Source organism: Ranitomeya variabilis, chromosome 1, assembly GCF_051348905.1.
Source record: "Ranitomeya variabilis isolate aRanVar5 chromosome 1, aRanVar5.hap1, whole genome shotgun sequence".
Taxonomy (NCBI): domain Eukaryota; kingdom Metazoa; phylum Chordata; class Amphibia; order Anura; family Dendrobatidae; genus Ranitomeya; species Ranitomeya variabilis.
In genome coordinates, this window is record NC_135232.1 from 512,658,734 (window position 1) to 512,802,912 (window position 144,179).

Sequence of the window (144,179 nt, forward strand, 5' to 3'; positions counted from 1 at the left end):
ACTACTCTAGGATTAATAATGGATAGGCGTCTTATTGACGCCTCTCCATTATTAACCCGGCTTAATGTCACCTTACAATAGCAAGGTGACATTAACCCCATATTACCCCATATCCCATCGCTACTCGGGAGTGGGAAGAGAGGGGCTAAATGCCGGAACTGGCGCATCTTACAGATGCGCCATTTCTGGGGCGGCTGCGGGCTGGTATTTGTAGCCGGGGGGGCAATATCCATGGCCCCTCTCTAGGCTATGAATATCAGCCCGCAGCTGTCTGCGTAGCCTTTCTGGCTATAAAATATATGGGGACCCCACGTCATTTCTTTTTTCTATTTTAATAGCCAGTAAAGGCCACGCAGACAGCTGTGGGCTGATATTCATAGCCTGGGAGGGGCCATGGGTATTAACCCCTTCCCAGGCTACAAATATTGGCCTCCGGCCATCGGCTTTCCCCCTCTGGCACAGAAAATTGCACGGGAGCCCAAGCCATTTTTTTCCTTTTTTTTTTTTTATTAAACGCTCATTAAGAAACATCGGCCTTTCTATTATATATATGGATATATCGATCTATAGATATATTTATAGATAGATATATCTATAGATACATAGATGTATCTATCCATATATCTGGCTGCTTTCACACATCAGGTTTTTGCCGTCAGGCACAATCCAGCGAGTTTTGAAAAAAACGGATCCGCTTTTTTCTCATAGAGTTGTATTGGCGCCCGATTACACCTAATTACACGTTTCATTCGTTTTTTGCCAGATCCTTCAGAAAAGCTGTTTCCAGCGGATGGAGAAAGCATACAGAAGAACAGTTTTTCTGTCCGGCGAAAAAACGAACAGCAACGGATCCGGAGAAAAATGTATGAAACTGAGATCTGAAATGATGAATCCGGCCTCCGAATCCGGTTTTTCATGCATTTTTTTCCATTGAAATCATGCACAACTTTCATTCTCTCTAAAAAAAAACAAAAAAAAACGGATCAGTTGCATCAGTTTTTCACTATTTGCAACGGGTCAGTTTTTTCAAAAATTCGCTGGATCCTGCCTGATGGATAGATGTATATGGATATATGGATAGTTAGGCTACTTTCACACATCAGTTTGTTTCCATCAGGCAGGATCCAGTGAATTTGTGGAAAAACGGATCCTTTGCAAATAGTGAAAAACTGATGCAACTGATCCGTTTTTTAGAGAGAGAGAACAGAAAATGTGGATGATTTCAATGGAAAAAATTCTAAAAAATTCGGAGTGGACAAGTCACATAAAAAATCTTGCCCAACCTGCAGCTCCATGTGCCACCTCTTCCGCTAATGTTGTAGCTTGTTCCTCCCAGGAGCGAGCGGGAACGTCCTCCTGCAGTAGTGTACAGACAGCCATCATCAGTGTCACACCGCCAACAACCTCACAATCCCGATTATCCTCACAGTCCCAGTCTAGCCTGCAGCCATCCGTCCCGCAGTTATGGGCTTGAAAAAGGAAATTCCCGGCAAGCCACCCCCGAGCACAGCCCTCAATGCTAGCATTTCAAAACTGCTGGCCCTTGAAATGCTATCATTCAGGCTGGTGGACACGGACACCTTTCGCAACCTCATGGCATTGGCAGTCCCATAATACTGTGTTCTTAGCCACCACTATTTTAGTCGAAAAGCCGTCCCTGCCCTGCAACAGCACGTGGAGAAAAAAATTAAGGGTGCGCTACTTAACGCCATCAGCAGCAAGGTCCACCTGACCACCAATGTTTGGACCAGTAAGCACGGTCAGGGATGCTACATTTCCCTCACTGCCCATTGGGTAAATAAGGTGGAGCCGGGTACAGCAGTGGATAGTGGCACTGCGCAGGTCCTGGCAACGCCAAGGATTGCAGGACTTTCGTCCGTTCGCATTGCCTCTTCCTCCTACTCCACTTTCTCAGATTCCTCCGCTCAGCAGTTGGCACCATCTGCATCCACAAGGATTGGTGAACCGTCCACTGACATGACCAAGTTGAGCACTGCCGTGGCCAAACGTCAACAGGCCATGTTGAAATTAATTAGTTTGGGGTATACAAGCCACACTGCAGAGCAGCTGTGGAATGCCATCTAGCAGCAGAGCGACCAGTGGTTTGGGCCACTCAACCTCCAGCCAGGTATGGTGGTGTGTGATAATGGGCGAAACCTGGTGGCAGCTCTGGGTGTAGCAAATCTGACTCACATTCCATGCCTGGCACATGTGTTAAATTTGGTCATGCAGAGTTTTCTTAAAAGCTATCCGGATCTTGAAGATCTTCTGCACAAGGTCAGTGGCGAGTGTGCTCACTTGCGCCGTTCGAGCGTACACAATGCACGCATTGCAGCTCTGCAGTGAAGATTTAACCTGCCTGAACACCGCCTCATATGTGACGTCTGCACTAGGTGGAATTCCACGTTGCATATGCTGGAGAGGTTGTGTGAGCAGCAACAGGCAGTAATGGAATTCCAGCTGCATCAGGCGCAAACGAGTCGCACAGCTCGTAGGCCACACTTCACATATGCCGAGTGGGCTTACATGAAGGACATCTGCTGTGTTTTGCAGCCCTTTCATGATTCTACTCTCATGTTGAGCGCGGATGATGCCATAGTCAGCATCACTGTACCCCTCATATGCCTCCTTGAAAAAACTATGCTAGGGATCAGGGATGCAGTTTTGAAAGAGGAGGAGGAGGAACAAATGCTGACAATGCCTTCTGTATCGGGACAGTCTACCCACAGCTCTATGGATGGGTTGTTAGCCAGGCAACACGGCAACTCACAAAGGTCCAGACAGGGGACACTTTTTGATGAAGAGGAGGAGGAAGAATTGGAGCAGGAAGTAGTATGGCCAGAGGAGCATGGTACACCACACACTGGTAGTCATCATTTACAGCGAGGATGGGGGGATGCAGAGGAGACAAGAGCACGCTTCAAGAAGGGGACAGTGGGGCGTGGCCAGTCGGCAGTCTGCAACACACGAGTGATTTCATGATGCAGTGCCTTCAAAACGACCGCCGTATCGCTCGCATTCTCAACACTGATGATTACTGGGTGGCCAGCCTCCTGGATCCTTGCTAGCGGGACAACCTACAAACCCTGATAACACCGTTGAACCGGGATCGTTAAATGCAAGAGTTCCAAGACACACTGGTACATTCGATGATGTCCTCATTTCCACCTGAGAGGACTACTTCGAGTGTTTCACATGGCAGCTTAGTGCCTCCAGGACGGGGAAGAAGCCGTCCACAGAGCAGGAGCAGCACCTCTGCAGAAGGCCAGTTCAGTCTTGCCAAAATGTGGCAGTTTTTTGTGCCCGCAACCACGTCATGCACCATCCCATACTGTTCCCTTCAGCAGGACGCAGCATTACCGTCAGATGGTGGCAGACTACATGTCCAGCCATGTCAGTGTGTCCCAGGATGGTTCTGCCTCCTTTAAGTTTTGGGTCTCCAAGCTTGATATATGGCCAGAGCTTAGCCAGTATGCCTTGGAGGTGCTGGCCTGCCCCACTGCCAGTGTGTTATCGGAGCATGTCTTTATCACCGCTGGTGGAGTCCTAACAGACCAATGCACGCGCCTATCCACCGATAACATTGACCGCCTAACTTTTATAACGATGAACCAGGCCTGGATCTCGCCAGACTTTGCAAGCCCTGCACCAGATGAGACTGAATAAACACATGTCTGGCAACAGTCTCCAGGTCCACACTTGGCCCTCTGGCACCACTAGATTGATCAGCCCACCTGGGCTTCAGCACCGTCAGCTGTTGCTTGGAAGTGTCAGTCGGACAGTGAACAACTGCTGCTTTGTTTACGGGGTTCAGCACCGCAAGCTTTACTCTGGCTGTTCCATTGGCAAATCAGATACTCCAGTCCACCTACAAATACTCCAGTCCACCTGCGCTTCAGCACCATCAGCTGTTGCTCGGAAGTGTCAGTAGCACAGTGAACACCCGCTGCCATGTTGTTGGGGTTCAGCAATGCAAGCTGGACTCTGGCTGTGCTACTGGCAATTCAAATTCTCCTGTCCACCTACAATGAATCCTGTCTGCCAGGGCCTCAGCACCGCTAGCTGTTGCTCGAAAGTGCATGTAGTACAGTGCACACCCGCTGCTGTGTTGTCGGGGTTCAGCAATGCAAGCTTGACTCTGGCTGTGCTACTGGCAATTCAAATTCTGCTGTCCACCTACAATGAATCCTGTACCACTGGGCCTCAGCACCACCTGCTGTTGCCCTGCACTATTTCCTCTGTTAGCTGGTTCTCAAGAGTGCCAGCAGGACAGTTGCCTCCTAGCTTGGCTCCGGGTTCTGATAACGTAGACTGGTAATCGGGGAGATGCACAACTTGATCTGCTTCAGTGGAGTTAGCTGGGTCTCCAGAGTGCAGGTAGTCCAGGTGGCTCCTGCTGTGGCTCCGGGTTCCAGTAACAGAAGCTGTCCTTTATTTTGGGGGTTAGTAACACATGTTAACCCTGCAGTCCAGTGCGAGTTCCAGAACCGCCAGATGGTTCTCGATAGTGCCAATGGCACTTATACCTTCTGCTTAATAACAGAGTCCCAGCACCACCAGCTGGTTCTCGATAATGTCTTTGCCACAGGTTCCTTCTACTGTGTATCTGGGTTCCATTAACATCAGTTGCTCCACGAATGTGCTTTCGGACACTGGTACTTCTTGCTGTTCCTCCGTGCACCTGAACTACATGCTTCACAAATTACAATTATAAATACAAGTACCAAAAGAAGAAGAACAAGAAGAACTAGAAGAAGAAGAACCAGACGAAGAACAACCGGAAGAAGAAGAACCGGAACCAGAGGCAGAAGAACCAGAGGAAGAAGAAGAACCAGAACCAGAGGGAGAAGAACCAGAAGAAGAAGAACTGGAACAGGAGGAAGAAGAACCAGAGGAAGAAGAAGAACTGAAACCAGAGGAAGAAGAACAACCGGAAGAGGAAGAACCGGAACAAGAGGAAGAAGAACCAGAGGAAGAAGAAGAACCAGAGGAAGGAGAAGTGGATGAAGAACCGGTACAAGAGGAAGAAGACCCAGAAGAAGAACCAAAGGAAGAAGATGAAGCAAAGGTTTAGGAAATGGAAGAACCAGAAGCACCAGTACCCAAAGCACCAGAACCAGAAGAACCAGATACCATAAGACCAGGAAAATACAGAATAAGCTGAATAAGAATAAGCAGAATGATAAAATGCAGAAGAAGAAAAAAATAAGTCTAAGCAGAAGAAGACGAAACAGTGTATGGGGGTGAGTCCATTCCTCCTCGTGGTACCCCTGGAGACTCCCTGCTGCTGCGGGGCAAGCTGAATTAGGACCCCTCCCGGTGAGAGTCCCCTGAGACAGGCCTCCCGGAAGGTGTATTTTTCAAATGTCGCTGAACTATGCAAAGTTCTTATATTTAAACCGACTCCGACACAACAGAGGAATCAGGCAAGCAAAATTATTTTTTATTTTTTTTTTTTTAACAATAAACACATTTTCTTAAAAAATCAGAATGAGCTATTTAAAAAAGAAGAATAAAAGGTAACAAAAAAAAATTTAAATTAATAGTGGGTAGAACTCGGTACCATTTATTGTACCCAGGGCAAGGAACAGCAAACATGGCATCAATGCTGCTGCCGCGGAATGATGTGCAGACAAAATTGTAGGCAGGACTCTTGCTACAGCGCACTCTATTTTGGATTGTGGTGCGCAGCTTTAGATCTCTTCAACATTATTATTGACTGTGGCGACTGGGCGTTAGCTGTAGACTAGAGCCTTCCAGCATCTTGTCGTGTGCGACGTGGGTCAGAAAGATGTTGATGTGATTTCAGGTCATCAGTATCTATAGTGAATTTTGTGGTTTTCCCTGCTGGTTCCTGGCCTCCCTGCATCTCAGACGTAGATTACAGCGGAAGCGACAGACAATCATTTAAGAATCGTTTTTGCCCTTGAGCTTAGCGGAAAAAAGAGCGAAGCAGGCACCTCGGCCTGGGAGATCCACAGGCGTGATAATGATATCTACAACGCCGTGCCCACCGTTGAAGAATAAAATGAAATCAATGAAGAAAAAGAAAATTCCAAAGAGTTTGCCAAGCATTACGTTATTATTTTGACCCGTAGACCAAATGTGCCCCATTATAACCACTGTTCATACTAAAAACAGTACTTGTGCCCATTATTATTTGATTTATCTGGCTCCGCTGCCTCCGATTACCAATTCTACATTTTATTTTGCCATTTTTAGTCATTTAGAAAACACTACAATGTAAAATAGGTGTTTTAGGAATTCCGATTTTTTAACCCCATTGACTTCAATGAGGATCGGAAATCGGAATTCCCGATCGCCGATTTTCAAGTGTGATCAGACCGATCCTTTCCGATCCGATTTTTAGGGTGATTGATCAACCCTACTCAGGAGACCATCCACCGCCTCATCAAGAGCATGCCCAGGCATTGTAGGGAGGTCATACAGACACGTAGAGGCCACACACTACTGAGCATCATTTTCTTGTCTTGAGGCATTTCCTCCGAAGTTGGATCAGCCTGTAACTTCATTTTCTACTTTGATTTTGAGCATCATTCCAACTCCAGACCTCCATGGGATATTAGTTGTGATTTATGTTGATCATTTTTAGTTTTTATTATTCTCAACACATTCCACTATTTATTGAATAAAGATTTACAACTGAAATATGTCATTCACTGATATCTATGATGTGGGATTTTAGTGTTCCCTTTATTTTTGTGAGCAGTGTATCTTGTGAGGGGTAGACTCACTCAACTGCTTTCAGAATTAGACACAGGAACGCTTCTTAGGTAAGTCACTGGTTTATTACGGGACAGCATATACCAAAGTAGTGAGAGAGAGAAAGAGAGAGAGATATTTTTTTAATAAATAAATCCCTTGTCAGAAAAAAAATGACGTGGGGTCCCCCGATATTTTATTAACCAGCAGAGGAAAAGCAGACAGCTGCCACCAAAACCAGGGAGCGTTTCATCAATAGTGACATTCACCCCAGGGCAATAGCTTTTCTTACAGTTATCAACAAATTTTTTAAATGAATTGCGAATCGGAGCAAGCTCGTCATATGTTTTACATTGGGTACGGGTAGTTCTGTTGTCAAACTGAAGGCAACTAATTAGAATCTTGAATCTTTTTAAACACATCACAAGGCCAAATTTTTCTATTCTATCACCATCTATACCCCAAAGATAGTCCAAACTTTGGCGATTTGCCCTATATGCTCCTGCAAGGTATAATAATCCAAAAAAGCCCTCAGTTCTATTTCATCTGTGGGCTTGATGATTCTGTTGTAGATGATCTTGTCCTTTATAATGTCTGTATATTGATTTGTGTATGTAACAATAGAGTCCAGAATGTCATTCAGCTGCAGTTTTAGCATTCCTAGCATTTTCACTATCCATTCATAAAAAAAGCTAAATTAACAATTGTGATGACTGAAAACATAAAATACCAACCTTATTTAGTGTGATGTGCTTGGAAGCAATGTGTTTGATAATCCAGCACAGTTATATCTCCTCTCCTGAGTCTCTGCACTGCAGTACAACTGTGATATCAGGTTTCACAAAGCATCACTATTTAGTAAGGGTACTGTCACACTCTGCAACTTTCCAACGATCACGACCAGCGATACGACCTGGCCGTGATCGTTGGAAAGTTGTTGTGTGGTCGCTGGAGAGCTTGGTCACACAGACAGCTCTCCAGCGACCAACGATGCCGAAGGCCCCGGGTAACCAGGGTAAACATCAGGTTACTAAGCGCAGGGCCGCGCTTAGTAACCCGATGTTTACCTTGGTTACCAGCGTAAAAGTAAAAAAAAACAAACACTACATACTCACATTCTGGTGCTCGTCAGGTCCCTCGCAGTCTGCTTCCCGCTCTGACTGAGTGCCGCCGTAAAGTGAAAGCAGATCACAGCGGTGACGTCAGACTGCGAGGGACCTGACGGGCACCGGAATGTGAGTATGTACTTTTTTTTTTTTTTTTTTACTTTTACGCTGGTAACCAGGGTAAACATCGGGTTACTAAGCGCGGCCCTGCACTTAGTAACCCAATGTTTACCCTGGTTACAAGCGAACGCATCGTTGGATCGGTGTCACACACACCGATCGAACGATGACAGCGGGAGATCTAGCGACGAAAGAAAGTTCCAAATGATCTGCTACGACGTACGATTCTCAGCAGGGTCCCTGATCGCTGCTGCGTGTCAGACACAGCGATATCGTATGGATATCGCTGGAACGTCACGGATCGTACCGTCGTAGCGACAAAAGTGCCACTGTGAGACAGTACCCTAACTCTAGTTTTACCCACACCTTCAAGTGGACACTTTTCAAGGTTGGATGACACTGCGATATCATGGAGTCATCAGACAAGGTGCCATAAACCCCTAGGAAATAAAAGCCATTAGATCAGGATTTAGATCAAACCACCACCGGCATAGTTTCAGCAAACCATAATGTTTTACAATGACAAACAGCAAACATTTAGAGGCTTAGAACTGTTTGAGAAGTGAATAAACAAACATTTATCAAGATTGTGTCACTATGAGCATTGTCTGTCACATCTCTGTTGTGAACTGTGTCTCTGGGCTCCCTCTGGTGGTCACTAACGGTATTGTGTGAGGCATGTCTTGTTGCAGGCCTAGGCTCCAGCTGTGTCATTAAGCAGCGGGTGTTCCCTATTTAGGTCTCCTCTGGACTCAGTCTCTTGCCTGGCATCGTTGTATCCAGTCCTATAAGGTCTCCTCCTGATTCCTTTTCGTCTGTCTCATGCAAGAAAAGCTAAGTCCGTTTTGAATACTTTGGATCATTTGCATTTTTCAGTGTTTTTGTCCAGCTTGCTTAATATGTGATTTTCTAGCTCGCTGGAAGCTCTAGGGTGCTGATATTCTCCCTCCGCACCGTCAGTCGGTGTGGGGGTTCTTGAAATATTCAGCGTGGATGTTTTTGCAGGGTTTTCTGCTGACCGCATAGTTCACTATCTATTTTCTGCCTATCTAGACTAGTGGGCCTCACTTTGCTGAATCTAGTTCATCTCTACGTTTGTGTTTTCCTCTTGCCTCACCGTTATTATTTGTTGGGGGCTTTCTATATCTTTGGGGTTCAATTTCTCTGGAGGCAAGTGAGGTCTTATTTTCCCTCTAGGGGTAGTCAGTTCTCCGGCTGGCTCGAGACGTCTAGAATCAACGTAGGCATGTTCACCGGCTTCTTCTAGTTGTTGTGTTAGGATCAGTTATGCGGTTAGCCCAGTTTCCACCTCCCTAGAGCAGTTCTTTTGTTTTTGTTGACCTTGCCGGAATTCCAGAGATCCTCTACCACTGGGATCATAACACATCTCTAAATGTTTTACAAGAAATGTAGCTATGCGATTGAAATACTGTATACCGAATGCATTCAGACAATCTTGTTTACAAATCGCCATTTGTATATTCTCCATTTGTACATTTGAGGCACACAAAGTTAAAGCTCACAAGGAGAAAAACAAATATAGTGGACAAAGCTATATTTTTAATGAACTACTGAGGCAAAGTAACAGCATTGCTTTATCAAATTTATATGAAGTGTATTGTGTCCAATTTTAGCAACCAGGCAACACAAAAAGAAGCTTTTCAAGTGAGCTCTTTAAGGTACACAAATGTTATGAAGTGTTTTCCAACAAGGATGTGGTTTCACCAATGGGTGGTACCTTTTGTAAAAATAGACTAGTGCCATCACAGCCCCCGTTGACCAAACTTCACCGGCCTATAACAGTATAAAGCATATTCACCCTTGTGATCTAGTGCCAGTTAATCAAGAGACATTGCAGGAGACAGAGTTAAGAAGTAGGCCCAATGGAATGCCATGCCCAAGTCCCCAATGTGTTGTCCGTTTTAAAAAAAATAAGAGTGCCATCACAGCCCCCTTGGCCAAAATGCACCATACAGAGCACGTTCACCCTGGTGATCTAGTGGCAGTTAAAGGACACATTGCAGGAGACCGAGTTAAGAAGTCGGCCCAATGGAATGCCATGCCCACTTCCCCAATGAGGTGTCCTTTTTGGAGTTATTAAAATAGTACCATCACAGACCCGTAGCCCAAAATGCACCTTACAGAGCACCTTAATCCTGGTGATTTAGTGACAGTTAAAGGACACATTGCAGGAGACTGAGTTAAGAAGTAGGCCCAATGTAATGTCATGCCCAATTCCACAATGTGGGGTCCTTTTTAAAAAAAATTAAAGAGTGCCATCACAGCCCCCTTGCCCAAAATGCACCGTACAGAGCACGTTAACCCTGGTCATCTAGTGGCAGGTAAAGGACACATTGCAGGAGACAGAGTTAAGAAGTAGGCCCAATGTTGGGGTGTGGGTCTCTTAGACTTGTAATGGAGTGCCTGGCCTGACAAGCATTCTCTCATTGGTGGTTAATTTGTAAAAAATTGTTCATGTGGATCCTAGACACCCTTTCCCAAAAATTTACTTTCTGTAGCAGCAGGAAACAGGTGAACCATGGTGTTCTAGTGGTGGAATATGAGGAGACATTGCTGAAGGCCTCATTAAAACCTAAGCCCAATGTAAAGGATTGTGTCTCTTACACTTGTAATGCCCATACACTAAGTGCATGGGCTGACAAACAATTCCCCATGGGGGTGGCAATTTTTTTTTTTAAATTGTTTACGGGCATCATAAACACCTTGCAAAACTGTAAAGTGGTTTCGTACACAGTTGCTGCTGTGAAGGTGCAGGTTTGAAGTAAAAATATGGCGGACGAATCGGTGAATGAAGTGATCAGGAAAAGGGCCATGGTGATGACAGAAATGGGAACGTACATGATTAATAACAGTGGTGGCTATGGGAGGCATGATATCCAGGATACAGCCTTGAATGATTAGTCGTTTAGCCACCACCAATTACCAGAATGTGTCTCATGCCCGTCATGTAGGACTATTTGTACCGGTGTGCCGTCCCGGCATTATACAGGCACGTGTCCCACAACAATTACCCGTGGCCTCCACAATGCTGTTATTGGGAAAGTCCACCTAACCACAGACACGTGGACAAGTGCTTGTGGTCAGGGACGGTACATCTCACTAAAGGCACAATGGGTTAACATAGTGGAAGCCAGGACAGAGTCCAGCCTTGGGATGGTGCACGTCCTCCCAACCCCGAGTATTGCTGGCCCTACTTCAATCTGGGTTGCCACCACAGTCGACAGCTCCTGCACCTCCTCCTCCTTTGCATCCTCTTCAGCCTCCATCTCAGAAAGTAAACATCATTCATAAGCTGGAAGCACTGCAGCACTGCCTCAGGCAATCGGCAACAGGCTGTGCTGAAGCTAATATGATTAGGTGGCAAACTGCACAACACAATGATGAAGAGTTGTGGACAGCTCTGAAAGAGCAGGCAGATCTGTGGCTGAAACCACTGAACCTACAGCCAGGCATGGTCGTGTGTGACAATTGCTGGAACCTGGTGGCAAGCTCACACACATGCCATGCCTGGCCCATGTGATTAACCTTATTGTTCAACATTTACTGAAAAGCGACATGGAGGTGCCAGATCTGCTAGGAAAAGTACGAGGCTCTAAATACCCATTTTAGAAAATCAGCTACAGCTTCATCCGCCCTTGCCGTGATTCTGCAGCGCTTGCAGCTTTTGGCTCACCGACTGGTGTGTGATGTCCTCCCCATGCATTGGAACTAGAGTTGAGCGACTTTTACTTTTTTAGGATCGAGTCGGGTTTCGCAAAACCCGACTTTCTCAAAAGTCGGGTCGGGTGAAATCGGCCGATTATTGCGTAAAGTCGGGGGCCGACTGAAACACGAAACCCAATGGAAGTCAATGGGGAATCAAAGTCGGCAGTGAGTGGAGGACAGGAAAACACCTACAGTGCCCATTTTAATGCCAAAAACATCAATTCTTGTTACTTAAGCTTGTCAATCTTAATTTACCTTATAATAATAGTTAGTCATTGAAAATTGGGGGTCATTTGGCTAAAGTTGTGGGGGGGTAGGGCTGGTTCAAGTTTTTTGTGGGCCCAGGAAACGCGGACTACGTCACGGCAGTGGAGCAGGGAGAGGTAAGTATTTAAACTCTGCAAGTGCTGTGATCCTGAGCAAGCAGGGGGGGCGCACTCGTTCGCATTGGCACTAGCACAGGGCCCCTCAAAGTACGGCGGTGTGTTTGACGGCGGGGGCGCCTCCCACTGGCAGAGACACTTTTGCATACTATGAGGGGCCCTGTGCCAGTGACATCACCACCAAGTATGCCCCCCACCTGATGAAGGAACCTGCACTTTGATCTGCACCTTCCTCTTTGTCCCCGTGTAAGGTGGTATAGTATGTGGGAACGGGAACCTGACTTTCAGCAGGGTCAGATTCTGGCTGTGTAGAGTGCAAGGAGAATGTAGTGGTCTGGGTCAATGTACCAGCAGACTCATCTAGCAGTGGCTGGGCAATGGGCAGGATGAGAAGGAAACACAGTTAGTAGGCCCAAATAATAAAGTAGGCTAAATGCAGTTCAAATGTGGTAACAGGACTAAACAGGTGGCATTGCTTTGTTCAGTGGAGGACAACTGTAATGAGCGGCAGACACAGTTAGTAGGCCCAAGTAATAAAGTGGGCCAAACGCAGTTCAAAATTGGTAACAGGAGTAAACAGGCGGCACTGCTTTGTTCAGTGGAGAACAAGCAGCGGCAGACACCCTTTAGTAGGCCCAACCAAACAAGTAGGCCAAATGCAGTTTAATATCCGAAACAGGATAAAAATTGAGGCTCAGCTTTGTTCAGTGGAGGAGAACAACAAGCAGCGGCAGACACCGTTAGTAGGCCCAACCAAACAAGGAGGACAAATGCAGTTTAAAATTCGAAACAGGATGAAAATTGAGGCTCAGCTTTGTTGTTAGTGGAGGACAACTGTAATGGGAGGCAGACACAGTTAGTAGGCCTAAATAAGTAAGTAGGCTAAATGCAGTTCAAAATTGGTAACTGGAGTCCACAGGCGGCATAGCTTTGTTCAATGGAGGACAGCTGTAATGAGTGGCGCAGACAGACTTAGTAGGCCTAAAATAAAAAAGTAGGCTAAATGCAGTTCAAAATTGGTAACTGGAGTACACAGGCGGCATAGCTTTGTTCAATGGAGGACAGCTTTAATGAGTGGCACAGACAGACACAGGTAGTAAGCCTAAAATAAAAAAGTAGGCTAAATGCAGTTCAAAATTGGTAACTGGAGTACACAGGCGGCATAGCTTTGTTCAATGGAGGACAGCTGTAATGAGTGGCGCAGACAGACTTAGTAGGCCTAAAATAAAAAAGTAGGCTAAATGCAGTTTAAAATTGGTAACAGGACTCAACAGGCGGCATTGCTTTGTTCAGCGGAGGACAATTGTAAGGAGAGGCTGACACAGTTAGTAGGCCCAAAAAAGTAAGTAGGCTAAATCTAGTTCAAAACTGGTAACAGCAGTAAACTGGCGGCATCGTTTTTTTCAATGGAGGACAACTGTAATGAGTGGTGCAGACACAGTTTGTAGGCCCACATTAAAAAAGTAGGCTAAATGCAGTTCTAAATTTGTAACAGGAGTACACAGGCGGCATAGCTTTGTGCAGTGGAGGACAACTGTAAGGAGTGGCACAGACAGACACAGGTAGTAGGCCAAAATGATAAAGTAGGCTAAATGCAGTTCAAAATTGGTAACTGGAGTCCACAGTCGGCATAGCTTTGTTCAATGGAGGACAGCTGTAATGAGTGGCGCAGACAGACTTAGTAGGCCTAAAATAAAAAAGTAGGCTAAATGCAGTTCAAAATTGGTAACTGGAGTAGACAGGTGGCATAGCTTTGTTCAATGGAGGACAGCTGTAATGAGTGGCGCAGAAAGACACAGGTAGTAGGCCTAAAATAAAAAAGTAGGCTAAATGCAGTTCAAAATTGGTAACTGGAGTACACAGGCGGCATAGCTTTGTTCAATGGAGGACAGCTGTAATGAGTGGCGCAGACAGACTTAGTAGGCCTAAAATAAAAAAGTAGGCTAAATGCAGTTTAAAATTGGTAACAGGACTCAACAGGCGGCATTGCTTTGTTCAGCGGAGGACAATTGTAAGGAGGGGCTGACACAGTTAGTAGACTCAAAAAAGTAAGTAGGCTAAATCCAGTTCAAAACTGGTAACAGGAGTAAACTGGCGGCATCGCTTTGTTCAATGGAGGACAACTGTAATGAGTGGTGCAGACACAGTTTGTAGGCCCACATTAAAAAAGTAGGCTAAATGCAGTTCTAAATTTGTAACAGGAGTACACAGGCGGCATAGCTTTGTGCAGTGGAGGACAACTGTAAGGAGTGGCACAGACAGACACAGGTAGTAGGCAAAAATGATAAAGTAGGCTAAATGCAGTTCAAAATTGGTAACTGGAGTACACAGGCGGCATTGCTTTGTTCGGTGGAGGACAACTGGAAGGAGTGGCTGACACAGTTAGTAGGCCAAAATAGTACAGTGGGCTAAATGTCTGCCAAAACAATGTTCCTAAATAAGCTGGTGGCATAGCTAGGTACAGGGGTGGGCTCCTCTGCTGAGTAGCAGATAGTGGTAGTTCGCGCACAGTATTAACTGGTCTAAATGGAGGGCAGGGCCCCTGTATATTTTTACTATCATCTATCATTTCAACAAATTTGTATTGGCAGTGCCATTGAAGGATTTAACAGCAAGACTCTCTTGTGGGCGGCAGTACTGGCACAGGGCCCCTCATATTACGACGGTGTGTCTGACGTTGGGTGTGCACCACCACCGTCAGAGACACTTCATTGTACTATGAGGGACCCTGTGCCAGTGCCGTCGCCCAAAAGTGGGCACACCCACCTGTCCAGGCAAACGGCACTCGCACGGGTGCTTGCGCCAAGTGGTGACCATGGCCCTGTGGGGGGAGTCAGACCATTTAGGGAGGTATAAAAATGGCCTATGGTGGACATTCAGCAGCTGTAAATGGAGGAATTGGAGCAGTCAGTAAGAGGAGGCCAAAAGCAAGACATTTTTCAGGCAAACTACGTGTCAGCAGGGGAAGGTGGGGCAAAATAATTTGAAATCCATGATTGGTTCATTTTAATGAAGGTTAGATCATCAACATTTCGGGTAGCCAGACGAGTCCTTTTTTCGGTCAGTATTGAACCAGCAGCACTGAAGACTCTTTCTGATAGCACACTAGCAGCTGGGCAAGCGAACTCCTGTAATGCATATTCTGCCAATTCAGGCCAGGTGTCTTTTTTAGATGCCCAGTAATCAAAGGGGAATGACGTGTGAAGGAGAACATCGATAAGAGAGGAAAAATAGTTCGTAACCATACTGGACAAATGCTGTCTCCTGTCACTTTGAATCGATGCAGCAGTACCTGTCATGTCTGCGGTCATTGCGAAATCACTCCACAACCTGGTTGTAAAACCCCTCTGTCCAGCACCACTTCTGATTTGTGCACCTCTAAACACCTCTGCCATGTTGCCCCCTACAGCTCGTGTGAGAACCATAACCGCCGCTGTGTGCTGGGAATGCCTGAACCAAATGGTCTACAAGAGTTGCTTGTTTGGTAGCCAATATTTGCTCAAGGTTCTCATGTGGCATGATATTTTCTAATTTCCCTTTATATCGTGGCTTCAGGAGGCAGGCCAACCAGTAATCGTCATCGGTCATCATTTTTATAATGCGGGGGTCCCTTTTAGGATACGCAAGGCATAATCAGCCATGTGGGCCAATGTTCCAGGTGTCAATTCACTGCTTGTGCTGGGTTGAGGAGCACTTTCTTGCAAATCAACATCACTTGTCTCCCGCAAAAACCCTGTACCTGACCTTGCAATGCCACCAGTTTCTATTGCCCCCTGAGAAGCATCCTCCTCCCATAAATATTCATCCCCATCATCCTCCTCCTCCTCCTCTTCATCCGCCACCTCATCCAGGAGAGTTCCCTGAGTAGACAATGGCTGACTGTCATCAAGGCTTCCCTCCTCCTCGGCCACAGACTTCTGCTCCTTAATGTGCGTCAAACTTTGCATCAGCAGACGCATTAGTGGGATGCTCATGCTTATGATGGCATCGTCTGCACTTACCAGCCGTGTGCATTCCTCAAAACACTGAAGGACTTGACAGAGGTCTTGTAGCTTCGACCACTGCACACCAGACAAATCCATGTCTGCCATCCAACTGCCTGTCCGTGTATGTGTGTCCTCCCACAAATACATTACAGCACGCCTCTGTTCGCACAGCCTCTGAAGCATGTGCAGTGTGGAGTTCCACCTTGTTGCAACGTCGATTATTAGGCGGTGCTGGGGAAGCTTCAGCGATCGCTGGTTCAGCATACGGCTGGAGTGTACGGGCGACCGGCGGATGTGCGAGTAAAGTCTTCACACCTTCAGGAGCAGGGCTGGTAACCCCGGATAATTTTTCAGGAAGCACTGCACCAACAGGTTCAAAGTGTGAGCCAGGCAAGGTATGTGTTTCAGTTCTGAAAGGGCTATGGCAGCCATAAAATTCCTTCCGTTATCACTGACTACCTTGCCTGCCTCAAGATGTACACTGCCCAGCCATGACTGAGTTTCTTGCTGCAAGTACTCGGACAGTACTTCCGCGGTGTGTCTGTTGTCACCCAAACACTTCATTTCCATCACACCCTGCTGATGCTTACCACTAGCTGTTCCATAATGGGACACCTCGTGTGCAACACTGGCAGCTTCGGATGGAGTGGTCGTGCGACTGCGCTCTGTGGACGAGCTTTCGCTTCCAGAGGAGGAGGAGGAGGGGTGGTGAATGCCTACAGCCAACTGTTTCCTAGACCGTGGGCTAGGCAGAACTGTCCCACTATGGCTGTTCCCTGTGGACCCTGCATCCACCACATTAACCCAGTGCGCCGTGATGGACACGTAACGTCCCTGGCCATGCCTACTGGTCCATGCATCTGTTGTGAGGTGCACCTTTCTACTGACTGATTGGCTCAGTTCATGGACAATGTGGTCTTTGACATGCTGGTGGAGGGCTGAGATGGCTTTTCTCGCAAAGAAGTGCCAACTGGGTAGGTCATAGCGTGGTACTGCGTAGGCCATCAGGGCTTTGAATGCTTCGCTTTCAACCAACTGGTAGGGCATCATCTCTAACGAGATTAGTCTAGCAATGTGGGCGTTCAAACCATGTGTACACGCATGAGAGGCTGAGTACTTCCTTGTCCTAACGAGAGTCTCTTGTAGGGTGAGCTGGACTGGAGAACTGCATATGGTGGAACTAGCGGGGGTGGTGGTGGACATGGCATATTGAGAGAGGGTTGGTGATGGTATTCTTGATGTTGGCCTACATACAGTGTTTCCTACCAAGAACCTTGTGATTCCCTGACTGCTTTGGCCTTGCGACGATACCTCCACATTTGCTGCTGGTGGTGTCCTAAGCGGTGGGCTTACAGTGAGGGAAGCAATGTAGTGTTGCTGACTACCTTCATTCTGAGTGGGTGCACCAACGGTACGGGACGTTTAGTAGTTATTCCAGGCTAGCAAGTGCATGCTGGTTAAATGTCTACGCATGCACGTTGTATATAAATTTAGGACATTCTTCCCTCTGCTAAAGGTCTTTGAGCATTTTTTACACATATCTTTGCACTGATCATTCGGATCTTGGTTAAAAAATTCCCACACTGCACTCTTCCTACTATCGAATACCTTTTCAGGCATTGCACGCTGTGCTGCTTTCACCGGATGGCCACGCTGTCCTAAAAGTGTTTTTGGTTTTGTCAAACGTTTTTGGCCAGATACGGGTCTGCCAGATGAAAGCTGTTGTGATGCAGATGCCTGCTGCGGATCATCCTCCTCCGCTTCAGAGCTACTGCCAGCGGCACCCTGTTCCCCCAATGGCTGCCTATCTGGGTCAACAACTGGGTCATCTATCACCACCTCTTCAATGTCATGTGCACCTTCCTCTGTGTCACCGTTTAAGGTGCTATAGCGTTCGGGACGGGGCACCATAGTCTCATCAGGGTCAGATTCTGGCTCAGTACTACTGCGAGGGCAATGTAGTGATCTGAGTCAATGGAACAGCATAATATCCATGTCCGATTCATCTTGTCATGGGCTGTTAACCATTTCCCTTTCTAACCCTGGCACGGTATGTGTAAAGAGCTCCATGGAGAAAACTGTAGTGTCGCCTGCCGCATCCTTCACTTTTGCTTTGGGTGAAGGACACAAGGAAGCAACTTGCTCCTGACCGGGAGCATCCATTGACGACTCGCTGTTTTTATATTTCGAACTTTCTGAAGAGGAGGCGAAAGAGCTAGAGGCTGAGTCAGCAAGGAAAGGCAAAACTTTTTCCTGCTGCTCCGGCTTTAAAAGCAGTTTTCCTACTCCCAGATAAGGGAGCCTTTGAGGCCTTGTGTAGCCAAACGATGACGCTGGCTCAACAACTCGAGCCTTAGGTGCTAGTTTGCTTTTCCCACTACCACCAGATGCTCCACCACCATCATTACCAGCTGGCAACGACCGCCCACGGCCTCTTCCACCAGACTTCCTCATTTTTGGGAAAATGTAACCAAACTAACAACCGTTATATGGTACTGTGAAACAAGGTAGAAGGTGTTAAGGCTAGCGGAATGCACCGATTAAATATAGATGTTACTATTGGTGCGTTCGCAGCCCGGGGTCCACCGTGCAGGAGGAACCTGCTGCTAGCAAATGACGGCACTATATGGCAGTTTAAGCGAACTTGTTACTTCACAGAGTCGCATGGAAACAAGACGCTGTGCCCTGTTAACCCCATAGGAGTTCACAGCTAACTGCCGAGCAGAAGGCAGTCTGTGGTCACGCAAACATACAATCTCCTCACCGGAGGAGCCGTTATTCTAGGGGCTTATTTCAGCCGGGGCCCTAAATCCACGCACACAATATCCTCACCGGAGGTGCCGGCATTCTAGGGGCTTATTTCAGCCGAGTCCCTGAAGACACACATAAATGTGACCACACTGGCGCATGCACATAAAAGATTTGATACTAGCGCATGGCCGTGCGGCCATGCGAGCCTTATATAGCTGCAGCAAGTAAAAGACCTTCCTAGAAGGACCGATGAGAGACTGCCATACCTGAGCATGTGACCCTAGATCTCCACTGAGAGATCTTGCCCTGGGCATGCTCAGTGTGTGCAAAGCAGGACTTAGTCCTAGCACCTACAGGACCTTCCTGAAAGGACCAATGGACTTAGCTGCAGTATCTGACCATGTGACCCTCGATCTCCACTGAGAGATCTTACTCAGGGCATGCTCAGAACGAGAAAAGCAGGACTTAGTCCCAGAAACGTCTGCTCGCCACTGCCCAGCACTGACTTCAATGGCAGAAGCAGGAAAAGCAGCAGTAACTCTTTGTACAGAGTGGGACTGAGCAAAATGCTGGGACTGATGTCTCTGCTGAGCAGGCTCCACTGTGGCAGGAGAAGAATGGGAGACCACAGTGGAGAAGGCCCTAGATTCCCCCTGTGCAGAGGTGGGAACTCAACCCCTAACAGAAGGTGTATATAAACTTGTTGAGAATTTTAATCTCCCTTTTTTGAGGGGGGAGACTGCAGCAAAACTCAGGCCCAGTGTATTACACTACACAATGTAAGTGGCAGAATGTGGCTGGCAGATATACGACAAACAGAACTGACGTATATAAACTTGTTGACAATTTAAATCTCCCTTTTTTGGGGGGGGAGACTGCAGCAAAAAACAGGCTCTGTGTATTACACTACACAATGTAAAAGGCAGAACATGGCTGGCAGATATATGACAAACAGAATTGACGCAGATCCACTTAGTGGCAATTTAAATCTCCCTTTTTTTTGGGGGGGGAGAATGCAGCAAAAAACAGGCCCTGTGTATTAGACTATACAATGTAAGTGGCAGAACGTGGCTGGCAGATATACGACAAACAGAACTGACGTATATAAACTTGTTGACAATTTAAATCTCCCTTTTTTTGGGGGGGAGACTGCAGCAAAAAACAGGCTCTGTGTATTACACTACACAATGTAAAAGGCAGAACATGGCTGGCAGATATATGACAAACAGAATTGACGCAGATCCACTTAGTGGCAATTTAAATCTCCCTTTTTTTTTGGGGGGGAGAATGCAGCAAAAAACAGGCCCTGTGTATTAGACTATACAATGTAAGTGGCAGAACGTGGCTGGCAGATATACGACAAACAGAACTGACGTATATAAACTTGTTGACAATTTAAATCTCCCTTTTTTTGGGGGGGAGACTGCAGCAAAAAACAGGCCCTGTGTATTACACTACACAATGTAAAAGGCAGAACATGGCTGGCAGATATATGACAAACAGAATTGACGCAGATCCACTTAGTGGCAATTTAAATCTCCCTTTTTTGGGGGGGGAGACTGCAGCAAAAACTGGCCCTGTGTATTAGACTATACAATGTAGGTGGCAGAACGTGGCTGGAAGATATGTCAAAAAATACAAGGACTGTACTACAATTTCAATCTCCCTACAATGATTTCAGGACAAGTATGGCAGCCAGCAATAAAAAGGACTGCTGCACATAAAAGTGTGGACAAATAAACAAGATAACTGTGCAGAAAGGAGCAACAGGATTTTTGCTTTTAACCCTTTCACGACTTGCGCCATACATGTACAGCGCATGCCGTGAATCCCCCTTTGATGTGGGCTCCGGCGCTGAGCCCACATCAAAGTCGCGGCATGTCAGCTGTTTTGTACAGCTGACATGTGCGCGCAATAGCGGCGGGTGAAATCGCTATTCACCCGCCGCTATTAACCTGTTAAATGCCACTGTAAAACGCAGACAGCGGCATTTAACTAAAGCTTCTGGCCGGGCGGCCGGAAATGACGTCATCGCCGACCCCTGTCACATGATCGTGGGGTCGGCGATGTGTCAGGACAGTAACCATAGAGGTCCTTGAGACCTCTATGGTTACTGATGCCGGCCTGCTGTGAGCGCCCCCCTGTGGTCGGCGCTCACAGCACACCTGCATTTCAGCTACATAGCAGCGATCTGATGATCGCTGCTATGTAGCTGAGCCGATCGAGTTGTGCCAGCTTCTTCTAGCCATGGAGGCTATTGAAGCATGGCACAGGTAAAAAAAAAATGTTGTAAAAAACATAAAAGTTTAAATCACCCCCCTTTCGCCCCATCCTAAATAAAACAATAAAAAAAAATCAAACCTACACGTATTTGGTATCGCCGGGTTCAGAATCGCCCGATCTATTAATAAAAAAAAGCATTAACCTGATCACTAAACAGCGTAGCGAGAAAAAAATTCAAAACGCCAGAATTACGGTTTTTTGGTCACCGCTACATTGCATTAAAATGCAATAACGGGCGATCAAAAGAACGTATCTGCACAAAAGTGATATTATTAAAAACGTCAGATTGGCACGTAAAAAATAAGCCCTCGCCTGACCCGAGATCACGAAAAATGGAGACGCTTCGGGTATCGGAAAATGGCACTTTTTTTTTTTTTTTTTAAGCAAAGTTTTGAATTTTTTTTCACCACTTGGATAAAAAATAACCTAGACATATTTGGTGTCTATGAACTCGTAATGACCTAGAGAATCACAGTAGCAGGTCAGTTTTAGCATTTAGTGAACCTAGCAAAAAAGTCAAACAAAAAACAAGTGTGGGATTGCACTTTTTTTGCAATTTCACCGCACTTGGAATTTTTTTCCCATTTTCTAGTAAAAGACATGGTAAAACCAATGGTGTCATTCAAAAGTACAACTTGTCCCGCAAAAAATAAGCTCTCATATGGCCATATTGACAGAAAAATTAAAAAGTTATGGCTCTGGGAAGGAGGGGAGTGAAAAACGAAAAAGCAAAAACGAAAAAGGGCCGCGAGTTGAAGGGGTTAAAAAAGCAGTTGGTTTGCACAGCGGCGTACAAACAGCAATGCAGCTATCAGGAAGCCTTATAAGGCAGCCTAATAAGCTACAGAGCTGATGCACAAAAATCTAGCCTCCACTGTCCCTGCAAAGAAAAGGTGGTGTTAGACAGTGGAAATCGCTACAGCACAAGTGGTTTGGGGGTTAATCTTCCCTCCCTAACGATATCCCTGCTTCTGATGAAGCTGCAGCAAGAAGTAAGATGGCGGTCGGTGTGCACGCCCCTTTATACCCACTGTGATGCCGCAGAAAGCAAGCCAATCACTGTCATGCCCTTCTCTAAGATGGTGGGGACCGAGATCTATGTCATCACACTGCCCAGACTCTGCGTCCTCCTTCATTGGCTGAAAAATGGCGCAGAAAGCGTCATACGAAACGCGACTTTGGCGCGAAGATCGCCGACCTCATGGCCGATCCCACACTGGGATCGGGTCGGGTTTCATGAAACCCGACTTTGCCGAAAGTCGGCAATTTTTGAATTTGTCCGATCCGTTTCACTCAACCCTAATTGGAACTCTACACTGCATATTTTGGAAAGGATTTGTGAGCTGAAGAGGGCAATTGTTGACTACTTACATCAACAAGGCCGTTGGTATTCAGTTCTGACTTCACACATAAGATCTCAGGAGTGGACATGGATGTCAGACATATGTACCAAACTCCAAAACTTTGAGGAATTCACCAAGATGGTGAGCGGCAATGACGCCATAATTAACATCTCCATCCTGCTTCTCTGTGTTCTAATATAAATATTTATACTTTTTATATAACGTCAACATATTTAGGACACAACAGTCCTAAGTAAAAACGATAACAATAATACAATAATTACACAGAAATAAAACAACCCTGCTTGTGACAGCTAACAATCTACACTAAGAAACAATGAGAACAATAGTTAAACCCCCCCAAAAAAAATCCTACTCGTGACAACTTACAATCTACAATGAGGTAGGCAGGGCACATCATATCCACATCAGTGCAAGGCCTGCAGGCACTGTATGTGCGTCCATTGGTCCCACTGCATCCTTCCCAAAGCTCCATAACTGCCTGCTGCTGCTGCACCTTGTTTACTGTCTATATACCTTTCTTTTTTCCTCAAAAATTCCCCCCCCCCAAAAAAAAATATACAGTCTGTTCTGTCAGACTGAAGCCTATTGAAAAATTATAGTTTATCAGGCATACGTAGCATAGTTGTGTGTGCTACCCTTGTGCCCCTTTTTTTTTTTTTTTTTTTAAATTCACCGAAAAACGCCTCATATATCTGCGTGCTCCAAGTTTGGCATTGGAGGCCAGTGTATTTTTTTTTTTTTTGGCTGTCTGATAGTCAAATTCTATACAGCACTATTTTGCCTAAAAAAATTTGAAAGGTCACAGATTTGCCAGTGTGGTATTTATGTTACAGCCGTCATATATCTCTGCTCCAAGTTTTGGCATTGGAGGCCGGTGTACTTGGAGCGCCCCCAAGGGCACCGGGGTACTCGGTACCGGGTCCTTCAGTTTACAGGGGGATGTCACGGTGGCTGCGATTGGGTCCGTGACCCAGGGCGCTCATGTAAAAGGGTAAGGTCTTTAAAGGGATTGAGTTTATGTTCATGACGCCACCTGTGGTATTCGGTCAGTGTGACCGACGCTGCTTTAAGGGGTCCGCTGGGGTGATGTTATGGCAGCTAGATGGTATACCTTCCCACAGGTGAAGTGTCCCCAGTGCTTTCCAGTGTGTAGATGGTAGGATGGAGAGAGGTGCAGTGAAGAACGAGGACACAAGGTTGCAGTCTCTTTACCTTTACTGAAGGCTTCAGCATCCACAGTCCAGGGCACCAGATCACGGGGCAGGCAGAGTCCGGCCGGTTTGGAGGCAAGTCCAGAGTCCCCTTGTCCAGGTAGAAATCAGTATATACAGTTAGGTCCATATATATTTGGACAGAGACAACATTTTTCTAGTTTTGGTTATAGACAATACCACAATGAATTTTAAACAAAACAATTCAGATGCAGTTGAAGTTCAGACTTTCAGCTTTCATTTTAGGGTATCCACATTAAAATCGGATGAAGGGTTTAAGAGTTTCAGCTCCTTAACATGTGCCACCCTGTTTTTAAAAGGACCAAAAGTAATTGGACAGTTTCAATAATCTTAAATAAAATGTTCATTTTTAGTACTTGGTTGAAAACCCTTGGCTGGCAATGACTGCCTGAAGTCTTGAACTCATGGACATCACCAGACGCTGTGTTTCCTCCTTTTTGATGCTCTGTCAGGCCTTCACTGCGGTGGTTTTCAGTTGCTGTTTGTTTGTGGGCCTTTCTGTCTGAAGTTTAGTCTTTAACAAGTGAAATGCATGCTCAATTGGGTTGAGATCAGGTGACTGACTTGGCCATTCAAGAATATTCCACTTCTTTGATTTAATTAACTCCTGGGTTGCTTTGGCTTCATGTTTTGGGTCATTGTCTATCTGTAGGATGAAACGACGACCAATCAGTTTGGCTGCATTTGGCTGGATCTGAGCACACAGTATGGCTCTGAATACCTCAGAATTCATTCAGCTGCTTCTGTCCTGTGTCACATCATCAATAAACACGAGTGACCCAGTGCCACTGCCACTGGCAGCCATGCATGCCCAAGCCATCACACTGCCTCCGCCGTGTTTTACAGATGATGTGGTATGCTTTGGATCATGAGCTGTACCACGCCTTCGCCATACATTTCTCTTTCCATCATGGTTGATCATGGTTTCATCTGTCCAAAGAATGTTCTTCCAGAACTGTGCTGGCTTTTTTAGATGTTTTATAGCAAAGTCCAGTCTAGCCTTTTTATTCTTGATTCTTATGAGTGGCTTGCACCGTGCAGTGAACCCTCTGTATTTACTTTCATGCAGTCTTCTCTTTATGGTAGATTTGGATATTGATACGCCTACCTCCTGGAGAGTGTTGTTCACTTGGTTGGCTGTTGTGAAGGGGTTTCTCTTCACCATGGAGATTATTCTGCGATCATCCCCCACTGTTGTCTTCCGTGGACGCCCAGGTCTTTTTGCATTGATGAGTTCACCAGTGCTTTCTTTCTTTCTTTCTCAGGATGTACCAAACTGTAGATTTTGCCACTCCTAATATTGTAGCAATTTCTCGGCTTGTTTTTTTCTGTTTTCGCAGCTTAAGGATGGCTTGTTTCACTTGCATGGAGAGCTCCTTTGACCGCATGTTTACTTCACAGCAAAACCTTCCAAATGCAAGCACCACATCTCAAATCAACTCCAGGCCTTTTATCTGCTTACTTGAGAATGACATAACGAAGGGATTGCCCACACCTGTTCATGAAATAGCCTTGGAGTCAATTGTCCAATTACTTTTGGTCCCTTTAAAAACAGGGTCGCACATGTTAAGGAGCTGAAACTCCTAAACCCTTCATCCAATTTTATTGTGGATACCCTCAAATGAAAGCTGAAAGTCTGAACTTCAACTGCATCTGAATTGTTTTGTTTAAAATTCATTGTGGTAATGTCTATAACCAAAATTAGAAAAATGTTGTCTCTGTCCAAATATATATGGACCTAACTGTATATATATACTGTGATGCGGTAACCTATGTTACAGCCAAGGGGCTTCAGGATGCGCTTGGAGGCATAATTGTGATGGTGAATTAAAGACTGGCATTATTGCCCAAAATGATATGGTTATGCTGGGACTTATAGTTCCACAAGTGTGTGTTGTATTTACTTATAAGGGGGGCTTATAGGGTTATTCAAAGAGCTGTGCGGGAATTGGCTAACTACACATACACCTCCCACCTATGGGGGTGATTACAGCTACATAATGTGACCAGGGTTTGGTCACATGGTCGAGAGTGTTTGGATCTGTATGGTCCTGGAAAAGCCTATGTGTTGGGAGTGCTATCTCCCTAAACAGCACATGGTGGGGCTTTGGCACCGAGTGGCCTGTGTGTTGGATGGTCCTAGCCTGAGACGGACGTCCTGAAGAGCACTCGGAGAGGCCACGTACCTACAGAGCCTAGGACGGCTTCTGTGTTGGCGAAGCCAGGACTGACAAGGAGTCAGCGTGAGGAGCAGAGCTCCTGGAAGGTAAACCCAGACAAGGGGGGTTGTATTGTAATACATGGCAGAGAGATTTATCTGCTGCAAGAACAGACTGGTGGTCTTGATATGTTCATGGATGTAATGAAATGGACTTTATGTTATGTGCTTTATGATACCTAAATAAATCAAATAGACTGATTTATGTGAGAAAACCTGAGTGCTTGAATCCCGTGCCAAGCGAGTGTCCCCCAAAACACTCAGGTAGCGCTATCTCACAATACACACACCACGGATATACACAATCATACTATATACTGTATATATGTATGCGGCGCCCCAGAGTCCTGGTCGTTGCAGTACTGATGCTCCGCAGCTAAAGGGGGGCTATGGTACGTCTGATGGCATTGAAGGAGTTCACCTGACCAGGTATCACAGACACCAATACACTTCACAGTCTGGCTTCCAGGGGGAGCTAAGGGTGCTATGTATTAGGCCACTCCTCACAATCTGGTAAAACTGGGGGGTTAGATAGGAAGTTAGAGAGAAGCTGACTGGGTTGGAAACGGGCAACATCCTGTGGCAGAGGGTGTTGCAGGGGAAGATTCAGGGGGGTCCCTGTCAGGGGTGGGATCCTGACAGAGGCCCAGCGAACGGAAAGAACGTTACGGGACCGCGCCTGCACTTCATCGTGGCTGTACCCCAAGAAAGGACAAGAAGCGAGGTTTATTGTGCTGAGTGAGAAACGAGATCAACGCAACAAGGAGAAACACCAGTAGGAGTCGTGCTGTAAGACGAGGCAACATCCTACTGAGGCGCGCAGCCGGTGGCCGGAAATGCCGAGGAAGTATTGAGCTCCAGGCCTTACTTCAAACCTACGGCAGGACAGTCAGTTATAGGCGGGCTGTCTCACCCAAAATCACCTAAGCAGACACAGGGGGCAACATTTGGAGAGGGGCGACTCTAGGGTCCCGGAAGAGCTCTGAGCCTACCCGTCATACGCGTGCGTCCTAGCCATATCATCTGGGGGGACGAAGAAGAACATCATAATCGAATTGTGAGGGAACTTCAGAAACAGACACAACAGTTGTGGGGACTATCCCGTAAGCACAGCAGGGGAGGACTGTTGTGTATTCCGTTCTCGGGCTCCCTCCTGTGGTCGTGAATGGTACTTTGGTGAGTTCTGTCCTTGGACACCCTCTGGTGGCTTTGAGTGGAACTGCTGATCTTTGAGGTTGGCTTTCTCAGCTGCCCTCGTTTATTGCTTCTGCTCGCTTCTCTATTTAACTCTGCCCAGGTCGTTAGTTCATGCCAGCTGTCAATGTCTCAGTACTGGTTCAGATCTCTCTTGGAATTCTCAGATGACCTGACTACTCCAGCAGAAGCTAAGTCCTTGCTAGTCATTTGCTGTTCATTGGTTTTTGAATATATTTTTCAGTACATGCTATGTTTCAGTCCAGCCTGCTATTATGATATTTCCTTGCTAGCTGGAAGCTCTGGGGGTGCAGAGATGCACCTCCACACCGTGAGTCGGTGTGGAGGTCTTTTTGCACACTCTGCGTGGTTTTTGTGGTTTTTTATACTGACCGCATAGTTCCCTTTCCTATCCTCTGTCTTTCTAGAGAAGATTCGGCCTCCTTTGCTAAAATCTGTTTCATTCCTGTGTTTGTCACTTCCCTCTTAACTCACAGTTAATATTTGTGGGGGGCTACCTTTACTTTGGGGAATTTCTCTGAGGCAAGGTAGGCTACTATTTCTATCTTTAGGGGTAGTTAGCTCTTAGGCTGTGAAGAGGCGTCTAGGGAGAGTTAGGTACGCTCCACGGCTATTTCTAGTGTGTGTGATAGGATTAGGGATTGCGGTCAGTAGAGTTACCACTTCCTCAGAGCTTGTCCCAGGTTTTCTGTTTTAACCATCAGGTCACTTCGGGTGCTCCTAACCACCAGGTCGTAACAGTACAGCTGGCCCAACAAAATGTTAATGCATCTCAAAAGAGGGATAAGAGAAGTTCTGAGTCAATTTTTTTTTCTTTGCAGCTTGTTTTGTCTTTCTTTTCCCCTTAACCTCTGGGTGGTTCAGGACTCAGGTGTAGATATGGATATTCAAGGTTTGTCCTCTTGTGTGGATCAACTCACTGCTAGGGTACAGAGTATTCAAGATTATGTAGTTCAGAATCCGATGTTAGAGCCTAGAATTCCAATTCCTGATTTGTTTTCTGGGGATAGATCTAAATTTTTGAATTTCAAAAATAATTACAGACTGTTTCTTGCTCTGAAACCCCGCTCCTCTGGTGATCCCATTCAGCAAGTAAAGATTATTATTTCTTTGTTGCGTGGTGACCCGCAAGACTGGGCATTCTCCCTTGAGCCAGGAAATTCTGCATTGCTTAATGTGGATGCATTTTTTCTAGCGCTTGGATTGCTTTATGACGAACCTAATTCTGTGGATCAGGCAGAAAAGATCTTGCTGACTCTATGTCAGGGTCAGGATGAGGCAGAAGTATATTGCCAGAAGTTTAGAAAGTGGTCTGTGCTTACTCAATGGAATGAGTGTGCCCTGGTAGCAATTTTCAGAAAGGGTCTTTCTGAAGCCCTTAAGGATGTTATGGTGGGGTTCCCCACGCCTGCTGGTCTGAATGAGTCAATGTGTTTGGCCATTCAGATTGATCGGCGTTTGCGCGAGCGCAAAGTTGTGCACCATTTGGCGGAGTCCTCTGAGCGGAGGCCTGAGCCTATGCAATGTGATAGGACTTTGACCAGAGCTGAACGGCAAGAACACAGACGTCAGAATGGGCTGTGTTTTTACTGTGGTGACTCCTCTCATGCTATCTCTGATTGTCCTAAGCGCACTAAGAGGTTCGCTAGGTCTGTCACCATTAGTACTTTGCAGCCTAAATTTCTCTTATCTGTTACTCTGATTTGCTCACTGTCGTCCTACTCTGTTATGGCATTTGTGGATTCAGGCGCTGCCTTGAACTTGATGGACTTGGAGTTTGCCAGGCGCTGTGGTTTTTACTTGGAGCCTTTGCAGAGTCCTATTCCCTTAAGGGGATTGATGCTACGCCATTGGCCAAGAATAAACCTCAGTACTGGACTCAGCTGACCATGTACATGGCTCCCGCACATCAGGAAAATATCCGCTTTTTGGTGTTGCATAATTTGCATGATGTTGTCGTGTTGGGTTTGCCATGGTTACAGGTTCATAATCCAGTACTGGATTGGAAATCAATGTCTGTGTCTAGTTGGGGTTGTCAAGGGATACATGGTGATGTTCCTTTGATGTCAATTTCTTCTTCCACTCCTTCTGAAGTCCCTGAGTTTTTGTCGGATTACCAGGATGTATTTGATGAGCCCAAGTCCAGTGCCCTACCTCCTCATAGGGACTGTGATTGCGCTATTAATTTGATTCCTGGTAGTAAGTTCCCTAAGGGCCGACTGTTCAATTTATCTGTGCCAGAACATGCCGCTATGCGGAGTTATGTAAAGGAGTCCTTGGAGAAAGGGCATATTCGCCCGTCTTCGTCGCCATTGGGAGCAGGGTTCTTTTTTGTGGCCAAGAAGGATGGCTCTCTGAGACCCTGTATAGATTACCGCCTTCTCAATAAAATCACGGTCAAATTTCAGTACCCTTTGCCTCTGTTGTCTGATTTGTTTGCTCAGATTAAGGGGGCTAGTTGGTTTACCAAGATTGACCTTCGAGGGGCGTATAATCTTGTGCGTATTAAACAGGGCGATGAATGGAAAACAGCATTTAATACGCCCGAGGGCCATTTTGAGTACCTGGTGATGCCATTCGGGCTTTCTAATGCTCCATCTGTGTTTCAGTCCTTTATGCACGACATCTTCCGGAAGTATCTGGATAGGTTCATGATCGTATATATGGATGATATTTTGGTCTTTTCGGATGATTGGGAGTCTCATGTAAGGCAGGTCAGGATGGTGTTCCAGGTCCTTCGTGCTAATGCGTTGTTTGTGAAGGGCTCTAAATGCCTCTTTGGAGTTCAGAAGGTTTCCTTTTTGGGCTTCATTTTTTCCCCTTCTACTATCGAGATGGATCCTGTCAAAGTTCAGGCCATTTATGATTGGACTCAACCTACATCTGTGAAGAGTCTTCAGAAGTTCCTGGGGTTTGCTAATTTTGACCGTCGCTTCATCGCTAATTTTTCTAGTGTGGTTAAACCTTTGACTGATTTGACGAAGAAAGGCGCTGATGTGGTGAATTGGTCCCCTGCGGCCGTTGAGGCCTTTCAGGAGCTTAAACGTCGGTTTACTTCGGCCCCTGTGTTGCGTCAGCCAGATGTTTTGCTCCCTTTTCAGGTTGAGGCTGATGCTTCTGAGATTGGGGCAGGGGCTGTTTTGTCTCAGAGAAGTTCTGATAACTCCTTGATGAAGCCGTGTGCTTTCTTTTCTAGAAAGTTTTCGCCTGCCGAGCGTAATTATAATGTCGGCAATCGGGAGTTGTTGGCTATGAAGTGGGCATTTGAGGAGTGGCGACATTGGCTTGAGGGATTCAAACATCGCGTGGTGGTCCTGACTGATCACAAGAATCTGACTTACGTCGAGTCCGCCAAGCGGTTGAACCCTAGACAGGCTCGATGGTCACTGTTTTTCTCCCGTTTCGATTTTGTGGTCTCATACCTTCCGGGATCTAAGAATGTGAAGGCTTATGCCCTTTCTAGGAGTTTTTTGCCTGATTCTCTGGGAGTCGCTGAGCCGGCTGGTATTCTTAAAGAGGGGGTGATTCTATCTGCCATCTCCCCTGATTTGCGGCGGGTGCTGCAGGAGTTTCAGGCTGATAGACCTGACCGCTGCCCAGTGGAGAAACTGTTTGTCCCTGATAGATGGACTAGTAGGGTTATTTCTGAGGTTCATTGTTCAGTGTTGGCTGGTCATCCTGGGATTTTTGGTACCAGAGATTTGGTTGCCAGGTCCTTTTGGTGGCCTTCCTTGTCACGGGATGTGCGTTCTTTTGTGCAGTCCTGTGGGACTTGTGCTCGGGCCAAACCTTGCTGTTCTCGTGCCAATGGGTTGCTTTTGTCTTTGCCTGTCCCGAAGAGGCCCTGGACACATATTTCCATGGATTTTATTTCTGATCTTCCTGTCTCTCAAAGGATGTCTGTCATCTGGGTGGTTTGTGATCGGTTTTCTAAGATGGTCCATTTGGTACCCTTGCCTAAATTGCTTTCCTCCTCTGATATGGTTCCATTATTTTTTCAGCATGTGGTTCGTTTGCATGGCATTCCGGAGAACATTGTGTCGGACAGAGGTTCCCAATTTTTTTCTAGGTTTTGGCGGTCCTTTTGTGCTAAGATGGGCATTGATTTGTCTTTTTCTTCAGCGTTCCATCCTCAGACAAATGGCCAAACCGTACGAACCAATCAGACCTTGGAAACCTATCTGAGATGCTTTGTTTCTGCTGATCAGGATGATTGGGTGACCTTCTTGCCATTGGCCGAGTTCGCCCTTAATAATCGGGCTAGTTCTGCTACTTTTGTTTTGCCTTTTTATTGTAATTCTGGTTTTCATCCTCGTTTTTCTTCAGGGCAGGTTGAGTCTTCTGACTGTCCTGGTGTGGATTCTGTGGTGGACAGGTTGCAACAAATTTGGACTCACGTGGTGGACAATTTGACGTTGTCTCAGGAGAAGGCGCAACGTTTTGCTAACCGCCGTCGCTGTGTTGGTCCCCGACTTCGTGTTGGGGATTTGGTTTGGTTGTCTTCTCGTTATGTTCCTAAGAAGGTTTCTTCTCCTAAGTTCAAGCCTCGTTTCATTGGTCCTTATAAGATTTCTAAAATTATCAATCCTGTGTCGTTTCGTTTGGCCATTCCAACTTCTTTTGCCATCCATAATGTGTTCCATAGGTCGTTGTTGCGGAGATATGTGGCGCCTATGGTTCCTTCCGTTGATCCTCCTGCTCCGGTGTTGGTTAAGGGGGAGTTGGAGTATGTGCTGGAGAAGATTTTAGATTCTCGTATTTCGAGATGGAAGCTTCAGTACCTGGTTAAATGGAAGGGCTATGGTCAGGAGGATAATTCCTGGGTTGTTGCCTCTGATGTCCATGCTGCCGATTTGGTTCGTGCCTTTCATTTGGCTCGTCCTGATCGGCCTGGGGGCTCTGGTGAGGGTTCGGTGACCCCTCCTCAAGGGGGGGTACTGTTGTGAATTCCGTTCTCGGGCTTTCTCCTGTGGTCGTGAATGGTACTTTGGTGAGTTCTGTCCTTGGACACCCTCTGGTGGCTTTGAGTGGAACTGCTGATCTTTGAGGTTGGCTTTCTCAGCTGCCCTCGTTTATTGCTTCTGCTCGCTTCCCTATTTAACTCTGCCCAGGTCGTTAGTTCATGCCAGCTGTCAATGTCTCAGTACTGGTTCAGATCTCTCTTGGAATTCTCAGATGACCTGACTACTCCAGCAGAAGCTAAGTCCTTGCTAGTCATTTGCTGTTCATTGGTTTTTGAATATATTTTTCAGTACATGCTATGTTTCAGTCCAGCCTGCTATTATGATATTTCCTTGCTAGCTGGAAGCTCTGGGGGTGCAGAGCTGCACCTCCACACCGTGAGTCGGTGTGGAGGTCTTTTTGCACACTCTGCGTGGTTTTTGTGTTTTTTTATACTGACCGCATAGTTCCCTTTCCTATCCTCTGTCTTTCTAGAGAAGATTCGGCCTCCTTTGCTAAAATCTGTTTCATTCCTGTGTTTGTCACTTCCCTCTTAACTCACAGTTAATATTTGTGGGGGGCTACCTTTACTTTGGGGAATTTCTCTGAGGCAAGGTAGGCTACTATTTCTATCTTTAGGGGTAATTAGCTCTTAGGCTGTGAAGAGGCGTCTACGGAGAGTTAGGTACTCTCCACGGCTATTTCTAGTGTGTGTGATAGGATTAGGGATTGCGGTCAGTAGAGTTACCACTTCCTCAGAGCTTGTCCCAGGTTTTCTGTTTTAACCATCAGGTCACTTCGGGTGCTCCTAACCACCAGGTCGTAACAGAGGACCACAACACACAAGCGCTAGAAGGTAGGCACAGATTTCCACCTGCAAAGGGAACTCTGGCGGTTCCATCGGACCGGCCGGACTCGGGTAGCCCGGTTAACCGTATTCCGGACTGAGGATCCTGAAGCCTTCAGTAAAGAGATAAAGAGACTGCAACCTGGTGTCCTCGTTATTCACCGCGACCTACACCGCACTACAACATCATCACATTCTCAACTTTCACTGGACGCCCCTCAGCAGGGTCACGGACCGGGCCTAGCCACCGTGACAACCCCAGAACTGAGACACAGAGGCCCGGTACCGGGCACCCCTCGGCCCTGCGCCAGTGGGGGCGCTCCAACTTGGCGTCATGAACAGGATCTACTTAAGCCTGAAGAATCAGGTCATGTGTGCCTTGGAACTGTGATTTGTTGTGCTTGGACTGTGACTTATTGCAAAGACTGCGCATTGCCACTTGCCGCCAAAAGTTCCCGCCAAAACTGCCGCCATTGCGGCACCATGTGGTGTGCCGGAAGAGCGGGGCGTGTCGTCGTGGGAGTAGCTTGGAAGAATGGCGCGAAAGTTGAGCCAGCCCCCCACAAGTACTACTATGTTCGGGAGATATGCCCTTCAACGAGGGAGGTCCACCTCCTAGTCTGGGACGGTGGCGGGAAGAGGAACCGCCCTCTGGATGGGGGAAGGCCGGAAGCCCTGGACGACGCGGGGCAGAGCCAGATTGGCAAGATGACGAGCGAAGGTCGCCCAGAAGAGGGGGAGAAGGCCCGCACCAGTCCCAGCCAATGGGAGCTGAGCAAACTTTCACCAGGCTGCAAGGACCGGGAAATTCTTTGGGCGGAAGTGGAGGAGCTATGCCGTCAGCTTCGGAGTCTGTGTCGGCGAAAAGCCGCTACCAGTGAGGAGCCGCGCCACCCCCAAGCGCTGGCACTGCAAGCTGAGGAGAAGAGGACTGACGCCGGGGATACCGCGGAGGCGGATGGTGCCATTAACCCGGCCCGGGCGGCCGAAGTGCCCCTGCTTGTGGACATAGACTCCCCTCCACCCAGACCACCCGGATGGTTGTGTAGCCACCTTGAATGCGAGCGGCCGTGGGAGACGCTAAAGACCGCCGATGTCCCCTTACGGCCCACTGCACAGCCCGTGAACCTCCAGGGTGAGTGGATGACCTTCAAGTGGACCCGCACTACCACCAACTTGATCAGGTTCCCTGGAGAGGCTCAGCCCGAGGGGGAGAGCATCGAGGTTATCCACCAACGGGAATATCGCCAGAAGCTACGCCGACAGGAGGAAGAGTGGGCCCGTAAGAAGGAACTCCACCGACGGGCCGAGTGGGAAAAGGACCTCCAGGCCAAACTCCAGGTTAGGCGGGCGGCTGAGGAGGACTGGGGCCCGCCGCGCTATGGAGTCATCAGCACTTTCCGGATGCAGGGAGGTTGGGGCTTCATCAAAGAGCCCGGTCTCGCCGTGTAGGTATTCGTGAACCGGCGGGATGTGGAGGCGCACCTCATCGAGGGACACCCAGGCCGGGATCTTTACCCGGGGGACCGTGTTCGGTACACCCGCCACTGGGGAGACAAAGGGTGGTATGCTTTGCACGTGCGCAAGTACAAGCCAGAAGTGACTGTGCCACCTTCCTATGATTCCCCGGAACCGGCGGTCATTGCTCCAATCTCCTTGTGTGCCAAATGCCTGCGGACCATCACCCTGAGGAGAACTGTGAGTACACAGACCCCCATTAAGGGTGCGGATGCACTCTATGTGGTAGCCGGTGGTGAGCAGTACCCACGGAAGCCATCCCCAGACTTAGAGGGATACACCTCGATACCACAAAAATGTATATAGTTGATTGTTTATCTTTTTGTTCTGCTGCTACAACCCGTACGGGGTTAGTCGGTGAGTCCTCCTAGGAGCCATACAGAGATGGCTCAGTGATCTTGAACTGAGAGAAGGTTGATAAGTTCTATACTGTGTATAGTAGCAGAAAGGCAGTAGGCCCGGACGAGAATGGGGCGGTCCTGCAACAGAGCGAGAGGCAGTAGGCCTGGGGCAGAGAGACAGGCGGTCCTGCAGATGTAAAGGTGGAAAATGAAGAAAAGTTGATTAGCCTTATAGCGTTTTATAAGAAGGTCTTTAGTGGATTCAGCGTATACGTCCTTAAAGGCAATGTTAAATTATTGTTCAGAAATTGCACTAAGTAGAATACCCGGTTGGGTAAGAGAAGTTATTTATAGTATGTTATTTAAAATATTTAACCATGTTTGTAACGTTCAAGTGTCCTCACCTCCCATAAAGGGAAGCTCTGTTCAAATTTACTTGTTACTGCATTTCAAAAATTGTATGTCTTTTTGCTGACATGTATTGTTGTTTTCTTCCCAGTCCAGGAGTACTGGATTTAACTGGGGGGAGTGCAGCGCCCCAGAGTCCTGGTCGTTGCAGTACTGATGCTCCGCCGCTAAAGGGGGGCTATGGTACGTCTGATGGCACTGAAGGAGTTCACCTGACCAGGTATCACAGACACCAATACACTTCACAGTCTGGCCTCCAGGGGGAGCTAAGGGTGCTATGTATTAGGCCACTCCTCACAATCTGGTAAAACTGGAGGTTAGATAGGAAGTTAGAGAGAAGCTGACTGGGTTGGAACCGGGCAACATCCTGTGGCAGAGGGTGTTGCAGAGGAAGATTCAGGGGGGTCCCTGTCAGGGGTGGGATCCTGACAGAGGCCCAGCGAACGGAAAGAACGTTACGGGACCGCGCCTGCACTTCATCGCGGCGGTACCCCAAGAAAGGACAAGAAGCGAGGTTTATTGTGCTGAGTGAGAAACGAGATCAACGCAACAAGGAGAAACACCAATAGGAGTCGTGCTGTAAGACGAGGCAACATCCTACTGAGGCGCGCAGCCGGTGGCTGGAAACGCCGAGGAAGTATTGAGTTCCAGGCCATACTTCAAACCTACGGCAGGACAGTCAGTTATAGGCGGGCTGTCTCACCCAAAATCACCTAAGCAGACACAGGGGGCAACATTTGGAGAGGGGCGACTCTAGGGTCCCGGAAGAGCTCTGAGCCTACCCGTCATACGGGTGCTTCCTAGCCATATCATCTGGGGGGACGAAGAAGAACATCATAAACGAGTTGTGAGGGAACTTCAGAAACAGACACAACAGTTGTGGGGACTATCCCGTAAGCACAGCAGGGGAGGACCACAACACACAAGCGCTAGAAGGTAGGCACAGATTTCCACCTGCAAAGGGAACTCTGGAGGTGCCATCGGACCGGCCGGACTCGGGTAGCCCGGGTGTTAGACTTACACTGCACTACAACATCATCACATTCTCAACTTTCACTGGACGCCCCTCAGCAGGGTCACGGACCGGGCCTAGCCACCGTGACAACCTCAGAACTGAGACACAGAGGCCCAGTACCGGGTACCCCTCGGCCCTGTGGGGGCGCTCCATGTACAATACCGTTCAAAAGTTTAGGGTTACCCAGATAATTTTGTGTTTTCCATGACAACTCATACTTCTATTAATCAAATGAGTTGCCAAATGAATTGAAAATCTAGTCCTGACATTGACAAGGTTCAAAAAAAGATTTTTATTTGAAATACCGTATATACTCGAGTACAAGCCGAGATTTTCAGCCCATTTTTTTAGGCTGAAAGTGCCCCTCTAGGCTTATACTTGAGTCATTGTCCCAGGGGGTCAGCGGGGGAGTGGCAGCTGTCACATCATACTCACCCCCTCCTGACGTGGTCTCTGCACGTCCCTACTTCTCAGATGGTCTCTGGTCACGTAGTACCGCTCAGTAATGTAATGATTATGGAAGTGACTCCACTCCCATAGGCGTGGAGCGCATATTCATTACTTTAATGAGCAGTACCATGTGACCGCTGAACACAGGAAGAGCTGCAGGTGCCAGAGACCATCTGAGAAGCAGAGACCATGCCAGGATGGGGTGAGTATGACGGGGGAGGGTGAGCCATGCGACATTCACCTGTCCCCATTGGGCTGTGCCTTCCGCGTCCTCTGGCTGTGACGTTCAGGTCAGAGGGCGCGAAGAAGTGGATAATGCGCACCCTCTGTCTGAACAGTCACTGCATTGACCCGGAAGACACAGTGGCGCGTGGTGGTGGAACGGGGACAGGTGAATATCACAAGTGCCGGGGGCCTGAGCCAGCAGCGACTCCGGCAGCTGGCCCCCATAGCGCACCTGTGTCCCCGCCTGCTCAGGACACTGGCCCCTTTCCCCCAGCCTTGGCCCCTTTCCCCCAGCAACGAGAGGAAAGTATGTCATTTTTTTTTTTAATCACAGCAGCAGCAGCATGTGGGGCATAATAGTCTATGGAGCATCTTATGGGCTCATCAACCTTTATGGAGCATTATATGGGGCATATTATTCTATGGAGCATCTTATGGAGCCAGCAACCTTTATGGAGCATTATCTGGGTCATATATTTCTATGGATCTTATGGGGCCATCATTAACCTTCATGCAGCATTATATGGGGCATATTTTAATATGGAGCATCTTATGGGACCCATCATGAACTTTGTGCAGCATCATATGTTGAGTATTTTGTATGGAGCATCTTATGGGGCCCATTATGTACTTTATTATATGGGGCTCCTGATTCAATATGGATATTCAAAAACATTTAACCTACTGAGGTACTATTGGTATCTAGTTTGCTTTTAATTTACCAGTAGCTGCAGCATTTCCTACTCTAGGCTTATACTTGAGTCAATTTTCCCAGTTTTTTGTGGCAAAATAAGGGGTCTCGGCTTATACGTGGGTCAGCTTATACTCGAGTATATGCGGTAATAATTTTCTCCTCCAAACTTTGCTTTCGTCAAAGAATGCTCCCTTTGCAGCAATTACAGAATTGCAGATGTTTGTCATCCTAGCAGTTAATTTGCTGAGGTAATCTGGAGAAATGTTACCCCATGCAGCCAAAAGCCCCTCCCACAAGTTGGTTTGGCTTGATTGGCACTTTTTGCATACCATACGATCAAGCTGCTCCCACACCAGCTCAATGGGGTTGAGATCTGGTGACTGCGCTGGCCACTCCATTACAGATAGAAAACCAGCTGCCTGATTCTTCCCTAAATAGTTCTTGCATAATTTGGAGGTGTGCTTTGGGTCTTTGCCCTGTTGTAGGATGAAATTGGCTCCAATCAGGTGCTGTCCACAGGGCATGACATGGCGTTGCAAAATTGAGTGATAACCTTCCTTACTCAATATCCCTTTTACCTTGTACAAATATCCGACCTTATCAGCACTAGTGTTGAGCGATACCTTCCGATATCGGAAAGTATCGGTATCGGATTGGATCGGCCAATATTCAAAAAATATCCGATATCGCCGATACCGATACCCGATACCAATGCAAGTCAATGGGACCAAAATATCGGAATTAAAATAAACCCTTTCTTTCCTTGTAGGTTCATTCTACATGAAGGAAAACAACTAAGAATAATGTAGGATGTATTGGGGGAGGTGGCGGAGACATTAAAGGCATAGAGGTTTAGCCCAATCAAATAGAATAGCAGGAATTTTATTTTATTTTTTTAAGACATTCGGAGTTACAAAGATATTGACTATGTTAAGATTGTTTTTATTTTGTCAGATATTGATGTTTCACTACTTCCACGCCCTTCACCTTTTTTACTTCTCCCACACTTTCTTCTTCATCATCCTCAGCAGCAGCATCTTTGACATCAACTTCTTCTTCACCTTATTCATCTTCTTCTTCATCTTCTACCCATTATTTTTTTTTTTGTTACATTCTTCATATTCTTTTTATTCAACTATTATTCTTCTTCATATTCTACTTCTTCATCATATTCTTATTTGTGACAGGCATTCCTGTAGTTGTTATCTATAAAAGTTTGAAGATTACACCCTTTATCCAGGGGCACCACGAGGAGGAACGGACTCACCCCCATACACTGCTTAGTCTTCTTCTGCTTATAATTTAGATAATATCTTTTGCTCTGATGTTTAGTGTTATGCTTAATGTTCTTCTGCTCTTTGTTCTGCAGCCTCTTTTTCTTCTGCTTCTTGGTCTTCCGGGTCATCGTCTTTAGGGTCTTGAACTTGGAAATGTAGCAGAAGGTACAAAAAGGCTGAGAAAATGCTGAGAACCAGCTGATGGAACTGGAACCCGGATGGCTGCCTGAAGGTCCAAGAGCCAATGGAACTACCGAGGACCAGCCGACGTTACTGGAACCCGGTTACTAAGCAGGAGGTACCCGTGCCAGAAAGCACTACCAAGGACCACCTGACGTTGGTGGAACTCGGATACCCAGAAGGAGGCACCTAAGCCAAAGGCTCTGCCCTGAACCAGCTGACGGTACTGGAAACAGGATGGGGAGCAGAAGGTACAAGAGCAAAAGACACTGCCGAGAACCAGCTGACGGTACTGGAACGCGGATGGGTAGCCGAAGGTCCAAGAGCCAATGGAACTACCAAGGACCAGCTGACGTTACTGGATCCCGGTTACTAATCAGGAGGTACCCGTGCCTGAAAGCACTACCAAGGACCACCTGACGTTGGTGGAACTCGGATACCCAGAAGGAGGCACCTAAACCAAAGGCTCTGCCCGGAACCAGCTGACGGTACTGGAACCAGGATGGGGAGCAGAAGGTACAAGAGCAAAAGACACTGCCGAGAACCAGCTGACGGTACTGAAACCCGGATGGGTAGCCGAAGGTTCAAGAGCCAATGGAACTACCGAGGACCAGCTGACGTTACTGGAACCCGGTTACTAAGCAGGAGGTACCTGTGCCTGAAAGCACTACCAAGGACCACCTGACGTTGGTGGAACTTGGATACCCAGAAGGAGGCACCTAAGCCAAAGGCTCTGCCCGGAACCTGCTGATGGTACTGGAACCAGGATGGGGACCTATTCAAGATTGTCTTCCTAGAGCCCCAACTAGCGGTGTTGGAGAAATGGGTCAGCAGGGGGAGCAGAGTGTAGGCCGAAGCCTGCACTGGAGGCAGCTTAGTGTCTGTTGTGTCTGCGTGGCGTTTGCAGAATACGTTGCCGGCTACACAGCAGGGGAACAGCTGGCGTTGCTGAACTCCACTGACACATTGGTGGGTGTTTTTCTCTGTGCAGCCAGCACTACCGGGCACCAACTGGTGGTGTTAGAGCCCAGGGAATCCAGGAGGAGGAGAGGAGCAGAGTGTAGGCCGAAGCCTGCACTGGAGGCATTTGGAGGTCTGTTGTGTCTGCGTGGTGTTTGCAGGACACGTTAGCGGCTACACAGCAGGGGAACACCTGGTGTTGCAGAACCCCACTGACACATTGGCAGGTGTTTTTCTCTGTGCGGCCAGCACTACCGGGCACCAACTGGCGGTGTTAGAGCCCAGGGAATCCAGGAGGAGGAGAGGAGCAGAGTGTAGGCTGAAGCCTGCACTGGAGGGAGGTAGCCTATTGTCTGTTGTGTCTGCGTGGCGTTTGCAGGACACATTGCTGGCTACACAGCAGGGGAACAGCTGGCATTGCTGAACCCCACTGACACATTGGCGGGTGTTTTTCTCTGTGCAGCCAGCACTACCGGGCACCAACTGGTGGTGTTAGAGCCCAGGGAATCAAGGAGGAGGAGAGGAGCAGAGTGTAGTCCGAAGCCTGCACTGGAGGCATTTGGAGGTCTGTTGTGTCTGCGTGGCGTTTGCAGAACACATTGCTGGCTACACAGCAGGGGAACAGCTGGCATTGCTGAACCCCACTGACACATTGGCGGGTGTTTTTCTCTGTGCAGCCAGCACTACCGGGCACCAACTATCGGTGTTAGAGCCCAGGGAATCCAGGAGGAGAAGAGGAGCAGAGTGTAGGCCGAAGCCTGCACTGGAGGCATTTGGAGGTCTGTTGTGTCTGCGTGGTGTTTGCAGGACATGTTGCCGGCTACACAGCAGGGGAACAGCTGGCGTTACTGAAACCCACTGACACATTGGCGGGTGTTTTTCTCTGTGCAGCAAGCACTACCGGGCACCAACTGGCGGTGTTAGAGCCCAGGGAATCCAGGAGGAGCAGAGCAGATTGTAGGCCGAAGCCTGCACTGGAGGGAGGCAGCTTATTGTCTGTTGTGTCTGCGTGGCGTTTGCAGGACACATTGCTGGCTCCACAGCAGGGCAACAGCTGGCGTTGCTGAACCCCACTGACACATTGGCAGGTGTTTTCTCTGTGCAGCCAGCACTATAGGGCACCAACTGGCGGTGTTAGAGCCCAGGGAATCCAGGAGGAGGAGTGGAGCAGAGTGTAGGCCGAAGCTTGCACTGGAGACATTTGGAGGTCTGTTGTGTCTGCGTGGCGTTTGCAGGACACGTTGCCGGCTACACAGCAGGTGAACAGCTGGCGTTACTGAACCCCACTGACACATTGGCGGGTGTTTTTCTCTGTGCAGCCAGCACTTCCGAGCACCATCTGGCAGTGTTAGAGCCCAGGAACAGCAGGAGGAGCAGAGTGAAGGCCGAAGCCTGCACTGGAGGCAGTTTTAGGTCTGTTGTGTCTGCGTGGCGTTTGCAGGACACAATGCCGGCTATACAGCAGGGGAACAGCTGGCGTTACTGAACCCCACTGACACAGTGGCTAGTGTTTTTCTCTGTGCAGCCAGCACTTCCGAGCACCAACTGGCGGTGTTAGAGCCCAAGGACAGCAGGAGGAGCAGAGTGCAGGCCGAAGCCTGCACTGGAGGCAGTTTTAGGTCCGTTGTGTCTGCGTGGCGTTTGCAGGACACGATACCGGCTACACAGCAGGGGAACAGCTGGCATTACTGAACCCCACTGACATAGTGGCTAGTGTTTTTCTCTGTGCAGCCAGCACTTCCGGGCAGCAACTGGCAGTGTTGAAGCCCAGGGACAGCAGGAGGAGCCGAGTGTAGGCTGAGGCCTACTTGTAGCAAGTTGAAAGGGAACCTTTAACCCCCCCCAGGCATCTGTAGCTGAAAGAGCCAACTTGTGCATCTCAAATGCTGCAAAAGGAAAAGGTGACTCTTGTAATTATGCTCCTTGCAAACGCAGAACTAAACATTTATAAAATGTGTCCCCTGATACCGTGAAATCGTCCCGGAGGTGTGACTTTCCTTCGTGGTGGGACGCAGCACTGCCGTTATTCCTACCCCCTTGGCGGCGTGCGCCGCATCCTCAGCGTTGTTGAAATCTGTCACCGAGCCTGCGCTTTTATGTTCAACCTTGGTCATGCGCAGTTAGCGCTGCCCGTCTTCTGACATCACTTGGTGTCAGGCGGGCTGTGCCTGTGCGGTCGCGTTGCCCGGGATCCCACCTCGCTGTGTCGTCTAATGTAATCACACCGCGGGCCTGGGATCCATGGGCATGCACAGTGCACATCCTTGCCTCTCACTCACCTCCTTTCGGCTTCTTCAGACTGTGTGGCATCACGGCCGTGGCATGCTATTAGGGATCAGCTGACGGCGCACAGTCTGAAGAACGCAGAGGGAGATGAGTAAGAGCCTGAGGTGAAGATATGCACTGCGCATGCCCATGGGTCCCAGGCCCGCAGTATGATGAAATCAGAAGACACTGCGAGGCGGGATCCCGGGCAACGCAGCCGCACAGGCCCAGTCCACCTGACACCAAATGATGTCAGAAGACGGGCAGCGCAAACAGCGCATGGCCAAGGTTGAACATAGCAGTGCAGGCTACGAGACAGATTAAAACAACGCTAAGGAGGCTGAGCAAGGCACCAAGGGGGTAGGGATGACGGCTGGGCTGCGTTCCATTACGAAGAAAAGTCCCACCTCCGGGATGGTTTTACGGTATCAGTGGACACATTTTATAAGTGATAAGTTCAGCGTGTGCAAGGACCACAACTATAAGAACTACCTTTTCCTTGTGCAGCATAACTGATGCACAAGGTGGCTCTTTCAGTAACAAACGCCTGGGGGGGGACAGGTTCCCTTAAATTTCAGTTGTTGTGTCAGCGTGGCGGTCGCAGGACACATTGCCGGATACACAGCTGGGAATCAGCTGACGTTACTGAAACCCAATAACAGTGGGTCGTGTGTTTTGACTGTGCAGACGGCACTTCTGAGCATCAACAGGCTTTGTTGGAGCCCAGGGATTACAGGTCAGGTGGTAGAAAAATGAACACAACAGGAGACCTGGATACTTTGTAGACACCCAATTATTTAATCAGGAAGAGGAGTGGCGAATTCCAGCAAGATCCAGGCCTGGTTCATTTTCATAAAAGTAAGCCGGTCAACGTTATCGGAGGATAGACACATGCGACGGTCTGTTAGTACACCACCTGTGGCACTAAAGACGCGTTCTGATAATGCACTAGCCGCAGGGCAAGCCAGCACCTCCAATGCATACTGGCTTAGCTCTGGCCATGTATCCAGCTTAGAAACCCAAAACTTGAAAGGGGAAGAGCCGTCTGGGAGTACAGTAAGAGGTCAAGACATGTAGTCTGTCATCATCTGATGGAACCGTTGCCTCCTGCTGACTGGAGCCGCCAGTGATGGTGTAGACATTTGTGGCGGGCACACAAAACTGTGCCACAGTTGGGCCATACTGGTCTTGCCTTGGGCAGAGGCACTGCTTCTGCTCCTTCTTTGTGTGAGCCTCCTCCACTGCCTTGACGCATTGAGCTGCTTTGTAAAGCATTAGCAGGACTGCTCTCAGTTGGACTGGAGAAGATGATGGAATTCACCAGTGTGTCTTGGTACTCCCGCATTTTACGCTCCCGGTTCAACGGTGTGATGAGGCTTTGTAAGTTGTCCCGGTAGCGAGGATCTAGGAGGGTGTATGGAGCGCCCCCACTGCCGCAGGGTCGAGGGGTACCCGGTACCGGGCCTCTGAGTCTCTGCTCTGGGGTTGCCACGGTGGCTAGGCCCTGGTCCGTGACCCTGCCGAGGGGCGCACAGTAGAATGGTAGGGATCGGTGTAAATGGATGATGATGATAGTGGGTTGTAGTGGTGCGGTGCATTAAATAACGAGGACACCAGGTTGCAGTCTCTTTACCTCTTTACTGAAGATCTCTGGGTCCTCAGTCCAGAATACGGTTCACCAGGCTGCGCAAGTCCGGCCGGTCCAATGGCACCTCCAGAGTTCTCTTCACAGGTGGAAATCTGTGCCTTCCCTCTAGCGCTATGTGTTGCGGTCCTTCCCTGCTGTGCTTACGGAAAGTCCCCACAACTGTTGTGTCTGTTTCTTAAGTTCCCTCACAACTCGATTAGATGATGTTCTGCTAATCCTCCGTCCCTCCCTGATGTTACGGTTAGGACGGCACCCATTTGACAGGTAGGCTCGGAGCTCTTCCCGGACCCTAGAGTCGCCCCTCTCCACAAGTTGCCCTCCAAGACTGCATAGGTGATTTAAGTGAGACAGCCCACCTTAGACTGACTGTCCTGCCGCTGTTTAGAGTATTGCTTGAAGCTGGATGTTGTAATACTCCCTCGGCGTTCCGGCCACCGGTAGTGCGCCTCAGCAGGGTGTTGCCTTGGTCTTACGGCACGACCCCTACTGGTATTCCCCTTATTGCTTGATCTCGTTTCTCACTCAGCACAATCTATCTCGCTTCTCGTCCTTCCTTGGGCACCGCCGCTATCCTGAGCAGGCACGGTCCCGTTACGTTCGCTCAAGTTGCCAAGCCTCTGTCAGGATCCCACCCCTGACAGAGACCCTACTGTATCTTCCCCCACAACACCCTCTGCCACAAGGTGTTGCCTGATTCCAACCCAGTCAGCTTTCTGATCTAACTTCCTGCCTGACCCCCAGTTTACCCACTATGGTGGGGAGTGGCCTAGTGAATAGAACCCTTAGCTCCCCCCGGAGGCCCGACTGTGAAATGTATTGGTGTCTGTGATACCTGATCAGATGAACTCCTTCAGTGCCATCAGACGTTCCATAGCTCCCCTTAGTGGCGGAGCCACAGTACTGCAACGACCAGGACTCTGGGGCGCTGCACTCCCCCCTGGTTAAACACAGTACTCCGGGACTGAGAAGAAAACAACAATACAAGTTAGCAAAAAGACATACAGTTTTGTTGAGTGCAATAACAGTAAGCATATTTAAACAGAGCTTCCCTTTATGGGAGGTGCGCACACTTGAACATTACAAACATGGTTAAATATCATAGCAACATGCTATAACTAACTTTCTTTTACCCAACCGGGTATTCTACTAAGTGCAAAATTGTTGAACAATAATTTAACATCGCCTTTAAGGATGTACACTCTGAATCCGCTAAAGACCTTCTTATAATCACATTATAAGGCAATTTAACTTTTACATTCTCCTTCTTTAAATCTGCAGGACCGCCTGTCCTAACGGCACCAGACCTACTGCCTCTCCTTTCCTACAGGATTGCTCCTTTCAGCCCGAGCCTTCTGTCTTTTCAACTACTATACACAGTATAGAACATAACATTACTTTCAGTTTGAGAGCACCGAGCCATCTCTATATGGCTCCTATGAGGACTCAGGGTTCACCTTCTATCCTCGTTGTCTATCAACATTATCAAACATTTTTTTATAGAACATCAAACCTTCTCATTATTTTCTTACTGACATGTATGCTGGTCACTACGTCTACCCCTACGGGCCTACTGCATCCCTCATCTAGCTCTTACTTTCTTGCAGGGAACATTATCAGCATTTCTTTACAATTAACTAGTTGGAGCATATAACTTTCTCATGTAAACATTATCATCACTTTCTTTCGTCAAAACATTATTGCTACCTATCTTAAAGCAATATCACCATTTAAGTGCAACAAATGAACATCCCCTTTAAGAGGGGACCAAGTCTCTATGAGGTAGCATATCTTCTCAAGCTACCAGTCCGTACTCAGCAAAGGTTCCAGTGTGGTATCTTCACAAAGAGTCCTTTTTGAAGTAAAACCAGTAGGGAGCACCTTTAAGAAGGTGCAAACTATTTACACGCAGTTTGTATCATGCACTGTTCATGATTGCGGCAGTTCTTGATAACGAAGAAGAGAATAGAAATAACCAAAAAGCAATAGGGATCCCGGGTCAACAAAGGGATCCCTTTAAGGATAACCCTAGTCGGGTTTAAAGCAGCAAAAAGCAGGGAAACAAACAGTTAACTATGTACAGTTTCAGGTTTCCGAGGTTTAGTTGGACGGCTTCCAGGGCTGCACCTGGCACTTAACCCCTCTTGGCCCAGGAAGGGTGAAGTCCAGGGTTGCACCCAGTGCTGGACAAACGCCGTTAATCCGTCTTGCATGTATGGTTAAATCATGCGCAACGATGGAGGTCTGCGCAGCTTGAGTATGGGCATTTGCTGCAGCAGAGGTAGCGGCTGCTGCAAGATCAGTCACTGGAAAGAGGTCAGCAGCTGTGGCACTAGCAGTCGCTGGAGGGGTGTCAGTTGTCAGGGCAGGGTCGTCCTTCATACCTGCTTCAGATGCGGTTCCTCCGGTGCCGGTCTGCTCTGCCTCCGCTGGGGTCTGGAACGCTGGTTGCGGGGCCTTGCGCTGCGGCGTTGTCATCTCCGTTTGCAGCATCTCGCTTTCCGGTAGAGCCTTGCTTGCTGGCTTCGGAGCGCTGGAACTTCTTTCCTGTTCCGGACCAGACGAGGCTGCCGACAGATGTCTGGTGAGGCTCCCGATGATGGTCTTCTTCCACCCGGCCTCAGTGCTCAGCGGCGTCCGCAGGAGTTGGTGGATCAGCTCGTCCGCTCCGGTCTGCAGGAGGTCAGCGCCAACTGTGGAGGTCTGGCTACGGTGCCTCTCTGGGTAGCTGGGGGAGTCCTCGGCTCCGACCCCACGCTCCGGCTCCGGGCGGCTGGCCATGGCGTCCTCCATGTCGCTGACTTCTTCTTCCTGGTCCTTTTCCCGCTCTCTCCTTCGTGGGCAGTTTCGCTTTTGTTGTCTCCGCCCCCCATTGAGGATCAGTAGGCGGATCTCGGCTGCTGACGGACACATCCTCAAGGGGCCGAGATATTTAGACTTGGCGGCCATTGTCTTTCGCGCTCTTCAGCTTGTTCACGCCCACTTCCACGCCCTTCTTCTCCTGCGCTCTCCTTAGCGCTGTAATGGCGGCGGTTTTGGCGGGAACTTTTGGCGGTAAATGGCAACACACAGCCTTTGCAATAAAGTACAGTCCAAGCACAATAAATCACAGTTCCAAGGCACACATGACCTGATTTTTCAAAGCTTAAGTAGATCCTGTTCGTGACGCCAAATTTGGAGCGCCCCCACTGCCGCAGGGCCGAGGGGTACCCGGTACCGGGCCTCTGAGTCTCTGCTCTGGGGTTGTCACGGTGGCTACGCCCCGGTCCGTGACCCTGCCGAGGGGCGCACAGTAGAATGGTAGGGATCGGTGTAAATGGATGATGATGATAGTGGGTTGTAGTGGTGCAGTCCAGTAAATAACGAGGACACCAGGTTGCAGTCTCTTTACCTCTTTACTGAAGATCTCTGGGTCCTCAGTCCAGAATACGGTTCACCAGGCTGCGCAAGTCCGGCCGGTCCAATGGCACCTCCAGAGTTCTCTTCACAGGTGGAAATCTGTGCCTTCCCTCTAGCGCTATGTGTTGCGGTCCTTCCCTGCTGTGCTTACGGAAAGTCCCCACAACTGTTGTGTCTGTTTCTTAAGTTCCCTCACAACTCGATTAGATGATGTTCTGCTAATCCTCTGTCCCTCCCTGATGTTACAGTTAGGACGGCACCCGTTTGACGGGTAGGCTCGGAGCTCTTCCGGGACCCTAGAGTCGCCCCTCTCCACAAGTTGCCCCCCAAGACTGCATAGGTGATTTAAGTGAGACAGCCCGCCTTAGACTGTCCTGCCGCTGTTTAGAGTATTGCTTGAAGCTGGATGTTGTAATACTCCCTCGGCGTTCCGGCCACCGGTAGTGCGCCTCAGCAGGGTGTTGCCTCGGTCTTACGGCATGACCCCTACTAGTATTCCCCTTATTGCTTGATCTCGTTTCTCACTCAGCACAATCTATCTCGCTTCTCGTCCTTCCTTGGGCACCGCCGCTATCCTGAGCAGGCACGGTCCCGTTACGTTCGCTCAAGTTGCCAAGCCTCTGTCAGGATCCCACCCCTGACAGAGACCCTACTGTATCTTCCCCCACAACACCCTCTGCCACAAGGTGTTGCCTGGTTCCAACCCAGTCAGCTTTCTGATCTAACTTCCTGCCTGACCCACAGTTTACCCACTATGGTGGGGAGTGGCCTAGTGAATAGAACCCTTAGCTCCCCCCGGAGGCCCGACTGTGAAATGTATTGGTGTCTGTGATACCTGATCAGATGAACTCCTTCAGTGCCATCAGACGTTCCATAGCTCCCCTTAGTGGCGGAGCCACAGTACTGCAACGAACAGGACTCTGGGGCGCTGCATGTACACCCAATAATAAGCCATGTTGAGAATGTGGGCGATGCGGCGGTCGTTTCTCAGGCACTGCAGCATGTAATCAACCATGTGCTGCAGACTGCCAACTGGCCAAGAAACGCTGTCCCCTGCTTGAGGCGTGATCTCTGCCTGCTCTTCATCACCCTACCCTCGCTTTACACACTGACTACTGGACAATTGTGTAACTCCCTCCTCTGGATGGATGTCTTCCTCCTCCAATGACTCCTCCTCATCCTCCTCACAAAGTGTCCCCTGCCTATGCCTTTGTGAGGAACCATGTAGCGCTGACTGTCCAGAAGCTGATGGAAATGGTGACTCCTCATCCTCCACCTCTTCCACAAAATCATCCCTTAGCGCTTGCAGTGTTTGTTGAAGCAGGCAGATAAGGGGGACAGTCATGCTGACTAGTGCATCATCTGCACTCGCCATCCGCATGGAATAATCGAAGGGACGCAAAACCTGGCAGATGTCCTTCATAGTGGCCCACTCTGTAGTTGTGAAGTCTGAATGGCGCGGAGTGCAACTTCTTTGCTCCTGATGCAGCTGGTACTCCATTACTGCTTGCTGCTGCTCACACAACTGCTCCAACATATGTAATGTGGAATTCCACCTGGTGGGTAGGTCACATATGATGCGATGTTCCGGAAGGTGGAATCGGCGCTGCAGAGCTGCAATGCGCGACCTTGCCGTGCTGGAACGCCGCAAGTGAGCACACTCTAGGCGGACCTTGTGCAGCAGTGCATCAAGATCCGGATAGTCCCTCAAAAAACTCTGCACGACCAAGTTGAGCACATGTGCCAGACATGGGATGTGAGTGAGGTTGCCTAGGCCCAGAGCTGCCACCAAATTTCGGCCATTGTCACACACTACCATGCCTGGCTGGAGATTCGCTGGCACAAACCACACGTCGCTCTCCTGCTTTATGGCATTCCAGAGCTCCTGCGCTGTGTGGCTTCGATTCCCCAAAGAAATTAATTTCAAGATAGCCTGTTGACGTTTGGCCACGGCTGTGCTCATATCGGTCGTAACAGGTAAGCGTTCACGGGTCCATGTGGAGGTGGACTGTGACGGCTCCTGCAGCGATGATTCTGAGGAACTTGTGTATGAGGAGGAGTCAATGCGTAAAGACTGGATTCCTGCAATCCTTGGAGTTGGCAGAACATGTCCTGCGCCACTCACACGATCTGTACCCGGCTCAACAACATTAACCCAATGGGCAGTGAGGGAAAGGTATCGCCCCTGTCCATGGTGACTGGTCCACGCATCGGTGGTGAGGTGGACCTTGCTACTGACGGCGTTCAGTAGCGCATGTTTTATGTGTCCCTCCACATGCTTGTGCAGGGCAGGGACGGCTTGCCTGCTGAAATAAAAGCGGCTGGGCACGTTGTATTGTGGGACTGCCAATGCCATCAAGTTACGGAAGCTGTCAGTCTCCACCAGCCTGAATGAGAGCATTTCAAGGGACAGTAGTTTTGAAATGCCAGCATTCAGAGCTTGTGCTCAGGGGTGGTTTGCCGAGAATGGCCGCTTTTTCTCCCATGCCTGTAGACTGGGCTGGGACTGTGATGATGACTGGGAACGTGGTGCTGTGGGCGGAATTACAGTGGGTCTCTGGACAACAGTGCCAGAGGTTCTTCCATGGCGTTCCTGTGAGGAAGCCAAACCAGATGTGTGTGAGCTGGAGGAAGAGGCAACAACACGAGCTGAAGAGGTGGTAGGTGCCGCTGTTGGTTGGCCTAGGTCTTCAGTGTGTTTTTGTAACTCCGCCGCATGCCTGCTCCCCACATGTTTCCACATATTTGTGGTATTGAGGTTGCTGACATTTTTCCCTCGTTTGACTTTCTGATGACACACCTTGCATTTGACAAAGCAAATGTCATCTGCAACTGTGTCAAAAAAGGACCAGGCACTGCAAGTCTTGGGAGCGCCCGTTTTGGCTTTTGGAAGAGACATGCTCCTAACGGGTGCCGAAGTGGAGGCTACAGGCTCCGCAGTCTTCCCCCTCCCTCTCCCTCTTTGGGCCGTTCGGGGAATCTCTTCCTCAGAGCTGCTCCCACCACCTTCCTGTACCTCACGCCATGATGGGTCCAGGACCTCATCATCTACACTCCCCTCTTCCACCAACTGCTTCTCCTGGGTAGTATCGGCAGCACAGTATGCACCAGAAAGTGGCACCTGAGTCTCATCATCAGCTGAGTACTGAAGTGTGCTGACCGGAGGCACTGGCCCACCCATCTCTTCAGAGTCAGAGAGACAAAGCTGTTGGGCATCACTGCATACTGCCTCTTCTTCCATTTCTCCAATGCTGCTTGGCTGGCCCCGTTTCCAAGCCAAGAGATTCAGAGAACAGAAGTAGAGACGGCTCCTCTCCTGGGCTCTCTGACTGCCTGGGCAATTTGGCAGGTGGTGAAGAGACAGATGGGTGCTCTCCAGTGCTCTGTGCCTGAGAGGATCTGGCACTAATTGAAGTCGATGCGTTAGCTGCCATCCATCTGACAACGGCTTCAATTTGGTCTTCACGCAGCAGCGGTGTACGGTGCTCTCCTACAAAGCTGCACATGAAGGACTGTTCCCTGCTGAAACTGGGTGATGATGAGTCACCGGTGCCCGCAGCAGGCACAGAATCCCCACGTCCTCTCCCTGCTCCGCGCCCACGCCCACATGCCTTACTCCCTGCCTTCTTCATCTTGGTTGACTGATAAAGATAAGCAGAGAAGTACTACTAAGGGCTTAGTGTGCTTATTCCTGAACAGCTCCTAACAGGTATAAGAAACACTGATTTTCTAGAGTGTGGACTAGACTTTAATATGAGCTAATGTGGCCTACACAACTGTAAAGTGGTGTGTTTGGTGAACTTTTTTAACTTTTCTTTTTTTTTAGTTGCAGAACTGACTACTGAGTGAGCTGCAGTCAGACAAAGACCGTGCAGACAGCCGTAAACAGCGCTGCAAGGCCCAAAAAAGCTCCTCTCTGTTATCCTATGTAGTGTTTTTCCAAAATTTAGTGGAAAGCCACTAATAGGAAATATTTGAAAAAATGTGCAGCAGGCTGCACTATTTGGCAAAAAAGGACAATGGATTTAACTGTATGAGGCTGTGACGCACCCTGAGCTGTCTCCAACCGGCTGTTGCTGCAGACAGACTACAGAGCGATGTGCACTCACACAGCGACCGTGCAGACAGCCATAAACTGCACTGCAAGGCCCAAAAAAGCTCCTCTCTGTTATCCTATGTAGTGTTTTTCCAAAATTTAGCTGATACGGATGGAAAGCCACTAATAGGAAATATTTGAAAAAATGTGCAGCAGGCTGCACTATTTGGCAAAAAAGGACAATGGATTTAATTGTATGAGGCTGTGATGCACCCTTAAGTGACTACAACCGACTGTGGCTGCAGAAAGACTACAGAGCGATGTGCACTCACACAGCGACCGTGCAGACAGCCGTAAACGGCGCTGCAAGGCCCGAAAAAGCTTCTCTCTGTTATCCTATGTAGTGTTTTTCCAAAATTTAGCTGGATACGGATGGAAAGCCACTAATAGGAAATATTTGAAAAAACAGTGCAGCAGGCTGCACTAATAGCAAAAAAGGACAATGGATATAACAGTATGAGGCAGTGAAGCACCCTGAGCTGAATACAACTGGCTGTGGCTGCACACAGACTACAGAGTGAGCTGCACTCACACACAGAGAGACCTTGCAGACAGCTGTAAACGGCACTGCAAGGCAAAAGCAAGATTCTCACACAGCGGTTGCTAAATTAGCCTGGGTAAAGCACAATGAAGCAAATCGCTATCTCTAAACTGGCCCTCAGTCAGAACACAGCGTCCTGTCCCTAACTGAATTCACAGCAGAGTGAGCCCGATATGGCGGCAGCGATTTTTATAGTGCATCATGACATCATTTCAGCAGCCAATCACAGCTTTGCCAGTAGTTACATGCCCACCATGCAGAACAGGATGTGCCCACACTTGTAATCATTCCTCATTGGCTGAATTAGGCAGTTTGAATTATGGGAACTTCCAATTCCGGTATCCGATATGCGGAAAATATCGGAACTCGGTATCGGAATTCCGATACCGCAAATATCGGCCGATACTCGATACTTGCGGTATCGGAATGCTCAACACTAATCAGCACCAAAGCAACTACAGACGATCACATTACCTCCATCATGCTTGACAGATGGCATCAGTTACTCTTCCAGCATCTTTCCAGTTGTTCTGCATCTCACAAACGTTCTTCTGTGTGATCCAAACACCTCAAACTTGGATTCATCTGTTCATAACACTTTTTTTCCAATCTTCCTCTGTCCAATGTCTGTGTTCTTTTGCCCATATTAATCTTTTCCTTTTATTAGCCAGTCTCAGATATGTTTTTTTCTTTGCCACTCTGCCCTGAATGCCAGCATCCTGGAGTCGCCTCTTCTCTGTAGATGTTGACACTGGCGTTTTGCGTGTACTTTTTAATGAAGCTGCCAGTTGAGGACCTGTGAGGCATTGATCTCTCAAACTACAGACTCTAATGTACTTGTCTTGTTGCTCAGTTGTGCAGCGGGGCCTCCCACTTTTCTTTCTGCTCTGTTAGAGCCTGTTTATGCTCTCCTCTGAAGGGAGTAGTACACACCGTTGTACGAAATATTCAGTTTCTTGTCAATTTCTTGCATGGAATAGCCTTCTTTTCTAAGAACAAGATTAGACTGTTGAGTTTCACATGAAAGTAATTTTTTTTTTCTGGCCATTTTGAGAGTTTAATGGACCAACAAATGTAATGCCCCAGATTCTCAACTAGCTCAAAAGAAGGTCAGGTTTATAGGATCTCTAATCAGCCAAACTGTTTTTAGCTGTGCTAACATACTTGCACAAGGGTTTCAAGGGTATTCTAACCATCCATTAGCCTTCTTACACAGTTAGCAAACACAAAGTACCATAAGAACACTGGAGTGATGGCTGTTGGAAATGGGCCTCTATACACCTATGAAGATATTGCATTACAAACCAGACGTTTGCAGCTGAAATAGTCATGTACCACATTAACATTGTATAGAGTGTATTTCTGAATCATTTAATGTTAGCTTAATTGGAAAAAACTGTGCAATTTTTTCAACAATAAGGAAATTTCTAAGTGACCCTAAACTTTTGAACAGTAGTGTACACATACTATGTACACCTATACAGACCCTCACTGTATACTGCACATGTACACACAGATATACATATATATGTACACTTAACAAGTCCTGCTGATTCACTTGTGCAGATACTAGGACAGTGCTTTAGGAGCAGCCATGATGAGGAGAGGAAGAAGGGACACAGACACAGACAGGGCTGCAGATATCTTCCTGCTCCCGAGTCCCGACATTTAAACTCTGCTGTGAGACGGCCCCTCGCCCTCACTTATAACCCAACACTGCCGGAGGAGAGGGAGAGAGACGGAGAAAGGGAGGGAGACGCTCCGGGACTACAGAGGATGTACAGCATTGTTCACTGTAAGGCTGCCGTCACACTAGCAGTATTTGGTCAGTATTTTACATCAGTATTTGTAAGCTAAAACCAGGAGTGGGTGAGAAATACAGAAGTGGTGCATATGTTTCTGTTATACTTTTCCTCTATTTGTTCCACTCCTGGTTTTGGCTTACAAATACTGATGTAAAATACTGACGGCAGCCTAAGTAATACTGTACACTCTCTGCGCACTTCATAAAGGGGCTGCAGATTAAGGGGGCCCCCTTTGTGAGTGGGGGCCCTAGGCATCTGCCTTGCTTACCTGCCCTAAACGCCAGCCCTGGGTGCAACACCTGGCATTCTGCTGATCTGCTGTTCCCTGTGCCTCCACAATCACATATTGATCGCCTATCCCAGGGATAAGCCAACAATAAAAAATAGTGCCCAACCTCTACTACAATTAATCATTTACTCTTGTTATCCTCACTATTAGCAATTCCAGCATAACTGAGCAAGAGTCTACAATGCTAAACACCCTCCTTTCTGAGACCTCTGTTATAGTTAATGGATAACTTGATATTACGTAGTGCATGTAGATAACAGTAAAAGAGACTGGGACTCCTGTCTCTCGAAATATGAGTGGTAGTTTTACCAGGAAGTGACAACGTACGCTATGTGATAATAATCCCCAATAGCGACACAACAATTGGCCTAAGAACAAAAAGGAGACAGGTAAGACTCTAATGGAGGATTATTTATATCTATTCTTCAGAGACAACGGCAGAAAATTAGGTCATGAGGTTTCACTGTCTGTTCTGTGCTTGAATTTTGCAGTCTGTCATTTATATTATGAGATGAGCCTGAACATCCCACCTTGGTTTCTGATATATATGGAAAGCTCTGTAAGTTTGGCTTTATTGTTTACATTTTCAAACCTTTTTTCCATATTGAACCTTTAACGACTTTGTAACACTGCCCGTCAGTACATACGCTAGCGAGCACCCGAATGACTGATATGGTATTATAGTTAGATTTTGATCAATACTGTAGTTGTTAATTTGAAAGATTAAATTATATGATTAATTTTACTATATTTTATATAACGTTTCAGTTGTACCAATATATTCTTGTGAGCCTTATAACTATGTTATCTAACAACATTAACCCCTTCCTGCATTAGAACATGAATAAATGTCCTCGGTAGTAGACCGCAAGTGTGGAAAGGGCTGACACCATTCCACACATGATGGGTGCTGACTATGTTATATAGCCGGTATCTGTATCTAACAGCTGCAGTTAGTAACCATTTACATGCCACTGTCAATTTGACAGCATTTAAATGTGACTATTGCTTGCATGCACCTGCTCCTATTGGTACTCTGCAATGTTACCCTGCATAGCTATCGGGGGGCAGAGGGCGCAGTCACTCCAGGCCATGTGCTCTGAGGTGCCCACCCGGAGCTATGCTACTTTTAACTTTATCGACGTGAGCAGTGCCCCGATACAGTTCATCTCTGTGACTGACCTGGGAGACATGACCTTCCTGCACTGCCGCAAGCCATGGGGCCATTATGGGGCCAGTGAGCTTGGGGAAGTCCAGTATCGGGCATCACTACATGGCTCCCAATACGCTGAGATGTGCGGTGCTTCAGAAGAACACTCGCTGCAGAAGCTGGACCAGTGGGGGAATGGAGGGGAGAGGTGAGTATTGAATTTTTTATTTTTTTAATCAGTAAGAACATTTTGGTAGCCAGAATACTGTATAGAGGACTATGGAGAGTGCATTATACTCTATGATCTTTGGAGGACTATGAGGAGTGCAGTGTACTGTATAGAGCACTATGAGGTGCCTTATACTATATGGAGGACTTTGGGGAATGCATTATACTGTATGGATGACTATGGGGTGCATTATACTGTATGGATGACTATGGGGTGCATTATACTATACGGAGGGCTATAGGGAGTGCATTATACTGTCTAGAGGACTATGGGGTGCATTATACTATATGAAGGACTATAGGGAGTGCATTACACTGTATGGAGGACTATGAAGTGCATTATACTATATTGAGGACTATAGGGAGTGCATTATACTGTATGGAGGAATATGGGGTGCAGTATACTACATGGAGGACTATGGGGAGTGCATTATACTATATGGAGGACTATGAGGAGATCAGTATACTATATGGAGGAATATGGGGAGTGCAATATGCTGTATGGAAAACTATGGGGTGAATATACTGTATGGAGGACCATGGAGTACATTATACTACATGTAGAACTATTGGAACGCACTATACCATATGGGGGAAAATGGGGTGCATTATACTCTATGGAGGGCTATGGAGAGTGCATTATACTATAAGGAGGACTATGGAGAGTGCATTATACTGTATGGAGGACTATGGGATGCATTATGCTATATGGAGGACTATGGAGAGTGCATAATACTATATGGAGGACTATGATATGTGTATTATACTATATGGAGGACTATGGGTAGTGCAGGGTAGTGCAGTATACTATATGGAGGACCATGGGAAGTGCATTATACTGCATGAAGGACTATGGGGAGTGCAGTATACTATTTGGAGTACTCTGGGGAGTGCATAATACTATATGGAGGAATATGAGTAGTGCAGTATACTATATGGAGTACTATGAGGAGTGCAGTATACTACATGGAGGACTATTGGGAGTGCAGTATACTATATGGAGGACTATGGGAGTGCATTGTATAATATGAAGGACTATCGGGTGCAGTATACTATATGGAAGGCTATGTGGGGGGCTATTATGATATTTGTAGGGCTATGTGGGAGCCTTTATACTCTATGCAAGCAAATATACAATGTGAAGGTTTGTGTGGAGTTCATCATACTGTGTGGAGGGATCTGTGGGGCCATTATACAGTGTGGAGCGCAGTAGCTCAGCATTGGGATATCAGCAGGATAAGGAGATTGTGCAGGTTGAGGATAGATGGAGACAGTGCCTGAAATGTGAGAAGTCATATTTGTCTTTATTGTAACCTCTACAGCAGAGTCCTGGCTGGAAAAGTTATCATGTTGGTCTGGGCCAGATGGAAAAGTGAATGACTGCAGCACTGGTATCTACCACTATATGGTCACCATATGTCAGTAATATCAGTATTGGTCTTTGTATAGAGATTTTGTTTAGTAATAGTGCGGCCACTATATGGTCACCATATGGCAGTAATATCAGTATTGGTCTTTGTATAGAGATTTTGTTTAGTAATAGTGCGGCCATCTGCTGAGGTTCTCCAACTTCCACAATTAGGATGCGCCACCATAGTTGTAATCAGGGTTACTTGGTTTGGGGCCCAATCCAGTTACTTGGTTTCTCGCCCATAACCAAACTCCTAGCTACTCCTCAGCAAGGAACACATAGGTTACCAATGTGGCCTGGGGCCTATTATCTTGATACTCCTGTGAAGCCCAGGGACAGGCTGAGCACCATATAAGACTATGATTTTTCTGCATGTAAATGTTTCCAGTAATTGTTGCTTAATCCTGCACATCTACAAGATTAAGGTCAGGACTTTGATTTGGCCATTCGAAACCTTTAACTTTATTCTTCTTTAAACGTTCTTTTGCAGAACTAGTTGAGTGTTTTGGGTTGCTGTCTTGTTGCATGACCCATGTTCTCTTGAGATTCAGCTCATGGAGAGATATCCTGACATTTTGTTTTAGCATTTGATGGTATGATTCAGAATTTATTGTTTCATTAATAATGAAATGCCATCTTGCAGCAAAATAGGCCCAAAGCCTGATACTACCATCACTGTATTTCACAGATGGTATGAGGTATTTATGCTGTAATGCTGTGTTTTTCTTTCTCCAAAAGATAACCAGATATGCATTATCTTAGTTTAAAAAAATTAATGCTGCTATTTTGGAAATTTGCTTGAACCCTGCCATACAAGTACATCATGGTGCATGTGTCTGGAGCAGGCTCAGGAGCTGGGTCTAATGCATACAGGGCAAATGCTGTCAGCAACACAACACAACTGCCCGAAACGGCTGCAATCGGCGCTGGCCATTTTAGCTGCTGCTCATTTGAATTCTGCTGTCAATCACAATCAGAGGCATTTACCTAGTAGGCATGCAATTGCATCTATTGGCTGATCTTCAAAGGAGACCACGATTTATATCATATACTGCAATACTGTAGTGATTGAACATTAAAGTCTCCTAGGGGGAACTAAAAAAATTAGTGTCAGAACTGCTGCACCCAGTAATTTGAGTGCTATACCATTGGATTCAGCTTCTCTGTCCCTACATCATGCTGCTCTCAGATGAAGTAGCAAAAACCTGATAATAGATTCCCTTTAACAGTGATCTTGACCAATGTTATAATTTATTAACATTACCTGGTTTATGTGTCAATGAATACAAAGAAAAAAAGAAAATGTGTATTGTTTAATAATTATATTTGCTTTTCTTTTTTGTTTTAGCTTTTTTTTCTATGCGAAGAAAAGTTAAATATACCACGTGGTTCATAAACTAGAGCACTTTCTCCTTCGGGACATGGGAAAAGAACTGATGCCCACAGATAGATTTTCAGCAGCATTTCATGTGAAGTCACATTGATAGAACTGATATGTCTTCTTCCTCTTTACCTGCCGAGAAGAATAGAAGCCGAAAGCCAGTGGTGTGGCCGACAGAGACTACAAAATGGGGGGATGCTCCAAGTTTCTCATTTGATTATTATGATCATGGTACACGCAAAGAGCCTGGAACATCTCGTCTCCATGATTTTGAGATTAAGGAAAGAAGTGGATTAAAGCCTGTCCAGCATTTCATCCCTGACTCTTGGAAAAGATTTTTTAGGAAAGGCAGCACAAAAGGAGAATGCCTAACCTTGACAAGTCTAGAAGATATCCATAATTTGTCATCAGTTTCATCACTCAGAGATGTTAGCAGGGAAACTAGTCTTGTTCATCAGAGTTTGGAGTCATCTTCAGCCAGCATCAATGCCATTCAGAAGGTTAAGCAAAAGAAAACTCCACATTCTATTGAAAGGAAAAATCAATTGTGCACCGTTTATGGAGAAAAGGTAGCAGCATACAATTTAAAGTATTCCTACATGAAATCCTGGCCTGGATTGCTAAGAATCATGGCTGGAGTACAGTTAATTTTTGGTGGTATGATATTTGCCTGTACCTGTGCCTATTTACAAAAGGATTACCAGTGGTATAATCTCTTTGGCACGGAACTCCAAAGAACGATGCCAGGTGGCTATACTTATTATGGCCCAATGACTCCATTTGTGATGCTTGTTGCCAGCTTGGTCTGGTTTGTCACTTTAATCCTTTTAGGATTGGGGCTGACTCTATACTATCGCACTATTCTCCTTGACTCACACTGGTGGCCTCTCACAGAGTTTGCCATCAATATTGTCATGTGTCTTTTATACATGGCAGCAAGCATTGCTTATGTCAACGATATAAACCGTGGTGGTCTCTGCTACTCTCTTTTTGCTGTAAACCCACTGATTGTAGCATTCTGTAAAGTGGAAGGAGGTCAAGTGGCTGCAATAGCTTTTCTCTTCTTCAACATGCTCTTGTACATGGTCAGTTCTTTGGTGTGTCTAAAAATGTGGCGACATGAAGAAATGCGCAGGCAGGCTGGAAATATTCAGGTGAGGGGGATTCACTATGAAATCTCACTCATGTTGTAACACCCACCCATTCCAGTATGTATGTCTTTTTCACTTTGCCTTGCTTTTTGCTGTTTTTTGTTTGTGCTGATTGCTTTTGCTTTTTGCTCATTTTGCTGTAGTTGAATCTGTATTTGTAACTCTTCTTCTCCTTCTCATCTTCTAGCTAATTTCTGTGTCTTCATTATACATCTGATAAACCACTCAAATTGTTCTGCGTGTTTGCAGTATGTATTGCTCTTTAACATGTACAGTACCAATAAGCTGTCTCCTCTGAATGGCTTCATGCAATATAAGGGCTGTCCCACACGTCCAGATAATTCCGGTACCGGAATAAATCGGTACCGGAGTTATCCGTGTCAGTGTGCCTGGGAACTCACGTAGGCCATACGTGCGGCACACGTGTGCCGCCCGTATGGCGAGTGGGTACCACACGGAGCATGTGGTACCCACGCGTGTGGTACCCTGCATCGCGGATTCATATGTTCCCTGCAGCAGCGTTTGCTGCAGAGAAAATATGAAGAATAGTGTTTAAAATAAAGATCTATGTGTCCGCCGCCCCCCCACCCCCAGTGCGCCCCCCCCCGCTGTTCAGAAAATACTTACCCACCTCCCTCGCTGCTTCCTGGTCTGGCCGCGGCTTCTAGTGTATGCGGTCACGTGGGGCCGATCATTTACAGTCATGAATATGTGGCTCCACCTCCCATAGGGGCGGAGCCGACTATTCATGATTGTAAATGATCGGCCCCACGTGACCGCATACAGTGGAAGCCGCGGCCAGACCAGGACGGAGCAACAGCCAACGTGGGAGCGGGTGAGTATTTTCAGGACAGCGGGGGGGCGCACAGGGGGTGGGGGGGCGGCGGACACATAGATCTTTATTTTAAACACTATTCTTCATATTTTCTCTGCAGCAAACGCTGCTGCACAGAATATATGAATGGCGGCTTCAGCACCATGTGGGGGGGACAGCGCTTACTGTAGCGCTGTCTCCTGCACGCACACGGACCCCAGACGGAGAATGTCCGTGTGAGGTCCGTGTTTTACACGGACCCATTGACTCTATTGGGTCCGTGTAATCCGTGCGCTCCCACGAACACTGACATGTCTCCGTGTTTGGCACACGGAGACACGGTCCGCAAAAAATCAATGACATCTGAACAGATGCATTGATTTTTATGGGTCTACTTGTGTCAGTGTCTCCGGTACGTGAGGAAACTGTCACCTCACGTACCGGAGCCACTGACGTGTGAAACCGGCCTAAAGCAGATTTTCCTTCGACAAAGCTGAAGGATGTTTGTAGATGAGACGTAGTTTCATTGGTGACATTTTCAGGATGCCCTTTTGTAACTCTTTTTCATTTTCATACAGTGGATATACAAACTCGACACATCCCTGTTAAAATGCCAGGTTTTTTTAAGGAGAAAAATCATACCAAGAATTTAATGTCACCAATAATCTGTACATTGTGATTCAAAAATAAACTGAAATCTTTTTTGTGGAAAAGAAAAATAAAGTGGTTGCAGAAATACTGTATGCTCACCCTTAAACAGGTTGTCCAGTCTAAAAGAAAAGTCTGCAGTCCAGGAAGATCAAAGTTTTGGAATGGTGTAGATCTGTATTCAATAGAAAACCTGTGGGTGACCTGAAGAGGACTGTACAGAGGAGATGATTTTGCAGAGGAGATGGTAGCCAAAACTAGAACAGGAACAATCAGAGGAAAAGTATAATAGAAACATGTCACCACTTTATTTATCGCCCACTCCTGGTTTTGGCTTATAAATACTGAGGTAAAATACTGACCAAATACTGAATGTGTGAACTTGGCCTTATTATTGTTAATCCAAATAAAAATGATTTCCGTGTCTCAGTGGGTTTGCACAGATTATAGGAGATGTTAAAGTTAGGATAAGTTCTCAAATGATTCTTCTTGGTATGATTTTTTTTACAATTGGCATTTTAACATGGGTTTGTAGTTTTTTTTTATATCCATGTAAGCAATTTGTGGAATAAATAATCTTATGAAAATTTTATAGGTCAGTGCACAAAATGATGCAGTTTTATATTTGAGTGTTTTTGTGAAACAAGTTGCAATATTTTGGCATCATTTTCAAGTACATATAATTTATTGGTTTTGCTTATTTTTTATGCCATGTATGATACGTTGCTATTTTTTTCTACGTTCTATTACAGCTGCATTATTATATATCTATTTGTATTTAATTAAACAACAATTTATTCGTTCTACTAAACAAAAAAGGGACTTAACGACTAGAAGCCACAGTTATTTAAGTGTTGGTATAATACTTTTAATCATATACTAAAGCAATATTACCTGTCATTGTAGGGGCAGGTTCATATGAGCATATTTGTTTTCCGAGTGCTGTCTGTGAAAAAGAGAGACAGCACTCCTCCGAATATTATTCAATGGGTCAGTGCAGATGAACGATTTTTACTGACCAAATCTGCGTGTGAATAAAAATTGCACCACGTACTAGTTTTCTTCCAAGTGTCATATGCAGCCACAGTATAGCATCTGATTTTTACAACTACATTGCAATTCCTTAACCTAGGAAACTGTGAATGGTCATGTAAATAATTCATTAATAGATGCTGCTATAGAAAAAAAACTATTGCACATACATGACAAGCTAGAAAAAAAGTTGACCGATTTTTCTTGTTGTAGCTCTGACGACAAATTGCTTACAGGTCCCATGTCATAGTGTATTTTCACATGTCATACACAGTATATACTGTATCATTAATCAATAATAACAAGTACCAAGATTTCTATGTGTGGCTATCACAACTTGATTGCCAGTTTCAATGAAATACAATAATAATATTACCATACCTATTTAATTTATCAACAGCATATAAGAGCTATCGCTTACATCTTATAGCTGTAATCAAAATCTGCACACACATAAATGCACGTGGTCCTTGGTACTTGGTAAATGCTACCACTCATTAGTATATACAGTACAGACCAAAAGTTTGGACACACCTTCTCATTTAAAGATTTTTCTGTATTTTCATGACTATGAAAATTGTACATTCACACTGAAGGCATCAAAACTATGAATTAACACATGTGGTATTATATACTTAACAAAAAAGTGTGAAACAACTGAAATTATGTCTTATATTCTAGGTTTTTCAAAGTAGCCACCTTTTACTTTGATGACTGCTTTGCACACTCTTGGCATTCTCTTGATGAACTTCAAGAGGTAGTCACCGGGAATGGTCTTCCAAGAATCTTGAAGGAGTTCCCAGAGATGCTTAGCACTTGTTGGCCCTTTTGCCTTCACTCTGCGGTCCAGCTCACCCCAAACCATCTCGATTGGTTTCAGGTCTGGTGACTGTGGAGGCCAGGTCATCTGGCGTAGCACCCCATCACTCTCTTTCTCGGTCAAATAGCCCTTACACAGCCTGGAGGTGTGTTTGGGGTCATTGTCCTGTTGAAAAATAAATTATGGTCCAACTAAACGCAAACCGGATGGAATAGCATACCACTGCAAGATGCTGTGGTAGCCATGCTGGTTCAGTATGCCTTCAATTTTGAATAAATCCCCAACAGTGTCACCAGCAAAGCACCCCCACACCATCACACCTCCTCCTCCATGCTTCATGGTGGGAAACAGGCATGCAGAGTCCATCCGTTCACCTTTTCTGTGTCGCACAAAGACACAGTGGTTGGAACCAAAGATATCAAATTTGGACTCATCAGACAAAAGCACAGATGTCCACTGGTCTAATGTCCATTCCTTGGGTTCTTTAGCCCAAACAAGTCTCTTCTGCTTGTTGCCTGTCCTTAGCAGTGGTTTCCTAGCAGCTATTTTACCATGAAGGCCTGCTGCACAATGTCTCCTCTTAACAGTTGTTGTAGAGATGTGTCTGCTGCTAGAACTCTGTGTGGCATTGACCTGGTCTCTAATCTGAGCTGCTGTTAACCTGCGATTTCTGAGGCTGGTGACTCAGATAAACTTATCCTGAGAAGCAGGGGTGACTCTTGGTCTTCCTTTCCTGGGGCGGTCCTCATGTGTGCCAGTTTCTTTTTAGCGCTTGATGGTTTTTGCCACTGCACTTGGGGACACTTTCAAAGTTTTCCCAATTTTTCAGACTGACTGACCTTCATTTCTTAAAGTAATGATGGCCACTCATTTTTCTTTACTTAGCTGCTTTTTTCTTGCCATAATACAAATTCTAACAGTCTATTCAGTAGGACTATCAACTGTGTATCCCTCAGACTTCTGCACAACACAACTGATGCTCCCAGCACCATTTATAAGGCAAGAAATCCCACTTTTTAAACCCGACAAGGCACACCTGTGAAGTGAAAACCATTCTCGGTGACTACCTCTAGAAGCCCATCAAGAGAATGCCAAGAGTGTGCAAAGCAATCATCAAAGCAAAAGGTGGCTCCTTTGAAGAATCTAGAATATAAGACATACGTTCAGTTGTTTCACACTTGTTAAGTATATAATTCCACATGTGTTAATTCATAGTTTTGATGCCTTCAGTGCGAATGTTCAATTTTCATAGTCATGAAAGTACAGAAAAATCTTTAAATGAGAAGGTGTGTCCAATCTTTTGGTCTGTACTGTATATACTCACAAAATTAGAATATCATTAAAAAGTTAATTTATTTCAGTTCTTTAATATAAAAAGTGAAACCCTTATCATAAAGAGTCATTACAAATAGAGTGATCTATTTCAAGTGTTTATTTCTGTTAATGTGGATGATTATGGCTTACAGCCAATGAAAACCCAAAAACCCCAAAGTCATTATCTCAGTAAATCAGAATACTTTATAACACCAGCTTGAAAAATGATTTTAAAATTTGAAATGTTGGCCTACTGAAATAAAGGTGAAAACATCTGCAACGGCTTCCTAATCATTCAAAAAGGTCCCTTAGTCTATTTCAGCAGGCGCCATAATCATGGGGAAGACTGCTGACTTGTCAGATGTCCAGAAGGCAGTGATTGACACACCAGGCAGTCATTGACACACCCACAAAAGGTCATTGCTAAAGAAGCTGGCTCTTCACAGAGTGATGTATCCAAGCATATTAATGGAAGGTTGAGTGGAAGGAAAAAGTGTGGTAGAATAAGGTGCACAAGCAACCGGGATAACCGCAGCCTTGAAAGGATTATTCTGGCATTTGGCAAATATTAATAATTATGGAAATCCTAATTGACCTAAAACATTAAAGGTTTATTCTGATTTCAAATCAGATATTGAGAAAAGCATGCACATGGTGTCTTTTTATATAGTATATATAAACTTCTGGTTTCAACTGTATATATGCAGGAAGCACAATCCCACAAACATGAATGCATTTATTTCATACACAACAACCCATGAAATCACCATCATCGTCATCATGGACATCCACAATTTTTTTTACTGCATATTATAATTTATATATTTATATTTTATTTTATGTTTTTATCTCTGTACAGAGAGCCACCAAACCAAAGAGGATCATTTTTCAAGATGAAGTTGAACATTTAGGAGATGTAAAAGGGAAAGTCATCAAGACCCTTCATATATCAGAAAAAGACAGTGACGCTGCTGCTTTAAGTCGCTCTATACCTTCTGGGTACCGGCCAAAACCATACATTGTACCAGATTATGTTGTGTAAGCATAAACGCGTCACTGAAGACTGTGAGAAGCTATATGCACTGCAGATGAACAGACATTACATTATTGTTGAAGTTATGACTTTGTTTCCTTTTACATTGATGTAATGTTGTGGCCTAAACTCATTCTTTACCAAAAGCAGAGAGAACAGGGAGTGCCTTAGAATACTGAAGCCCAAGGTGCCTAATATAGCCTAAAACGCTCTCCCCTGATCAGTGAAGGAGCAGCAAAGAGAACAGGGAGAGCCTCAGACTACCAAAGCACATTGGGAGGAATTCGAAAGGGTTCATATGTGAACGCCTTCCAATAAAACGGCTGTATTTTATTGCAGCCATTCATCTATTTAGAGTATGATGCACTGCTCTTAAATGGGTTAAAGGCAGACACCTTGGGGTTTTCTCGATGTATTTGTGTCTAAAAATAATTTTTGCAATCAGATTTCATTAAAAAAGTTGCACTGTTTGAGTTCTACAGCGTTTGTGTTGTGCTGTTGATTGCAAGCTGCAGAATGAGGTAATTGGAAATCCATCAGTGAGCTTGCTTTGGCGGTCTGATTGAAGAGTTGTATTTATTATCTGCCATCCGTTTCTGAACTCCTTTCAGGTGATTTATAACCATATCATAGTTGGGTGTGCATGGAAAGGAACAGTCTGTATGAGTAAAACGGTGCAAAATTTGAAACGATACCCAATTGCAACAATTATTTTTAGCCCAAAGGCAAACATTAAAAAAAGTCCTCAAAATATGGACCACTTCAAAAAGTTATGGAACACCAGTTTTAGTAAATGTTTCCCAGTGTGGATTGAGAAGTTGTTCACCATTTTACAGAAATGAATAGGGGAATGGGAGGAAAATAAAAACAAGGGCACCAGAAATTTTTACCTACGCCTTATGCATTTATTTTGAAATGTTGTATTGTGAATCGGAAAGGGTATTTTAAAGGACATAGTAAATGACTACCAGAAAGTGCTCAGCTATTACCCATGGGAAATATTTGACCAGTTTTAAACAAGAGATCCTCCTCCAATCAAAGTTTTTATCCTCTTGATATATTGCAGTTATTATATTATACAGAACTGTGTACTCACAATTGCTCATTCTGCCTGTCTACCCAACAAATTCTCTTTTCTCTGCTCTATGTAGAAAGAGGAAGTTGTTTTTCCATGCATTTATCATCCCTCTCTTCAACTTCTGACCCTGCAAGGGACTTTTGCAGTGACTCATGACTCATACAGGGAAAATTGACCTCCTGTTTCTACATAGAGTTTATGCTAATCAGTTTTTAATCACGTGATGTCATAGACCTAATAGAAAAGAGAAGAATTAGCTGGGTAGAAAGACAAAAAGAGCAATTGTAAGAACACAGTGCTGTATAATATGAATAAACACGTTGCATATGTATGACAAGTGAGAAGAAAATCATCCAAGTCTTCTGGATGAAACTCTGAACGATTTTGTAGTCGCTGATGTGAGCTTGCCCATCCAGGGGGTCAATTGCCTAACTGAATTAGATCCCAGTATGTACAAGACGCGATTGTGGTGCTATAAGGGTACAGCAAATTAATGAACATGATAACTGAACTCAACTGACAATTGTTACAATTGACCCAATGCTTTTCAATTACGGTACTAGGTGGTTTTCTCCTTATCATGTACATTATTTTTAACTACCAGAAAATGTAACCTTTATATGATTATTTTCTACTATTTGAACTGTGATTTTGCATGATATTCTCTGTTCTGCAGCAAGTATCCAGAAATCAAGAATGCTGAAGAACGGGAGAAATATAAAGCTGTATTTAATGACCAATATACAGAATATGAGGACCTGTATTTAGAAGTTAGAGGTGCCCTACTGAAGTTTAAAGAACTGGATAACATGATGGAAAAGCTAACTAGCACATCCCAGAGTCACAAGGTGAGCAATTATTCTATCTTTTACAATAAAGTAAATTATGTTAACACAGTTTATTCTGTTTTAAAAAAAAAATCTAAAAAGAATCTGCACATAACCATGTTACACATCTGTATGGTATGGATCTGCAATATGGTTGGAGCGCCCCCACGTTAAAGGCAGTGGGGTACTCGATACCGGGTCCTTCGGTTCGGGGAATGTCACGGTGGCCCGACCCGGTCCGTGGCCCTTCTGAGGGGTGCCCAATTAAAGGTGATGTCTATACGGTGTTCGTGACGCCACAAGTGGTACTCGGTCAGGGTGACCGACGCTGCTTAGGGGTCCGCTGGGGTGATGGAATGGCAGCTAGATGGCATACCTTCCCACAGGTGAAGTATGTCCCCAGGGCTTCCCAGAAGTGTAGGTGGTGATGGTGGACGATGTAAGGCGCAATGAATAACGAGGACACAAAGGTTGCAGTCTCTTTACCTTTTACTGAAGACTTCAGCGTCCACAGTCCAGAGTACCGTTCACAGGGCAGACAGAGTCCGGCTGGTCCGAAGGCATATCCTGAGTTCTCTTAACCAGGTGGAAATCAGTAGCCTTCCTACTAGCGCCTGTGTGTCATAGTACCTCCCTGCTGAGCACCACGGGATAGTCCTCACAACTTTGTAGATGTTTCTGATGTTCTCTCTCTCTTTGTCCCCCAGATGGTATGGATAGGACAACCCACATGACTGGGATAACCTGGGGCTTGTTTGTAGGGACCCTAGAGACGCCCCGACCCCCACAATTTGCCACCGTGTCTTCTTAGGTATTAAGGTCGGGCAGCCAACTTGGAATTGACTGTCCTGCTGGTCTCTGAAGTAATGCGTAGAGTCAATTACTCCCTCGGTGTTCCGGCCACCGGCTACGTGCCTCAGAAGGAGGCTGCCGATCTTGGGGCAGAACTCCTCCCGGTATTATCTCCTTGTGCTGTGACTTAGTTTCTCACTCTCCACAATACACTTCTCTTCGTGTCCTTTCTTAGGATGCTGCTGCACGTGGGGCAGGCGCAGCTCCGTAGCTTTCTATCTCGTGCTAGACCTCTGTCAGGATCCCACCCCTGACAGGGATCCTCTGTCTGCAGGTCAGATGTTCCTCCTTCTCTCCCTGTCTGCCTGACAGGAACCCTCTGGGTCAAAACCCAGGCAGCGTCTGACTGACTTTCTATCCAACCCACCAGTTTTACCCGTATGTGAAGAGTGCCCTAATAGATAGAAGCAAGGCTCCCCCTGGTGGACTGGAGTGTGAAGTGTCATGTGTGACTTGTGATACATGGCAAGGTGAACTCCTTTAATACCATCAGACGTAATATCACTTCCCCTGGTGGAAGAGCGACATCACTGCAGCAACCAGGACTCTGGGGCGCTGCATGGTTCCCTGGCAATTTTAAGACTAATACACCTATATATTAGGAAAGGTAGGGAATATAACTGAGAGGTAGTCCTAAGTTCAACAGAACCCATGGTCATCCTGCGTACTCAATATCAAAAGAAGAAAAAAACTATGTTCTAACTCTTGAGGATAAAACCATCCAAATTAGTCTGATATTAAATTTAATACTCCATCATTGGGACAGATATAAAAGCATGGCAGGCAGCTTGAGCCTATTACAGGTGTCACTCCTTCGTGGTGGCTCCGGGCTCTCATTTGCTGCTGTGCCTTCAGGTGTTGTGATGGGCCAGGAGACCTGCAGTCCCCTGCCCTCCAGATTTAGTTGTGGGGCCTGGAGTTCCCACACAACCACGGACTCTGGTGTCCAGTCTTTGGCACTCAGTCCTGGGGTAAGCTCAGTCGCAGCTCAAACCCCTCAGGTTCTTCCTTGACTTCCTCTCTCCTCTCTGTCTTCCTTAGACTAACTCACTCTGCCTCCAGGCCAGAACTTATATCAGGAAGCTCCCCTGAAATCAGGTGTTAGAGCTCCCCCTTCTGGTCTGGAGTAGGAAGGATGTTGGATGTAAGTGTTATCTAGTCAGTGAAACCCTCCTTGCTTCCAGTCATGTCATCACCGCCTGTGAGGGAGGCAATGCAACTGTAGCAACCGGACTCCTGGGTTGCCACATATGCATAATGAGAGTACATTGTGCGAGTCCTGGGTGGGTTGGTGTAACTGAGGCAAGGTTTGACTGCCCTCTCATGATTAAGATGTTGTGTCATAAGAAATCCCATTATAAAGTTGCTTAGCAATCAACATATCGAACGGGGTCTGGCTTGTCCAACTCCCAACCATCAAATGTCACCAGAAGATGTGTCTCATTGTATCATTACACAGCAGCTACACAAATTAATGGCCATCTCTGTAATGCACGGATAGGCCAACAAAAATTGTGGGTCAAAAAATAGACGAAAGGATCATGTCTCCCCTCTAATATCCATGAGCTAATAAATCATATGTAGCCCTTAGGTAACAATCCCTTTAATCTAAGACAGTGAAATACTTTCTACCACTTAGATACAGGAAAGATATATCTCTTGGTACCGTGTTAGCCAGTAGATAGAAAAATATTTAGAATTGAGAGTCCTCAGTGGTTGATACCTTTTAATGGCTAACTGAAAAGATGGTAACAAATTGCAAGCTTTCGAGAATACACAGGTCTCTTCATCAGGCAAAGACTAAAAGAAATTCTGTAGAATCACATATTTATGCACAACATAGCACAGGGAAAAAAGGAAAAACCATGGATAAGACAGGTGACATGAAGCAGGATTACCATGAGTGATAAACAGTTATGTCCATAAATGTTGGGCCAGTTCTTAGATAAGGAATGTTTTATTGTCCTCTGATTGGGGTCTGTGTTGTGATGACCCCTCATAGTCTGAGGGGCAAGTTCCTTAGTTGATGTAAAAAGACATAAATCTATGCGACACATTCATTCCTGCAGTAAGACTGTCAAAGGTCATCATCAGCTTATATTCCCAGACTATTCTGTCTCTCTTAGGTTTGAAGCTACCTTTTAACACAAGTCATTTCATGTCCATAATGTTATGATTTGGGAGACAAAAATGTATTGCCACAGGTAGATCCATTCTTTTTTCTCTTATTGTGTGGCATTGAGAATTCATTCTTGTTCTAAGCTTTTGCCCTGTCTCCCCCACATACAGACCCCCAGTTGGACATTTAGTACAAATAATTAGGTACACCACATTAGAAGTGTCGCAGCTGAAAGTACCTGGTATCTTGTAGTCCTGATGTGAATTGGAGATCTTTATCTTGTCCGTGGTCATTATAAATGGACAGGTTTTACATTTTTTCTGATTGCAAGGAAAGGTACCTGCAGCTGTTGGAGAGGACAGGGAGCTCTTGACAATGATGCTTCTTAGATTTGGGGGCTGCCTAAAACACAGTAGTGGGGGGTCTGGAAAAATGGATTGTAAGCGGGCATCTTTTTTAGTAAAGGTTGTAATAACCGGGTACCTCTAGTAGTTACCTACAATCCAAATCTGGAGGTGCTAAGGGGAGCTGCACGGAAATTACAACCTTTACTACAAAAAGGTACACATGGTAATTCTGCTTCATGTCACCTGTCTTATCCATGGTTTTTCCTTTTTTTTTTTTTCCCTGTGCTATGTTGTGCATAAATATGTGATTCTTCAGAATTTCTTTTAGTCTTTGCCTGATGAAGAGACCTGAGTAGTCTCGAAAGCTTGCAATTTGTTACCATCTTTTCAGTTAGCCATTAAAAGGTATCAACCTCTGAGGACTCTCAATTCTAAATATCTTTCTTTCTACCACTTAGTCACTAATGTAGCCTAGAATTACTGACATTGAGATCATAAAGGCAATGATAAATACTAAGTTTTATTCTTGCAGGCTTCGGATAGGATCAGAGCCATCACTGAAAAATATGATAAGAAAAAAAATGTAAGTATGTGCGTAAAGTAAACCAAAAACAAAAATCACTTTAGGACTGCACAAGCAAGAAAATGAAACACATGTAAACTATGAAGGGGGTGTGCTCATCATCAGTAAAGTGGGTGCATTTTATTACACTCCCAAGACACTGAAACTAAGTTCAAGCGTCTGAATAAAAAAAATTGTCAGAGTTTCATCCAGAAAACTGGGACAATTATTTTCGCACTTGTCATCCATGTGCAGACCGTACTGTGGCTCCATATGGCATCTGATTTTTTTTTTTGCGCATCCATAGACCTAAATAGGCATTACTTATCCAATTTACGAAAGGAACTAGTGCATGCTGCAATTTTTTTCATACATACTGTACATTTCGGTCGGTGAAAAAAATTGCTCATGTGCACTGGCCCATTAAATAACATTTGTCCATGTGCTGTCCATTTTTTCATGAATAGCACACTCACACTGAAATTATGCTAGTAAGAATCTACCCTTAAAAAAATAAACATGAATTAATTACTAGGTGCTTGGGGGTGATTTGGTTTAGCCCCATGGTGCAGGTGCCAATTTTGACTTTAATGGGTTTATCCAGGATTATGTTACTTTTTTCCTATGGGGCGAAAAACTTACAGGCAGGTAGTTGCTAACTACCAGCCTGTTCTGCCCAGTGCCAATCTCTGTTGACTCCTGCCGATGATTCTGCGGCTTCCATAGATGTCATGCTGACAAAGCATCTGCTTCTTTACCTCTCTGCTCTTTTGTCAGAGCATGACTGAAGATGTCATGCTGATTGACAGCTGGCTCCCTACTGTCTGACTGCGAGGAGCCAGCTGTCAATCAGGATAACATATGTAGTCACGCCCTGTCGACATAGCAGCCTGGTAGAAGAAGAGTTGCTCTGTTGAGGTGAGATCCAATCACGGGAAGTAATGGTCCATGACTGCTCTAAGCCAGTGTTGAGCAGAACAGGGAGTTAGCAACTATCTGCCTGTCAATTCTTAGTACCATGAAAGAAATAAAATAGTCCCAGATAACCTCTTTCACCCCCATGACCAGGCCAATTTTTACAATTCTGACCAGCGTCACTTTATGTGGTAATAACTCTGGAACGCTTCAGCGGATCCCACAGATTCTGAGAATGTTTTCTCGTGACATATTGTACTTCACGATAGTGGTAAAATTTGTTCGATATGACTTATTTGTTTATTTATTTGTGAAAATATCAGAAATTTGGCGAAAATTTAGAAAATTTCACAATTTTCCAAACTTCATTTTTATGTGCTTAAACCAGAGAATTATGTCATGCAGTACAGTTAATAAATAACATTTCCCACATGTATACTTTACATCTGCATTATTTTTGAAACATCATTTTTTGTTAGGAAGTTAGAAGGATTAAAAGTTGATAACCAATTTACAAAACCATTTTTTTAGGGACCACATCACATTTGAAGTGACTTTAGGGGGCCTATACGACAGAAAATACCCAAATATGACACAATTCCTTCAAAAATTAACCTTTTACTTTTTTCACAAAAATGTTAATTTAGCCCCAATTCTTTTATTTTCACAAGGGTAACAGGAGAAAATGGGCTGTAAAATTAGTTAAATTTCTCCTGAGTACACAGATACCCCAAATGTGCAGGAAAACCACTGTTTGGGCACATGACAGGGCTCGGAAGGGAAGGAGCGCCGTTTGACTTTTCTAATGCAAAATCATTAGCAGACGCCATGTTGGGTTTGGAAAGCCCCTGCTGTGCCGAAACAGTGGAAACCACCCACAACGGATGCCATTTTGGAAGCTAGACCCCTGAGGGAATTTATCTAGATGTGTGGTGAGCAAATTGAACCACCAGGTGCTTCACAGAACTTCATAACTTTAAGTTGTGAAAATGAAAAAAGCAATCTTTTTCCTTCAAAAATGTTGGTTTTGACCCAAATGTTTCATTTTCACAATTGTAACAAAGGATAAAATGAACCATACAATTTGTTGTGCAATTTCTTTCAAGTACACCAGAACCTCATATGTGGTCAAAAACTACTTTTGAGGCACAGTGCAAAGCAGAAGGGAAGAAGCACAATATTGGAGTTCAGATTTTGCTGAAATGGTTTGAGGGTGCTGTGTCACATTGGCAGAGCCCCTGAGGTGCCAGAACAGCAGAAACCTCCCTTAAGTGAATTAATTTTACAAACTACACCCCCCCAATGAATTCTTCTAGGGGTGCAGTGACATTTATACAATTGGGTGGTAACGAAAGAATAATTACATTTTTACCATTAAAATGTTGTTTAACCTCAAATTTTTTATTTTTATAAGGGATAATGGGGAAAAAATGGACCTCTCAGTTTGTTGTGCAATTTCTCCTGAGTGGCCCAATACCCTACATGTAATCAGGAACTACAGGGTGGGCCATGTATATGGATACAACTAAATAAAATGATTGGTGATATCAACTTCCTGTTTGTGGCACATTAGTATATGGGAGGGGGAAAACTTTTCAAGATGGTTGGTGACCATGGTGGCCATTTTTGTTATGATCCTTAGTGGTTGAGGATCACAAATTACTCCAGCTAAGTAACAAACATAGGAAAAGCTCTAGGGAGGTGGCAAACTGGACTGACCGCAAATCTGAACCTATCCAAACACACTAGAAGTAGCCGGTGAACGTGCCTAAAAATCCTAGACGTCTCGAGCCAGCCTGAGGAACTAACTACCCCTAGAGAGAAAGAAAGACCTCTCTTGTCTCCAGAGAAATAATCCCCAAAGATATAGAAGCCCCCAACAAATAATGAGTGAGGTAAGAGGAAGGCACATACACAGGGGTGAAAGCAGATTCAGCAAATGAGGCCCACTAATACTAGATAGCAGAAAATAGAAAAGGGAATCTATGCGGTCAGTAAAAAACCCTTACAAAATATCCACTCTGAGATTTCAAGAACCCCCACACCAACTAACGGTGTGGGGGGAGAAACTCAGTCTCCTAGAGCAACCAGCAAGCGAGGAAATCACATTTTAGCGAGCTGGACTAAAAACATAATGAACGCTGATAATCAAAAAATGATCAAACAAAAACTTAGCTTGTCTTGGAGAGACTGGGAGCAAGGTAGCCACAAGGAATCTGAAGAGCACTGAATACATTGATAGCAGGCAAGGAACTGAGTATCCAGGTGAGCTAAATAAGAAACCAATCAAGGATAACGAACCAGCTGATGCTGCAACCTGCAGAAAGACAACACTACACAGTACCGCTTGTGACCACTAGAGGGAGCCCAAAAATAGAGTTCACAACAGTACCCCCCCCTTGAGGAGGGGTCACTGAACCATCATCAAGACCCCCAGGGCGATCAGGATGAGCCGCGTGGAAGGCACGAACCAAATCGGCCGCATGAACATCAGAGGCGACAACCCAGGAATTATCCTCCTGACCATAGCCCTTCCACTTAACCAAATACTGAAGCCTCCGTCTAGAGATATGAGAATCCAAAATCTTCTCCACCACGTACTCCAATTCGCCCTCGACCAGCACCGGAGCAGGAGGCTCAACAGAAGGAACCACAGGTACCACATACCTCCGCAACAAAGACCTATGGAACACATTATGAATGGCAAACGATGCTGGGAGATCCAAACGAAAAGACACCGGGTTAAGGATTTCCAAGATCTTATAAGGACTGATGAAGCGAGGCTTGAATTTAGGAGAGGAGACCTTCATAGGAACATACCGAGAAGACAGCCACACCAAATCCCCACTCCTGTGACAACCTCAAATTGTCCACCACATGGTTCCAAATCTGCTGCAACCTATCCACCACAGAATCCACCCCAGGACAGTCAGAAGACTCAACCTAATCCGAGGAAAAACGAGGATGGAAACCAGAATTGCAGAAAAAAGGTGAAACCAAAGTAGCAGAACTAGCCCGATTATTAAGGGCAAACTCGGCCAAAGACAAAAAAGTCACCCAATCATCCTGATCAGCAGAAACAAAACATCTCAAATAAGTTTCCAACGTCTGATTAGTTCGCTCGGTTTGGCCATTAGTCTGAGGATGGAAGGCTGACGAAAAAGACAAATCAATGCCCATCTTAGCACAAAAGGTCCGCCAAAACCTGGACACAAACTGGGATCCTCTATCAGACACAATATTCTCAGGAATGCCGTGCAAGCGAACCACATTCTGAAAAAATAGAGGAACCAAATCGGAGGAAGAAGGCAACTTAGGCAAGGGCACCAAATGGACCATCTTGGAAAAACGTTCACACACCACCCAGATGACAGACATTTTCTGAGATACTGGAAGATCCGAAATAAAATCCATGGAAATGTGTGTCCAAGGCCTTTTCGGAACAGGCAAAGGCAAAAGCAAACCGCTGGCACGAGAACAGCAAGGCTTAGCCCGAGCACAAATCCCACAAGACTGCACAAAGGAACGCACATCCCGCGACAAGGAAGGTCACCAGAAGGACCTAGCCACCAAATCTCTGGTACCAAAAATCCCAGGATGACCCGCCAACTCCGAAGAATGAACCTCGGAAATAACTCTGCTGGTCCATCTATCCGGGACAAACAGTCTCTCTGGTGGACAACGGTCAGGTCTATCCGCCTGAAATTTCTGCAGCACTCGTCGCAAATCTGGGGAAATGGCAGACAAAATCACTCCCTCTCTGAGAATACCAGCCGGCTCAGAAACTCCCGGAGAGTCAGGCACAAAACTCCTAGAAAGTGCATCAGCTTTCACGTTCTTCGGACCAGGCAGGTATGAGACCACGAAGTTGAAACGGGAGAAAAACAACGACCAACGAGCCTGTCTAGGATTCAGGCGCTTGGCAGATTCAAGGTAAATCAGATTTTTGTGATCAGTCAAGACCACCACACGATGTTTAGCTCCTTTGAGCCAATGTCGCCACTCCTCAAATGCCCACTTCATAGCCAACAACTCCCGATTACCAACATCATAATTCCGCTCGGCAGGCGAAAACTTTCTTGAAAAGAAAGCACATGGCTTCATCACAGAGCCATCAGAGCTTCTCTGCGACAAGACAGCCCCTGCTCCAATCTCAGAAGCATCAACCTCGACCTGGAAGGGAAGAGAGACATTTGGCTGACATAAGACTGGAGCTGAAGAAAACCAGTGCTTCAGCTCCCGAAAGGCCTCCACGGCCGCAGGAGACCAATTAGTCACATCAGAACCCTTCTTGGTCAAATCCGTCAAAGGTTTAACCACGCTAGAAAAATTAGCGATGAAATGACGGTAAAAATTAGCAAAACCCAAGAACTTCTGAAGACTCTTAACAGACGTGGGCTGAGTCCAGTCATGAATAGCCTGGACCTTGACTGGGTCCATCTCCACAGTAGAAGGAGAAAAAATAAAACCCAAAAAAGAGACCTTCTGTACTCCGAAGAGGCATTTTGAGCCCTTCACAAATAAAGCATTAGCACGCAGGACCTGAAACACCATCCTGACCTGCTTCACATGGGACTCCCAATCATCAGAAAAGACCAAAATATCATCCAAATAAACAATCATAAATTTATCCAGATATTCTCGGAAGATGTCATGCATGAAGGACTGAAACACAGAAGGAGCATTAGAGAGTCCAAAAGGCATCACTAAGTACTCAAAATGGCCTTCGGGCGTATTAAATGCTGTTTTCCATTCATCTCCCTGCTTAATGCGCACAAGGTTATATGCACCACGGAGATCTATCTTGGTGAACCAACTGGCACCCTTAATCCGAGCAAACAAATCAGACAATAGTGGCAAAGGATACTGAAATTTGACTGTAATTTTATTCAGAAGACGATAATCTATACAAGGTCTCAAAGAACCGTCCTTCTTGGCCACAAAAAAAAATCCTGCACCAAGAGGGGAAGAGGATGGGCGAATATGTCCCTTCTCCAAAGACTCCTTTATATAACTCCGCATCGCGGCATGCTCAGGTATAGACAAATTAAAAAGTCGTCCCTTAGGGAATTTACTACCAGGAATTAAATTTATAGCACAGTCACAATCCCTATGAGGGGGCAGGGCACTGGACCTGGGCTCATCAAATACCTCCTGGTAGTCAGACAAAAACTCAGGGACCTCAGAAGGAGTGGAAGAAGCAATAGACACCAACGGAGTATCGCCATGAATACCCTGACAACCCCAACTTGACACGACATAGCTTTCCAATCTAAAACTGGATTATGCTTGCAGCCATGGCAGACCCAAAACGACAACATCATGCAAATTATGCAGAACGAGAAAGCGAATCACCTCCTGATGTACGGGAGTCATGCACATGGTCATTTGCGTCCAATACTGAGGCTTATTCTCAGCCAATGGCGTAGCATCAATTCCCCTCAGAGGAATAGGAAATTCCAAAGGCTCCAGGACAAAACAACAGCGCCTGGCAAACGACAAATCCATCAGATTCAGGGCAGCACCCGAATCCACAAAAGCCATAACCGGGTAGGACGACAAAGAACAAATCAAAGTAACAGACAAAATAAATTTAGGCTGTATAGTACCAATGGTGACAGGTTTAGCGATTTTTTTTAAGCGTTTAGAGCATGCTGAGATAACATGAGTAGAATCACCACAGTAAAAGCACAACCCATTTTGACGTCTATGACTTTGTCGCTCAATTCTGGTCAGAGTTCGGTCACATTGCATAGACTCAGGTCTCTGTCCAGAAAATACCGCCGAAGGATGATCAGATTTGCGCTCCCGCAAACGCCGATCAACCTGAATGGCTAAAGCCATAGAATCACTCAGACTTGTAGGGGTGGGAAACCCCACCATAACATTCTTAACGGCCTCAGAAAGACCTTCTCTGAAATTTGCAGCCAGGGCACACTCATTCCATTGAGTAAGCACCGACCATTTCCGAAATTTTTGACAATACACCTCTGCTTCATCCTGACCTTGAGAGATAGCCAGCAACGCTTTTTCTGCCTGATTCTTAAGATTAGGCTCCTCATAAAGCAGTCCAAGAGCCAGAAAAAATGCATCTACATTAAGCAATGCAGGATCTCCTGGCGCCAGAGAGAAAGCCCAATCTTGAGGGTCGCCACGCAACAAGGAGATAACAATTTTAACTTGCTGAGCGGAATCACCAGAGGAACGAGGTCTCAAAGATAGAAATAACTTACAATTATTCTTAAAATTTTGAAACCTAGATCTATCTCCAGAAAACAACTCAGGAATGGGTATCTTTGGTTCTGACATAGGGCTACGAATAACAAAATCCTGAATACTTTGCACCCATGCAGTAAGATGATCCACACTAGAAGTCAGAGTCTGAACATTCATGTCTGCAGCTGAGCTCAAAACCACTCAGAGTTCAAGGGGATGAAAGAAGCTAAACAGACTGCAGCAAAGGAAAAGCGGGAGGGAAAAAAAGAAAATGTACTCAGGTCTTCTTTTTATCCCACTTCTGCGATGCATTAAACACTTTTAGGCCTGCTATACTGTTATGATCCTTAGTGGTTGAGGATCACAAATTACTCCAGCTAAGTAACAAACATAGGACAAGCTCTAGGGAGGTGGCAAACTGGACTGACCGCAAATCTGAACCTATCCAAACACACTAGAAAAAGCCGGTGAACGTGCCTAAAAATCCTAGACGTCTCGAGCCAGCCTGAGGAACTAACTACCCCTAGAGAGAAAGAAAGACCTCTCTTGCCTCCAGAGAAATAATCCCCAAAGATATAGAAGCCCCCAACAAATAATAACGGTGAGGTAAGAGGAAGGCACATACACAGGTGTGAAAGCAGATTCAGCAAATGAGGCCCACTAATACTAGATAGCAGAAAATAGAAAAGGGAATCTATGCGGTCAGTAAAAAACCCTTACAAAATATCCACTCTGAGATTTCAAGAACCCCCACACCAACTAACGGTGTGGGGGGAGAAACTCAGTCTCCTAGAGCAACCAGCAAGCGAGGAAATCACATTTTAGTGAGCTGGACTAAAAACATAATGAACGCTGATAATCAAAAAATGATCAAACAAAAACTTAGCTTGTCTTGGAGAGACTGGGAGCAAGGTAGCCACAAGGAATCTGAAGAGCACTGAATACATTGATAGCAGGCAAGGAACTGAGTATCCAGGTGAGCTAAATAAGAAACCAACCAAGGATAATGAACCAGCTGATGCTGCAACCTGCAGAAAGACAACACTACACAGTACCGCTTGTGACCACTAGAGGGAGCCCAAAAATAGAGTTCACAACACATTTTGCAGTCGGCCATTTTGGATCCATCTTTATTCTTTTCCAATGGGAAGAGGGTCATGTGACACATCAAACTTATTGAGAATTTCACAAGAAAAACAATGATGTGCTTGGTTTAAATGTAACTTCATTCTTTCATGAGTTATTTACGAGTTTCTCTTTGTTTACAGCCATTGACATGTCGCAGAGGTAAACACGTGAGGAGCAGATAGAAATTGTGTTGATGTCTGGTGAACGCAGTATCAGGGTCATTGCAGCAGATTACAATGAAAGACACCCTACACAAGAAAACAGTCACCATTCCCATGTTATTTAGGTGTATCCATATAAATGGCCCACCAGAAAAAGTTTGCCTCATCACTTAACATAATGTTCTGTGTAAACTGAGGGTCCTGTTCCAATTTTTGCTTTGCCCATTCTGCAAATTCAGCGTGCCCATCTGGGTCATCCTCGTTGAGATGCTGCAGCAGCTGGATTTTGTAAGGGTGCCATTTGTGGGTAGCTAATATCCGCTGAAGGGATGTTCAACTGATGCCAGATCAGCACGCTGAATTTGACAGTTGAATTTAGTTTCCCCCCTCCCATATACTAATGTGCTACAAACAGGAAGTTGATATCACCAACCATTCCTATTTTATTTAGGTGTATCCATATAGGTGTATCCATATACATGGGCCACCATGTACATTTGAGGCACAGTGCAAATCTCAGAAGGGAAGTAGTACTATATTATAGTGCAGATTTTTTGGGAATGGTTTGCGTGTGCCATAACCTACTGGAAGTACTGGAAGAGCCCCTAAGGTGTCAGAACAACAGAACCCAACATAAGTGACCCCAAACTGCACCTCTCAACTAATTCATCTAAGGGTGCAGTGATCTTATTGACACCACGGGTGTGTCACAGAATTTTACACCATTGGGCAGTGAAGAAAAAATAATTACATTTTTACCACAAAAATTTTGCTTTAGCCTCAGATTTTATATTTTGACAAGGGCAATTTGTAAAAATGGCACCAAAATTTGTCACACAATTTCTGCTGACCATGGAAATACACAATATTTGGCTGTACAGTACTGCTTAGCCACACGGCAGGACTCAGGAGGGGCAAAGTGCTATTTGCCTTTTGGAGCAGAGATTTTCCTAGAATAGTTTGCAGATGCCATATACAGAGTCCATAAGTACTAGAAGAGCAGAATATCTTCCTCATTTTGGAAATTATACCCCTTTGGGAATTTATCTACAAATGTAGTTGTGATTTCCAGAAACAAGCAGCAGTGGATGTTGCTGAGTGAAAATTGCAAATCTGCTATTGTCGTGGCCAATATGTTGTAGTGACCAGTACATTATGTCCAGCTCATGCTTCTGGAGACATGCATCCATAAATTAGGCAGGTTCTCATGGCCACAGAAATGCCAAACATGTGAAATGTGGTTTAGACACACTGTGGGGCTCAAAAGATAGATGGGCAGTTGGATTTGGGAGTGCAGAATTTTATGGATTTCTTTTGGGGTTCGAGGAGCCATAGTGCTTATCTAGACCCTTTGTACTACCAGTAACATGCAAGCTCCCTATTTTTCCATTATCAGATGACGGACCTGAGTGGAGACTTGCTTTTTTTGGGAGATTGAGTTGAATCTTTTATTGGGAACATTTTAAATAACATTTTTTATCACATTTATCCTGTTCTCTACGCAGCTGAGCTCTTGCATTGATGTTTCTATTCTAATTTCCGAATGGCGTGAATCAGATGAAACCTTTGAGGAATCCATTCACTATAATTAGGCAGCAGAATTACTCTGGACTCCATCTGGCCTCTGTTCAATTGTAGCCTTCTTTTCAGAATGCACAAAACTGTGGCGGACTGCGCTTTTATGCATGCCTAAAAAGACTTACACCACCGGATCATAGGCAAGACAGCATCCACAGTGTCACCATCTGCCACACTATAGGGAATCTTCCATCTGGGATTCTGTCTGAATCACATATTTCAGAGATTTGCATGGAGAACCCAGTGTACGTGCTCAGTGTAGAGCACAGGATAAATGTGAACCCAGCCTTACCGCAATCTTTTGGTAGGCAGAATGAACACATTACCAGCAGGTGAAGAATTGTTTTTATTCTATTTTTTACGCTGAGAGCTATATTTTTTCCTTGTTTCTGCAGTCAGAATCATGTGAGGGGTTGTTTTTTGCGGGAAGAGTTGACATTTTTAAATTGGTACTATTTTCAGCATATAACATTTTTGATCACTTTCTATTCCAATTTTTGAGAGGTAGAAAAAACAAAAAACAGCAATTCAGGAATAGTGATTTGGGTATTTTTTATCCCGTTCTACGTGTGGTAAAATTGATAAGCAGCTTTATTTTCGGGTCAGTACAATAACAGTGATACATCATTTATATAATTTTTTTATGCTTTAATGCTTTTACACAATAAAAACTATTTTATAGAAGAAATAATTATTTTTGCATTGCTGAATTCTGAAATCGTTATCTTTTTTTTTTTCCCGCTGATGGAGCTGTATGGTGGCTTGTCTTTTGCAGGACAAGATGACGTTTTCAGCTAGACCTTTTTTATTTACGTTTACGATCGTGTTTTATACCACTTTCTGTTTGACGGTATGATGAAAAAGCTTATTTTTTGCTTCATTTTCTATTTATTTTTTCACGGTGTTCACTGAAGGGGTCAACTAGTGTGACAGTTTTGTAGGTTGGTACGTTCTGGACATGGCAATACCAAATATGTACTTTTATTGTTCATCTTTACTTATTTATGGGCACAAAATATTATTTTTATATATTCTTTTTATTATTATTTTGTGATTTTTTTAGAAAATAATTTTACCATTTTTTACTACTTTTTTTTACTTTGTTCCTCTTTGAGACTTTTACTTTTTTCTGCTCTAACACAAGGTTGTTAGACAAAGCTCTGCATATGATCTAATAAGCTTGCTAGCCCTGCTGACCCGGATGTCATCGTGACTACTGCGATGATGTCATGGGGGCACTAATTGTAGGGAAGAGGGAGCCCTCTTTCTGACTTCTAAACATCAAATGCAGTATTTAAGGGGCTAAACTGGTGGGAACGGTGTGGGCACATTCCAGGCAGTGAGAGCTACGAGTCAGCTGTCAGATTTGCTGAACAACCAACACGGCACAGAGTCGTGTCCAATGTCCTTCCTAACCAGGATGTATGGATACGTCTAAGGTTGTGGGGGTTAATGTCCACTTCCTATTTTTCAAATCTGATGTGTCAAAATTTTCATTTATTTCAAGTAAAATATTTATCCGCACATGTGTAATTTTTACAAGGAGCAATAGGAGAAAATGGATCTCACAATTGGTTACACAACTACTCCCAAACATTGTAATATCCAATATGTGATCAAAAACTAACGTTTGAGCACATAGAGCTTGTAAAGGAAGGAGCACTATTTGATTTTTAGAGCACAAATTTGGCCAGGTCATAGAAAGTTGAATAAAATTATATCTTGATATCTGAAATCTGATGTCTTGTTCCAGAGAAATCCACATTTTTTTTACTTATATGCAAATGAGCTGTTAAGATCTATAGGCCGAACATAAATAGCCCTGAGAAACTGCCTGCAGAACTTAAATTAAAGGGGGCATTACCAGTATGAGACATGTAGTGAGTGCCATTTTACTCTCATAATCACACATTGCTCTTCAGTGAGATCAGAGCTAAAACAGGACAACAGTAGTGAATTTTGTCTCCTTACAAACACATCTGCAGAAGCTGCAATTGTCCTCTCACATGGCTGTCAGCTATGCTGTACTGCCTTCCCCCCACACTGGATGCCTGTGAGATAAAAGCTGAAGCTCTTTGAGAGGACTGCAGTTGCAAATATTTTTTTAATGAGACAAATTTCACTTCTGCTGTCCTATGTCCTGTGCAAGTTAGCTGTACTGTGTTAGCTGTACTCTGTAAATTCTGATCTCACTGCAGAGCTGCATGTGATTATGAGAGCAAAGTATAAGGGTACCGTCTCACAGTGGCACTTTCGTCGCTACGACGGTACGATCCGTGACGTTCTAGCGATATAGTTACGATATCGCTGTGTCTGACACGCAGCAGCGATCAGGGACACTGCTGAGAATCGTACGTCGTAGCAGATCGTTTGGAACTTTCTTTCGTCGCTGGATCTCCCGCTGTCATTGTTGGATCGGTGTGTGTGACACCGATCCAACGATGCGTTCGCTTTTAACCAGGGTAAACATCGGGTTACTAAGCGCAGGGCTGCGCTTAGTAACCCGATGTTTACCCTGGTTACCATCGTAAATGTAAAAAAAAAAAAACAGTACATACTCACATTCCGGTGTCCGTCAGGTCCCTTGCTGTCTGCTTCCCGCACTGACTGACTGACGGCCGTAAAGTGAAAGCAGAGCACAGCGGTGACGGCAAGGGACCTGACGGACACCGGAATGTGAGTATGTACTGTTTTTTTTTTTTACATTTACGACGGTAACCAGGGTAAACATCGGGTTACTAAGCGCGGCCCTGCGCTTAGTAACCCGATGTTTACCCTGGTTACCCGGGGACTTCGGCATCGTTGGTCGCTGGAGAGCTGTCTGTGTGACAGCTCCCCAGCGATCACACAACGACTTACCAACGATCATGGCCAGGTCGTATCGCTGGTCGTGATCGTTGGTAAATCGTTTTGTGAGACGGTACCCTTAGTCATTATTTGGTTCACACTGGTAACATCCCTTGTTATTTAAAATAAGCTGTGGGTGCCGATTCTCATGCAGATCAGTGTTAGGCTCATAGATCTTAACAGCTCATTAACATAATAGAAAACCTGGATTTCTCTGCAATAAGTGTGAGGCAGTGACTGGTGTTACATGTGAGGGTCACTGTATGTTCCCCCCAGGATGCGCACGGAGGCGTATTAAGGCCATTAGAGTGCATTGCAGTCAAAGTTGTAGCTGTGGTTGCAATGCAGACTAAAGTGAATATAGGTCTTGAACATTCTGGTTGTCCAAGGCAGATTTTTGGGGCTTTTGTGTTTTGAAACAGACTGCAGAATGGTAGTTGTGCAGTCCATTTAATTCCTGTCCAGGTTTTCCATGTGGCTGAAGGCTACAGGTTGCTAGCTAAAACCCTGCAGTATAGGGTTTGGGTGTTTCAGGTTCAGAGTTAGTGTCAGTCTGGTGTTGGCAGAAGTACAGAGTGGGAGGCTATGCAGAGCTCCACCTGTGTGAGGCACTACAGGCCAGCAGAGCCAAATGGCAAAGGCAGCTGAAAAGCCTGGCACCCACAGTGTACACAGAGGTGCAGTCGCCCATGGCAACTTTTCTCAGGAGGTGAACTGGCATGTTTAGTGCCTGTAAACTGGAGAATATGGTTCCCGGCTGTGATTCGGAGGATATCGTGTACTGTGTAATGCTGTGAGTAAAGAGACATTAACACGGTGGAGCTGTCACCCACGGTAACAGGTCAGAGGTTGACTGGCGTGTTTAGTGACTGTAATCCAGAGGATATGTACCCGGCAGCGATCCAGAAGATATCGTGTGCTGTGTTTATATGACTTGAACATTAAAGAGACGTTTTGCTTTGAACTTTGCTGGGCCACTGCCTCATCACTGCACAGTGCTACCGCTGCACTACATAAGACATCGGATCATAGATATCAAAGTATCATTTTATTCAGCTTCCTATGACCTAAATGCCCATATAAGCTGATAAGGAGGTGTAGGGATTCACTCTATCTGGAAGGCATTAGGCCTTAGGTAGCGTTCACACAGGCACTGCAGTTTTGGTCCAAACACGTGCAGTTTTTATTGCTTTCCACAGGTTTCACAGCACAAAAACAAAATCATAAATATAAATCCCTAGCCTTGTCCAGGCGCTAACTAAACAGAACAGAAAAACAGACCCTGGCACATCTCTCTCAGCTACAGCTTTCATCTTGGCTGGTCCCAAAATGATACAATTTCCTGCTTCTTAGAGAAACCATATAGGTGCTTCTGATCAGACACTGCAGAGCTGGGATTTTACACTGTCCTTCCCAGCTATGCTAGGAGGATTTATCCTACTGACAGATTCCCTTTAAGGATACCTCTGGAGGTAATTTTATATTTTTATTCAAATGCGTGTACAACCCAAATTCCAAAATGTTGGGATGATGTGTTAAATTTAAAGAAAATAAAAATGCAATGATTTGGAAATCTCTTACAGCCAGGGGTGGATTAAGAGTATCCAGGGTCCCATGCAGTTTAGAAGGTGTGGGCCCCTCCTCCAGGAACCCAATGTCTCATGTGATATGTCAGATGATCTGAGGGTAGATCATGTGACAGGGCATGTGAGTAACACGCAGGTGCTCTGGTGCATATCTGTAAATGGAAAACGACAGAGATAGTGCCGCTCGTAGCATGTCTGCAAATTTTTCCCTTATGTACAGCACTATACATAACATAGCACTATAGAAAAAAATTTTCCCACATGAGACCCTGAAACTCTTGTGGAGGCTGACTCAATAGGCTGAAATTAATTCTGCTCAATATTATTCTTAACATATCAATTATAATTATTTTTAATATTAATTGTATAACTTATTATTAAGCAGAATTAAGTATGCTGACATCTCCCTATATACAATATGAGCCCCCACACAGTCCTCCTATATACAGCCCCTTGGTAGCCTCGTTCTTATAGTATGAGGCCACTCACTGCCCCTACATACAATATGAACCCTCACATAGCCTCCTATATGCAGTATGAACTCCCATATAACTACCTATATGCAGGATGAGCCCCCACATAGCTCCATACCTGTAGTATGAGGCCACATATATCCACCTGTATACAGTGTGAGTTCCCACAAAGCTCCCTATATACAGTATGAGCACTCACATAGGCTCTATATACAGTCTGAGCCTGCACATAGCTCCCTAGATACAGTATGAGTCCCCATATAACTCCTATATACAGGACGAATGCTTCTATATACGGTATGAGCCCGCACATAGCTCCCTAGACACAGTATGAGCCCACACATAGATCACTATATAGAGAATGAGCTCCATATAGCATCCTATTTACAGTATGAGCCCACACACAGCCCCCTACATACAGTGTGAGACCCCACACAGCTAGATAGATACAGTATGAGCTGGTACATAGCCTCCTATACACAGCGTGAGCCCCACATAGTCTACTATATAGAGTATGAGCCCTGACATAGGCTCCTATATACAGTACAAGCCCTCACATAGCCCACTATATACAGTATAAGCCATCACATAGCCCACATATATAGGCACACATCCCGTACACATATTTAAAAAAAATCGAAAAAAACATACTCACCTTGATCTCATTCCCCTGGTGCTCTGCTCTGGTCCCTGAGGCTCCATTTGTACCGGTAGTCAATGCGTATATGCTGGCGCACACCAGCACCTGGGAAATCTGATAATGTAATTGCGCTGGTACGTCACAGCAGACACGACGAGAGCTCTGCTGTATTGTTGGCAGTGGAGTACTAGGAAAGCTCCCTACTAGGAGACAGTTATAATGAAGGCAACCTGGCCATGGGCCTCCTGGAGACCCGGGCCCCAGGCAGTAGCCCAGATTGTGTTTATAACCATATCTGCGCAGGCGTACTTCTCTGTGAAAACCACAGATAGAACATGGACATCTGAATGAGTCCTAGGGCTGGGTTCAGGAGGCCAAGATGAATCTCGGGCCAGTAATATCTAAAAACTGACGTGATTGGCTCCTTGTTTTTTTGTTCCTAGCTTTGACAAGGCATTTTCTCCCTTAGAGACACTGATTGTAACTGCCCTCGACTCTAACCAATACATATTGATCCTGATCAAAAGTCCCCTCACTATTAATTCAGAATTCTATAGGTGGGTATATACAAAAATAGGTTTCCTACTGTATGTCAGAGAGCTCCTTTACTGGAGCCAATCTGCAATACCTAGCACAGGCCATGGACAACATTGGTACAGTTCCTGGGGGAAAAAGCAGACCATTTGGGCTATGTGCACACGTTCCGGATTTTTCGTGTTTTTTGCGCGTTTTTTCAGCGGTTTTCCGCAGCAAAAATGCTTAAAAAATGCATACATTAAGCATCACATCATTTTTAATGCATTCCGCAATTTTTGTGCACATGTTGCGTTTTTTCAGCGATAAAAATGTATCGTGGAAAAAAGGCAGCATGTTCTTTAATTTTGCGGATTTTTTTCGAATTTATTGCATTGGGAAGCTCCGGAAAAAAACGCAAAAAATCCGTGCAAAAAACACATGAAAAAAATGTGAAAAATACGCATGCGGATTTCCTGTGAAAGTAGTCAGGATTTTCTCAGGAAAATTCTGCACCCTTTCCGTGAATGTGTGCACGTAGCCTTATATAATATACTAGATGTTTCCAGCCAGCTAACGCTCGGCACGCTCATTGCTATCTAATTAACGATGCTAGTGATTAAACTAAAGAAAATAATGACAACATTCAATAGCGCTTATGCAAGTGGTAAATTAATTTATAATGAAGTTAATAACAATAATAATCATGTGTGGGGATGAAGCCTCGTGTGTTAATGTGTGAGGACGGAGCCTCGTATGGTAATGTGTGGGGACAGAGCCTTGTGTGGTAAAGTGTGGGGACGGAGCATCTTGTGGTAATATGTGAGGACGGAGCCTCGTATGGTAATGTGTGGGGACAGAGCCTCATGTAGTAATGTGTGGGGACGGAGCCTCGTGTGGTAATGTGTGGGGACGGAGCCTCGTGTGGTGTGTGAGGACAGAGCCTCGTGTGGTAAAGTGTGGGGACGGAGCATCTTGTGGTAATGTGTGGAGACGCAGCCTCGTGTGGTAATGTGTGAGGACAGAGCCTCATGTGGTAATGTGTGGGGACGGAGCCTCGTGTGGTAATGTGTGAGGACAGAGCCTCGTGTCGTGTGGTAATGTGTGGGGACGGAGCCTCGTGTGGTAATGTGTGGGGACGGAGCCTCGTGTGGTAATGTGTGGGGATGGAGCCTCATGTGGTAATGTGGGGGGACGGAGCCTCGTGTGGTAATGTGTGAGGACAGAGCCTTGTGTGGTAATGTGTGGGGATGGAGCCTCGTGTGGTAATGTGTGGAGACGCAGTCTCGTGTGGTAATGTGTGAGGACAGAGCCTCGTGTGGTAATGTGTGGGGACGGAGCCTCATGTGGTAATGTGTGGGGACGGAGCCTCATGTGATAATGTGGGGGGACGGAGCCTTGTGTGGTTATGTGTGTGGACAGAGCCTCCTGTGGTAATGTGTGGAGATGCAGCCTCGTGTGGTAATGTGTGTGGACAGAGCCTCGTGTGGTAATGTGTGGGGACGGAGCCACGTGTGGTAATGTGGGGGGCGGGATTATGTGTGGTAATGTGGTGGGGGGCAGGATTATATGTGGTAATGTGGTGGGGGGTGGCATTATGTGTGGTGATGTGGTGGGGGGTGGGATTATGTGTGGTGATGTGGTTTGGGGCGGGATTATGTGTGGTAATGTGGTGGGGGGGCGGGATTATGTGTGGTAATGTGGTAAGGGGGCGGGATTATGTGTGGTGATGTGGTGGGGGGCGGGATTATGTGTGGTAATGTGGTGGGGGGCAGGATTATGTGTGGTGATGTGGTGTGGGGGGCAGGATTATGAGTGGTAATGTGGTAAGGGGGTGGGATTATGTGTGGTGATGTGGTGGGGGGCAGGATTATGTGTGGTGATGTGGTGTGGGGGCAGGATTATGAGTGGTAATGTGGTGGGGGGTGGGATTATGTGTGGTGATGTGGTGGGGGGCGGGATTATTTGTGGTGATGTAGGGGGTTGGATTATGTGTGGTAATGTGGTGGGGGCGGGATTGTTTGGTGATGTGGTAGGGGGCGGGATTATGTCTGGTGATGTGGTGGGGGGCAGGATTATCTGCGGTGTTGTGGTGGGGGCGGGATTATGTGTGGTGATGTGGTGGGGGGGCGGGATTATGTGTGGTAATGTGGTGGGGGGGCGGGATTATGTGTGGTAATGTGCTGGGCGCAGGATGGTGTGTGGTAATGGGGTGGGGGTGGGATTGTGTGTGGCAATGTGGTGGGGGCAGGATTGTGTGTGGTAATGTGGGGGGCAGGATTGTGCATGGTAATGTGGTGGGGGCGGGATTGTGTGGTAATGGGGTGGGGGGCTGGATTGTGTGTGGTAATGTGGTGGGGGGCGGGATTGTGTGTGGTAATATGGTGGGGGGCGGGATTGTGTGTGGTAATGTGGTGGGGGGCGGTATTGTGTGTGGTAATGGGGTGGGGACGGGATTATGTGTGGTGATGTGTGGGGGCGGAGCTACTGTGCAGGCGGCGGGATTAGCGAGTAAGCATGATGCCTCTTATATATATACTGTATATATAGATATTTATATAGTTTGTAATGAAACTGAAATTTAGATCTCTGGATAATCAATGTTATCTTAAAATATATGTGGTTCTCCAAGCATTCTTTTAAATGATATTTTAGTGTAATACTGTTCTGGTACTGTTGACTCAACATGGAATTGAAGGTCTTGTTGTTTCAATACAATTTCCAATTTGTAGAAGAACATAGTCAAGACTTTTTTATAAGTCACTGGCATAAGTAAAGTAAATTGACTAATTTCGGGAAACATTACGTGATAGTTTTAAATGGGCTACCCAGGATTTATATATTCATAGTATAGGTGATCATCATCAAATCAGTGGAGGTCTGACACCTGGCACCCCACAGATCAGCCATTTGTGCAAAATGAAAATGTACAAATTCAAATGCTGTTTTTACTCAACGCTAGTGTTGAGCGATACCTTTCGATATTTGAAAGTATCGGTATCGGATTGGATCGGCCGATATCCAAAAAATATCGGATATCGCCGATACCGATACCCGATACCACTACAAGTCAATGGGACACAAATATCAGAAGTGATCCTGGATGGTTCCCAGAGTCTGAAGGAGAGGAAACTCTCCTTCAGGCCCTGGGATCCATATTCATGTAAAAAATAAAGAATAAAAATAAAAAATATGGATATACTCACCCTCGGACGAGCCCTGGCTGTCACCGCTGCAAGCGTCTGCCTCCATTCCTAAGAATGCAGAGTGAAGGACCCTCGATGACGTCGCGGCTTGTGATTGGTCGCGTGACCGCTCATGTGACCGCTCACGCGACCAATCACAAGCCGCGACGTCATCGCAGGTCCTACACTCACTGCATTCTTAGGAATGGAGGCTGCCGGTTGCACCGCTGAGGTCCAGGGTCTGTCGGAGGGGTGAGTATATCCATATTTTTTATTTTTATTCTTTATTTTTTACATGAATATGGATCCCAGGGCCTGAAGGAGAGTCTCCTCTCCTCCAGACCCTGGGAACCATACGCACCGCACACGCCTGGGAACTTATAGGAACTTCCGATTCCGATTTCCGATATCACAAAAATATCGGAGCTCGGTATCGGAATTCCGGTACAGCGAATATCGGCCGATACCCGATATTTGCAGTATCGGAATGCTCAACACTACTCAACGCGTTTCAAAGTACACCTGCTTTTTCCTCGGGACAAACCACAGAGATATATGTCCTATCTGCCTTATCGTGTTGACACCCGGGGGTGTCACTTAGGCTACTTTCACACTAGTGTCGTTTGCAATACGTCGCAATGCGTCGTTCAGGAGAAAAAACGCATCCTGCAAAGTTGTCTGCAGGATGCGTTTTTTCCCCATAGACTTACATTACCGACGTATTGCCACACGTCGCAACCGTCGTGCGACGGTTGCGTCGTGTTTTGGCGGACCGCCGCCACAAAAAAAGTTACATGTACCTTTTTTTGTGCGTCGAGTCCGCCATTTTCGACCGCGCATGCGAGGCTGAAACTCCGCCCCCTCCTCCCCGGACCTCGCAATGGGGCAGTGGGAGCGTCGTAAGACTGCTTCCGCTGCCCACGTCAGGCATTTATTTCATAGCATGCGTTGGTACGTCGGCCCGACGCACTGCGACGGGCCCATACCGACGCTAGTGTGAAAGCAGCCTAAGAGATATTTGGCAATTGGCTCTACACTATATTAGAATCGTTTAGGCAATATAGGGACAAAACGTTTCATGTATAGAATTACCCCACTATTTTAATCCATAATAAAAGTTACGTTTCTGGACTTGTTAGTGGGTCATCCCAAATTGTATATAATTATTTTTTGATGCAGCTCACTGTGCACTAAAAATAATGGGTTAATTTTGTTTCACATGTTGCAGTTGGAGCAATACAAAATATGATTTTACAGATTACTGACAATAATGGACAGCACACAGATAGCATCAGTGTGAAGTTTATATGCTGTCCATAATTACCATTATAATGAATAAGAGAAGCTTTCGAATATATGTATGTACATATATATATATATATATATATATATATATATATATATATATATATACTGTATATATACATATATTACGGTGTTTGATACACTGACGATTTAGCAGGTTTTCCCACCTACAAAGAATGGAGAGGTCTGTAAATTTTATCATCAGTGCACTTCAACTGTGAGAGGCAATCTAAAAAAAAAAACCAGAAAACCACATTGTATGATTTTTAAATAATTAAATTGCATATTATTGCATGAAATAGGTATTTGATCACCAAGAACTCTAGCCCACCAATCTGTTAGTTTTCTTTAACACGCACTCCTGCTCCGGACTCTTTACCTGCATTAATGGCACCTGTTTGATCTCATTACATTTATAAAAGACACCTGTCCACATAATCAATCACACTCCAACCTCAACACCATGGCCAAGACCAAAGACCTGTCTAAGGACACCAGGAACAAAATCGTACACCTGCACATGGCTGGGATGGGCTACAGGACGACAGGCAAGCAGCTTGGTGAGAAGGCAACAACTGTTGGCATAATTATTAGAAAATGGAAGAAACACAAGATGACTGTCAGTCTTCCTTGATCTGGGGCTTTATGCAAGATCTTGCCTCGTGGGGTAAGGATGATTCTGAGAAAGGTCACAGGAGGACCTGGTCAATGACCTGAATAGAGTTGGGACCACAGTCTTAAACATTACTATTAGTAACACACTACACTGTCATGGATTTAAAATCTTGCAGGGCACGCAAAGGTCCCCCTGCTCATGCCAGCACATATCCAGGCTCGTTTGAAGTTCACCAATTACCATCTGAATGATGCAGAGGTATGGGAGAAGGTCATGTGGTCAGATGAGACCAAAATAGAACTTTTTGACATCAACTCCACACCCCGTGTTTGGATTAATAAGAAAGATGAGTACAACCCCAAGAACACCATTCCAATCATGAGGCATGTGGGGGAAGCATTGTACTTTAGGGTGCTTTTCTGCAAAGGGGACAGGACGACCGCAAAGTATTGAATGAAGGATGAATAGGGTCACATATCGCAAGATTGTGGCCAACAAACTCTTTCCCTCAGTAAGAGCATTGAAGATCGGTCGTGGCTGAGTCTTCCAGCATGACAATGATCTGAAACGCACAGCCAGGGCAACTAAGGAATGGCTACGTAAGAAGCATTTTAAGGTCCTGGAGTGGCCTAGCCAATCTACAGACCTGAGCCCAATAGAAAAATCTTTGTAGGAAGCTGAAGCTCAATGTTGGCCAGCAACAGCCCCAAAACCTGATAGATCTGGACAAGATCTGTATGGAGGAGTGGGCCAAAATCCCTGCTGCAGTGTGTGCAAACTTGGTCAAGAACTACAGGAAACATCTGACCTCTGTAATTGCAAGCAAAGGCTTCTGTACCAAATATAAAGTTCTGTTTTTCTATTGAATCAAATACTTATTTCTTGTAATAAAATGCAAATGAATTATGTAAAAAACATACAATGTGATTTTCTGGATTCTAGAGCCTCTGTCTCTCACAGTTGAAGTGCACTTATGTTAAAATTTGCAGACCTCTCCATTCTTTGTAGGTGCTAAAACTTGCCAAAATAGCAGTGTACCAAACATTTAATTTCCCCCATTTCAAAGTATGTTTTCCCTGAAATGCCACAGCGTTTCCGAATAAAACATACTAGGCTGCAATAACGCAACAACTTCTGATTTAAGCTGCTGGTGATTCGGGCAGTATTAATTTCATGTCAGGTTGCCTTTAATTTACAATGAACAAATTCTAAAATGGACGATACAATTTCCAGGCAGCACCAGTCTCATTATTGAAGCTAGAATGATCTGATGATTGAGTTGTGAACTTTGGTGCAGTCAAACATTCCTAGGAATTTGTAGTCATCTGTTTCCAGAAGCAGCTCCTGTCTTTTATAGGCTGGGAAGAAAATGGCTGAATGTATATAAAAGTCAGAAAGCTTTATGATGTACCATAAGAAAATTGTACTCATTATTTGTTTCCCTCAGGACCCTGCATTTATGGAAAAAAGGGAACGCTGCATCTATTTGAAGGGGAAATTGACCCACATCAAAAAACAGATTCAAGCATACGATCAACATTTAGGATCTGTGTACTTCTGAACATCACAATGAATAAATATCGTTTCTCCATGCGGAGAGTGACATGTTAAGCATGTCAAGATGAGGAGAGTTAAAGACGCAATGCTCCTCTGGGAAATATGCAAATTGTCTTTTCAGAGACGAAGAGGACTAGAACTCTAGTGCCACCTTTTGGAAGTAGCAATCCTAACAGTCAATGTCGACCCTTTAGCGAGCCTTGTCACATGACATAGGATAAGAGCCAAACCAGATTTCAATTTGCGTAATGAATAAATAGATATTTATTACCAGAGCAATGCATTTAATTTATAAAATATTTAAAGGGGTTCTCCACTTATTTGTTAGAAGGATCCCTTGATAGTCAGCTGCTTGATCCTCAAGCAATTAGCTTTTATCTGTGGAGAAACATAGTAGTAAAGGTCCACTCAAATCACAGGACTGTCTTTTTGGTGCAGGACAAGACAGGTCCCCTTTTCTAACCACTCTCCATTCTGACCAAGAAAGAATTTTACACTGTAAGTAATCCCCCTCTTTAAATCCTGAATTACCTAATAATTTATATAAAGATGTGTTTTCTAAGCCAGAGAACCCTTTTAAGCTATGACGATGGAATTCAAAAGTACACTGTGTTCCAAATTATTATGCAAATAATATTTCCTCATATTTTCTCTAAATTACCTATCTGAATTGCAGTCATTGTTATTTTACAGTCATCTACTATTCTAGTATAATTGCAATGTTTTGGAACAAACTGCCTATGAAAACAGTATCTTTTAAAAAAAAATAAACACTTAAAATGCATGTTCCAAATTATTATGCACAGCAGAGTTTTCAACCTTTTTTTTATTTTGAACAAAAAAATGGTCAATTGTGAAGTTATAAGCATTATTAGCTTATTACAAAATGAAATCAAACAGTTTTCAAGTGAAAACTTTATTCTAGGTGATGTTACATTTGCACATAGGACCCCTTGTTCGAAAGAAGCTTCTGAACTCTCTCGTCCATTGAATTTGTCAGTTTTTGGATGGTTTCTGCTTCAATTGTTTTGCATGTGGACAGAATACCCTCCCAGAGCTATTGCTTAGATGTGAACTGCCTCCTGCCATCAGACACTCCTTTTGATGATGCTCCAGAGGTTCTCAATGGGGTTGAGGTCAGGGGAAGATGGTGGCCACACCATAAGTTTGTCCTTTTTTATGCCCATAGCAGCCAGAGATGCAGATGTGTTTTTTGCAGCATGAGACGGTGCATTATCGTGCATGAAAATGATCTTGCTGCGGAAAGCACGGTTCTTCCTCTTGAACCATGGCAGGAAGTGTTGTTTTAGAAACTCCACATAGATTATGGAGTTCATCTTTACCCCTTCAGGGATCATAAAGGGGCCGACAATCTCTCTCCCCATGATTCCAGCCCAAAACATTACTCCACCTCCTCCTTTTTGGTGCCTTAGCCGTGTTTTCATGGGGTGTCCATCAACCAGCCATCCTCCACTCCATCCATCTGGACCATCGAGCGATGCACGGCACTCATCGGTGAACAAAACAGTTTGGAAGTCAGTCTTCATGTATCGTTTGGCCCACTGGAGCCGTTTCTGCTTGTGTGCAGTGGATAGAGGTGGTCGACAGGATGGCTTACGCACAGCTGCAAACCTCTGAAGGACCCTGCATCTTGTTGTTCCGAGGACGTTGGAGGCACCAGCAGCTTCAGAAACTTGTCTGCTGCTATTACAAGGCATTTTTGCAGCTGCTCTTTTAACCTTACGCAATTGCCTGTTGGAAAGAGTCCTCAATTTTTCCTTATCAGCAAGCACACGCGTGTGCTGGGAATCAGCTACATACTTCTTGATTGTGCGATGATCACGATGAAGTGTCTTGGCAAAGTTGATTGTAGTCATGCCTTGACCTAAATACTCCACAATTTGTTGCTTCTCAGCAGCCGACACATCCTTTTTCTTTCCCATTTTGGCAAAAAATGTAGGCTGCTTATCAATGTGGAACAGCCTTCTTAAGTAGTCTTGCCTTTATTTGGACACACCTGCCAAACACAGGTATCTGCAATTGCTTTCAGTGATATAAAGAGCCCTGACACACATCACCAACAATGAGTTTAAATGACAAACAAAAAAATTCTAACCTTATCACTCCTAAACTCTTTGTGCATAATAATTTAGAACACAGTGTATTAGTGGCACTCAGAAAGTGAGGAAGTCACTACTAATTTATGATGTGCATTCATAAACATCTATATTTTGATGCATACATGCCATTATTTTTTCAATAGGCCTGTTAAATAGCGTTATGCAAAAAAATCGTCGTTATCTGCTTGTAACAAAATGACCTTCTCTTATCTGCTTAATGATTTACATACATATAATTACTTTAATGCCCCATGAATGTATATATTGATGCTGCGACGGTCCTGTTGTTAAACTACTTAAAATAATTTGACAACTGAAATCTTGTAATATTCAACCTGAGAATTGTCTTCAACGCGCAAAGCATGAAAGCTGAGTGAGATATTTGCAGACAACACAACTGCCCAGGGGAGGACATACCATTTGTCAACCTGTACAGCCACACAAAGGGCCCTGGAGGTAAGGGGGCCACTGCCACCTCCAAAGCAGGTGAAATTGTGCTTTATGAAGAGGTATTGGACTGCAAATGATCCATATACTGCTCTTGTTCAGGGGCCTCTTCTGCCTGTGTCTGCTCCTGCAATTGATGGCTCTTTCTATTTGAACACTAAGGCCAGGGTCACACTATCATAGAATACGGATGGGTGCTATGCGAGAAAACATTGCATAGCACTCGGACCAGTGTTAATCTTTGGGGCAGCTCACATCACCGCATTTTTTCTCCGGCGTATTCTACGTGCGTGTAAAATCGCAGCATGCTGTGATTGTCACCGAGACTCGCTAATGCAAGCCTATGGGTGTGAGAAAAAAAGTCGCGCAGCACTCGGACCATGCGAGTGCTGTCCGATTTTTACGCACCGGTGTCCTTTGAAAAGCCGGCAAATCATGTCCGCGTACAGTAAAATCACACTGACAGCTTAAAGTAGAATAGATAGAATAGGTATATACACATAGAATACATATATACAGCTCTGGTAAAAATTACGAGACCACTGCTAAATTTTCAGTTTGTCTGATTTTTCTCTTTATAGGTATATTTTTGAGTAAAATGTAAATTGCTCTTTTTTCGATAAACTTCTGACAACATGTCTCCGAATTTCCAAGCAATAAATTTTGTATTTATTTTCAGAAAATGAGAAATGGTCAAAATAACAAAAAAATGCATTGCTTGCAGACCTCAAATAATTAAAAAACAAAACAAAAACAAGTTCATAACATAATCATTTAAAAACAACAATACTAATGTTTTAGCTCAGGAAGAGTTCAGAAATCAATATTTTGTAGAATAACCATGATTTGTAATCACAGCTTGGCATGCTTTCCACCAGTCTTTCACACTGCTTTTGTGTGACCTTATTCCACTCCTGGTACAGAAATGTAAGCAGTTCTTTGTTTGGTGGTTTGCAACTATCCATCTAACTCTTGATTATATTCCAGAGGTTTTCAGTGGGGTTCAGGTCTGGAGATTGTGCTTGCCATGACAGGGATTTGATGTGGTGGTCCTTCATTCACACCTTGATTGACCTAGCTGTGTGGCATGGCGCATAGTCCTGCTGGAAAAACCAGTACTCAGAGCTGGGGAACATTGCCTGAGCAGAAGGAATCAACTGTTTTCCAGGATAACCTTGTATGGGGCTTGATTCATACGTCCTTTGTAAAGGACAACCTGCCCAATTCCAGTCTTGCTGAAGCATCCCCAGATCATCACCGATCCTCCACCAAATTTCACAGTGGGTGCAAGACACTGTGGCTTGTACACCTCTCCAGGTCTCCGTCTAACCATTGGACCACCAGGTGTTGGGAAAAGGTGAAAATTAGACTCATCAGAGAAAATTACCTTACTCCAGTCCTCTATGGTCCAATCCTTATTGTATTTGGCAAACTTCAGCCTGGCTCTCATTTGCTTCTCAATGATGAAAGGATTTTTTCTAGCTTTACATGACTTGAGTCCTGCCTCTAGGAGCCTGTTACGAACTGTTCTTGCCTTGTACTTCACCACAACTGCCATTTGCCATTTCTTTTATAGGTCACTTGATGTCATCCTGCCGTTACTGAGTGACATTCGAATAAGATGACAGTCATACCGGTCAGTGGAGAGTTGTTTTCACCCTCTGCCAGTCTGTGGCTTTGTTGTCCCCAAAGTCTGCTACTTGACCTCGTTGTAATGGACTACCAACTTAGAAATTTTAAGGATGGAGGCAACATGATGCTCACTGTGTCCCCCTGCTAGTAAAGCCAGAATTGAACCCTTCTTTTCCTCATTCAAGACTTTTCTTTTCAACTCCTTTGGCATGGTTAAAAGTTATTTTTTCATTTCTATTACTTTTAGGATATTACTAGCACATGCTTTGCCATCCAGCTTGTCCTATTGCAAGAGGATTGTGAACACCACAGCAGTGTTGTTATACTTTCCTTCATTAAACAAGATTTGGTTCAGTTGACCACCTAATCAGAAGCACATTAAGTAGAATGAGGTGTACTCTGGTTGGAATTCAACTGACACTGGAATGGAATGGCTGTCAGACATATAGAGAAGCTGATTTTTATAAAACAGTTCAGTGGTCTCTTAATTTTTGCCATAGCTGTATATATATGTATATATATATGTTTGACAATCAATTTCACATGCTGTTGTGCAAATGGAATAGACAACAGATGGAAATTATTGGCAATTATAAAGGCACACTCAATAAAGGAGTGGCTCTGCAGGTAGGGACCACAGACCATATCTCAGTACCAATGCTTTCTGGCTGATATTTTGGTTACTTTTGAATGTTGGTTGTGCTTTCACAGTCGTGGTAGCATGAGACGGACTCTAAAACCCACACAAGTGGCTCAGGTAGTGCAGCTCATCCAGGATGGCACATGAATGCGAGCTGTGGCAAGAAGATTTGCTGTGTCTGTCAGCGTAGTGTCCAGAGGCTGGAGGTGCTACCAGAAGACAGGCCAACACATCAGGAGATGTGGAGGGGGCCGTAGGAGGGCAACAACCCAGCAGCAGGACCACTACCATAGCCTTTGTGCAAGGAGGAACAGGAGGAGCACTGCCAAAGCCCTGCAAAATGACCTCCAGCAGGCCACAAATATGCATGTGTCTGCTCAAATGGTTAGAAACCGATACAGCATCTTGTTCCTAGCGACTCTGTGGAGTTAACAGAGTTCGCTTATACCGCCATATAGCACCGCCATTTGCCAGCAGCAGGTTCCTCTCCTGCACGGTGGACCCCGGATTGTGAACGCACCTAATAATACATATATATATACTCGGTGCATTCCACCAACCCTAACACACGGTGGTTGGAACCAAAGAACTCAAATTTTGACTCATCAGACCAAAGCACAGATTTCTACTGGTCTAATGTCCATTCCTTGCGTTCTTTAGCCCAAACAAGTTTCTCCTGCTTGTTGCCTGTCCTTAGCAGTGGTTTCCTAACAGCTATTTTACCATGAAGGCCTGCTGCACAAAGTCTCCTCTTAACAGGTGTTGTAGAGATGTGTCTGCTGCTAGAACTCTGTGTGGCATTGACCTGGTCTCTAATCTGAGCTGCTGCTAACCTGCGATTTCTGAGGCTGGTTACTCAGATAAACCTATCCTCAGAAGCAGAGGTGACTCTTGGTCTTCCTTTCCTGGGGTGGTCCTCATGTGAGCCAGTTTCTTTGTAGCGCTTGATTGTTTTTGCCACTGCACTTGGGGACACTTTGAATTTCCCAATTTTTCAGACTGACTGACCTTCATTTCTTAAAGTAATGATGGCCACTTGTTTTTCTTTACTTAGCTGCTTTTTCTTGCAATAATACATAATACTAACAGTCTATTCAGTAGGACTATCAGCTGTGTATCCACCAGACTTCTGCACAACACAACTAATGGTCCCAACCCCATTTAAAAGGCAAGAAATCCCACTTATTAAACCTGACAAGTCATACCTGTGAAGTGAAAACCATTCCGGGTGACTACCTCTTGAAGCTCATCAAGAGAATGCCAAGAGTGTGCAAAGCAGTCATCAAAGCAAAAGGTGGCTACTTTGAAGAACCTAGAATATAAGACACTTTTCTTTCACACTTTTTTGTTAAGTATATAATTAAACATGTGTTAATTCATAGTTTTGATGCCTTCAGTGTGAATGTACAATTTTCATAATCATGAAAATACAGAAAAATCTTAAAATGAGGTGTGTCCCAACTTTTGGTCTGTACTGTATATACATATATATATAGATAGATGTCAGTGACGCACACATATATATAGGGGGAAAAAAAAGTATTTGACAGCATATGTAGACCACAAATATGAGAGTCAAAATCAAAATGAGGAAACAAATTCAGAAAATCACCTTGTCTGATTTGGTAAGATTTATTTTGCGAATTATGGTGGAAAATAAGTATCGTATTTTCCGGCATATAAGATGACTTTTTAACCCCTGAAAAGCTTCTCAAAAGTCGGAGGTCGCCGCATATGGTGCAGGGAGTGGTCACGGATGGTTCCCAGAGTCTGGAGGAGAGGAGACTCTCCTTCAGGCCCTGGGATCCATATTCATGTAAAAAAGAATAAAAATAAAAAATAGGGATATACTTACCTTCCGACAACCCCCGGAGTTCTCCTGACTCTCAGCGGTGCACGCAGCAGCTTCCGTTCCAAGGGATGCATTGCACGAAGGACCTGAGATGATGTCGCGGTCACGATCCCTACACCATATGCGGCAACCTCAAAGCTCCACAAACGCCGTATGAGACGACACCCTGCGTATAAGATGACCCCCGACTTATACAGCGAGTATATACCAAACTATATTTTAAATGGAAAAGTTGGGGGTCGCCTTATATGCCCAGTCATCTTATACACCGGAAAATACGGTGTCTGGTCATTCACAAAAGTTCATCTCAATAGTTTGTTATATATCCTTTGTTGGCAATGACAGAGGTCAAACGTTTTCTATAAGTCTTCACAAGGTTGGCACACACTGTTGGTGGTATGTTGGGCAATTCCTCCATGCAGATCCCCTCGAGAGCAGTGATGTTTTGGGCCTGTCGCTGGGAAACACAGACTTTCAACTCCCTCCAAAGGTTTTCTATGGGATAGGCCACTCCAGAACCTTCATATGCTTCTTACGAAGCCACTGGTGGTGTGCTTGGGATCATTATCATGCTGAAAGACCCATCCACGTTTCATCTTTAATGCCCTTGCTGATGGAAGAAGGTTTGCACTCAAAATCTCATGATACATAGCCCCATTCATTCTTTCATATACACGAATCAGTCGTCCTGGTCCCTTTTCAGAGAAACAACCCAAACCATGATGTTGCTACCTCCATGCTTCACAGTTGGTATGGTGTTCTTTAGATGCAACTCCGCATTCTGTCTCCTCCGAACACGATGAGTTTTGTTTCTACCAAACAGTTCTACTTTGGTTTCATCAGACCATATGACATTCTCCCAATATTCTTCTGTATAATCCAAATGCTCTCTAACAAACTTCAGACGGGCTCAGACATGCACCAGCTTAAGTAGGGGGACACGTCTGGCACTGCAGGATCTGAGTCCCTGGTGGCGTAGTGTGTTACTGATGGTAGCCTTTGTGGCGGTGGTCCCAGCTCTATTCAGGTCTTTCCTTGGGTCCCCCCGTGTGGTTCTGGGATTTTTGCTCACTGCTCTTGTGATCATTTTGACCCCACGGGGTGAGATCCTGTGTGGAGCCACAGATCGAGGGACATTATCAGTGGTCTTGTATGTCTTCCATTTTCTTATTATTGCTCCTACAGTTGATTTCATCACACCATGCTGCTTGCCTATTGCAGATTCAGTCTTCCCAGCCTGGTGCAGGGCTACAGTTTTGTTTCTGTGTCCTTCACCAGCTCTTTGGTCTTCACCATAGTGGTATTTGGAGTGTGACTGTTTGAGGTTGTGAACAGGTGTCTTTTATACTGATAACATGTTCAAGCAGGTGCCATTCCTACAGGTAATGAGTAGAGGACAGAGAAGCCTCTTAAAGAAGAAGTTACAGGTCTGTGAGAGTCAGAAATCTTGCATGTTTTAGGTGACCAAATACTTATTTCCCACCATAATTTGCAAAATAAATCTTGCATATTATACAAGGTGATTTTCTGAATTTGTTTTCTCATTTTGACTCTCATAGTTGTGGTCTACCTATGATGTCAATTACAGGCCTCTCTCATCTTTTTAAGTGGGAGAACTTGCACAAGTGGTGACTGACTAAATACTTTTTTCCCCACTGTACATATGTAAATATATTAGATAGATAGAAGAAAAGCCAGTAATTCATCTGCCGTGTTCTGTAAAATCACTGCAGGAGCCGACAGGAGTGAAGAGATGGATTACATATAGTACATACAAATGGAATAGGTAGATATATACAGATGCATCTCACAAAATTAGAATACCATCAAAAAGTTAATTTATTTCAGTTCTTCAATACAAAAAGTGAAACTCATTTATTAGATAGAGTCATTACAAATGGAGTGATGTATTTCAAGTTTTTATTTCTGTTAATGTTGATGATTATGGCTTACAGCAAACCCCAAAGTCATTATCTCAGTAAATTAGAATACTTTATAACACCAGCTGGAAAAATTATTTTAAAATCTGAAATGTTGGCCTACTGAAATGTATATTCAGTAAATGCACTCAATACTTGGTCGGGGCTCCTTTTGCATCAATTACTGCATCAATGCGGCATGGCATGGAGGCGATCAATCTATTGCACTGCTGAGGTGTTATGGAAGCTGAGCTTGCTTTGATAGCAGCCTTCAGCTTGTCTGCAATGTTGGGTCTGGTGTCTCTCATCTTCCTCTTGACAATACGCCATAGATTCTCTATGGGGTTAAGGTCAGACGAGTTTGCTGGCCAATCAAGCACAGTGGTACTGTTGTTTTTAAACCAGGTATTGGTACTTTTGGCAGTGTGCAAAGGTGCCAAGACCTGCTTGAGAATTAAATTTCCATCTCCAAAAAAGCTTGTTGGCAGAGGGAATCAAGAAGTGCTCTAAAATTTCCTGGTAGACGGCTGCGCTGACTTTGGTCTTGATCAAACACAGTGGACCTAGACCAGCAGATGACATGGCACCCGAAACCATCATTGATTGTGGATACTTCACACACATTATGTGTAAATGACAGAGAATTGCTGTATGTAAAAGCTCATGTTAAAATCGCATTGCAGTCGGATAGCAATCGCACTGCACTCGGACGTAAATTGGATGCTAGTTGTGAAATATTGGATTGTATTCGCATGACACTCGCATTATGCTCATGCGACTCTCGGCAGGGAGACTCGGACCAATTTTCCATACGGTAAGTGTGATGGCCTAAAAGTGAATGTGTCCTTAGGATATACGCAGCGTGCATTGGAAGTTTGTAATGACAATTCTTTTAATTCTCCTACATTGTATATTTGATGCACCATGCATTATAGATTCTTAGTTACTTAGGTTCTTAGTTAAGTTTTATACTAGTAGGGACTGTGTTACCAAAACCTAATAAAGTTTTCTTCTCTTTTCTGACATATGTATGCATTCATTTTAAATTCTATGGTGTGGAGGACCATATAGTTATATCAGCAACCTCTACAATAAATTAGAACACTATGATGATGTATCACCTTCCTAGATCCTGTGAAGACTTATTGCTGTATCCCTATTACAAATGCCATCAAATTTCAGCTTTCTCTACTAATTGTATTTTTTGTCAACTATAATCCACAATGTTATGTGTATTGAAGAAATCTACCTTTTTTAATAGCTGTTATAGTGTCTGCCATTACTACCTCTTGTGGTAGAGCATTCCACAGTCTGACTGCTCTATCTGTAAAGAACCCTTTCCTATTTAGCAGGGTTCCAATGGTCCTTAGTAGGAATAAGTCATACACCAGTCCTTTGTACTGACCACCCATATATTCATACATGTAAATGAGATCCCCTCTGAGGTGTCTTTTTTCTAAGCTAAACAGGCCCAACTTTTTCAATCTCTCATCATATGAGAGGTGTTCCAATAATCTAGTTTAGATTATTTATTACTTACATAGCGCTATCTTATTCCGCAGCTCTTTACAGATATTATCATCTCTGTCCCCAGTGGGGCTCACAATCTAAATTCTCTATCAGTATGTCTTTTGGAGTGTGAGAAGAAACTGGAGAACCCAGCGGAAACCCATGGAAACACGGGGAGAACATACAAACTCCTTGCAGATGTTGTCCTTGGTGGGATTTGAACCCATGACCACAGCACTGCAAGGCTGCAGTGCTAACCACTGAGCCACTGTGCTGCCCACCAGCAAGCTAGCTGCCTGCCTTTGAACTGACTCTAATTTCTCAATGTCCTTTTTTACATGTGGGGCCCAAAACTGGATCCCATATTTTAGATGTGGCCTCACAAGCGATTTATAAAGGGGTAACAATACGTCTGGATAGCGGGATTTTATCTTTCTTTTTATACACCCTAAAATCTTGTTTGCTTTTGCGGCTGCTGCTTGACATTGAGTACTACTGCTCAGCTTACTTTAACCAGAATATCCAAGTCCTTCTCCTGTTCTGTAGTAGCAAGTATGGCCTCATTTAATGTATATGTATAATAACAAGAGGAATTTACAATAAACTGAATAATGATATGAGTGAAATAGCAACAAAAGTTCTTCCCTGTATAATAATAATCTTCTCTTTATGAAAGTGTTACGCCCATTCACGGGAGTTACCATGTAGGCTCTTCCTCTAACTAGCATTAGCGGGCGTCACCGGGTTTTCCCGCTAGGCCACAAGTCTTTCTGACGAAGTCTATTAAAGCGCATTGAGTATTCTACACACCAATCGGCCCCCTCCCAAACAGTTTTCCTGACAGCGGTACCATATGTTTTAACTGAAAGTGATGGCCCCGATCACTTGCGCTGTCCATTTGCAATCGCAGGCATGCCTCTCTAGTCGGTGTCTCCTCACGGATCTTCACTGCCTGGAGTACAAAGGACTAGGCCTTGGCTTTTGACAGTTGTCGTCTGGTCTCTGGGTCTTGACCGGCGTAAGGCGCATTTCCTGGTCTTGTCCAGCGCAGTTGGAACCCTGGGTCTTCCGAGGTGTAGTCTGAACCTTGTCAGGCAGTAGCCAGCACTCTGGTGGTGTAGACTTTCTGCTGAGTCCTGTCACGCTGGCCTCAGCACTATTCCTGGTCTGCGCCTGCTCCTCTCTCTCTCTTAGCACAAAATATGCCTGCGGTTTCTCATGCAGGGCTTTCATATCCAGGAACACGGCCATGCGAGTCACCTGACAAGCTCCAGAACGCGAAGCTGCTCCCCAGCAATTCTTTTGGTACAAATTGGTTCCACCTGATTTTGGGTGGCCAGCAGATGGCAGTTTCTTCTCAGTGAAGTCACATCCCACAAGGGCTCTTCAGGGATATCACTGCTTCCTCTTACATTCCTTCACCCTTTTAGCTTGCTAGTCTTCAGACAAGTGGAATTCTTGAGGGTTCCAAGCTTCCCCATGTGTAAGTCAAGTTCATTCAACAGTTGAGTGCACTTCCGGGTTTTCTGCTGTATCTGTGACCAGACAAATTCAACTTGGGCATACCAATTGGGGGGAACTCCAGTGTTGGCCCATTCAGTCTTGCAAGGCAACTTTTGGTTCGTTCTCTGTCCTACTCAAGAGTGTCAGCGGCATCTCCGGTGAAGTCAACGGCACTGTAAGCCATCCTTCCTCCTCTGAAACTCCCTTTTGGGGGGCCTCAAACACTTCAGTTTGTGACCTGGCCTCGGTACGCTCCTCTGCCTCGGAAAACCAGGGCCGCAGCATATTTCAGTGCAACACCCGGGGAAACACTCAGTCATCCTCCTCAGTTATCACCAAATAATATTCATAGTCATTGCAAGGTTCCAATTATCTAATAGTTGATCATCAGGATTTCAAAGGGTGCAGAGGTTCGGATAGCCTGAATAGGGGCCCTCTGTTCCAGGGGTTTGTTCAGCTTACCCTGGCAACATTTTCAGCAAATCCTTTCGACCTCCTATCTCAGTTGGAGCCAATATATCAGCTGTTGCAATCACCGAAAGGTCTTCTCTACACCAAAGTGGACACCTCTCTCATGAGCCTCTTTAGACAGTTATGCCACCAATACTATGCGGAGATGCTGGGAGGTAGTGACATAGGCACTCGAAGGTGCGATCTGGACCGACAGTTAAACAGAAGAGCACTGGCAGGTGCAGGCTGGAGTGGCAGAGGAACAGGAGAACACTGACAGGTGCGGACTGGACTGGGTGTTAGATGTGTACTTGCAGATACAGTCTGGACTGGGTGTTACACAGTAATACACTGGCAGGTGTGGTCTGGACTGGGTGTTACACAGATGGGCACTGGCAAGTGTGGGCTGGACCTGGCATTAGACAGATGGGCAATGGCAGGTGTGATCTGGACTGGCAGTTAAACAGATGAGCACTGGCAGGTGTGGACTGGACCAGCTGAAGTACAGTAGAGAACTGGCAGGTGCGGACTGGACAGGGTATTAGACAGATGGGCACTGGCAGGTGCGATCTGGACCGGCAGTTAAACAGATGTGCACTGGCATGTGTGGGCTTGACCGGGTGTTACACAGATGGGTACTGACAGGTGAGGGCTGGACCGGCAGTTAAACGGATGAGCACTGGCAGGTGTAGAATGGACCAACTGAGGAACAGGAGAGCACTGGCAGGTGCAAAATGGACCGGGTGTAAGATAGGCACTGGTAGGTGCAGACTGGACTGGGTGTTACACAGATGGGAAGTGACAGGAGTGAGATGGACCAGGTGCTAAACAGATGGGCAATGGTAGGTGTGGGCTGGATTGGTTGTTAGACAGATAGGCACTGGCAGGTGCAGTCTGGAAAGGCAGTTAAACAGATGAGCATTGTCAGTTGCTGGTTGGACCAGCTGAGGAACAGGAGAGCAATGACAGGTGCAGGCTGGACCAGGTGTTAGACAGATGGGCTCTGACAGGTGCGATCTGGACCGACAGTTAAACAGATGAACACTGACAGGTGCCGGCAGGATCAGGTGTTACACAGATGGGCACCGGCAGGTGCAGACTGGACTTGGTGTTACACAGATGGGCATGGACAGGTGTGATCTGGACCAGCAGTTAAACAGATGAGCGCTGGCAGGTGTGGACTGGACCAGCTGAAGTACAGTAGAGAACTGGCAGGTGCGGATTGGACAGGGTATTAGACAGATGGGCACTGGCAGGTGCGATCTGGACCGGCAGTTAAACAGATGTGCACTGGCAGGTGTGGGCTGGACCGGGTGTTACACAGATGGGTACTGACAGGTGAGGGCTGGACCGGCAGTTAAACGAATGAGCACTGGCAGGTGTAGAATGGACTGAGGAACAGGAGAGCACTGGCAGGTGCGAAATGGACCGGGTGTAAGATAGCACTGCTAGATGCAGACTGGACTGGGTGTTACACAGATGGGAAGTGACAGGGGCAAGATGGACCAGGTGTTAAACAGATGGGCAATGGTAGGTGTGGGATTGATTGGTTGTTAGACAGATAGGCACTGGCAAGTGCAATCTGGAAAGGCAGTTAAACAGATGAGCACTGTCAGTTGCGGGTTGGACCAGCTGAGGAACAGGAAAGCAATGACAGGTGCAGACCAGACCAGGTGTTAGACAGATGGGCTCTGACAGGTGCGATCTGGACCAACAGTTAAACAGATGAACACTGACAGGTGCCGGCTGGATCGGGTGTTGCACAGATGGGCACCAGCAGGTGCAGACTGAACTGGGTTTTACACAGATGGGCATGGACAGGTGCGATCTGGACCGACAGTTAATCAGTTGAGCACTGGCAGGTGCGGGCTGGATCAGGTGTTACACAGATGGGCACTGGCAGGTGCGGACTGGACTGGGTATTACACAGATGGGCACTGGCAGTTGGGGGCTGGACCTGGTGTTAAACAGATGAGCACTGGCAGGTGTGGGCTGGACCAGCTGAGGAACAGGAGAGCACAGGCAAGTGCGGGCTTGACCGAGTGTTAGACAGAGAAGCACTGGCAGGTGCAGGCAGGAGCGGCTGATGGACAGAAAAGAACAGGTACGAGCAGACGGGTACAGGGTAGACAAGAAGATGGGCGGACTTGGGGAACCTGACAACTCGCAAGTCTGTAAGGCAAATTAACATTTCTCAGGCACCTTCATATTAGAGGAGGAGCCTTAAATATAAGGTGATGCCCATCTATTGGCTGGGGACACCTTAGAGTAATGTGCGGGGTCACTTAAAGAGGGAGGGAGTACGCCCTAAGCATAGTGCCTGGGACTACAACTGAACCTTTTGGGACACCGACACATAGGGGGCGAGATGAGGAGGTGGTGTGTGAGTGGGAGACACAATGTCCTGTCTGTTAAGCAATTGGAGATCCAAGGGCAAGTCTGTAATGCCAAGACATCAGAAAGTCTCTAGTAAGAGGGAATGGTCTACTGTGTCAAAGGCAGATGCCAGGTCCAGGAGGAGAAGGACAAACTAGCATGGCTTTGATTTGGCGGTTAGTAGGTCATTGTCATGCTGCTGCAGTGCAGTACAGTGCAACCTCCACCAGGGGGAGCCTGAGAGGGAAGTGAGACTGCACACACAGAGCAGCAGAACTGACGCCACACCAAATGGCGAGAGAGTGGTCAGACACGCTGAGTCAAAGCATGAGATAGCACGACATTACAAAAGGAATAGACAGAACGGATAGTCAGGACGTAGCAAGAGATCAGTAAACCAGAACGGGCAATATACGGTACAATAGGGACAAACAGTAACGGAGTCAATAGCCAAGCCAGGAGATCAGAACAAGAGAATCAAGCAAATAAACAGAGAAACGATGGGAAAAGGGCAGACAGGGGGAGTAAACAGACACAGGACAAGTCAGGGATCACAGCAGGACAAATCAAGAGTTACCAGAGTCAGGTTCACATATTGAAGACAAAACTATAGCTGACACCACCAGCAGGATACCTGGGAGCTAAATAGCAAACCTGAGCCCAGAATAAGGCAGAGCAAAGTTAACCCTTGACATGATCCGCCCGGAGAAAGAGCAGACAGGACTAAACTCAGGAGCGGATCATGACAGTCATGGGGACTTTAGTCAGGGAAGTTTCAGTGGAATGGTGTGGTCGGAAGCCATATTGTAAGCAGTCAAGATGGAGCTAAAGAAGAATTTGGAGGACAGTTCAAAATGGATGGGCTGTTACAGTAGTTTGGAGGCATAGAGGAGAAGTGAGATGGGTTTGAAATGAGGTGGGACATTAATGGGTCAAGTTCACAGGTGTTGAAACGTTATTTGGAGAGTAAAGAGGAAAGCTGATCTTTTGTGATGGTGAAGCTTGTTTTGGAGGAGGAGAGTTGAGTACTTATGATGATGGGCTTTGGGGACTTTAAGCAAAAGCTGTGCCTTGCGTTATCAATCTTCTGCTTGAAGAATGAGTCAAAGTCTTCAGCTGAGAGGAGAGGGAGGGGGACCTAATGAACGGAGGAGAGAATTGAAAGTACTGAATAGCTGTTTAGGGTTGTAAAACAGGTATAATATGAAAGATGAGAAGTAGGTTTGTTGTGCTGCAATGAGCAAGTGTGCAGCATTTTTACAACTTCGTTACTGGATGGGCTACTCCATTCCCTTTGTTTGGCAGCTGTGCAGCTGTACGCTTTGTAGATGAGGGCCAAAAAGAACATTTGCTCCAGTAGATGGCAAGTGACCTCTGCTTTTCTTCCTCCACCTTAACATCACATACAGCACAGTCCTCAGAGGTGGCACCCCAATTATCCTTTTTTTTTCCCTGTCCAATTGCCCTACTTACTGTAGGGAACCACATATGGCTGAGTCTGCAGATCTGTTCACACATTCTATGTCATGAGCATCAGGAGTGTACTCCAAAGATTCACCAAGTCAAAATGAGGAAATTATCTGCACCGGTACCCCAAATTTTTTTCAGTTTGATCCAGAGTCAAAGAAAGTAGGGTCCGAGCACAAATCCAAACCCTCATCAACAGCTGTTAACCCCAGGTGGTGGAGGTGATCCTGATGAGGCTCAGATACTTGAGGTGCACAAAGACTGTAGGGTGCTGTAAGGGCTGGAAGAGGAGGATGGTTACTCTTAGGGCAAGGAGTGGGAGAACAGAGAGGATGACGATGAGGTAGTACATCCCACTTTGTGTAAACCCAGAGGCATGCAGCTGAGTAGCTCAGCAAAGAAGGAGGAGGAAGACAAGGTGGTTATGTTGCGGCTTCACACAGACACAGAATTATTCAATCACGACAAGCGATGCATCCTCAGCCCCAACTCTGTCAGCATCCAGCAGCATTTGTAGGTCTAAATTTTTGTAGCTTATGTCTTTTTTTCAGACTGCCAAAAATGACACAAATCACGTTAACTGCCAACTTTGTTAGAAACGACAGAGTAGAGTTAAAAAAGCAATAATTTGACTATAATATGTATGAACTGGCACATGCATGATCAAGATGCATTTATCTGGGAATGTCACTGTGCTAAAATGCATCAACTGCATCTTCTGATTCTTCCTCCTTCCTCACCGTGGCAAGTGTTGTCACACAGGTCTCTGGCAGTAGAACCTCCACCTGTTTACCCACTTGTTTACCAGTCGTGGTGGGTGACAGCCTGTCAGCTCATAGGGAAGTGGACATGCCTGCTGTTTTTGACTGATCTTAGATACCAAGCACACTCCATCTTTCTCAATCCACCATACCATCTCCGCCTGCCCCTCTTTCACAGTCCAGCAGCTTGTCATATTCATCCTACTCAACCCTCTGTCAGCACAGCAGCCAGCCCTCATTTTTGCAGTTGTGCACATGTAAAAGATTGCTTGCTCCTACACATGGCAAAGCTAAGAGCGTGAACTTCACATCCTCAATCTACTAATAATAATAACCTTTATTTATATGGCACAATCATATTCCACAGGGCTTTACAAGTCACCAGATCATTTAATACAGTCAAAAGTTACAAAGTTTGCGATAATCAAACAATTAAAGCAAAAATAATGATGACCCTGCTATTCAGAGCTTACAATCTACAATGAGGTGGGGGTGAAACAAAGTACAGGTGCCTATTTACTATGATGGTCCAACCATCTGGAGGAAATTGGGGGTAGATAAAGGCTGCATGAGGCTTTTAGGTACAGTTAAGTTTGATGGCGAATTATGTTCAGAGAAGTAGAGAATAGGCTATATATATAAAAAAGACTTTGATTAAGGAACGTGATAGGCCACCCTAAACAGATGGATTTTTAGGGCGTGCCTAAAAATGTGTAAATTGTGGTTATACTCCTAATTTCATGGGTGAGAAAGAGTAAAGGTACCATTACACTAAACGACTTACCAACGATCACGACCAGCGATACGACCTGGCTGTGATCGTTGGTAAGTCATTGTGTGGTCGCTGGGGAGCTGTCACACAGACAGCTCTCTCCAGCGACCAACGATCAGGGGAACGACTTCGGCATCATTGAAACTGTCTTCAATGATGCCGAAGTCCCCCTGCAGCACCCGGGTAACCAGGGTAAACATCGAGTTACTAAGTGCAGGGCCGTGCTTAGTAACCCGATATTTACCCTGGTTACCATTGTAAAAGTAAAAAAAAAAACAGTACATACTCACATTCTGATGTCTGTCACATCCCCCGCCGGCGTCCACAGGGTTACGCGCTGCTGCTCAGAGCTTCCTGCACTGAATGTGTCAGCGCCGGCAGTAAAGCAGAGCACAGCGGTGATGTCACAGTCAGTGCAGGAAGCTCTTGGTTACAAGTGAACACATCGCTGGATCGGTGTTACACACGCCGATCCAGTGATGGCAGCGGGTGATCAGCGACGAAATAAAGTTCTGGACTTCTAGCTCCGACCAGCGATATCACAGCGGGATCCAGATCGCTGCTGCGTGTCAAACACAACGAGATCGCTACCAGGATGCTGAAACGTCACGGATCGTCGTCGTTCTCGCTGCAAAGTCACTTAGTGTGAAGGTACCTTAAGAGGTGAGTTATCTAGGTAGGAGATTGAACTGAGCCGGACAAAGACCAGATCAGGGGTGTTACCGTCTTCGTTTGTCTCAGAGGTTGAAAGTTGTGAGAGGCCACGAGAAGTGACTATAGATAGAAGCTGGGATGCAGTTGGGGAGGTGGGGCTGTTGAAGTCTCCCAGTATAAGGGTTGGCAATCCTGAGTACACAAAGTGTGTCAGCAAGAGGGAAAATTGGTCAAGGAAGTGGGTGGGTGAGCCTGGGGGACCTTATATGACCGCTACTCGGAGGGAGAGAGGATGGATGACCCTGGTGGCGTGAATCTCCAAAGAAGAATAGCATCCAATGGGCCTGTATTTACTTATTTTTTAAAAAACAGGATTGGTGGTCGCAGTGAGGAGTTTGGGAATATCGTAGAGTTAGGAATGATCGTACGACAGTATACACACATATTCCATGCGTTGTAATCCGGAGGTGGATATGTTGTATGATCACTAATAGTTTTCTGAGAACTAATTATTGTGAAAAGCCTGGGGCCTCCTCGGATGATCATCGCCCAACCGTGTAATTTTCTGGATGATTTAGGCCAGCTGAGAGCTCTTTGCTCCAAAGATGACAGCGGGTGGTTCTGCGTGACTCACAGCCTGTGATCTCTGTGATTAATGGATGGCCAGCAGCCTTTCTGCTTTGTGGATACAGACAGAATCCGAAATCTGATGGCCATCGCAGTCCCTCAGCACCAGTTGCCCAGTTACCATTATAAGTCACCCGCCAGGGCCGTGGGGTACTCGGTACTGGGTTCGGTACTTAAAGGGATGTGTCATGGCGGCGACCCGTTCCGTGGCCTTTGCGCCCATGTAATAGGGATATTGATTAAAGTTTATATTCGCGACGCCACCTGTGGTATTCGGTCAGTAGGGACCGGCGCTGCTTAAAAGGGTCCTCTGGGGTGATGTATGGCAGCTAGGATGGTATGACGTCCCACAGGTGAAGTAGGTCCCAGGGCTCCCGATGTGTAGATGAAGATGGTGGATGGTGCGGTAAGAAATTGGTGACACAGGTTTGCAGTCTCTTTACCTGGTTTACTGTAGGCTTCAGGCAACCACAGTCCAGGGCACCAGATAACAGGTACAGGCAGGGTCCAGCCAGCTTGGAAGCGAATCCAGAGTCCCCTTTACCAGGTGGAGATGAAAGCCTTCCTCAAAGGGCGGTGGTGTTGAAGTCCCTTACTGCCTATGGCTTCTGATAAGGCCCTCACAGTTCCTCTCTGTCCCCCATATAGGTTAGGACACAAACCCGTATGACAGGAGACTCAAGCCTTTTTACAGGGTCTCTATCATGACCCGGGCCCTATATGTCACTGTGCCTCCTGGGTGTAAAGGCGGGCAGGTAACTTAAAGTTCAGCTATCCTGCTGGTTTCAAATATGTCTCTTAGAGTCCAACAATGCCTCGGTTTTCTGGCTACCGGAATATGTGCTTGCCAGGGAGGTAGTCAAAACACTGCTCTGCTCTCCTGGTGTCACTCTCCTGTGCCTTGTCTCTCCTGCACACTTTCCACAAGCTGTCCTTCTCTGTTTCCTTCTCCAGGAGCTGTAGCGACTTCGGCTACATGGCCCCTTCAGTCTTTCCGACACTCACTGTCCAACTGCACTCTCCTCTATCCTCTGACAGACTGCCCACTCACTTCCCCTCCAGCCAGAATAAATTAGGAAAGTTCCCCTTAATATGGATTTAGAGCTCCCCCTTCTGGCCTGGAATATGAACGTATTGTACGTATGTGATGACCTGGTGAAAGATATCCTTCATCGCTTCCAAGTGTGACATCACTCTCCCCTTGAGGAAAGCATTGCCACTGTGACGACCAGGACCCTGGGGCATCACAATTACTTCTCTAAGAAAGATGTGCCTGTCCTGCACCAGCATGTAGCAGACAACATCACCCGTTCCATGAAAAATTCTGTCTGCCAGGGCGCATTTCAACACTGACACCTGGATGAGCAAGCATGGACAGGGGCATTACATCTCATGTACTGGACACTGGGTGACTCTGGTGTCTGAGGGGGTGGCTGCTCCACAAGTCTTGGAATCCCCAAGGCTTGCAGGGTGCTTGGGGATGGAGAACTAAACCACTACACACCATAAGAAGGAGAGCTAAACTACTAGACAACAGGACTTGATGAAATTAACTGCTAAATATGTAAAATTGGCTAACTGAAGCACTACCTGGGCCGGACTGGCCATCGGGCAGTTCTGGCAAATGCCAGAAGGGCCAGTGCCAGTAGTGGGCCGCTGCGTGCCGACTCAGCCCCCCGCCCCCCCAGCACTGCCGCCGCTGCATTCAACTATGACGCTGGTACAGTTGAATGCAATGATGGAGGAGAGAGCGTCCGCTGTCTCTCCCTCTCCCATCATTCCCTGCTTTGCCTCTGACACTGCGGGTGCACGCGCACTCACTGTGTCCCAGGCAGTGCAGCGGCAGCCACTGAGACAGAAGCAGGGAGCAACGCGGGCACGAGCAGAGGTGAGGAGTGTGGTTTTTTTACTGGACTGTGGGGCCATTCTGGGGGGGAGGAGAGATGCAGGCTGTGCTATATACTACTATGTGGGCTGTTCTATATACTACTGTGTGGGCTGTTCTGTATACTACTATGTGGTCTGTGCTGTTTACTACTATGTGGGCTGTGCTATATACTACTATTTGGGCTGTGCTATATACTACTGTGTGGGCTGCGCTGTATACTACTATGTGGGCTGTGCTATATACCACTGTGTGGGCTGTGCTGTATACTACTATGTGGGCTGTGCTATATACTTCTGTGTGGGCTGTGCTGTATACTGCTATGTGGGCTGTGCTGTATACTGCTATGTGGGCTGTGCTGTATACTGCTATGTGGGCTGTGCTGTATACTGCTACGTGGGCTGTGCTGTATACTACTGTGTGGGCTGTGCTGTATACTACTGTGTGGGCTGTGCTGTATACTACTACGTGGGCTGTCTTATCTGCTATGCGGGTTGTGCTATATGCTATGCGGGTTGTGCTATATACTATGCGGGTTGTGCTATATACTATGCGGGCTTTGCTATATACTATGTGGGTTGTGCTATATACTATGCGGGTTTTGCTACATACTGTGGGGGGTATATTATATTCTATGGTGGAGGCCGTGTTATATACTATGTGGCTGTGTTATATACTATTGTGGGGGTATATTATATTCTATGGGGAGGCTGTGTTATATACTATGGGGGGTATATTATATTCTATGGGGGAGGCTGTGTTATATACTATGGGGGGCTGCATTATATTCTATGGGGCTACATTACAGTTGTGGCCAAAAGTATTGACACCCCTGCAATTCTGTCAGATAATACTCAGTTTCTTCCTGAAAATGATTGCAATCACAAATTCTTTGGTATTATTATCTTCATTTAATTTGTCTTAAATGAAAAAACACAAAAGAGAATGAAGCAAAAAGCAAAACATTGATCATTTCACACAAAACTGAGCCAGACAAAAGTATTGGCACCCTCAGCCTAATACTTGGTTGCACAACCTTTAGCCAAAATTACTGCGACCAACCGCTTCCGGTAACCATCAATGAGTTTCTTACAATGCTCTGCTGGAATTTTAGATCATTCTTCTTTGGCAAACTGCTCCAGGTCCCTGATATTTGAAGGGTGCCTATGGGATTCAGGTCTGGACTCATTGCTGGCCACCTTAGGCTACTTTCACACTAGCGTCGGGCTCGGCCCGTCGCAGTGCGTCAGGCCGAGGTCACCGACGCTAGCGTTGTCTCCGCCGCACAACGGGGGCAGCGGATGTATTTTTCCAGCGCATCCGCTGCCCCATTGTGAGGTGCAGGGAAGTGCGGGGAGGTGAGGGCGGAGTTCCAGCCGCGCATGCGCGGTCGGAAAAAGCGGACCGTCGGGAGCAAAAAACGTTACATGTAACGTTTTTTGCTCCCAGCGGACCGCCACAACACGGCGCAACCGTCTCACGACAGTTGCGACATGTGGCAATCCGTCGCAATGCGTCGCTAATGTTAGTCAATGGAGAAAAAACGCATCCTGCAATCACTTTTGCAGGATGCGTTTTTTCTGCAAAACGACGCATTGTGACGGATTGCAGTTAACGCTAGTGTGAAAGTAGCCTTAGAAGTCTCCAGTGCTTTCTCGCAAACCATTTTCTAGTGCTTTTTGAAGTGTGTTTTGGGTCATTGTCCTGCTGGAAGACCCATGACCTCTGAGGGAGACCCAGCTTTCTCACACTGGGGCCCTACATTATGCTGCAAAATTTGTTGGTAGTCTTCAGACTTCATAATGCCATGCACACGGTCAAGCAGTCCAGTGCCAGAGGCAGCAAAGCAACCCCAAAACATCAGGGAACCTCTGCCATGTTTGACTGTAGGGACCGTGTTCTTTTTTTTAATGCCTCTTTTTTTCTCCTGTAAAATCTATGTTGATGCCTTTGCCCAAAAAGCTCTACTTTTGTCTAATCTGACCAGAGAACATTCTTCCAAAACGTTTTAGGCTTTTACAGGTAAGTTTTGGCAAACTCCAGCCTGGCTTTTTTATGTCTCGGGGTAAGAAGTGGGGTCTTCCTGGGTCTCCTACCATACAGTCCCTTTTCATTCAGACGCCGACGAATAGTACGGGTTGACACTGTTGTACCCTCGGACTGCAAGGCAACTTGAACTTGTTTGGATGTTAGTCAAGGTTCTTTATCCAACATCTGCACAATCTTGCGTTGAAATCTCTTGTCAATTTTTCTTTTCGGTCCACATCTAGGGAGGTTAGCCACAGTGCCATGGGCTGTAAACTTCTTGATGACACTGCACACAGTAGACACATGAACATTCAGGTCTTTGGAGATGGACTTGTAGCCTTGAGATTGCTCATGCTTCCTCACAATTTGGTTTCTCAAGTCCTCAGACAGTTCTTTGGTCTTCTTTCTTTTCTCCATGCTCAATGTGGTACACACAAGGACACAGGACAGAGGTTGAGTCAATTTTAATCCATGTCAACTGGCTGCAAGTGTGATTTAGTTATTGCCAACACCTGTTAGGTGCCACAGGTAAATTACAGGTGCTGTTAATTACACAAATTAGAGAAGCATCACATGATTTTTTTACAGTGCCAATACTTTTTTCCATCCCCTTTTTTATGTTTGGTGTGGAATTATATCCAATTTGGCTTTAGGACAATTCTTTTTGTGTTTTTTTCATTTAAGACAAATTAAATGAAGATAATAATAACAAAGAATTTGTGTTTGCAATCATTTTCAGGAAGAAACTGAGTATTATCTGACAGAATTGCAGGGGTGTCAATACTTTTGGCCACAACTGTATATATTATGGGGAGGTGGGCTGTATTATATTCTATGGGGGGGCTGTATTAGATTTTATGAGGGATGATTGTGTAGCACCCCCCACCGCCGCAGGGCCGAGGGGTACCCGGTACCGGGCCTGTGTGAGTCTCTGCTCTGGGGTTGTCACGGCGGCTAGGCCCCGGTCCGTGACCCTGCCGTGGGGCGCACAGTGAATAACAGGTGTGGATGATGTAGATGGGGGTGAGGCTGTGGTGGTGCGGTGCAGTAAATAACGAGGACACCAGGTTGCAGTCTCTTTACCTCTTTACTGAAGATCTCTGGGTCCTCAGTCCGGAATACGGTTCACCAGGCTGCGCAAGTCCGGCCGGTCCAATGGCACCTCCAGAGTTCTCCTCACAGGTGGAAATCGGTGCCTTCCTTCTAGCGCTATGTGTTGTGGTCCTTCCCTGCTGTGCTTACGGAAAGTCCCCACAACCGTTGTGTCTATTTCTTAAGTTCCCTCACAGCTCGATTAAATGGTAGGCTCGGAGCTCTTCCGGGACCCTAGAGTCGCCCCTCTCCACAAGTTGCCCCCCAAGACTGCATATGTGATTTAGGTGAGACAGCCCGCCTTAGACTGACTGTCCTGCCGCTGTTTAGAGTATTGCTTGAAGCTGAATGTTATAATACTCCCTCGGCGTTCCGGCCACCGGTAGTGCGCCTCAGTAGGGTGTTGCTCCGGTCTTACAGCACGACCCCTACTGGTATTCTCCTTTTGCTTGATCTCGTTTCTCACTCAGCACAATCTATCTCACTTCTAGTCCTTCCTTGGGCACCGCCGCTACCCGGAGCAGGCGCGGTCCCGTTACGTTCATTCAAGTTGCCAAGCCTCTGTCAGGATCCCACCCCTGACAGAGACCCTACTGTATCTTCCCCCACAACACCCTCTGCCACAAGGTGTTGCCTGGTTCCAACCCAGTCAGCTTTCTGATCTAACTTCCTGCCTGACCCCCAGTTTACCCACTATGGTGGGGAGTGGCCTAATGAATAGAACCCTTAGCTCCCCCCGGAGGCCCAGCTGTGAAATGTATTGGTGTCTGTGATACCTGATCCGGGGAATCCTTCAGTGCCATCGGACGCACCATGGCTCCCCATAGTGGCGGAGCCACAGTACTGCAACGACCAGGACTCTGGGGCGCTGCAATTGCATCATACTCTTTGATGGGGCTGCATTATATTCTGTGGGGAGGTGGGCTGTATTATATTCTATTCGGGCTACATTATATTACATAGTTACATAGTTACATAGTTATTAAGGTTGAAGGAAGACTTTAAGTTCATCTAGTTCAACCCATAGCCTAACCTAACATGCCCTAACATGTTGATCCAGAGGAAGGCAAAAAAAACCCATGTGGCAAAGAGTAAGCTCCACATTGGGGAAAAAAATTCCTTCCCGACTCCACATATGGCAGTCAGACTAGTTCCCTGGATCAACGCCCTATCAAGGAATCTAATGTATATACCCTGTAACATTATACTTTTCAAGAAAGGCATCCAGTCCCCTCTTAAATTTTAGCAGTGAATTACTCATTACAACATCATACGGCAGAGAGTTCCATAGTCTCACTGCTCTTACAGTAAAGAATCCGCGTCTGTTATTATGCTTAAACCTTCTTTCCTCCAGACGCAGAGGATGCCCCCTTGTCCCTGTCTCAGGTCTATGATTAAAAAGATCATCAGAAAGGTCTTTGTACTGTCCCCTCATATATTTATACATTAAAATAAGATCACCCCTTAGTCTTCGTTTTTCCAAACTAAACAGCCCCAAGTGTAATAACCTATCTTGGTATTGCAGACCCCCCAGTCCTCTAATAACCTTGGTCGCTCTTCTCTGCACCCGCTCTAGTTCAGCTATGTCTTTCTTATACACCGGAGACCAGAACTGTGCACAGTATTCTAAGTGTGGACGAACTAGTGACTTGTATAGAGGTAAAATTATGTTCTCCTCATGAGCATCTATGCCTCTTTTAATGCATCCCATTATTTTATTTGCCTTAGTAGCAGCTGCCTGACACTGGCCACTGAATATGAGTTTGTCATCCACCCATACACCCAGGTCTTTTTCATTGACGGTTTTGCCCAGAATTTTAGAATTAAGCACATAGTTATACATCTTATTACTTCTACCCAAGTGCATGACCTTACATTTATCCCCATTAAAGCTCATTTGCCATTTATCAGCCCAAGCTTCTAGTTTACATAAATCATCCTGTAATATAAAATTGTCCTCCCCTGTATTGATTACCCTGCAGAATTTAGTGTCATCTGCAAATATTGAAATTCTACTCTGAATGCCCCCTACAAGGTCATTAATAAATATGTTAAAAAGAAGAGGGCCCAATACTGACCCCTGTGGTACCCCACTGCTAACTGCGAGTGTGCTCCATTAATAACCACCCTTTGTTTCCTATCCCTGAGCCAGCTCTCAACCCACTTACACATATTTTCCCCTATCCCCATTATTCTCATTTTATGTATTAACCTTTTGTGTGGCACCGTATCAAAAGCTTTTGAAAAGTCTATATACACTACATCTACTGGGTTCCCTTGGTCCAGTCCGGAACTTACCTCTTCATAGAAGCTGATCAAATTAGTCTGACATGAACGGTCCCTAGTAAACCCATGTTGATACTGGGTCATGAGGTTATTCCTCATCAGATACTCCAGTATAGCATCCCTTAGAATGCCCTCCAGGATTTTACCCACAGTAGAGGTTAAGCTTACTGGCCTATAATTTCCGAGTTCAGTTTTTGTCCCCTTTTTGAATATTGGCACCACATTTGCTATACGCCAGTCCTGTGGTACAGACCCTGTTATTATGGAGTCTTTAAAGATTAAAAATAATGGTCTATCAATGACTGTACTTAATTCCTGCAGTACTCGGGGGTGTATCCCATCCGGGCCCGGAGATTTGTCAATTTTAGTGATTTTTAGATGCCGCCGTACTTCCTGCTGGGTTAAGCAGGTGACACTTAATGGAGAATTTTTGTTATCACTGATCATATTGTCTGCCATGGGATTTTCTTGTGTAAATACTGATGAAAAAAAGTCATTTAGCATATTGGCTTTTTCCTCATCCTCATCCACCATTTCCCCCAGACTATTTTTAAGGGGGCCAACACTTTCATTTTTTAGTTTCTTACTATTTATGTAGTTAAAGAATAGTTGGGGATTATTTTTACTCTCTCTGGCAATGAGTCTCTCTGTCTCAATTTTTGCTGCCTTGATTTGCTTTTTACAGAATTTATTTAATTTTCTGTATTTATTTAGTGCCTCATCACTGCCTTCTTCCTTTAATTCTCTAAATGCTTTCTTTTTGTCACTTTTGCACCCCTTACAGCTCTATTTATCCATATTGGTTTCCTCCTATTTCTAGTATGTTTATTCCCATACGGTATATACACTGTGTACAGGTCCTATCCAGGATGCTAATAAACGTCTCCCATTTTCTTTGTGTATTTTTATGTCTCAGGATATCGTCCCAGTTAATTGCACCAAGATCATCTCTCATCCGTTGGAAATTTGCCCTCCTGAAGTTTAGTGTCCTTGTCACCCCTCTACTACACATCTTATTAAAGGATACATGAAAACTTATTATTTTGTGATCACTATTCCCCAAGTGACCCCCAACCCTTATATTTGATATGCGGTCTGGCCTGTTGGTTAGTATTAGGTCTAGCAGTGCCCCCCTTCTTGTTGGGTCCTGAACCAGTTGTGAAAGGTAATTGTCTCTCATAGTTGTCAAAAACCGATTACCTTTGCTGGAACTGGTTTTCTGGTTTCTGTTCCCCAATCTATTTCAGGGTAGTTGAAGTCCCCCAAAATAATGACTTCTCCTTGAGTCGCAGCTTCATCTATTTGCTTTACGAGGATATTCTCCATTGCTTCCATTATTTTGGGAGATTTATAACAAACCCCCAGCAGTAATTTATTATTTTTTCCCCCTCCCCTTATCTCCACCCACAGGGACTCTACATTTTCATTAAATTCACCTATATTATCATGCCAGATGGGCTTTAAGGACGATTTTACATACAGACACACCCCACCCCCTCGCTTATCTGTACGGTCATTCCTGAAAAGGCTATAGCCCTGCAAGTTAACAGCCCAGTCATGGCTCTCATCCAGCCATGTTTCAGATATCCCCACCATGTCATAATTATGCTCCAACAACATTAATTCTAATTCGTCCATTTTGTTGGCGAGGCTTCTGGCATTAGTATACATGCACTTGATGTTCCTCTCTGTACCTCTATTCTTTCTTAAATTATTAACTTTTCTAACCCCACCCCCCATGCCACTGCCACCCCCAACTTCCTTATTTGTGCCCAGGTCTCTATCTGCCCTATCTTCCCCTCCTATAAATTGAATACCCTCCCCCCCAATCCCTAGTTTAAACACTCCTCCAACCTTCTAGCTATTTTCTCCCCCAGCACAGCTGCACCTTCCCCATTGAGCTGCAGCCCATCTCTAGCATAGAGCCTGTAGCCCACTGAGAAGTCGGCCCAGTTCTGCAGGAACCCAAACCCCTCCTTCCTACACCAATTCTTGAGCCACTTATTAACCTCCCTAATCTCCCATTGCCTCTCTGGCGTGGCACGTGGTACAGGCAGTATTTCGGAAAATACCACGTTGGAGGTCCTTGCTTTCAGCTTGCAGCCTAATTCCCTGAAATCATCTTTAAGGACCTTCCACCTACCTCTAACTTTGTCATTTGTGCCAATGTGCACCAGCCCCTCCCAGTAATCTGTCAACCCGATCAGCGATGTGTCGGACTCGAGCGCCAGGTAGGCAGCACACCGTCCGACGATCCCTGTCTTTGTGACAGATTGCCCTATCTGTTCCCCTAATAATTGAGTCCCCCACTACCAGCACCTGTCTGGCCTGCACTGCTCTCCTATTTCCCTCTTTACTGTAGCAGTCACTCCTCCGGCTTTCAGAGGGCATGCCTGGCTGCAGCAGTGCTACCCCTGTACTGGCACACCCCTCATCCGCCAACTTAGCAAACTTATTGGGGTGTGCTTCATATTCAATGAGGGGCTGTATTATATCTATATTCTTTGAGGGGTGATTGCATCATACTCTATGAGGGGGCTGCATTAAACTATGAGGAGGGCTGCATTATATTCTATGGGGTGGCTGCATTATACTCTGGGGTGGCTTCATTATACTCTGGGGTGGCTGCATTATACTATATGTGGGCTGCATTATGCTGTATTGAGGACTATGGGGAATACGTTATACTATATGAAGAACTATGGGGTGCATCATACTATGGGAAGTGAATTGTACTACATGGATGACTATGGCGGTGCATTATACTATATGGAGCACTATGAGGAGTGTATTATGCTATATGGAGAACTGAGCAGTGTATTTTAATATATATGGAGGACTACAGGGAGTGTATTATAATATATGGAGGACTGTGGTGCACATTATAATATATGGAAGACTATGGGGTGTATTTTACTAAACAAGTAAAATGCTGCATATTCAGATTGTTTTTGCTGGAACAAAAATCATTGTTCTCAGCAGCACATCGCCAGTGTAAACTGTAGATGTGCTGCTGATAACATGATACTGTATGGTGATCTGTTAGTGATCTATTAGTGATCATTCTGTCCCATCATTATTCCTCAGCTGGTGGAAAGAGGCCGGGAAACAAGTGTTGAACAACTTCAGTATTGTCAATCAAACTCATTTAGCGGCCTGAGATCAGCGCATGTAAATACAACCGAAATGCTTTTGTGTGATGTGCAATATGTTAGCATTTAGGGCCCCACTTTGCCTAAAACCGGCCCTGCCTACAAGTGTACAAAGATGTTTTACAGTCACCATGTGACAAGTGGGCCTGTGTAACTTCAAATGCCAGGGATGAATTTTAGTCCCAGTCCGGCCCTGAGCACTACACACCATAAGATGGAGAACTTAACTACCAGACAACAGTGTTTGGCGAACTAAGCTACTAAACAGCTTGGGTTGTAGAACTAAACTACTACACACCAGGAGATGGAGAGCAAAAGCACTAGACAATGGTTTCACTAGACACCAAGTCATGGAATCCCAGAGCTTGTAGGACAAACCTCTGTTTCTAATAATAAAAATAACAATAATAATCTTTATTTATATAGCACCAACATATTCCGCAGCACTTTACAATTCAACAGTTCATATACAACAGTCATAGCAAAGTTAAAGATAATACAATAATTAATGCAAAGATAATGACAACCCTGCCTGTAAGAGCTTACAATTTGTAATGAGGTGGGGGTGACTAAGTACAGGGGCTGATTTGCAATGATGGTCCAGCCTTCTTGAGGAAATGGGGAGTAGGTAAAGGCTGTATGAGCTGCTCACCAGCCATTATTTGTAGTGCTTTTGGGAGCAATGGAGTTTGATGGAGGATTATGACCAGAGAAGTAGAGAATGGACTATATATATATAAAAGGACTTTGATTAGGGAATGTGATAGGCCGCCCTAAACAGATGTGCTTTTAGGGAGTGCCTAAAACTGTGTAAGTTGTTGTTAGTCCTTATTTCTTGGGGTAAAGCATTCCAGAGGATTGGTGCAATTCGTGAGAAGTTTTGGGAGTGAGAGTTACAGGTTAGTGTGGATGTTAGTCAAAAGTCGCTTGTGGAGAGTAATGAGCAGGTAGGCTGATAAACAGAATTGAGGAAGGAGATATAGAGGGGTTCCGCACTGTGGAGAGCCTTGTGGGTGAGAACAAGCAGTTTAAATTGGATCCTATAATGTACTAGATGGTGGCCCGATTCTAACGCATTGGGTTTTCTAGAATATCTATGTATGTATGTATATAGCAGCCACATAGTATATAGCACAGGCCATGTAGTATATAGCAGACAAATACTACGTGGCCTGTGCTATATACTATGTGGCTGCTATATACATACATGCATATTGTAGAATACCCGATGCGTTAATACAGGCCACGCAGTATATACCTGTGGCCACGCAGTATATAACAGCCCACGCAGTATATAACACAGCCCACATACTATATAACACAGCCCACGCAGTATATAGCAGCCACGCAGTATATAACACAGGCGACGTAGTATATAACACAGGCCAAACAGTATATAACACTGGCCACATAATATATAGCACAGCTCAAACAGTATATAACTCTGGCTACGTAATATATAGCACAGCCCACGCAGTATAACACTGGCCACGTAATATATAGCACAGCCCACGCAGTATATAACACTGGCCACGTAGTATATAGCAGCCACATGGTATATAACACAGCCCACGTTGTATATAGCAGTGTGGGCACCATATCCCTGTTAAAAAAAATATTTAAAATAAAAAATAGTTATATACTCACCCGCTGGGATCCAGCGAAGCTGTGTATAATAATTATAGGGGATAACTCAGGAGACTCTTTGCATGGAACAAGACAACTACAGGACACAGTTTTATAAGTGGTAAAGTCTATATTATCACACGGTGATTCAAACAGGTGCAGAGAGAAACTCAAGTCCACAATACTTGGCGTAAATATTAAACGCAGCTTTGCAGTCTATAGGAAACTTCAGAGGAAAATGCAATCACGCAGAAAGTCTATGAAGCACAATTATTCTTGAGGATACTTGACACGAATAAGTCCTTGTTTTAGTCAAAACACAGATAGATATGCTTATAAGGCAGTTCAAATAATATCTTAGCTCAACCAGGGAGGCCTGGGTAAAAGTCTCAGGTTTTTGCAGAGCAGCAACAGCTTACATGTCCAGCAAATGCAGATGGAAGTAAACACGAGCAGCAGATGAAGGAGGATTACTGGAAACTGGTGTATGCAACAGGAACTCAGAGCAGAGTAGCAGGATCACCACACAGGTTCACAGGAGCAGGTATATAGCCAGGGAGTAATCAGAGGTCAGGAGCTGGATGCAAGGCAGAATACTCTAGCACAGACTGAAGGCTGGGGTGGAGTTTTATAGCAGGAAGACACAGTGCACATGAGACCAAAGATGCCATCTTGGAAAAGGGCAGTAATGCACAAAAGGTAATAAAAAATGTTCAGAGTCCTGACATTACTCCTTCCTTAGAAGTGGCCTCAGGACGATCCTGGACCTGGTTTCTCAGGGAATCTCTGATGAAAACGAGAAATCTTCTGTTGGGCATTGATGTTTTCCACAGGTTCCCAAGAGTCTTCCTCAGGGGGATATCCCTGCCATCTTATCAGATATTGGAGCCAATTCCTGCGAATCCTGGAATCAACAATTTCCTCCACCACAAATTGTTCTTGCCCATCAATCACCACAGGCTGCGGAGGTGGCACAACACGTCCCTGGAAGGTATTAGGAGATATAGGCTTTAGTAAAGATACATGAAAAAATGGATGTACCTTCATAGTCCTATGCAGCTTCAGCCGGCAGGCCACAGAGCTCACAATACCGTTGATCTTGAAAGGGCCAATGAATTTCTGTCCAAGTTTTTGTGAAGGAACGTTTAACTTCAGATTCTTAGTTGCTAACCACACGGAATCTTCTACCTTGAACATGGGTGCAGGTTTACGGAATCTATCAGCCAATCTCTTATAACGTTCTTGAGCTGTGGTCAGGGATTCCTTCAGAACCTCCAGGTTTTGCCTCATCGCAGTCAGCCTTTCCTCCACTGCCGGAACCGGAGAATTAATTGGAGACCTAGGTAAGATACACGGATGATAACCCAGATTGGCAAAGAAAGGTGTAAATTTAGTGGAGGCGCTCTGAGAATTGTTATATGAAAATTTGGCTAATGGCAGCAACTCCAACCAATCATCCTGGAGATGGCTGACATAGCATCTTAGATATTGTTCCAGTGTCTGGTTGGTATGTTCAGTCTGACCATTTGTCTGGGGATGGTAAGCGGAAGAGAGACAGACATTAATATTGAGTGCAGAGCAAAACCCCTTCCAGAATCTTGAAGTGAACTGTACTCCACAGTCAGAGATGATCTCATCCGGAACCCCATGCAACCGAAAGACATTCTGTATAACCAAGTTCACTGTATCTTTAGCTGAGGGGAGTCCGGTGCACGGAACAAAATGAGCAGCTTTAGTCAGGCAATCAACTACCACCATGATTGTATTCATGCCCCCCGATGTAGGCAGCTCCACAATAAAGTCCATTGATATAGACCCCCAGTAGGATCCACATGAGGAGTCTTGTAACGAGCACATACCTCGCAAGAGAGAACATAGTCCTTGGTATCCTACAGGCAAGTTGGCCACCAGAAGAATCGGCTCAGGAACTCTTGTGTCTTCTGTACCCCCCCTGTGACCAGCCAACTTGGAGTCATGTACCAACTTGACGATCTGCAGACGAACGACCTCAGGGACGTAGATACGTCGATCTCTGAACCACATGCCACCCTTAAAGACAAGATTAATATCCACAGGTGGGTTAGCCACAAATACATCTCCGTTATAGGCCTCCCTGCACTCCTTCCACAAGTCCTGATCGTGGATAACTCCGATGAAATTGGCATCAGATAGAATGGTCTTGGACGGGGCTCCAGGTACGGAATCCGGAGCATGGATTCGAGATAAAGCATCAGCCTTCCCATTACGAGAACCTGGACGGTACGAGATAACAGAGTTAAATTGATTTAAAAATAAGTTCCAACGAGCCTGATGAGGAGAAAGACATCTGGCGGATCTAAGGAACTCTAAATTGCGGTGGTCAGTTAGCACTATGATCTGTTGTGCAGCACCTTGCAGATGATGCCTCCATTCTTTGAAAGCCGCAATAATAGCCAGCAATTCCTTGTCTCCCACGTCGTAATTCTTCTCTGCTGAGGTTAGTCTACAGGAAAAGAAAGCACAAGGATGTAACAGACCCTTCTCTCCAGTAGAGTTGAGCGACTTTTACTTTTTAGGACCGAGTCGGGTTTCGCGAAACCCGACTTTCTCAAAAGCCAGGTCGGGTGAAATCGGCCGATTATTGCGAAAAGTCGGGGATCCGACTGAAACACGAAACCCAATGCAAGTTAATGGGGAAGCAAAGTTGGCAGTGAGTGGAGGACCAGAAAACACCTACAGTGCCCATTTTAATGCCAAAAACATCCATTCTTGTTACTTAAGCTTGTCAATCTTAATTTACCTTATAATTAGTGTTGAGCGATACCGTCCGATACTTGAAAGTATCGGTATCGGAAAGTATCGGCCGATACCGGCAAAGTATCGGATCCAATCCGATACCGATACCCGATACCAATACAAGTCAATGGGACTCAAGTATCGGACGGTATCCCTGATGGTTCCCAGGGTCTGAAGTAGAGGAAACTCTCCTTCAGGCCCTGGGATCCATATTAATGTGTAAAAGAAAGAATTAAAATAAAAAATATTGCTATACTCACCTCTCCGACGCAGCCTGGACCTCAGCGAGGGAACCGGCAGCGTTGTTTGCTTAAAATTCGCGCGTTTACTTCCTTACGTGAAGTCCCGGCTTGTGATTGGTCGCGTACCGCCCATGTGGCCGCGACACGACCAATCACAGCAAGCCGTGACGTAATTTCAGGTCCTTCAGGATTTTAAAATTACGTTCTGGCTTGTGATTGGTCACGTCGCGGTCACATGGGCGACGCGATCAATCACAAGCCGTGACGTCACGGGAGGCAGGACACGCGCGCATTTTAAAATGCCTTTAGGTTTTGCGGTCAGTCCAGTTACCACATCCCCAGAGCTTGTCCTATTATCTTCTACTTGCTGGTTAGATTTGTGATCCTAAGCCACTGAGGATCATAACACAGGACTAACCAGGTGGCATTGCTTTGTTCAGTGGAGGACAACTGTAATGAGAGGCTGACACAGTGAGTAGGCCCAAATAAGTAACTAGGCTAAATGCAGTTCAAAATTGGTAAAAGGACTAACCAGGCGGCATTGCTTTGTTCATTGGAGGACAACTATAATGAGTGGCAGACACAGTTAGTAGGCCCAAATAATAAAGTGGGCCAAATGAAGTTCAAAATTGGTAACAGGAGTAAACAGGCGGCACTGCTTTGTTCAGTGGAGGAGAAAAGCAAGGAGCGGCAGACACCGTTAGTAGGCCCAACCAAACTAGTAGGCCAAATGCATTTTCATATTCAAAATATAGGCCAAAAGCCTGAAGATTGAAGCTCAGCTTTGTTCAGTGGAGGAGAATAGCAAGGAGCGGCAGACACCGTTAGTAGGCCCAACCAAACAAGTAGGCCAAATGCAGTTTAATATCTGATATATGCTGAAAGTTGAAGCTCATCTTTATTCAGTGGAGGAGAAAAGCAAGCAGCGGCAGACACCGTTAGTAGGGCCCAACCAAACTAGTAGGCCAAATGCATTTTTATATTCTAAATATAGGCCGAAAGCCTGAAGATTGAAGCTCAGCTTTGTTCAGTGGAGGAGAACACCAAGGAGCGGCAGACACCGTTAGTAGGCCCAACCAAACAAGTGGGCCAAATGCATTTTTATATTCTAAATATAGGCCGAAAGCCTGAAGATTGAAGCTCAGCTTTGTTCAGTGGAGGAGAACACCAAGGAGTGGCAGACACCGTTAGTAGGCCCAACCAAACAAGTAGGCCAAATGCATTTCCATATTCTAAATATAGGCCGAAAGCCTGAAGATTGAAGCTCAGCTTTGTTCAGTGGAGGAAAACACCAAGGAGCGGCAGACACCGTTAGTAGGGCCCAACCAAACTAGTAGGCCAAATGCATTTTCATTTTCTAAATATAGGCCGAAAGCATGAAGATTGAAGATCAGCTTTGTTTAGTGGAGGACAGCTGTATTGAGTGGTAGGTACTACACAGGTAGTAGGCCTAAAATAAAAAGTAGGCTCAAGGCAGTTCAAAATAGGTTACAGGGGTACACAGGCAGCATTGGTTTGGTCAGCGGAGGACGATTGCAAGGAGTGGCGCAGACTTACTAGGCCTAAAATAAAAAAGTAGGCTCAATGCAGTATAAAATAGGTTACAGGGGTACACAGGCAGCATTGGTTTGGTCAGCGGAGGACGATTGCAAGGAGTGGCGCAGACTTAATAGGCCTAAAATAAAAAGTAGGCTCAATGCAGTTTAAAATAGGTTACAGGGGTACACAGGCAGCATTGGTTTGGTCAGCGGAGGACGATTGCAAGGAGTGGCGCAGACTTACTAGGCCTAAAATAAAAAAGTAGGCTCAATGCAGTTTAAAATAGGTTACAGGGGTACACAGGCAGCATTGGTTTGGTCAGCGGAGGACGATTGCAAGGAGTGGCGCAGACTTACTAGGCCTAAAATAACAAAGTAGGCTCTATGCTGTTCTAAACTGGTAACAGGAGTAAACTGGCGGCACTGCTTTGTTCGGTGGAGGACAACTGGAAGAAGTGGCTGACACAGTAAGTTGGCCAAAATAGTAAAGTGGGCTAAATGTCTGCAAAAAAAATGTTCCAAAATAAACAGGTGGCAAAGCTCGGTACAGGGGTGGGTTCCTATGCTGAGTAGCAGACAGTGGTAGTTCGCGCACAGTATTCACAGGTCTAAATGGAGGGCAGGGCACCTGTATATTTTTACTATCATCTATCATTTCAACAAATTTGTATTGGCAGTGCCATTGAAGGATTTAACAGCACAGACTAAACAGTGGTGGAGCAGTGAGAGGTAAGTTTTTCAAGTGGTAGAGCACTGTTTGAGCTGGGGGGACACTCTCTCGTGGGTGGCGGTACTGGCCCAGGGCCCCTCATATTACGACAGTGTGCCTGACGTTGGGTGTGCACCACCACCGCCAGAGACACTTCATTGTACTATGAGGGACCCTGTGCCAGTGCCGTCGGCCAAAAGTGGGCACACCCACCTGTCCAGGCAAACGGCACTCGCAAGGGTGCTTGCGCCAAGTGGTGACCACGGCCCCGTGGGGGGAGTCAGCCCATTTAGGGAGGTGTAAAAATGGCCTATGGTGGACATTCAGCAGCTGTAAATGGAGGAATTGGAGCAGTCAGTAAGAGGAGTCCAAAAGCAAGACCTTTTTACAGGAAAGCTACATGTCAGCAGGGGAAGGTGGGGCAAAATAAATAGAAATCCATGATTGGTTCATTTTAATGAGGGTTAGATCATCAAAATTTTGGGTAGCCAGACGAGTCCTTTTTTCGGTCAGTATTGAACCAGCAGCACTGAATACTCTTTCTGATAGCACACTAGCAGCTGGGCAAGCGAGCTCCTGTAATGCATATTCTGCCAATTCAGGCCAGGTGTCTATTTTAGATGCCCAGTAATCAAAGGGGAATGACGTGTGAGGGAGAACATCGATAAGGGAGGAAAAATAGTTCGTAACCATACTGGACAAATGTTGTCTCCTGTCACTTTGAATTGATGCAGCAGTACCTGTCGTGTCTGCGGTCATTGCAAAATCACTCCACAACCTTGTCATAAAACCCCTGTGTCCAACGCCACTTCTGATTTGTGCACCTCTAACACCTCTGCCATGTTGCCCCCTGCAGCTCGGGTGAGAACCATCACCGCCGCTGTGTGCTGGGAATGCCTGAACCAAACGGTCTACAAGAGTTGCTTGTTTGGTAGCCAATATTTGCTCAAGGTTCTCATGTGGCATGATATTTTGCAATTTCCCTTTATAGCGTGGATCCAGGAGGCAGGCCAACCAGTAATCATCATCGGTCATCATTTTGATAATGCGGGGGTCCCTTTTTAGGATATGCAAGGCATAATCAGCCATGTGGGCCAATGTTCCAGGTGTCAAATCACTGCTCGTACTGGGTTGAGGAGCACTTTCTGGCAAATCAACATCCCTTGTCTCCCGCAAAAACCTTGCACCTGACCTTGCAAAGCCACCAGTTTCTATTGCCCCCTGAGAAGCTTCCTCCTCCCATAAATATTCATCCCCATCATCCTCCTCCTCTTCCTCCTCCTCTTCGTCCACCACCTCGTCCAGGAGAGTTCCCTGAGCAGACAATGGCTGACTGTCATCAAGGCTTCCCTCCTCCTCGGCTGCAGACGCCTGCTCCTTAATGTGCATCAGCAGACGCATTAGTGGGATGCTCATGCTTAGGATGGCGTCGTCTGCACTTACCAGCCGTGTGCATTCCTCAAAACACTGAAGGACTTGACAGAGGTCTTGTAGCTTCGACCACTGCACACCTGACAACTCCATATCTGCCATCCAACTGCCTGCCTGTGTATGTGTATTCTCCCAAAAATACATTACAGCACACCTCTGTTCGCACAGCCTCTGAAGCATGTGCAGTGTGGAGTTCCACCTTGTTGCAACGTCGATAATTAGGCGGTGTGTTATGACCCCAATGGCAGAGGGTCTCTGCAATAAATACCAAGTCTGCAAACACAAAAAACCAGCTCATAGGGCAGTGGTAACTGGGCTGACCGTATATCTAATCCTAGCACCACAAATAGCAGCAGCCGGGGAACGTGCCTACGTTGGTTCTAGATGTCTCGCGCCAGCCGGAGAACTAACTAACCCTAGAAGGGAAAAGATAGACCTTTCTTGCCTCCAGAGAAAAGACCCCAAAAGTTGGATACAAGCCCCCAACAAATAATAACGGTGAGGTAAGAAGAAAAGACAAACGTAAGAATGAACTAGGTATTTAGCAAAGAGAGGCCCACTGACTAATAGCAGAATATAGTAAGATGACTTATACGGTCAGCAAAAACCCTATCAAAATTTCCACGCTGGATATTCAAGAACCCCCGAACCGTCTAACGGCCCGGGGGGAGAATACCAGCCCCCTAGAGCTTCCAGCAAAATCAGGAATCACATTTAGTACAAGCTGGACAAAAAATAAGAGCAATACAAATAACCAAAAAACAAGGAAGCAGGACTTAGCTTAATTTTGCATGAACCAGGACCAGCAGACAGGAGCAAACAGAAAGGACTGATTGCAACGATGCCAGGCACCAGACTAAGAATTCAGGAAGTTCATATAGCAACACCCCTGGAATAACGACCCAGGTGGGTGCCAAACTAGGGAAAGACAATCTCAGAGTCATACCACTAGTGACCACAAGAGGGAGCCAAAAAAGTCTAATTCACAACAGTACCCCCCCTTTAAGGAGGGGTCACCGAACCCTCACCAAGACCACCAGGGCGATCAGGATGAGCAGCGTGAAAGGCACGAACTAAATCGGCCGCATGCACATCAGAGGCAACCACCCAGGAATTATCCTCCTGACCATAGCCCTTCCACTTGACCAGATACTGAAGCCTCCGTCTGGAGAGACGAGAATCCAAGATTTTCTCCACCACGTACTCCAACTCGCCCTCAACCAACACCGGAGCAGGAGGCTCAACAGAGGGAACCACAGGTACAACGTACCGCCGCAACAAAGACCTATGGAACACGTTGTGAATGGCAAACGACACCGGAAGATCCAAGCGAAAGGACACAGGATTAAGGATTTCCAATATCTTGTAAGGACCGATGAAGCGAGGCTTGAATTTAGGAGAGGAGACCTTCATAGGAACAAATCGAGAAGACAGCCATACCAAATCCCCAACACGAAGTCGGGGACCCACACCGCGGCGGCGGTTGGCAAAACGCTGAGCCTTCTCCTGTGAAAACTTCAAGTTGTCCACCACATGATTCCAAATCTGCTGCAACCTATCCACCACAGAATCTACCCCAGGACAGTCAGAAGGCTCCACATGTCCCGACGAAAAACGAGGATGGAAACCAGAGTTGCAGAAAAATGGCGAGACCAAAGTAGCGGAACTAGCCCGATTATTAAGGGCAAACTCAGCCAACGGCAAGAAGGTCACCCAATCATCCTGATCCGCAGAAACAAAACACCTCAAATAAGCCTCCAAAGTTTGATTAGTTCGCTCCATTTGTCCATTAGTCTGAGGATGAAAGGCAGACGAAAACGACAAATCAATGCCCATCTTAGCACAAAAGGATCGCCAGAACCTGGAAACAAACTGGGATCCTCTGTCAGACACGATATTCTCAGGAATGCCGTGCAAACGAACCACATTCTGAAAGAACAAAGGAACCAGATCGGAAGAGGAAGGCAGCTTAGGCAAAGATACCAAATATACCATCTTGGAAAAGCGATCACATACCACCCAAATGACAGACATGCCCTGAGACACCGGAAGATCTGAAATGAAATCCATGGAAATGTGTGTCCAAGGCCTCTTCGGGACAGGCAAGGGCAAGAGCAACCCGCTGGCACGAGAACAGCAAGGCTTAGCTCGAGCACAAGTCCCACAGGACTGCACAAATGACCGCACATCCCGCGACAAGGAAGGCCACCAAAAGGACCTAGCCACCAAATCTCTGGTGCCAAAAATTCCCGGATGCCCTGCCAACACCGAGGAATGAACCTCGGAAATGACTCTGCTGGTCCATTTAACAGGAACAAACAGTCTGTCAGGTGGACAAGAGTCAGGTCTACCAGCCTGAAATCTCTGCAACACACGTCGCAAATCCGGAGAAATGGCTGACAAGATTACTCCCTCTTTAAGAATACCAACTGGTTCTGCGACTCCAGGAGAGTCAGGCACAAAACTCCTTGAAAGAGCATCAGCCTTCACATTCTTCGAACCTGGTAAATACGAGACCACAAAGTCAAAACGGGAGAAAAACAATGACCAACGGGCCTGTCTAGGATTCAGGCGTTTAGCAGACTCGAGATACATCAGATTTTTGTGATCAGTCAAGACCACCACACGATGCCTAGCACCCTCGAGCCAATGACGCTACTCCTCAAATGCCCACTTCATGGCCAGCAACTCCTGATTGCCAACATCATAATTCCGCTCAGCAGGCGAAAACTTCCTAGAGAAAAAAGCACATGGTCTCATTACAGAGCAACCAGGGCCTCTCTGCGACAAAACGGCCCCTGCCCCAATCTCAGAAGCATCCACTTCAACCTGAAAGGGCAGTGAGACATCAGGCTGGCACAAAACAGGCGCTGAAGTAAACCGGCACTTCAACTCTTGGAAAGCCTCCACGGCTGCAGGAGCCCAGTTAGCAACATCAGAACCTTTCTTGGTCATATCCGTCAAAGGTTTAACAACGCTAGAAAAATTAGCGATAAAACGACGGTAGAAGTTAGCAAAGCCCAAGAACTTCTGAAGACTCTTAACTGACGTGGGTTGAGTCCAATCATGAATAGCTTGGACCTTGACTGGGTCCATCTCCACCGCAGAAGGGGAGAAAATAAAACCCAAAAAGGGAACCTTCTGTACTCCAAAGAGACACTTTGAGCCCTTAACAAACAAAGCATTCTCACGCAAAACCTGAAACACCATCCTGACCTGCTCTACATGCGAGTCCCAATCATCAGAAAAAAACAGAATATCATCCAGATAAACAATCATAAATTTATCCAGATACTTCCGGAAAATATCATGCATAAAGGACTGAAACACTGAAGGAGCATTAGAGAGCCCAAAAGGCATCACCAAGTACTCAAAATGACCTTCGGGTGTATTAAATGCAGTTTTCCATTCATCTCCTTGCTTAATGCGCACAAGGTTGTACGCACCACGAAGATCTATCTTGGTGAACCACTTGGCACCTTTAATCCGGGCAAACAAGTCCGACAACAGAGGCAAAGGATACTGAAATTTAACAGTGATTTTATTCAGAAGCCGATAGTCAATACCAGGTCTCAAAGATCCGTCCTTCTTGGCCACAAAAAAGAATCCCGCACCAAGAGGGGAAGAGGATGGACGGATATGCCCCTTCTCCAGAGATTCCTTGATATACGAACGCATTGCGGTATGTTCAGGTACAGACAGATTAAATAATCTTCCCTTAGGAAATTTACTACCCGGAATCAAATCTATAGCGCAGTCACAGTCCCTATGAGGAGGAAGAGCACTGGACCTGGACTCGCTGAATACATCCTGATAATCAGACAAATACTCAGGAACTTCCGAAGGAGTAGAGGAAGCAATAGACACTGGTGGGGAATCACCATGAATTCCCTGACAGCCCCAACTTGACACAGACATTGCCTTCCAATCCAAGACTGGATTATGGGTCTGTAACCATGGAAGACCCAAAACGACCAAATCATGCATTTTATGCAGAACAAGAAAACGAATCACCTCCCGATGTTCAGGAGTCATGCACATGGTTACCTGTGTCCAAATCTCCGGTTTATTTTCCGCCAACGGCGTAGCATCAATACCTCTAAGAGGGATAGGATTTAGCAATGGCTCAAGAACAAAACCACAGCGCTTGGCAAATGACAGATCCATAAGACTCAGGGCAGCACCTGAATCCACAAACGCCATAACAGGGTAGGAAGACAATGAGCAAATTAAAGTCACAGACCAAATAAATTTAGGTTGCAAATTACCAATGGCGACAGGGCTAACAACCCTTGTAAGGCGTTTAGAGCATGCTGATATAACGTGTAGAATCACCACAGTAAAAACACAACCCATTCTGACGTCTATGATTTTTCCGTTCATTTCTAGTCTGAATTCTATCACATTGCATTAAATCAAGTGTTTGTTCAGACAACACCACCAGAGGATTAGCAGTTTTGCGCTCCCGCAAACGCCGGTCAATTTGAATAGCCAGCGCCATGGAATCATTCAGACTTGTAGGAATGGAGAAACCCACCATCACATTCTTAATGGCTTCAGAAAGGCCATTTCTGAAATTTGCGGCCAGAGCACACTCATTCCACTGAGTAAGCACGGACCATTTCCGAAATTTTTGGCAATACACTTCAGCTTCATCCTCGCCCTGAGAAATAGCCAGCAAGGCTTTTTCTGCCTGAATTTCAAGATTGGGTTCCTCGTAAAGCAATCCGAGCGCCAGAAAAAACGCATCAATATTCGCCAATGCCGGATCTCCTGGCGCTAGCGAGAAAGCCCAATCCTGAGGGTCGCCCCGCAAGAAAGAGATAACAATTTTAACTTGCTGAGCTGAGTCTCCAGACGAACGGGGTCTCAGAGAAAGAAACAATTTACAATTATTCCTGAAATTCCTAAACTTAAATCGATCTCCAGAGAACAGTTCAGGAATAGGTATTTTAGGTTCAGACATAGGACTACTGGTAACAAAATCTTGTATGCCCTGCACACGAGCAGCAAGCTGGTCCACACTTGTAATCAAGGTCTGGACATTCATGTCTGCAGCAAGCTCAAGCCACTCAGAGGTAAAGGGGAGGAAGAAAGAGAGGGAAAAAAAAAAAAAACCTCAGAATTTCCTTTCTTATTATCCCACTTCTGCAATGCATTAAACATTCAACTTTGGCCTGGCATACTGTTATGACCCCAATGGCAGAGGGTCTCTGCAATAAATACCAAGTCTGCAAACACAAAAAACCAGCTCATAGGGCAGTGGTAACTGGGCTGACCGTATATCTAATCCTAGCACCACAAATAGCAGCAGCCGGGGAACGTGCCTAAGTTGGTTCTAGACGTCTCGCGCCAGCCGGAGAACTAACTAACCCTAGAAGGGAAAAGATAGACCTTTCTTGCCTCCAGAGAAAAGACCCCAAAAGTTGGATACAAGCCCCCAACAAATAATAACGGTGAGGTAAGAAGAAAAGACAAACGTAAGAATGAACTAGGTATTTAGCAAAGAGAGGCCCACTGACTAATAGCAGAATATAGTAAGATGACTTATACGGTCAGCAAAAACCCTATCAAAATTTCCACGCTGGATATTCAAGAACCCCCGAACCGTCTAACGGCCCGGGGGGAGAATATCAGCCCCCTAGAGCTTCCAGCAAAATCAGGAATCACATTTAGTACAAGCTGGACAAAAAATAAGAGCAATACAAATAACCAAAAAACAAGGAAGCAGGACTTAGCTTAATTTTGCATGAACCAGGACCAGCAGACAGGAGCAAACAGAAAGGACTGATTACAACGATGCCAGGCACCAGACTAAGAATTCAGGAAGTTCATATAGCAACACCCCTGGACTAACGACCCAGGTGGGTGCCAAACTAGGGAAAGACAATCTCAGAGTCATACCACTAGTGACCACAAGAGGGAGCCAAAAAAGTCTAATTCACAACAGCGGTGCTGGGGAAGATTCAGCGATCGCTGATGGTTCAGCATACGGCTGGAGTGTATGGGCATCCGGCGGATGTGCGAGCAAAGTCTTCGCATCTTCAGGAGCAGGGCTAGTAACTTTGGATAATTTTTGAGGAAGCCCTGCACCACCAGGTTCAAGGTGTGAGCCAGGCAAGGTATGGGTTTCAGTTTTGAAAGGTGAAAGGGCTATGGCAGCCATAAAATTCCTTCCGTTATCACTGACTACCTTGCCTGCCTCAAGATGTACACTGCCCAGCTATGAATGAGTTTCTTGCTGCAAGAACTCAGCCAGAACTTCCGTGGTGTGTCTGTTGTCGCCCAAACACTTCATTTCCATCACAGCCTGCTGACGCTTACCACTAGCTGTTCCATAATGGGACACCTCGTGTGCAACACTGGCAGCTGCGGATGGAGTGGTCGTGCGACTGCGCTCTGTGGACGACCTTTCGCTTCTGGAGGAGGAGGAGGAGGAGGGGTGTTGAATGCCTACTGCCAACTGTTTCCTAGACCGTGGGCTAGGCAAAACTGTCCCACTATGGCTGTCCCCTGTTGACCCTGCATCCACCACATTAACCCAGTGCGCCGTGATGGACACGTAACGTCCCTGGCCATGCCTACTGGTCCATGCATCTGTTGTGAGGTGCACCTTTCTACTGACTGATTGCCTGAGTGCATGGACAATGCGATCTTTGACATGCTGGTGGAGGGCTGGGATGGCTTTTCTCGCAAAGAAGTGTCGACTGGGTAGGTCATAGCGTGGTACTGCATAGGCCATCAGGGCTTTTAAAGCTTTGCTTTCAACCAATCAGTAGGGCATCATCTCTAACGAGATTAGTCTAGCAATGTGGGCGTTCAAACCCTGTGTACGCGGGTGTGAGGATGAGTACTTCCTTTTCCTAACGAGAGTCTCTTGTAGGGTGAGCTGGACTGGAGAGCTGCATATGGTGGAACAAGCAGCGGTGGTGGTGGTGGTGGACATGGCGGATTGAGAGAGAGTTGGTGATGGTATTCTGATGTTGACCTACATACAGTGTTTCCTACCAAAAACCTTGTGATTCCCTGACTGCTTTGGCCTTTTGACGATACCTCCGCATTTGCTGCAGGTGGTTCCCTAAACGGTGGGCTTACAGTGAGGGAAGCAATGTAGCGTTGCTGACTACCTTCATTCTGAGCGGGTGCACCAACGTAACAGGATGTTTGGTAGTTAGTCCAGGCTTGCAAGTGCATGCTGGTTAAATGTCTACGCATGCACGTTGTATTTAAATTTTTTACATTCTGCCCTCTGCTAAAGGTCTTTGAGCATTTCTTATAGATAACTTTGCACTGATCATTCGGATCTTGGTTAAAAAATTGCCACACTGCACTCTTCCTACTATTGAATACCTTTTCAGGCATTGAACGCTGTGCTACTTTCACCGGATGGCCACGCTGTCCTAAAACTGGTTTTTTTTTTTGACACACGTTTTTGGCCTGATACAGATGACAGCTGTTGCGATGTTGATGCCTGCTGCGGCTCACCCTCCTCCGCTTCTGAGCTACTGCCAGCGGCACCCTGTTCCCACAATGGCTGCCAATCTGGGTCAACAACTGCATCATCTATCACCTCCTCTTCAATGTCATGTGCACCTTCCTCTGTGTCACCGTGTAAGGTGCTATAGTGTTCGGGACGGGGCACCATAGTCTCATTAGGGTCAGATTCTGGCTGAGTACACTGCGAGGGCAATGTAGTGATCTGAGTCAATGGAACAGCATAATAATCTAGCTGTGGCTGTGCATCTGTGCACTCCATGTCCGATTCATCTTGTAATGGGCTGTTAACAATTTCCCTTTCTAACCCAGGCACGGTATGTGTAAAGAGCTCCATGGAGTAAACTGTAGTGTCGCCTGCCGCATCCTTCACTTTTGGTTTGAGTGAAGGACACAAGGAAGCGACTTGTTCCTGCCCGGGATCACCCACTGACGACTCGCTGCTTTTAAATTTGGAACTTTCGGAAGTGGAGGCGAAAGAGCTAGAGGCTGAGTCAGCAAGGAAAGCCAAAACTTTTTCCTGCTGCTCTGGCTTTAAAAGCGGTTTTCCTACTCCAAGATAAGGGAGCCTTCGAGGCTTTGTGTAGCCAGACGATGACGCTGGCTCAACACCTCCATCCTCAGGTGCTATTTTGCTTTTCCCACTACCACCAGATGCTCCATCACCACCACCACCACCATCATTACCAGCTGGCAATGACCGCCCACGGCCTCTTCCACCAGACTTCCTCATTTTTGGGAAAATGTAACCAAAGCAAGAACCGTTATATGGTACTGTAAAACAAGGTAGAAGGTGTATATAAACTTGTTGAGAATTAAAATCTCCCTTTTTTGTGTGGGAGACTGCTGCAAAAAAAAAGAACAGGCCCACTGTATTAAACTACACAGTATAAGTGGCTGAAAGTGGCTGGCAGATATACCACAAACAGAACTGATGCAGATGCACTTAGTGGCAATATAAATCTCCCTTTTTATGTGAGGGAGACTGCTGGAAAAATCAGGCCCACTGTATTACACTACACAGTTTAAGTGGCAGGAAGTGGCTGGCAGATATACCACAAACAGGACTGACACAGATGCACTTAGTGGCAATATAAATCTCCCTTTTTATGTGTGGGAGACTGCTGGAAAAATCAAGCCCACTGTATTACACTACACAGCTTCAGTGGCAGAAAGTGGCTGGCAGATATACCACAAACAGGACTGACGCAGATGCACTTAGTGGCAATATAAATCTCCCTTTTTATGTGTGGGAGACTGCTGGAAAATCAAGCCCACTGTATTACACTACACAGCTTCAGTGGCAGAAAGTGGCTGGCAAATATACCACAAACAGGACTGACGCAGATGCACTTAGTGGCAATATAAATCTCCCTTTTTATGTGTGGGAGACTGCTGGAAAAATCAGGTCCACTGTATTACACTACACAGCTTCAGTGGCAGAAAGTGGCTGGCAGATATACCAAAAACAGGACTGATGCAGATGCACTTAGTGGTAATATAAATCTCCCTTTTTATGTGTGGGAGACTGCTGGAAAAATCAGGCCCACTGTATTACACTACACAGCTTCAGTGGCAGAAAGTGGCTGGCAGATATACCACAAACAGGACTGACGCAGATGCACTTAGTGGCAATATAAATCTCCCTTTTTATGTGTGGGAGACTGCTGGAAAAATCAGGTCCACTGAATTACACTGCACAGCTTCAGTGGCAGAAAGTGGCTGGCAGATATACCAAAAACAGGACTGATGCAGATGCACTTAGGGGCAATATAAATCTCCCTTTTTATGTGTGGGAGACTGCTGGAAAAACCAGGCCCACTGTATTACACTACACAGTTTCAGTGGCAGAAAGTGGCTGGCAGATATACCACAAACAGGACTGACACAGATGCACTTAGTGGCAATATAAATCTCCTTTTTATGTGTGGGAGACTGCTGGAAAAATCAGGCCCACTGTATTACACTGCACAGTTTTAGTGGCAGAAAATGGCTGGACGATATATATATGTAAAAAAAGGGACTGTACTACAATAACAATCTCCCTACAATTATCTCAGGAAAATATTAAACTTACATGTGTCTGGGATAGGTCTAAAATTAGCTTCCTGGACGTAATGGTTTGTAAGGATGAGACCGGGTATATAAATACTGATATATTTCATAAGGCCACATCCACCAATATGGTTCTACATGCCTCATCCTGTCATCCCCGACACATGGTATCTTCTATACCCGTTGGCCAGTTCCTCCGTTTACGGAGGATCTGCTCAACGGAACGTGATTTTGAGAAACGTGCCATGGAGTTATCAGCACGGTTTGCTGGTTATAGCAGGTGTCACATCAAAAAAGCCTATCACAGGGCTAAGTACTCTACTCGTAATTATCTGCTATATAAACCTCAGGATGAGGGTAGAGCCAATGGTGGTAATCAGCTTCGGTTTATTACAACATTCAATCCCCAGGCTGACAAAGTGAGATCTGCACTTACTAAAGCCTGGCCCATTCTACAAACCGATCCTATTATTAATAAGTTTCTCCCTAAGAGACCCCTTCTCACATTTAGACGGGCTAAAAATCTGAGGGATCTTTTAACTAAGAGCCACCATACTGGACAGGGACCGAGAACATTTTTGGACGATATACCAGCCCCAATGGGCTCGGGCCCATGCGGACGTTGTGTCGCTTGTCCTAATATGGATAGATGTGGCAACTTTCATAACTCGAGTGGTTCCAGGGAGTACAGTATCAGGAGGTGCATTACATGCACCTCCAGATTTGTTATTTATTATGCTACCTGCCTGTGCGGCCTAATATACATCGGGATGACCACCAGACTTCTAAAAGTTAGGATTAGGGAGCATGTTCTGGGGATTGAGGCGGCTGTTACCCAGACTGATAAATCCCTTTTGAAAACTATTCCTAGACATTTTTCTACCTTCCACAATTGTGATGCGTCTTTATTGAGAGTCCGTGGTATTGACATGTTAAATGTCAATATTCGTGGTGGTAATACGTTTAAACGTCTCGGTCAATTAGAGACGCGATGGATTTGGTTGCTTAACACAGTACACCCCTTTGGGTTAAACGAAAACATAAGCTATGCCCCTTTTTTGTAGTCGTCACGCTGCTGTGCCTAGTTGTCTTTCCGCATCATGATGTTTTTATTGTGATTTTAACTTCCTTTTTTATGTTTTGCTATATAGGACCTATATGTGTTGTATACCGATTGTTGGCCGTCTACTTCTAACTGGCTTAACTATGAGGGAATGAGAGGTGAAGCAAGAAGGGGATCGTCTAGCCCTGCATGAAAATCCAGATGTTGCATGCATGTCTTGGACATGACTGCTTACCATATGGCTAATCAATTTGGACTCTGTTTTTCTATGTGATTTATTCTTTATCTTTGATATTCTGTATATCTAATTTCCTTTTCTATGTATTTAGTATTTAAACTGATATGTCTATATGGATTTTTAGTATCTATTGCTGCTAGTTGTATCAATATATTATACCAGTATGCTGTATATGGGACTTCCTGTTATTTATTTATATATGCACTATCTATATTGGTGTAATTGTTTATATTTATTGTGGTCATAGACTCCATTTTTGATACTATATATATATTTTATTTTTTTTTGTAGACTGTTATTTGTTACTAATACGAGATGGCATTATGATTGTTGCGGTCACCTGATGAGCCTATATGTCCACGGGTTTTTCAGATTCCCCTTGCTAGGGCTAATTATCTTTTTCAGGTACTGCCTGTATGCTTACAGACTCTTTTATATACGGACCTTTGTTCCAATATATACATCTGCCTGTATTTTGTTTCTTCGTCTCTGCCCTCTTATTTACCCTTTTTAAATATGGCCGCCGCATCTATCATATCCATCTGTGCATGCGCATGTTCCCTCTGATCTGTTCCGGCCGCTGATCTCGTACTTCCGGTTGCGCGGGGCCCCGCGCACTTCCGGTCGTCGGCTGATCTGCTGCTGGACGGACGAGGGTGGCGCTCCACAGCTGAATATCTTGCTCATTAATGGGTCGTATATATAACTGTTCACTTCGCCCATGTACCATTAAGCGCCCCCTGAAGAAGGTACACGTGCCGAAACGCGCGTCGGGGTGATCTGACATCCCCTGGGTTGGACCGGACTCCTCATAGCAGGTGATATTTTTACTTCAGTGCTGCCTTTTCATTTATAGCTACGGTACTGTTGGATATTCTTGGTTATATTAATGCACTGACCCTGCATTGTACTATATGCCCCTCTATTTGTACGGGCTGATTCCGGACCACCACTGGGGATGTTAGTTCCCAGGTGACTAGTTTCTTTATGTTGCTTTAGGCATAATTTCCAGCTACTGGTCTCACCACATACTGTCTGGTCTTTGATTTGTGTAATTTTATTGTTTATTAATAAAAAATGGTTTTTTGGATTATATGACTGCATGTTTTCATTTCTTAATTATCTCAGGAAAAGTATGGCAGCCAGCAATAAAATGGACTGCTGCACACAAAAGTGTGGACAAATAAACAATAGAACGGTGCAGAAAGGAGCAACAGGACTGTTGCTTTTAAAAAAGCAGTTGGTTTGCACAGCAGCGTACAAACAGAAATGCAGCTATCAGGCAGCCTTGTAAGCTACAGAGCTGATGCACAGAAATCTAGCCTCCACTGTCCCTGCAAAGAAAAGGTGGTGTTGGACAGTGGAAATCGCTACAGCACAAGCGGTTTGGGGGTTAATATTTCCTCCCTAACAATATCCCTGCTTCTGACGAAGCTGCAGCAACCTCTCCCTATGCTCAGATCAGCAGAAGTAAGATGACGGTCGGCATGCACGCCCCTTTATAGCCCCTGTGACGCCACAGAAAGCAAGCCAATCACTGTCATACCCTTCTCTATGATAGTGGGGACCGAGACCTATGTCATCACGCTGCCCACACTCTGCATCCACCTTCATTGGCTGAGTAATGGCACTGAAAGCATCATACGAAATGCGACTTTGGCGCGAAGATTGCTGACAGCATGGCCGATCCCACGCTGGGATCGGGTCAGGTTTCACGAAACCCGACTTTGCCAAAAGTCGGCGATTTTTGAAAATGTCCGATCCGTTTCGCTCAACCCTACTCTCCAGTTCTTTGGGAGAGAATAGCCCCCAAAACATTATCAGAAGCGTCCACCTCCACAATGAAAGAAAGTGTTGGATCTGGGTGTATCAACAGCGGTGCTGATGTGAAACAGATCTCAAGCCGATCAAAAGCTTCTTGAGCCTGTGATGACCACTTATAGGGATTTTCCTTCTTAGTCAAGGAAGTAATGGGACGGACAATATCAGAAAAATTTTGAATGAAGCGTCTGTAGAAATTTGCAAAACCAATAAAACATTGGACCCCCTTAACGTTCTTGGGTACCGGACAGTCAAGGATAGCCTGAATCTTACCAGATTCCATGTTCAGCCCCTGGGGAGAGATGATATAACCTAAGAACTGTATCTCAGAACGATGGAACTTGCATTTCTCCGGCTTAATATACAGATGGTTCTCTTTCAGACATCTTAAAACAGTTTTGACATGTTCTTCATGTTCCTGTAAAGAGTCAGAAAAGATTAGTATATCGTCCAAATAGATCACCACAAACTGTTCCAACAAATCTCTGAAAATGTCATTAGCAAGGTGTTGAAATGTTGCAG

At 45.6% G+C, this 144,179-nt stretch overlaps 1 protein-coding gene across 8 annotated transcripts; it reads left to right on the forward strand.

Moving 5' to 3' along the window:
* Positions 1 to 54,267: 54,267 nt before the first annotated feature.
* LOC143766038 (MARVEL domain-containing protein 2-like) lies at positions 54,268 to 98,127 on the forward strand. 8 transcript variants are annotated; one of them, XR_013213504.1, is made up of 8 exons: positions 54,329 to 54,395; positions 54,498 to 54,565; positions 58,144 to 59,330; positions 64,815 to 64,993; positions 66,743 to 66,914; positions 70,744 to 70,794; positions 93,384 to 93,991; positions 97,637 to 98,127. XR_013213504.1 is itself a non-coding variant. In XM_077253427.1 (7 exons), exons 3-7 carry the CDS (start codon positions 58,290 to 58,292, stop codon positions 93,495 to 93,497), a joined length of 972 nt encoding a protein of 323 aa, XP_077109542.1. In that variant the 5' UTR covers positions 54,308 to 54,395; positions 54,498 to 54,565; positions 58,144 to 58,289; the 3' UTR covers positions 93,498 to 96,088. The 8 variants fall into 8 exon arrangements, 7 of the variants coding, with proteins under 7 accessions (XP_077109556.1, XP_077109516.1, XP_077109551.1 ...); XM_077253427.1 differs by lacking the exon at positions 97,637 to 98,127 and having other exon boundaries at positions 54,308 to 54,395; positions 58,144 to 58,745; positions 93,384 to 96,088; XM_077253418.1 differs by lacking the exon at positions 93,384 to 93,991.
* Positions 98,128 to 144,179: the final 46,052 nt, after the last annotated feature.

Bases quoted from the DNA above. Each gene is read 5' to 3' on its own strand.
- LOC143766038 (XM_077253401.1), top strand. From the start codon at position 58,290: ATGTCTTCTTCCTCTTTACCTGCCGAGAAGAATAGAAGCCGAAAGCCA. The intron at 59,331-64,814 runs GTGAGGGGGATT...ATCTCTGTACAG, and splicing joins GGCAGGCTGGAAATATTCAG to AGAGCCACCAAACCAAAGAG. The intron at 70,795-93,383 runs GTAAGTATGTGC...TGTTTCCCTCAG, and splicing joins AATATGATAAGAAAAAAAAT to GACCCTGCATTTATGGAAAA.